Genomic DNA, 121,896 nt, shown 5'->3' with positions numbered 1-121,896 from the left:
AATTGCTTCATTTAAAATTCATTGTGGTAATGTACAGAACCAAAATTACGGTAGAAAAAAGATGCAGCCGCAGGGGGGCCCAGAAGCCACAGGGGGCCCCGTCCTGAGAGACTGACAACTAAGGGCAAGGAGAGAAAAAACTTTCTGCTCTCTGCACATCATTTGTTCTAATGACTGCATCTGCTCAGCCACTAATAACGAATCATACAAAGTTTTGTAGACAAAGATTTGTAGCCAGTCCCCATTCAGTGTGCAGTGGGTGGGGGCCCCATCTAAAGTTTTGCAGGGAGGCTCAGTGATTTCTAGTTACGCCCCTGGTAGCTGGGGTGGGGTTACGGCAGGAAGTGTTACTCTGTGACCATGTCCGAAGCAAGAGGAGCCACAAATCACCTCCTGGAGGGTGACATTGGGGAGAGAGGGGAGGACAAGTGGGCTCCCGCAGGAGGACAGGCCCAGTTGCAGCCGCAGTACCTACACTAGTGGTGTTAGACAACACTTTCTAAGGGACCTAAGCAGCCTATTTGAGAATATAACTTGTCAGCATTTTTAATGCCAGAAAATTCCAGCAATGAGGGGCATTATTCTCTGCAAGAATAACTTCACCTCCAATTTATGCAAATCTATGGGACCACATAGCAGCTTACAACTGATCCTCAGGGGGATGACTATAGTTCTGTCCTCTTCATGTAAACCTGGCCATTGCTTTCAAGGGGGATATTCTCCTGTAACTCTCACTGGTTTACAACATTGCACGTTACCAACTTACCATAGCAATTCATGCAGCACAGTGGCGTAGTAGTTAGCACTCTTACCTTACAGCACTGGATTCCCGATTCCAATCCCAGCCAGGGTAACATGCAAGGAGTTTGTATATTCTCCCCATGTATGTGTGGGTTTCCTCTGGGCACTCTGGTTTCCTCCCACATCCCCAAACCATACCGATAAGTTAATTGGCTTTCCCCAATATTGGTCCTAGAATATGATATAGGCAATACATGATACATACATAGATGTATGACTATGAGGGACAGTTAAGTGAAAAAAGGACTCTGTACATCGCTGTGGAAGATGTTGGTGCTATATTAATAATAATAATAATAATTATGCATTACCCTGGTAACGCATGTGGTGTTAATAAGCGATGCTCCCCAGGTGTTAGGACCTGTAAAATTACTGGCCTTTCCTGCATCGGGCCAATTTTTAAAAGTATGCATCCTAATGTGTGACACTGTGGCAAGCTTGCTTACAAGTAATGTATGGCTAAAAGAGTGTGGCACAGCAATACAATGCCTGCAGCATGAAATCTAGATTCACATACTGTCTATGTTATGTCTAGTATTTGGCCCTATCAGTATCATGTTGCTGGATGTATGTTTTTTGAGTGCAAATGGTTAATATTGGTTTGCATTCAGGGTTGGATTTATACTTTTTCCGCCCCTAGGCCAACTTTCTAGCACCTTCCCTACCATGTGCAGCACCCCCCTTCTATTGTGCAGCCCCCTCTTCCATGTCTAACATTCATATACAGCAGCCTTCTTCAGTTATATACAGGTCCCTTGGACAGTAGCTCCATATTTTCATGTGTTGCTCCTTATTTGCAACTTTTGTATTCCATTTGCAGACTTCTTACATATGCAGCAATCCCTCTTCCATGTCCAGCTGCCCCTTGGCCAGCTGCTTTCAGAAATCTGGCCCTGTTTGCATTGTGTTTAATTTGGCCACATCTCTTTGCTTGTGTTCTTCATCTGTTTGACCTGCCTGGCGTTCTATTAAGATCGCCAGGGAGGCTCCGGAAGGGTTTTTTTTTTATTAAAAAAAAACTATTTCATGCAGCCAACTAAAAGTTGGCTGCATGAAAGCGCACTAGAGGGCGCTCCGGAGGCGTTCTTCCGATCGCCTCCGGCGCCCAGAATAAACAAGGAAGGCCGCAACGAGCGGCCTTCCTTGTTTTGCTTCCCTCGTCGCCATAGCGACGAGCGGAGTGACGTCATGGACGTCAGCCGACGTCCTGACGTCAGCCGCCTCCGATAGAGCCCTTAGCGCTGGCCGGAACTTTTTGTTCCGGCTACGCTGGGCTCAGGCGGCTGGGGGGACCCTCTTTCGCCGCTGCTCGCGGCGGATCGCCGCAGAGCGGCGGCGATCAGGCAGCACACGCGGCTGGCAAAGTGCCGGCTGCGTGTGCTGCTTTTTACTTGAGCCAAATCGGCCCAGCAGGGCCTGAGCGGCAGGCTTCGGCGGTACTGGACGAGCTGAGCTCGTCCAGACCACCCAGCAGGTTAAAGGGAACCTAAACTGAGAGGGATATGGGCGTTTCCTCTTAATCAACACCAGTTGCTTGGCAGTCCTGCTGATTTCTTTGACTACAGTAGTGGCTGAATCACACACCTGAAACAAGCATGCAGCTAATCCAGTCTGACTTCAGTCAGAGCACCTGATCTGCCTACTTCTTGAGCGGCTGTGGCTAAAAGTATTACCAATACACAGGGATTAAACTGCGCTCCACAGAATAAGCAACTCCACAGGATATAGGGGATCGCAACTCCACACGAGTACCTCACTCAAGTACCATTTAAATCCAGAAAAATAAGTTGCGCATCAAATCTTTCTTATTGCATACAGCATGAAGATATCCCTATAAAAGATAATAAAATGCGCACATAGTGCCTAATACTGCTATATACAGCAAATTGCAACACCTCGTGCTGCACTCCTGGGGGATGTGCCACCACCTTAAATTCAATGGGTAAACCCCCCTCGTGAATCCACTCACCGACTCCAAACTTGTAACTTGCGCATCACTTATAAAACCAGCTGTCCAGGCAGTATATCCAATAAAATCCAGGCTTTAATAAAATCCACAATAAAATTGCAGTACGTGACAGACCTCTCCTTTCCCCGGCCACGGTACACGGGGTAGTGCGCCTCCACCATCCTGCCTGTTAGTTCCTGGTGACGTCAGCGCGCTCCTTAGCGGAGGCGGAGTTACCCATTGAATTTAAGGTGGTGGCATATCCCCCAGGAGTGCAGCACGAGGTGTCGCAATTTGCTGTATATAGCAGTATTAGGCACTATGTGCGCATTTTATTATCTTTTATAGGGATATCTTCATGCTGTATGCAATAAGAAAGATTTGATGCGCAACTTGCTTTTCAGGCTAAAAGTATTGGAGACACAGGATCAGCAGGAGGGTCAGGCAACTGGTATTATTTTAAAAGGAAAAATCCATATCCCTCTCAGTTTAGATTCCCTTTAAGTTCTTTGCAGGAGAAATATAGCAGACAGTGTGTGATCCTGCCCACAATCAAGTGACTACACTTACTGTCCACAGAGGAGCTTACAATCTAAGCCTAGCATAGCAATAGTCTAATGTCCTACCATATTATTATTATTATGTATTTATGTAGGCAATGACATCTTCTGCAGCACTTTACCGAGTACATAGTCATGTCACTGACTGTCCCCAAAGTAGCTCATAGTGTAATCCCTACCATAGTTTAATGCCCTACCATTATATTATTATGGAACCACTACAGCACTAGGGAAAACCTTAAGGGGTAAGGGGCTCAGCATATATATCATTATTAGGCTGGGCTGCAGTCCAAAGTGCATTATGTTTGGGGATTCATGGGGGAAGTCTGCCTATGGTTTGCACAATTAGAAATAAAGAGGCGCCCTGGTTGAAATAAAAGCATCTAAAAACAGCTTAAAATCGAGGAAATAATATGAGGTGGCTTACCTCAATAACGAAAACCTTGTATATGACAAAAGATTTTTATTTAGCACAGGCAACGCGTTTCGCTGGTCCAAGCCCGCTTCATCAGGCCAATAAAAGTGCCAAATGAACAAGTCGATATGGCAAAGGGAGCCTCTCAAATTATTTGTCTCCTATATTTTTTTTCTCTGCAAGGTGCTGAGACACCCACACTCCACTATATATGGTTTAGGGTCTACCTAATTATGTTTGGAGGAATCCCTACCTATTGATTTGAAATGCTACGTTTGAGGAACATGCTGAATAATTATGTTTGGGGAACATGCTGTTTAATTATATTTATTTTGTGGGGAATTACTGTCTTTCTTTTGTCATATGGCTTCTCCTTGAGCAAATTGGATTGGGATTTGTAGTGTGGAGGAAGCTAGGAGTTGAGGGGAAGGGGTGGAGTAGGTTTGCCCAGTATGGGGACAAGAATTTTCTGATGGTGGCCCCTTACAGGGATTGTCCCTCCAAAAGAGGAACATATGAGTGCTATGCCACACTTTCTTTTTTTTTTATTAATTCATTTATTTTACTTTACATCCTGAGTTGCCTAATGTATGCAGTGTATGTCTGCCATCTAGTGGTAAAGAGTGATATTTCAGTTATTTTCAAATATTGCAGTTCAGCGTCAGATGAATACTAGGGATGATCAATGGATGTTAATAATTTCTCCTTGCATTCTAATTTAATGTAAATGTTATGCAGCTTGAACTTGGACAAATAAAACCTAATGCTGCATACACACTTGAGATAAAAGTCTCTGGAAAAGGCAAGATCACAGACCAATTTTACCCCATTCCATGTAGTATGAGAGCCATACTCTACACAGTCTATTCTATGGAGCTGAACTCCCCATCAGATAAAATCTTTGCAAGATGCTGCACACAAAGATGCCCGTACACACTCAAAAGATCATTATCTGCAAAAGATCTCTTCCTGCAATAGATCCATTCCTTCAAAATGCATTCATAGTCTATGAGATCTGCAGATCCTCATACACACCTTGTTTAACAGACTTCATCTGCATATCTGGCAATTATCTGCAGATCTGAAAATCCATCCTGGTGGATCTGATCTGCAGATGATTGCCTGCTAAACAAGGTGTGTATGATGATCTGCAGATCTCAGACTATGAATGCATTTTGAAGGAATGGATCTATTGCAGGAAGAGATCTTTTGCAGAGAATGATCTTTTGAATGTGTACGGGCATCTTTGTGTGCAGCATCTTGCAAAGATTTTATTTGATGGGGAGTGCAGCTCCATAGAATAGACTGTGAAGGTATGGCTCTCATACTACATGGAATGGGGTATAATTGGTCTGTGATCTTGCCTTTTCCAGAGACTTTTATCTCAAGTGTGTATGCAGCATAACAGGAAGTTATTCTGATTGGTCCGATTTCAAGTTGCATATAATTTACATGAAATTTCAATGCAAGCAGAAACAATTTGCATCTCATTGATCATCCCTAAAAAATACTATTGGGGCTACAATAGTTGCAGCACATTAGAGACACTTTCAATATGTCAGTGTGACAAATCTCTAGTCTGCCAACACGTAACAACTCCAGGGCCTCTGCTATGGGTAACAGTGGCAAAAGCACATTTTAGGCCGAGTTTACACTATTGCGATTTCTATCCGTTTACACCTATTGAAATCAATAAGCTACATCCAAATTTGCATATGAGTAAAAAAATGGATGGCTGGCAGCAAATCACATCAGAGTGTGCCATAATTATTATTATACACTGTGTATATATATATATATATATATATATATATATATATATATATATATATTTTTTTTTTTTTTTTCTTTTTTTTTCTTTTTACTTTATTCCTGAAAGGGATCTGCCATTTCCTGCTGTCCCACGAGACCACCATTTTTTCACCTCAACTTCTGCAACATCCTCTTATATGGTTTTCCAGTAACTAGACTCTCGGTTCTTGAATGTTGCACTGCATTTGGTGAATTTTTCACCTAGGTCACCAAGTGACCAACTGTGCCAAGTTTGGGGACTCAAGTTTGGGGACGGCATTATTGCCATGAGAATTGCAGACTTTTATATTTTTTCCATCGCTGTGAATTGATGAAATCTGATTGGCTGTTGTGGTTCTACCCAGGTGTGAAGGGGGAGGAAGGGGGGAGGCCTGAGACCCCAGAACATAACTTCCCAGGTAGTAAGGGATCTGTATACCAAGTTTCATTAACATTTTTTGAGTGATCACGGCACACTCACGCGCAAACACACACACATTTTATATACATAGATAAGGTAAATGCTGAGACTGCCCCATAAGAAGATGGGCTAGTACAAATCCTGTCAGATTTTTGTTACCTACTAGAAGGGATAGCTCACACTGGGGGTGATTGTGCTGTGCTTGCCGACTGCCAGTGTTCGGCAAAATGCTAGTGCAGTGTCACCCTATGAGGATGTTCTCACAGCAGCGTTTTGATGTGTACAAAATTGAAATCTTGCTAAATGTTTTTCAGAGTGATTTAGCTTGAAGGAATGAGCAAAAACACACATAACTTTTAAAATCGTTCTGAAATTTGCATTGTAAAATTGCATTTTGCAATGTGAACTAAGCCTAAGTGACAGCAACGCATGTTATGGTGGCCACTAATGATCCAATCTTTTTCATCCAATCTTACTATTTCTATTTAATATAAGGGAACTGCCTCAATTATCCATTCATTATATTCACTCAATGTACCCTTAGGCCTGGAACCCACTGAAAACCGCAAACGCAAAACGCAACCGCTAGCGTTTTGTCTGAGCGGTTTGCAAGCGGATTCATGCGCGTTTTTGGTCGTGTTTTGCAACATTGTATTTTTTTCCCCAGCGGGTGCCTAGCGTTTTGCGTTTTGCGTTTTTATCCTGATTGGTCCTGTGAATTATTTTTCATTTTGTTACAGTGTGCTGAACCGCAAAACGCTAGCAAAACCGCTCAGTTTAGGTTTTGCTGAGCGTTTCCGCTAGCGGTTCAATACTTTACATTGAAGCGCTAACGCTCCCAAAATGCTGCATGTCCTGCGTTTGCGTTTCTGAGAAACGCAAACGCTCCTGTGGAAGTTGCCCCATCCATTAACATTAGCCCAGCGTTTTGGCAAACTGCTAGCGTATCGCAGTGCTGCCAAAACGCTGCCAAAAGCGCTCCTGTGGGTTCCAGCCCTTATGCTGGGAATACACGGGTCGATCCGGCGGCCGATTAGCCGCCGTATCGACCCCAGCCGCTTCCCCGCTCGTCCGCGCGGATCGGCTACCGATTGTCCCCGCCGGCGCTTCCTTATCAGCGCTCGATTCCCTGCCATTGTCCACCGGCAGGGATCGAGCAGGCGGGGGTCGAGCGGCTTGATCGGGCCAGCTGAATATTATCAGCTGGTCGGATCAGCTGGTCGATATACGGTACAGAAACGCACCGTGTATCCCCAGCATAATACTACATAGATTTGGTAAAATTGGATGAAAAAGATTGGATCATTAGTGGCCACCTTAACTCTGGTAGAAATGTACCTCTTATAAGTATGTGTACCAGTGGCGTAGCTAAGGAGCTGTGGGCCCCGATGCAAGTTTTACAATGGGGCCCCCCAGGCACTCTATACATAACAATTGATACGGCGCACCAAAACCTGCCAATGGCAACTACAGTGTCAGAGGTGCAAGAAGGGGATGGGGGACAGTTTGTTAATGATTACCACTATTCAAAGTATCTATAGAAGTGATTATTATGAGCACAGAACCAATAGAAAGCTAATACTGTAGTTGAGGGAGGGCCCTTCGGGGCCCCTCTGACCCAAGGGCCCTGATGCGGTCGCTACCGCTGCACCCCCTATTGCTACGCCCCTGATGTGTACATACTGTATGTATTTTAAATGTTATAATTTTTCATGACGTGTGCGGTGTGTCCCTGGTCAGTGACTGTGTATGATGTCAGAGATTCACACCAACCCACACTCGCCACACCTCTGTAAATGTGGCTCATTGCAATGCACCCAAACATGCTATCATCAAGATACAGTATTTGCCAACTATGCCAGAGTGTCCAGTGACAACATGCAATTTATTTATTTTTTTCCAAAAAGACCTAACGGTTTATGAGAAAATCGATTTTAAGATTTTGGTAAGTAAAAGTGTTTTTTTACAACCTTTGTTGAATCATTTTGTGTTAGTTTGGGGCTTATTACCTTCTCCATATAACCTATACGATTTTTCCTAAGTCTATTATTTAAACTGGTATGATTTCAACTGAAATTACACATTTTCTTTAAAGCGGTATTGTCACCATAAAAATCACATTTCAACAGCAACTGGTCTGAGTGTATTAAGTGATAAAGATGCTAATCCTGCATGTAAAACTTTCAAAACTTTTTCTGCTGTTATGGTGTTGGGTTATCACATACATTAGGAGCACTGGCCCTTTAATAGCAATTGCCATTCATTTGCATGCTGGGGGTTCTTTTTATCTATACTATATTCCTCCTCTTCCATTTATTTCCCTACCTAGCTGCTTATCTCAAACACCTTTGTTCACTTGTTGTGTTTACAAGCAAGGCTGAGGTGACTGTGCAGTTCCTAGTATACACCTCAGTGTGAATGTCTGAAGACTCTGGGAAGAGGGCAGCTAATGAATACACAATGAGCAAGAGAAGGGAGGGGGAAACTAGAGTCAGGGAGGATATGTTGTCAGCATTAGCTTGGCAAAATGGCCACTGCCTCGAATAGGATTTTCTACTTTTTCTTTATAAAATTCACAGGAATCATTACGTGGATCGCACAATACATCTGTTATGTAAGTAGAAGTAGTATTTATCTACTTTAAATATGTGCTTTTTATTTCTAGGTTAGCATGGGTGTCGCTTGTTCTTTAAAGTGGGCCTGAACTCTTGCACAGGACAGAAGGAAAAGCCCTTTATCACGCCTAAACTCAGATTAGGCGTGATAAAATGAAACTTGCGCGAAATCGCGCGGCGCACAGTGCAGTGCGCGCGATGCGCCCATTAAACCCTATGGGCGCTGCGCGCGGGACTTTGCGCGCGATAAAGAGCACAAAGCGGTGCTAACTCAGCAGTGCAAAGGTTATCACGCCTAAAGTTATCACCGCTTTGTGAATCAGGCCCTAAGTCTGCTCTCATGAAAGCAGGAAGTAGAAACAGTGCAGATTTATTGCAGGATTTGTATCAGCTGTAACAAAGAAATGTTTTCTTTAAAGGTTATTATAGTTAATAGTGTGTATGTGTTAGGGTCAGGCAGGTAGTTTGTGCGGGTTGTTAATGTCATAGCTGTATGTTAATCCAAGTTTCATAGATTTGCACCTAATAGATATAAGGTGATACTAGTATTTAATAAGGCCAATGTAACACAGTTGATACAGATGAACAGAGTTACCCTTTAACATTGGCCTCAGATTCTTCTATTGCTGAAAATGAGTAGTCAAGAGCGAGTACTGTGTGTGGCTTTATCTTTTCAGGAAATTCCACAGATGTGCGGTGCCTGGCACTGCGTAGGATGTCTCCATTCTCACGAGCTGAAATCTTAGAAGCATCCTTGAAGAACTTGGACTACGTGCACAAAACAACACCAGGTGCTAAGCCATGAGAAAACTCCACCCTGCTGTGCAATGAAGAAAAAACTCTTGGTGTCATGCATTCATTATTGGACTAGTAAAGCTCATCATGACTACGTAATTTGTAGTATAAGAATCAGTACACAGCGGAAGTGCCTTCAGAAACCTTAACTGCCAGAATCTTTTATTTTACTTGGCTTACCTGGTTTCTCCATGTATACATGTGAAGCTTTTGAATAAAGCCATATTGCTTTCCTTTTCATCTCCTGACATATTTTTGGAAATCTTGGTGTATTGATAAGTGAGTGACTTCCACAGGGTCAGGCAGGTAGTTTGTGCGGGGGGAGGGGGTGTTAGAATCAGGCAGGTAGTTTGTGCTGGCGGGGGGGGAGGGGTGTGTTAGAATCAGGTACGTAGTTTGTGCTGGGGGGGGGGGGGGGGAAGGAGTGTGTTAGAATCAGGTAGGTAGTTTGTGCAGGGGGGGGGGGGGATGGAGTTAGGGTTCAAGTAGGTAGTTTGATTAGGGTTAGGCGTTGGGGGGAGGGTTCTGTATGAGAGTAGGCTTAGGTTTAGTCATAGTAACGTATCGCTATTTAATACCGATATTTTACACTTTATTAGTAAAATATTGGTATTAAATACCGGTATTTTACTATCGACATTACTGGTGGCCCAAATTTTTGTGCTTCTTTTTTTCAATGGACGCCCTACAGAACCCATGCAACAATAATGAAACATTAAACAGGGATCTATTATCTATTCCGATACCTCTGAAAGTACTGTGCTCCAGCACTATAAAAATTATTAACTATATAACAAACTCTGAGGAAGGCTTATTAGCCCAAAGCTTACGCCTTTAAGTTAGCCAATTAAATGGTATCCTGATTTAAAACTTCTTGCAATATGACATGTTATATAGATGTTTGTACTAAAGTAGAGTAACCCTCTAAAGTAATGTTAAGTAATGGTTTTTTTTAAAGACTTCTGCTTGTTTTATAAAGTAGCAAAAGAGAGGAGAACAAGGCAGCCATGTGCATATGGATTTGCTTCAGATGATTCAATTCATCATATCAGGACGACTAAATTCCAATCTCACTCTTTTACCTCGTGCAATACAGTATACGTCTGTTCTCTGGTTATCTTAGCACGCCACCTAGTGGACAACAGTCTCCCTGCATTCGTAGTCTTTTCAATAAAGTTACATGTTGTTGAATGGAAGCGGAAGTGCTTGATGATGCCGGTTGTTGTTGAGATTTGGGAATTGGAAAATGAGTGAAATTGTGGAGAGGACTCTGAGTGCTCTGCCAGGCCTCCTTCTGCAGGAGCCTCCGCCGGGGACCAGCTCCAAACTGGGGAGCCTCATTCGGAACATCACGGCACTCAGCTCCAGACAGGTACTCATAGAGGGGGAGCTGGCAGTGTGGCCATACTGGGAGGGAGTTGTCAGTGTGTTTATACAGGGAGTGGGAGCTGTCAGTGTGGCAATGCTGGGAGTGGGAGCTGTCAGTGGTGCAGTGCTGGGAAGTAAAGCTGTCAGTATGGAGTCCTGGGAAAGGGAGAGGTCAGTGTGCTCATACTGGGAGTTGGAGTTGTCAGTGGGAGTCAGTGTGACAGTGCTGGGAGAGTGAGCTGTCAGTGTGACAGTGCTGGGAGAGTGTGCTGTCAGTGTGACAGTGCTGGGAGAGTGAGCTGTCAGTGTGACAGTGCTGGGAGAGTGAGCTGTCAGTGGGGCAGTGCTGGGAGAGTGAGCTGTCAGTGGGGCAGTGCTGGGAGAGTGAGCTGTCAGTGGGGCAGTGCTGGGAGAGTGAGCTGTCAGTGGGGCAGTGCTGGGAGAGTGAGCTGTCAGTGGGACAGTGCTGGGAGAGTGAGCTGTCAGTGGGGCAGTGCTGGGAGTGTGAGCTGTCTATGTGACAGTGCTGGGAAAGTAAGTTGTCAGTGTGACAGTGCTGGGAGAGTGAGCGGTCAGTGGGACAGTGCTGGGAGAGTGAGCTGTCAGTGGGACAGTGCTGGGAGAGTGAGCTGTCAGTGGGGCAGTGCTGGGAGAGTGAGCTGTCAGTGGGGCAGTGCTGGGAGAGTGAGCTGTCAGTGGGGCAGTGCTGGGAGAGTGAGCTGTCAGTGGGGCAGTGCTGGGAGAGTGAGCTGTCAGTGGGGCAGTGCTGGGAGAGTGAGCTGTCAGTGGGGCAGTGCTGGGAGTGTGAGCTGTCAGTGGGGCAGAGCTGGGAGAGTGAGCTGTCAGTGGGGCAGTGCTGGGAGAGTGAGCTGTCAGTGGGGCAGTGCTGGGAGAGTGAGCTGTCAGTGGGGCAGTGCTGGGAGAGTGAGCTGTCAGTGGGGCAGTGCTGGCAGAGTGAGCTGTCAGTGGGGCAGTGCTGGGAGAGTGAGCTGTCAGTGGGGCAGTGCTGGCAGAGTGAGCTGTCAGTGGGGCAGTGCTGGCAGAGTGAGCTGCCAGTGGGGCAGTGCTGGGAGAGTGAGCTGCCAGTGGGGCAGTGCTGGGAGAGTGAGCTGTCAGTGTGACAGTGCTGGGAGAGTGAGCTGTCAGTGTGACAGTGCTGGGAGAGTGAGCTGTCAGTGTGACAGTGCTGGGAGAGTGAGCTGTCAGTGTGACAGTGCTGGGAGAGTGAGCTGTCAGTGTGACAGTGCTGGGAGAGTGAGCTGTCAGTGTGACAGTGCTGGGAGAGTGAGCTGTCAGTGGGGCAGTGCTGGGAGAGTGAGCTGTCAGTGGGGCAGTGCTGGGAGAGTGAGCTGTCAGTGGGACAGTGCTGGGAGAGTGAGCTGTCAGTGGGACAGTGCTGGGAGAGTGAGCTGTCAGTGGGACAGTGCTGGGAGAGTGAGCTGTCAGTGGGACAGTGCTGGGAGAGTGAGCTGTCAGTGGGACAGTGCTGGGAGAGTGAGCTGTCAGTGGGACAGTGCTGGGAGAGTGAGCTGTCAGTGGGACAGTGCTGGGAGAGTGAGCTGTCAGTGGGACAGTGCTGGGAGAGTGACCTGTCATGGAAAATGGAGAGGTCAGTGTGGCAGTGCTGGGAGAGTAAGCTGTCAGTGTGGCAGTGCTGGGAGAGTGAACTGTCATGGAAAATGGAGAGGTCAGTGTGGCAGTGCTGGGAGAGTAAGCTGTCTGTGTGACAGTGCTGTCAGAGTGTTCTGTCCATGTGGCAGTGCTGGGAGAGTGTTCTGTCATGGAGTACTGGGAAAGGGAGAGGTGCGTGTGGCAGTGCTAGGAGAGTGAGCTGTCACTTTGGCAGTGCTGGGAGAGTGACCTGTCATGGAAAATGGAGAGGTCAGTGTGGCAGTGCTGGGAGAGTGAGCTGTCTATGTGACAGTGCTGGGAAAGTAAGCTGTCAGTGTGACAGTGCTGTCAGAGTGTTCTGTCCATGTGGCAGTGCTGGGAGAGTGCTCTGTCATGGAGTACTGGGAAAGGGAGAGGTGCGTGTGGCAGTGCTAGGAGAGTGAGCTGTCAGTTTGGCAGTGCTGGGAGAATGACCTGTCATGGAAAATGGAGAGGTCAGTGTGGCAGTGCTGGGAGTGTGAGCTGACAGTGTGGCAGTGCTGGGAGAGTGAACTGTCATGGAAAATGGAGAGGTCAGTGTGGCAGTGCTGGGAGTGTGAGCTGACAGTGTGGCAGTGTTGGGAGAGTGAACTGTCATGGAAAATGGAGAGGTCAGTGTGGCAGTGCTGGGAGAGTAAGCTGTCAGTGTGGCAGTGCTGGGAGAGTAAACTGTCAGTGTGGCAGTGCTGGGAGAGTGAGCTGTCAGTGGAACAGTGCTGGGAGAGTGATCTGTCAGTGGGGCAGTGCTGGGAGAGTAAGCTGTCAGTGTGACAGTGCTGTCAGAGTGTTCTGTCCATGTGGCAGTGCTGGGAGAGTGTTCTGTCATGGAGTACTGGGAAAGGGAGAGGTGCGTGTGGAAGTGCTAGGAGAGTGAGCTGTCACTTTGGCAGTGCTGGGAGAGTGACCTGTCATGGAAAATGGAGAGGTCAGTGTGGCAGTGCTGGGAGAGTGAGCTGGCAGTGCTGGGAGAGTGAGCTGGCAGTGCTGGGAGAGTGAGCTGTCTATGTGACAGTGCTGGGAGAGTGAGCTGTCTATGTGACAGTGCTGGGAAAGTAAGCTGTCAGTGTGACAGTGCTGTCAGAGTGTTCTGTCCATGTGGCAGTGCTGGGAGAGTGTTCTGTCATGGAGTACTGGGAAAGGGAGAGGTGCGTGTGGCAGTGCTAGGAGAGTGAGCTGTCAGTTTGGCAGTGCTGGGAGAATGACCTGTCATGGAAAATGGAGAGGTCAGTGTGGCAGTGCTGGGAGTGTGAGCTGACAGTGTGGCAGTGCTGGGAGAGTGAACTGTCATGGAAAATGGAGAGGTCAGTGTGGCAGTGCTGGGAGTGTGAGCTGACAGTGTGGCAGTGTTGGGAGAGTGAACTGTCATGGAAAATGGAGAGGTCAGTGTGGCAGTGCTGGGAGAGTAAGCTGTCAGTGTGGCAGTGCTGGGAGAGTAAGCTGTCAGTGTGGCAGTGCTGGGAGAGTAAGCTGTCAGTGTGACAGTGCTGGGAGAGTGCGCTGTCATTGTGGCAGTGCTGGGAGAGTGCGCTGTCATTGTGGCAGTGCTGGGAGAGTGAGCTGTCATTGTGGCAGTGCTGGGAGAGTGAGCTGTCAGCGTGACAGTGCTGGGAGAGTAAGCTGTCAGCGTGACCGTGCTGGGAGAGTGAGCTGTCAGCGTGACAGTGCTGGGAGAGTGAGCTGTCAGCGTGACAGTGCTGGGAGAGTGAGCTGTCAGCGGGGCAGTGCTGGGAGAGTGAGCTGTCAGCGGGGCAGGGCTGGGAGAGTGAGCTGTCAGCGGGGCAGTGCTGGGAGAGTGAGCTGTCAGCGGGGCAGTGCTGGGAGAGTGAGCTGTCAGCGGGGCAGTGCTGGGAGAGTGAGCTGTCAGCGGGGCAGTGCTGGGAGAGTGAGCTGTCAGCGGGGCAGTGCTGGGAGAGTGAGCTGTCAGCGGGGCAGTGCTGGGAGAGTGAGCTGTCAGCGGGGCAGTGCTGGGAGAGTGAGCTGTCAGCGGGGCAGTGCTGGGAGAGTGAGCTGTCAGCGGGGCAGTGCTGGGAGAGTGAGCTGTCAGCGGGGCAGTGCTGGGAGAGTGAGCTGTCATGGAAAAGGGTGAGATCAGTGTGGCAGTGCTGGGAGAGTAAGCTGTCAGTGTGGCAGTGCTGGGAGAGTAAACTGTCATGGAAAAGGGTGAGATCAGTGTGGCAGTGCTGGGAGAGTAAGCTGTCAGTGTGGCCGTGCTGGGAGAGTAAGCTGTCAGTGTGGCAGTGCTGGGAGAGTAAGCTGTCAGTGTGGCAGTGCTGGGAGAGTAAGCTGTCAGTGTGGCAGTGCTGGGAGTGTGAATTTGTCAATGTGGTAGTATTGGGAGAGTTAACTGTCATGGACTCATGGAAAAGGGAGAGGGTGATGTGGCAGTGCTGGGAGAGTGATCTGCCAGTGTGACAGTGCTGTGAGAGAGAGCTGTCAGTGTGACAGTGTTGGGAGAGTGAGCTGTCAGTGTGACAGTGTTGGGAGTGTGAGCTGTCAGTGTGACAGTGTTGGGAGAGTGAGCAGTCAGTGTGACAGTGTTGGGAGAGTGAGCTGTCAGTGTGTCAGTGCTGGGAGAGTGAGCTGTCAGTGCTAAGAGAGTGAGCTGTCAGTGGGGCAGTGCTGGGAGAGTGAGCTGTCAGTGGGGCAGTGCTGGGAGAGTGAGCTGTCAGTGGGGCAGTGCTGGGAGAGTGAGCTGTCAGTGGGGCAGTGCTGGGAGAGTGAGCTGTCAGTGGGGCAGTGCTGGGAGAGTGAGCTGTCAGTGGGGCAGTGCTGGGAGAGTGAGCTGTCAGTGGGGCAGTGCTGGGAGAGTGAGCTGTCAGTGGGGCTGTGCTGGGAGAGTGAACTGTCAGCGTGACAGTGTTGGAAGAGTGAGCTGTCAATGTGACAGTGCTGGGAGAGTGAATTTGTCAGTGTGACAGTGTTGGGAGTGTGAGCTGTCAGTGTGACAGTGTTGGGAGAGTGAGCTGTCAGTGTGTCAGTGCTGGGAGAGTGAGCTGTCAGTGTGTCAGTGCTGGGAGAGTGAGCTGTCAGTGGGTCAGTGCTGGGAGAGTGAGCTGTCAGTGGGGCAGTGCTGGGAGAGTGAGCTGTCAGTGGGGCTGTGCTGGGAGAGTGAGCTGTCAGTGGGGCTGTGCTGGGAGAGTGAGCTGTCAGTGGGGCAGTGTTGGGAGAGTGAGCTGTCAGTGTGACAGTGTTGGGAGAGTGAGCTGTCAGTGTGACAGTGTTGAGAGAGTGAGCTGTCAGTGTGACAGTGTTGGGAGAGTGAGCTGTCAGTGTGACAGTGTTGGGAGAGTGAGCTGTCAGTGTGACAGTGTTGGGAGAGTGAGCTGTCAGTGTGACAGTGTTGGGAGAGTGAGCTGTCAGTGTGACAGTGTTGGGAGAGTGAGCTGTCAGTGTGACAGTGTTGGGAGAGTGAGCTGTCAGTGTGACAGTGTTGGGAGAGTGAGCTGTCAGTGTGACAGTGTTGGGAGTGTGAGCTGTCAGTGTGGCAGTGCTGGGAGAGTAAGCTGTCAGTGTGGCAGTGCTGGGAGAGTAAGCTGTCAGTGTGGCAGTGCTGGGAGTGTGAATTTGTCAATGTGGTAGTGTTGGGAGAGTTAACTGTCATGGACTCATGGAAAAGGGAGAGGGTGATGTGGCAGTGCTGGGAGAGTGATCTGCCAGTGTGACAGTGCTGTGAGAGAGAGCTGTCAGTGTGACAGTGTTGGGAGAGTGAACTGTCAGTGTGACAGTGTTGGGAGAGTGAGCTGTCAGTGTGACAGTGTTGGGAGAGTGAGCAGTCAGTGTGACAGTGTTGGGAGAGTGAGCTGTCAGTGTGTCAGTGCTGGGAGAGTGAGCTGTCAGTGCTGGGAGAGTGAGCTGTCAGTGGGGCAGTGCTGGGAGAGTGAGCTGTCAGTGGGGCAGTGCTGGGAGAGTGAGCTGTCAGTGGGGCAGTGCTGGGAGAGTGAGCTGTCAGTGAGGCAGTGCTGGGAGAGTGAGCTGTCAGTGGGGCAGTGCTGGGAGAGTGAGCTGTCAGTGGGGCAGTGCTGGGAGAGTGAGCTGTCAGTGGGGCAGTGCTGGGAGAGTGAGCTGTCAGTGGGGCTGTGCTGTGAGAGTGAACTGTCAGCGTGACAGTGTTGGAAGAGTGAGCTGTCAATGTGACAGTGCTGGGAGAGTGAATTTGTCAGTGTGACAGTGTTGGGAGTGTGAGCTGTCAGTGTGACAGTGTTGGGAGAGTGAGCAGTCAGTGTGACAGTGTTGGGAGAGTGAGCTGTCAGTGGGTCAGTGCTGGGAGAGTGAGCTGTCAGTGGGTCAGTGCTGGGAGAGTGAGCTGTCAGTGGGGCAGTGCTGGGAGAGTGAGCTGTCAGTGGGGCTGTGCTGGGAGAGTGAGCTGTCAGTGGGGCTGTGCTGGGAGAGTGAGCTGTCAGTGGGGCAGTGTTGGGAGAGTGAGCTGTCAGTGTGACAGTGTTGGGAGAGTGAGCTGTCAGTGTGACAGTGTTGAGAGAGTGAGCTGTCAGTGTGACAGTGTTGGGAGAGTGAGCTGTCAGTGTGACAGTGTTGGGAGAGTGAGCTGTCAGTGTGACAGTGTTGGGAGAGTGAGCTGTCAGTGTGACAGTGTTGGGAGAGTGAGCTGTCAGTGTGACAGTGTTGGGAGAGTGAGCTGTCAGTGTGACAGTGTTGGGAGAGTGAGCTGTCAGTGTGACAGTGTTGGGAGAGTGAGCTGTCAGTGTGACAGTGTTGGGAGTGTGAGCTGTCAGTGTGACAGTGTTGGGAGAGTGAGCTGTCAGTGTGACAGTGTTAGGCGTCTGAACTTGAACTGTCATGGAAATGGGAGAGGTCAGTGTGGCAGTGCTGGTTGTGTGCACTGACAGTGTGGCAGTGCTGGGAGAGTGAGCTGCCATTGTTGGCACTGGGAGGAGGAGCTGTCAGTATGGAGCCACTGGAAGGAGGAGCTGTCAGTGTAGCGGCGCTGGAAGGAGGAGCTGTCAGTGTGGTGGGACTAGAAGGAGAAGGTGTCAGTGTAGTTGCAATGGAAGGAGAAGCTGTCAATGAAGTGGCTCTAAGAGGAGGAGCAACCAGTGTAGCAGCATTGGTAGGAGGAGCAGCCAGTGTGGTGGCACAAGGAGGAAGAGCAGCCAGTGTAGCAGTATTGGTAAGCAGGGCTGGGCCAAAACAGAGGCAGGAGAGGCTCCAGCCTCTGGGCACAGTGTAGGAGGGGGCGCATATCCCACTCAGCTATAATTCCCCTATTCTGTTTGAAGCAGAGAAATAAGAAAAGGGGATACATGGTGGTGACTGCAAGCCAGAAAACTAGAGATTAAGGTTTTGGGGGCCCTGGGGTGCCTCTTGGTCTAATAGCAATCAGTGTGATGGCTGGAGTGGGAGGGATGGAGGGGCGCACTTTGGTGTCTCAGCCTTGGGTGCTGGAGGACCGAGTCCCGGCTCTGTTGGTAAGTGGAGGAGCAGCCAGTGTGGTGGCACTGGGAGGACATGGCAAAGCTTAGAGGATAGCTGTAAGTGTGGCAGTTTAGGAAGTTAGGATTGTCAATTTTAAAGTGCTGGAAAAGGGGAACAATCCATGCTGCTTTGCTGGGAAGAGTAGTAGTCAGTTTGGCAGAGTTGGAAGAAGGAGCTGTCAGTATGGCAGTACTGTGACAGGGAGCAACCAGTGTGACAGCACAGGGAGGTAGAGGCATCAGTGTGGCGGTCCTGGGAAGTGGGTGGTGCTGGTAATCGCTAAGCTGTGTTGTGCTGCTGTGTAATGCACCATCACATTGTAGTATGCATTTGTGTACACTGGTTTGCATTTCCCAATTAAATGTAAATGTATGTCATCAGTGCTGTACTATGTAGTAGTAGTAGTAGTAGTAGTAGTAGTAGTACAGCTGGCTTTGCATTATGTTACAATGCACAGTTCTGCAAGCAAAAGGAAAAACAAATCTTTTATTTGGACAGAGACACTTGCAAATGATTGCCCAGCTAAAGGAAACCTGAAATTACTTTAAAAAAAAGTTTCACTTACCTGTGGCTTCTGCCAGCCCCCTGCAGCTGCCCTGCGCCTGCGCCATCACGGAACGATCCTCCTGTCCCTCGCCGTGGCTACGTTTTTTGTTAACGCAGACTTTCAAGTCGATGGCCACTGGGCTGCGCGCCTCCTCGTTTGCACTCCCGTCTCTGGGAGCGTCCTGCACAGACGTAGTATGAGAAAACCTTGTACTGCATAGGATGCTCCCAGCAATGGGAGCGTGAACGAAGACGCAGTGCCATCGAGATGCCAGGCAGCATTAATGAAACTTCTGGGGACCGGATTATCGTTCTGTGATGGTGTGGGCACAGGCCGACTGCAGAGGACTGGCAGATGCCCCAGGTAAGTGGGGCTTTTTTAACTTTTTTTTTTAAGTGTACCAGAGATGGTGTCTTACTAAGATTTTTTTTACTTACCCGGGGCTTCCACCAGTCCCATAAGTGTCTGAGACCCTTGCCATCCTCCCCCGGTCCTCTGTTTAGCGGCAATCATCCCTGGTAACTGACTTTGTCGCGTCAGTCGGGGTCTTTTGCACCCTCTCTGGTTTCCTTTAACCACTTCAGCCTTTAGTGTTTTTTCACCTTATGCATCCAAGCAATTTTCACCTCCCATTCATTCACCAATAACTTTATCACTAATTATCACAATGAAATAATCTATATCTTGTTTTTTCCGCCACCAATCAGGCTTTCTTTGGGAGGTACATTTTGCTAAGAAATATTTTATTCTAAATGCATTTTAACAGGAATATTAAGATAAAAAATAAAAAAATATATTTAAATAATACATGCTACCATAATTAAAACCCACGGATTTTATTTGCCCATTTGTCCCGGTTACTACACCATTTAAATTATGTCCTTATCACTTTGTCTGGCGCCAATATTTTATTTGGAAATAAAGGTGCATTTTTTTCAGTTTTGCGTCCATCACTATTTACAAGCTTATAATTTAAAAAATATTAGTATTATAACCTCTTGACATGCATATTCAAAAAGTTCAGACCCTTAGGTAACTATTTATGTGTTTTTGTTTATTTTTATTGTAATTTTCTTCTAATTAAACATTTTATTTGAGTATTTTTGGGTGTGTGGGAGGTAAACAGCTAATTTTAAATGTAAAAATATCTATTAATTTTAGAAAAAATGTATGTAGATGTACTTTTACTATTTGGCCACAAGATAACCAGTCAAATGTTGTTTTTTTTTTTTTTTTTTGCTTCCTGTAAGCATACTTACAGGAAATGGAGAAGGGATGTGTAACAGAACAATTGCGGCTTCTATGGACTTTTTTTTTTTTTTTTTTATGGACGTAGCTCCTACATCCAGCATGCATATTTAGGCGTAGGAGCTACGTCCTGTGGGCTAAAGTGGTTAAGTCTTTTCAGGTTTCCCTTGAAGAAAATTGGATCTATGTTGTTATCAGGAGTGTTTGTTCAACCAAATACAAGTGTTTTGGCTCTGACTGCACAGATAAAGCTTTGGTTTCTTAACTCTTGCAATAAAAGATAAGGGCACACAGACAAGTTCTAACTAGTATACGTTCTGTATGTACCCATGTTTATTTCATCATGTCACCTGCCACTTTAGGTGCATTTTAAGCCTAACCGTTGTGTCATGCTCATGCATGTCTTTAGAGGTTACATGTAGGGATCACGTGGAGAGAAAGCTTCAACTTCTAGCAGGCATTTCTAGTCTAGCCAGTTGATGAAATGATCAGCAGAGCTAATGTCCATACTTGTGCCTCGTACTATGTGGGATCAAATAATCTTTGTCCAGCTTTTTCATTAGAAATATCTGTTTTTTAGGAAGAAGAAAAACTAATCCAACAGGAGCTTGCCAATCTGAAGACAACAGTTTCTTCTCCAAATACTACACTGGTAGGTTATTCTTACTATGAGTTTTTTTTTCTTTGTGGCTGATAATATATTGAATAGTACTGTATTTGATATTTTTCCTTAGTTGTTCTTTTCTTTGTCAGGCAGTGTGCTAAATTACCCAGGTATGCTAGACTTAAAATATATAGGGCCTGATTCACAAAGCGGTGCAAACTTTTTCGCGGACTTTTGCGTGCACAATTTGCCGTGATTCGCGCGATCGCGGAGATTTGCCCACGCAATTTGCCGCGATTCGCGTGAATCGTGGCAAATTGCGCGCGCAAAACTCCGCGATCGCGCGAATCGTGGCAAATTGCGCGCGCAAAAGCCCGCAAAAAAGTTTGCACCGCTTTGTGAATCAGGCCCATAGTATCTTGTATTACACTACCTCAATAGGAAATTGTGCTTTTGATGGTTGTATAACATAACAGCATGAATATGAACATGTTTTATTTACCTGTTTTTCAGATACATCACCTGTTCATTAAACATAAAAACACATTGTCATTGACATACTGTATATAAAGGGAAATTACAGTCAAAATGTCCCCTCTACTCCAGTATATTTGCCACATAATTCCAAGCTCTAAGAACGTACTTTTATAATTGCCAGAAAGGGGTTAATAGGCTTACTTTCATTTTCTCCTGGGAACCTTATTAGTTCGTTGCACCATGCTGGGAGATTCTTCTTTCATCTCATACTGCAGGAGACAAGACTGGTTCATAGCAGAGAATTTCTGTGTGAAATTGTATTTTTCTGATGGCAAAGCTTCCTGATTGAACTGGATATTACATGAATACGTGTATGTCTTGTCTTTATTTAAAGATTCAGAACTCCTATTGCAACCAATTTGGAATTATTAGTATGGGTTACTGCAGGGTTGAGTTAAAAGCAAGAAACCTTGTTGCTGGCTAATTGGCGTAATGCAAAACCATGGTAATACCCCCCTTTTTTTTATCATCTTTAATGTTTTTTTATTACTACCTAGTGTCACCGGTAGCTGAATGCACCATTTTTAAGAACAAAGGGATTTACATCGGCAAATAATACATTTTGACAGAAGGTATTACTTCTCCCATACTAATAATCCCTCCAGCAGCTGAATAATGGGCAGTACTGGCTGGCAAAGCAGCCAGCAGAGTGGGGTAGAGCAGTATGAGAAAATGCTGAGTTTATGCATGCTGATCGTCTTTACTGCTAATGACAGTGAAGATGTTTAGCCACGCTCAGCAAGGACCCGTTCCCACTAGACAAAAAAAATTAACCAAAGAAACTGACATGTTCATGTATCCTATGTTATTTATGGGATATGTACATTCTTGGCAGTCTGCATAAGTGGATGCAGATAAAATGAATGCAGGCCTATGAGAACAGACAGTGTACATTCTCACTGGGCTTGCTGACTTGTACGTTCCTGCTCTGCTCACCTGTCTTCTGTGTCTGCGTCGGTCATCTCGGGTTCTCCACCGTGTTTCTGCCAGTATTGATCGGCTCCACTGCATGGGACAAGTGTCGGTATACAGAACAGAGTCCCAGCAGAAGTAGGCTCCCATTGGATTCAGAGCAGGATTATCCACAAGGGCACCTAGGCAGAAGCCTAGTGTTTGTCAGGGGACCCAACTGCTACTTTCTCTGACCCATCTCCCATCTCAGGTTAACACAAGAACCATAAAAGAGAGCCAAAGGTACTACCTTGCCTGGGGCCTCATTTCCTCTTAATCCATCTCAGATTTGGTTTGCAAAAAAACAATGAAAATCCTGCTTAGCAACAGGGTTGCTTTGGTTTTCTGAGTGGTGGACCAATGAGAATCCTCTGTGTTGTTCAGCAATGGGAGCCTGCTTCTGCCAGGACTTAGATCTGTACACCAACACTTGTCACATGCAATGGAGCTCAGCGACAACAGCAGGGACCCAAATGGTGGGAGCAACAGCAGAATGGATGCGCAGCAGTGAGTAGTGGGAACATGTCAATAGACACGCAAGGGGGCCCAATGTATCCACTCAGGATATGCTGTGAACTCACCATTGTGCATCCCATGTAGTGGGAACCTATGCTGAGAGCTCCCCCTCATCCTGTCAGTCAATTACATTCCCCAGTGCTGTGCATCTTAGCCTGACCTCCATAGGAATGTCTTCCTTTATAGCTTTGACACACAGAACATTAGAAAAGCAGCACTGTTTACCAAAATGCATGATTTTTCTTGAGAAATGACTGTTCCATAGAAAGGCTGGTCTCGCTTTTAGAGATGCATTCTAGGTTTGTATCAAGATCATTCTAAAGACAGCCACTCCCTCATCCCTTCTCATTCATTTTTAGAAGCAGTTATACATTCCACAATCCCTATGTCCCTGCATGTATTTTCACTCAGGAACACTTAATAAGCTGCCATTGAGCAGAGACAACAAAATATTCAATCTAATTTGTAAATGTTTAAATATAAAATAAAGCCATAGGATATCTAAAAAAAAGTCATTTCTAGGAGGAGGAGCATAAATACAATTGTTAATCCCATCAGATTATTTTCACCTTGGGTTCACTTAAGGCAGTCACCTGGAGTTTAACCCAGATACAGTGCCAGCCACTGCCCACAATGTTACATGAAACTTTACTGAAGAAAGAGTGGCTTGGCACTCTATGCAGGCTACAACCCACTTACAACTCCAATGGCAGGATTGGTGTCATATGGACGTGCTCATGGAGAGGTTCATGTAAAAAGTGTGTGCAGAGTCCAGGCACTGTCCAAGAAACAGCCCATACTGACACAAGGTAACAAACAATTTGTCACATGTTACATACAGAGGTGCTGGGTGATGCGCCAGGGGTGGGCGCCACCGGCGTACCTACCGGGGATGCGACCCCCTCAGCCGCAGGGGGGCCCGGGTCTGCTCTGGGGCCCGCTCACTGTGCGTGGGGGGAGCGCTGCTCTGGACCCCCCAGCAAGGTGCTCAACTGGCCGCAGCGTCTAATAGACGCTGCGCCAGTTCATTCCCCGCAGCCCCGCTCCAGCAGCCTGCATAGTCTCCGGCAGGCAGAGCAGGGCTACGGCAAGATGGCCGCTGAAGAAGCCCTACACTGGAGACTATTTGTGTCTCTAGTACAGGGCTTCGGCAGCCATCTTGCCGTAGCCCTGCACTCTGCCTGTCAGCGCGGGAGATGTGCTGCAGGAGGACTCGGGGAGCTACGAGCCAGATGCCGGGAGAGGAGAAGACTTCTGTCAGGTAAGTGAATATTGTTTTTTTTTCACAGGTGCATTTTTTTTTCTAGTGTCTGCTGCCTACATTATGATTTTCTGGTGTCTGCTGCCCACATTATGATTTTCTGGTGTCTGCTGCACACATTATGATTTTCTGGTGTCTGCTGCCCACATTACGATTTTCAGGTGTCTGCTGCCCACATTACGATTTTCTGGTCACTGCTGCCCTCATTGCGATTTTCTGATCACTGCTGCCCTCATTGCGATTTTCTGGTCACTGCTGCCCACATTGCGATTTTCTGGTGTCTGCTGCCCACATTACGATTTTCAGGTGTCTGCTGCCCATATTATGATTTTCTGGTGCCTGCTGCCCACATTACGATTTTCAGGTGTCTGCTGCCCACATTATGATTTTCTGGTGTCTGCTGCCCACATTGCGATTTTCTGGTGTCTGCTGCCCACATTGCGATTTTCTGGTGTCTGCTGCCCACATTACGATTTTCTGGTGTCTGCTGCCCACATTACGATTTTCTGGTGTCTGCTGCCCACATTACGATTTTCTGGTGTCTGCTGCCCACATTACGATTTTCTGGTGTCTGCTGCCCACATTACGATTTTCTGGTGTCTGCTGCCCACATTACGATTTTCTGGTGTCTGCTGCCCACATTGCGATTTTCAGGTGTCTGCTGCCCACATTATGATTTTCTGGTCACTGCTGCCCACATTGCGATTTTCTGGTCACTGCTGCCCACATTGCGATTTTCTGGTCACTGCTGCCCACATTGCGATTTTCAGGTGTCTGCTGCCCACATTACGATTTTCAGGTGTCTGCTGCCCACATTACGATTTTCAGGTGTCTGCTGCCCACATTACGATTTTCAGGTGTCCGCTGCCCACATTACGATTTTCAGGTGTCTGCTGCCCACATTGCGATTTTCAGGTGTCTGCTGCCCACATTACGATTTTCAGGTGTCTGCTGCCCACATTGCGATTTTCAGGTGTCTGCTGCCCACATTGCGATTTTCAGGTGTCTGCTGCCCACATTAGGATTTTCTGGTGTATGCTGCCCACATTAGGATTTTCTGGTCACTGCTGCCCACATTGCGATTTTCTGGTGACTGCTGCCCACATAAGGATTTTCTGGTGACTGCTGCCCACATAAGGATTTTCTGGTGACTGCTGCCCACATAAGGATTTTCTGGTGACTGCTGCCCACATTAGGATTTTCTGGTGTGTGCTGCCCACATTATAATATTCTGGTGACTGACTGCTGCCCACATTAGGATTTTCTGGTGACCGCTGCCCACATTACGATATTCTGGTGACTGCTGCCCACATTAGGATTTTCTGGTGACTGATGCCCACATTGCGATTTTCTGGTGACTGCTGCCAACATGGCGATTTTCTGGTGAACTCTGCCCACATTACGATTTTCTGGCCCACATTACGATTTTCTGGTGAACACTGCCCACGTTACGATTGTCTGGTGAATGCTGTCCATGTTACAGTTTTCTGGTGAACGCTGCCCACATTACGATTTTCTGGTGAACTCTGCCCACATTACGATTTTCTGTCCCACATTACGATATTCTGGTGAAAGCTGCCCACATTACGATTGTCTGGTGAATGCTGTCCACGTTACAATTTTCTGGTGACTGCTGCTCACGTTACGATTTTCTGGTGACTGGTGCCCACATTACGATTTTCTGGTGAACTCTGCCCACATTACGATTTTCTGGTGAACTCGGCCCACATTACGATTTTCTGGCCCACATTACGATTGTCTGGTAAAATGCTGGCCACTTTACAATTAATTTACAGTGAAACGCTGCCCCATTACGATTATTTGGCACCTATGGGGGGGGCCTCATCCAAATATTCGCAGGGGGGCCCAGTGATTTCTAGTTACGCCCCTGGTGGGCGCTTGGGCAATGTGCAGACCAACACTACAGCTGAAACATGCTTGCTCACATGCTTGCCTTACACCAGACAAGCATCATCTTAAATGAACATTTAGAGATGGGTAACTTTTGATGTTGGCTTACCGTTTAACAAAACAAACCAGAGTGCTGGATTGCTCTTGCTTATTGGCTGCTGTAGTTCTCTTGTAGTCCCCATAATGGGGGTGCTTCCAGTTTTCCACCCCCTTCTCTCCATGACGCAAGGTAAGCTGCCAGCCAGACAGACTAGCGGCATGTCTGTACAGGGAATATTTCTAACCTGCCATGATCTAAATAAGACTGCAGAAAGCTGAAATGAAGGCTTAAAGAGATCACAGGCCATTTTCTGCAGCCTTTTAATCAGTTTAATCCTTTGTGGTTGTGTTTAGTTTACATTGTGCCGCTAGTTCTTCTGTTTCTCATTTCCTTTTCATTGATCATTGCATGAGACTTCTAAAAGAAGGGCAGCAGAATGAAGACTGAATGAGAATAGGCTCTGTGTGTTTCCACAGCTTCCCACTGACTGCAGTACATCAGGGCAGAAATCTGCAAGCACAGAGCTGCCACAGGATGTTTTCAGCTTTATACAGGAAAGAACATATAATGGTAATTTCCAGTGGGGCATAATACTAAATAAAAAATGTGCCTTTGGCAACACTTTCCTCTCTGGTTTTGCAGGATGAGGATTAAACAGAGATAGGATTGACATTCTCCTTAAAGTAAACTTGAAGTGAAAATGAATTTATGAGATAATTCATTGTGTATGTAGCAGCAATAATCTGTTGAACCTCACAGCAGTCTCCTATTCCTATTTTCAATTAAGGGTCAGTTCACACTTGTTCTAAAAACGTATCCGTGGCTTCGGTTTTTAGCCCGGATCAAAACCAGAGCCACAGATACCAATGTTAAAAATAGCAGCCGCCTTCACTTAAAGGAATACTATCAATACCCAAGTGTTCTAAAATGACAGTCTGCAAATAATGTTTAAGTAGCTGTGTAAACATTTTCCTACATTTCATGTTAAATATTAGAGGCAAAAGCTTTAATTTATTGAGTGTAGGATTTAGCTATATTGAGACAAATCCATTGCAGAAGGGGTGTCTGCTTCAATGCATAGCCAGTGTTGCATATCAGACTACAGAGTATTTTTCTCAGAAAGCAAAAACCGTATGAAAAGCTGTGACAATTACAAATGTTCATAACAAGTTTCTTCTACTCTCTGCAGACACTTTAGTCAGAAACACAGAACACAGAAGCTGCAGCTGTTGGGAGCTTTCTCCCTCTCACACACAGTTACACACAGGGTTAACTGATCAAGTGTGAGCTCCCCTTATGGCGTCAGTAAAGTTTGAAAGTATTTTGATAACGGTAAACAAAGAGGTTGCCAGTGAAATGTATACACCAGTACTTAGCAACTCTTCCCAAACAATTCCTATCTCAATTGAAAAAAATATGTAAATCGATAGTGTTCCTTTAAAAAAAAACTAATCAGTCTGCATTCAGGGGGATCCGTTTTGAAAACCTGAACAGACAGTGCAGATTTGTAGGATTTTCATAGACCGCACATACAGGCGGATGCACGGAGGGGTAGTGAAAATGAATGCCAAAACAGATCCCCCTCTACATAGGCATCTTTTGACAGAAACTGATCAGTTTTCTGTGTCCCAGGGGAGGATGGCTGATGCTGGAGGAGGTAGCAGGCAGCAAGGGCTAGGTCAACACTTGTCCGTTGCAGATCGGATCCGTTTCAAATGGATCTGTTTTTGTAAACAACTTTTTTTTCTCTCTGCTTTTTGAGAGAAAATGGCCTTTTTGCAGCTACATTTACAATCTGTGGAAACTTCTCCCCAGCGTTTGCCACAGGGTGGGGATAGAGGTGTATAGTGGGCTCCATGCTGGAGGGGGTAGCAGGCAGGAAGGAGGGCAGCAGTGGGGAGGGGGGTTGGTCCCCCCCTTCCCCGCTCACCCTCCAGCTAGTTTCATTAATTAAAATCAATGTAGCAATGTATAAAAGGCAAGAGGCGAGCAAGGAACTTCCTTGCATTCCACCGCTCGCTGTCACTTTCTGCTCAATGAATTACAGGGGGTGGCATTGCAGGAAGTGAAGGCGAGCTGTGATGAAACTAGCTGGAGGGGGAGTGGGGAAGGGGGGACCCAGGTGAGGGAGGTGGGGCTGACCCTCAATCCCCCACTGTTGCCCCCCTTCCTGCCTGCTACCCCCTCCAACATGGCACGTACTGTAAACGTAGCTGCAAAAAGGCCATTTTCTCTTAAAACGGAGAGAAAAAAAGTTGTTTACAAAAACAGATCCATTTGAAACGGATCCGATCTACAGACAATTGTGGACCTAGCCTTAAAGTTAATCCGAGGTGATAAGTGTATACAGATTTACTTACCTGCCCCTACAAGTCTGTGTGTTGACCGCTGCACCTCCGAGTCCTGCTGTCAGTGCTGTAGCCTCTGCACATGTGTGGGTGCACACCTGCTGCTATCGTGCACGCTCCCCCTGCCTGAATCGTTCTGAGCATGTGCAGTAGCACTGCAGTGCGCAGAACACTTGTGGGAAAGTGATCATGAGAAGTGCATGCGCAGAACCCTCTGATCCACTAGGGCACTGATAGCAGGATACAGGAGAAGACTGGTCAGACTTCTAGGGGCTAGAAGAAGCCCTAGGTGAATAAAGCTGTATACACTGCTATCAACTCGGATATCCTTTAAGAGGTTAAATTCAAACTCCGAAGCCTTTTCAGTGCGGCATGCTTATAATAGCCTCTGTTGTTGTACTACTTGAAGAGCCTGGCGGATGGGCAGATTATAGGGCAAGATCTGACCAGGATGGGACACTGTTCAGGCTGAGCAGCAGAGGTTATTGCTGGCTAGAATGCATGCTTGAACGGAGGAAGATCAGCAGGGAAATTACCAGGATACATGTACCCTGAAAATGCTGATATAGATGTGGCTCGTTCAGGCTACAACAAGAAGAAATGTTCAGTAGAATCGCGCTGGAATGGAAACTCCCACCAGTAGCCAAACCAATGACTCTTCCCTCAACTTTGAGCTGTGCTTGCTCTGTCACGGAGCCGTGCATGAACAGCTTGAAAAGTAGCGGTCACTGGCTTTCCCCCTCATCCCCTTCCAGTGCTGTGGAAGAGGAGGAGTGTGGACCCCGCTGCAGCTAGGAGAGCTCCCTTGCACAACTCTGCATGCATAGGAACGGGATGAGGAGGAGACCCGGTGAGATTCGGGCTCTCACCAAAATTAGCCAGGCACAGTGCCCAGCTGAAAGGACCTGGGGAGAACATTGCTTTTATTTAGTGCATGATGGAGGAAAAATTGCTTTGTAGTTTATACCAGGACTTTCCAAACCTGTCCTCAAGTATCACTAACAGTGTATGTTTTGCAGAAAATCACAAATCTTCACAGGTGGGGTGTCTCAGCAGAGTTGATGGATTTCCACAAAACATGCACTGTTGGTGGTACTTGGGGGCAGGGTTGGGAAACCCTGGCTTATGCTACTTTTCTAGGATCATATCACTGCAAGAGCTTCCTAGAAGTGTTTGTATCCATTCCTGTTGATGAGAGCAAGTGATTGCTGTAGATGCGTATATTACTCCATAGATATCCATTAAACGCACTGTTAATGGATCTGATTATGGTATTATCAGCTGCATGCTGGAAGTCAAATTGTATTTAAGCTTATGCGGATCCACACACAATGAGCTATAAATTACTTTTCTCCTATGTTGCTGTCACTTACAGTAGTAAAAATCTGTCAGAACCGACAGCTTTTTCACTACTCCATCTCTTCATGTGGGTATTCTTAGTATTTTAATTATTCTTTGCAAAAGCACTCCCTGGAAAGGAACTATACAAAGTTGCTGCAATTCCCCCCCCCCCCCCCCCCCCCTTTTTTTTTTTTTTTTTTTTTTTTTTTTTTTTTTTTTTTTTTTTTTTGCACACGGTTCTGGCAGATGAACTGAGCAACTGACATTCACTAAGTGCTTTTGAAAATAAATAAAACCCCCAGAATCCCCCATGAGGAGATTGGCTATTCTGAAACCTGTCGGTTCTGTCAGCATTCTACTGCCTACTGGAAGTGACAGCAAAATAGGAGAAGCGTAAATTATAGCACATTTTACTTTGGGAGAAATGTACTTTTTATTTTTGTGTTTTTAATGTAATTCAAAGTCTACAAATGTTTGCGATAGTGGTCCTTCAAATTGTGTCAGAAATTGCTCACAATGGCATTGGAAATGTAGATTGTTGCTCTATTTTCATGCTTCTTTACAGGTACGTACATACCTTTTTAACTAATGGCTTTGAGACTAATTCCCCAAGTGAGCTGAAATGAAGATACTGGCCAATAGATTGTTGAATTAATGTGCCAAGGGGATTTTTTTTTATTGTTATTGCTGGACATCTAAAACCAAGTTTGTTTGAATGGAAAAACATCTGTGTTTAGCAAAGGTGCTTTGTTGAAATGAGTCATCCAGTCTTTCTATAATTCTCTGTATAGGTCATCTCTAATCATATTCCTCTGTTTCCACAATAGAGACAGATGAAAGAATGCATGGTGAGGCTAATTTACTGTGAAATGCTGGGATATGAAGCATCCTTTGGATACATACATGCCATCAAGCTTGCCCAGCAAGGAAATCTGCTTGAAAAACGAGTTGGTAGGTACCATTGTGAAGGTGATGTAAGGCCTAAAGTGCACTGACACTTTATTCTCATACTGCTGAGAGATGTAACCAGCTGCTGGCACACATCTCACTGACTATCCAGATACATCTGTGGCCCTGAATTAACAAAACAGAGCAGAAATGGAGCAGTTCCTTAGCAGAACCAATCGGATTCCTTGTGTCAGTCAGAGATGGCCGTTAATGGTCAAAGTTTAGTGAACGATTGGATAGTGTTGATCTACAACAAATTTTATCAACCAACCAACTAATCAATTGTGTCAAATCATTTCAATTTTCTCAACTTTTTACATCGATCCATTTTGCTGATTAACTTTATCTGAAATGATTGGATCGGTTATATATTCTATCCCATTTGTGGGCTTGATCAGAGATTTCCTATCGTTTTCTTTCGATTGCTTGGAAAGGTTGATTGTGCGTTGAAATTCCACTGTTAATGGGCACCTTAAAGGAGTCATTAGGTAATCTCTGCTACCCCCGATCTACTTACCTGGGGCTGCTTCCAGCCCCTTGCAGCTGATATGTCCCACACTGCAGCTCCGCTCTCAGCCGCTGGCCCGGGGTCCCCGACGGGGTCTCGCCAGGCTGTGCTCTACTGCGCCTGTCAGTCAAGTCCACGTTGTCTGGACTGTACTGGGCAGAAGTACTGCACCTGCACAGTACAGTCTGGACAATGTGGACTCAATTGGCAGCAGCGCTCGTGCAGGCACGGTAGAGGATGACCTGGCAAGACACCGTCGGGGACCCCGGGCCGGCAGCTGAGAGCGAGCTGTGGCGTGGGGCATGTCAGCTGCAAGGGGCTGGAAGAATCCCCAGGTAAGTAGATTGGGAGTAGCAGAAATTGCCTGATGACTCTTTTAACGCTTAAAACTTGCTTAGTACCCCTGGGCAACTGCACTGCGTTTGCTCCTGTTTTCTTTGTACCTGTCTTGACAAACTAACCCTAATGTATTGCAAATGTAGGAATTGCTAACCGAGAGTGAGACCATTCAATTAGAGCTCAGCCACACTGTAAGCACTTATCTGAGCGCTTTTGATTGATTAGCGCTTTCTGAGCACATTTTAAAAATCGCTCCCATTCACTTTCATTAAAATCACGGTAAAAATCGCCGCAATCGTGCAATTGCATTCGCGTAAAATCGCTGTGATTTTTTTTTTAACTTGATTTTTACCGAACTTTTAATGAAAGTGAATTGGAGTGATTTTTAAAAAGCGCTCAAAGCGCTAATCAATCACAAGCGCTCAGAAAAGCGCTAATAGTGTGAATGAGCCCTTAGAGGTGCTGCTGTAGACGAGTGCAAGCTATTGCAAACACAAATGTTTGCTGCAGTTCATTGGAAAAAAAAACTTTAAATTAGAATGGACATGCAAATGCTTTACGCTGTCTTAGGTATATTAATGCTGCTTATACCATATGTACTGAAATATAAAATGAGGCAATTAGTTTTTCCTTCAGACACCAGAAAAGTAGTTTGACTCAAGAATAAATCTAGGGCAGAAACGCAGCCCACTACTTTTAACAGCCCCATATACGGTAGCTTATCTGGTGGTCTAGTGCGAGGCAGGTAATTTTGGCGATCTGCAGCTCCTGATAGTTTGGGCGCCACCAAAGGGCTACAGCATTGCCCAATGTATAATATGCGCAGTGGACATAGCTGAAGCCCAAATTTATGTTAAAGAAGGGATGGGTAGTGTTTACAGTAGGGCACCAGGGAATCCACTATGGGAGAGCTGAGAGACCACTAGAGAGTTTCGTTTATTTTCTTCTTTGACCTGAGTGTAAACCAAGATTTTGGCCTTGGGGCATTATGGGAACAACATAAAAAGGAAATCTCACAGAGTAGGGACACTAAATACACACGGTTCGTTCCCGCATCGAATGCGCCGCTCGATTCCCGACGAATCAATTATTCCCGAACATTTCCGAGCGCATTTCGATGATTTTTAGGTCGATTGCCATGTAAAGTATGGCAAATCGACCTAACGATCCATCGAAACTCGAATCGGACATGTCGGAAATGAACGAATAGACGGGAATCGAGTGCGGGAACGAACCGTGTGTATCCATCATAAGAGCCGAATATAGTGTAGTATGTACTGGTAGTTGAAATGAAGTATGATAGAGTAATAAGCTAGACTCACAAAGCAGGGTTACCTCAAAGGCAACCACTGTATAGGCAGGTGGGGAGATTAGACCTGACCCCACTCAGGATTAAGAAGTCTCTCTCCGTAGATGAGGAAAAAAGGGGGTAACACTCCTCCACCAGGGGTGGACTCAATATAGTGTAATATGGATACAGAGGTGCCAACAGGATAAAATAATCTAAAAAGTTTAAAACATGAGGGGGCAGTGGTGGAATTACCTCCTCCAAGCAGACACAAAAATTGCCAATGTGTTTGTCAAATACAAGTTTATTTCCATACTCCTACTCCGAGGGACAATGCAACCTATTTTGCAGGTTTGATCCTGCTTCATCAGGCAATAACAATGGAGCAATAGCATATGTGGTCAGTAGAAGAGCCAGGCACCTCAGGTTATATTTGAGAATATTCAGTATTTTTTGGGGGTTTTTTTGTTACTAATTTGATGTATATCTTTCAGGATATCTTGCAGTGTCACTGTTCCTACATGAGAATCATGAGTTGCTGCTTTTGCTAGTGAACACAGTCCTGAAGGTAATGCGAACATATATTTTAGATGTCCATCCTTTTTAGAATGACATTGTTTGTATATTGCATGCAATTGCGATAAGTACCTTGACCTTGTTTCCTTCTTTAAAATCCTGAATGTAGCTCTCAAACTTGATGAGTAAGGAGAAGCATAATGCGTCTAGTCTTATGGTTCAAACACACCCACAATTAGACCAGAAACCCACTACGAGCGATTTCTAATTGCTAGTGATTTGAAAAAGCTCTTGCTAATGCAATGCTATGGGGGATTTTTATAAAATCACATCGCTCAAGTGGGATCACACCCATAGCATTACATTAGCAAGAGTTTTTAAATCACAAAGCGCTCAGAAAATCGCTCCTAGTGGGTTTCTGGCCTACTGTTGTCCACAGTGATCAGGACTCGATCCCTCAGGCGCCATTTCAGGGCCGAGTTCTGTACAGAAGTGTCGCTAGCGTACTGGCTACCAGCACATTCTGTTGCAGGAGGGAAGACACGTGGTGCACAACGGAGCAGAAGTACTAAAGAGGAGAGCAATGGCTGTGGAGAGGTGTGATCAGCACTGTGCTATCAGTCTGCTGAAGCATTTCTTCACTGTCCTGGGCTTGCTAAGGAGTCCAGAAGAGAGATCATGTCAGTATGACGGGCTGCTCAGAGCCCTCTGAAACACAGGAACAGCTAGACATATTTCAGATAATCAGGTAGGTTAGAAGACCTTTTTAATGGAGTGGATATTAGATTTGCGAAATCACTAACTAACAAAAATCTGTTGAAACCCACCCAATCTTAATGGTTTTCTAATCAATATACTGTATTGAACATTGGCCTGGAATGCCCGCTGTTTTCCCAATCAATCCTGGCAGGAACACCATGCTGACTTGGAGGGATGTAAGAATCTATACGTTGGTTGCTATTGGCAACAACTCTACACCTTCGTTCGGCACCATATCACAGGAAGTGATAGCTTGACTCTCATCACAGCATACAGCATAGGAGATAAGACTTCGTAGACGTCGTCAAAGTTCAAGAGTTTATTTGTAAAACAAATTTACAGATATGTTCAGTAACAATATCTCACCTCGGCAAAGCAAACCGTCTGTAGAATCTTATGCGTTCCTTGCATACTTGATCTATCTCTGATGGATCAGGCCCCTCTTAGTTACATCTATGCTAGGCATATATACAGCATACAGATCATGTAGAATGAAAGTAGGAAAAGGAGTGAATAAAGTCCTCAGTCAGAAGTACCCCCTCGGGAGCCCAGGTTGGCTCTTATACTGAGTTCTAAAGAGTTAAATGTGACATCATCTGAGCTGGGACGGATCAATAACTCATCGCCTGCTATTGGCTGATAAGAACCCGTGATATCATGACCAGCACACTCTTTACTGAGCAAAACTCCATGTTCCCAGTGACCTGCCTTCTTGTGAGAACAGTTGTTTAATGTACGTAGCTTTTGTTTACCTTTAGGAAATATGAAAACACTTGATGTTTACCGAAAAGACTGCCTCTCTGTCTGCACATCCGTGGACAGATAAACCCTCTGGCCTTGTATAGCAGAAGCACACTGTTCTGCAGTGATTCTAGAAATCCTCTTTAAAGAAAATCTGTAATGAAAAAACCTCCCCTGGGGGGATACTCACCTCGGGTGGGGGCAGCCTCCGGATCCTATCGAGGCTTCCCCCGTCCTCCTTGGTCCCGCGGCGGCGGAGAAAATCCTCCCGGAGTGGCGGCAATGTAAATATTTACCTTTTGGCTCCAGCGCAGGCACAGTATCTGCTCTTCCCACGGAGATAGGCGAAAATTGCTAATCTCCGTCGGGCCGCTCTACTGCGCAATAGAGCGGACCTGACGGAGATCGGCTATTTTCGCCTATCTCCGTCAGAAGAGCCACAACCCCCGCTGGCTGGCGGATTTGTCGCCTGTGCGTTCCCGGGGACTGCAGCGAGACCGCCGTGGGACACAGGAGGACGGGGAAAGCCTCGATAGGGTCCAGAGGCTTCCCCCTACTGAGGTGAGTACTCCCCAGGGGAACTTTTTTCAGTACAGGTTTTCTTTAAAGGTAGACTCTGCAAATCAAGTCTTTTAACTAAACTCAATTAAAATAACCGAGGCCTACGAATTCAAGCAAATAATACTTAAAGAGAACCAGAGATGAAGCACCCTCTTGTATTTTACCTTATACATCAGTGGGAACATGACAGTAAATACCTAATCTGCTCTTTGTTTCATTGTTCTTTGTTTAATCTGACTGTTATCACCTCTGATAAGAATCCCCGACTGAGCAATCAGTCTAGCTTTGCTACGGAAAGATTATAGCTGAGTCTGTCTTCTCTGGTGTCTTTTCAAGCCCAAGCCTGCCCCCTTGTGGCTCTGCTATAATGACTCAGCTATAATTATTCCCTGCAAAGCCAGACTGAATGTTCAGTCCCGGATTCTTATCACAGCTGATAACAGACACTTTTAGCAGTGAGGATGAAACAGAGAGCATGGTAAGTGTTTTCTCTAATGTCCCCACTGATATATATGGTAAAATACACAAGGGTGCTTCATCTCTGGTTCCCTTTAAATTCTAACAATATATTCAGATTTCACAAGATAAATTAGTAAGAGATGATACAATACTTATTTTAGGCTGAAAAGAAATGTGCCACTTAAATTCAGTCATTTTTGGACCAGAAATGACAGGACCTGGCTGTCTAAGTCCACAAGAAAGCTTTCCTGTAGTGACGGCGAGCAAAGTTCAGTGGCGAGCGGGTGCAGAGAATATGTTGTGGAGGGCCAGTGTTGGGACTCAAGATTCTCTGTCATTTCGCTACACCCTCTCTGTGTTTTCTCACCTCTTATCCATTCCGGTCTCCACTCTGCACCTCCTCTGCTTCATGTTTTCTGTTCTTCGTTGTTTGCGCACCTGTCCCCTCCTGCTCTTGATCTCCCTTCCAAATTTTATCTGTGAACTCTGTTCACTGCCGCTCCTTCAGGACTTCCAGTCTTTGCTCTTCACCTCTGCACTTCAGGGATCTCTTAGCTGGCTCTTGCTGCCTCAGCCACTCTGTAAAAGGCTTCAGGACTTGGCTGGCCAGGTTCTCTCATTTTGCATTCTGGCTGGCCAAAGTTCAAAAATGTAAGTTAAACAGAAGTTGTTCGTGTATTGTCCGCACAAGTCGGCCACTCCATGCATTTCTCCAAATTCAAACAAATAAAAAAAACAGGGTTTTCTATGAACCAATATTCTCTTATTTATTCTTCATTCGCAGTCTCTTCAAATTGCGGACAATACGTGTAGATACAACATCATACCTCCAATTCACATAAAAGAACTGCCTGACGCGTGTTTCACGGCCAAAAGCCGCTTCCGCAGAGGCACACTGTATACAAACATCCGTGGGCCTACGACAAACAACACCGCAATCTGAAGTCTAAAGAGAAGCTACAATCAGCGACGATCTTATGACTGTATGCAATCAGCGACGGTCCCATGACTGTATTGGCTGCAAGAGCATACAGTCATGGGATCGTCGCTGATTGTAGCTTCTCTTTAGACTTCAGATTGTGGTGTTGTTTGTCGTAGGCCCACGGATGTTTGTATACGGTGTGCCTCTGAAGAAGCGACTTTTGGCCGTGAAACACTTGTCAGGCAGTTCTTTTATGTGAATTGGAGGTATGAGGTCCATAGAGGATGCAATAAATGTCGGCCTGGCATACATCATGGAGCATCTCGACAAGCCTGACTCCTATATCAGAGTCCTGTTCCTGGACTTTAGCTCGGCCTTCAACACGATCTGCCCAGACACCCTGGTCGACAATCTGGCGCAATTCGGCGTTGATCCCATGCTTTGTGCATGGATCAAGAGTTTCCTCTCGGATAGGACACAACAGGTCAAGCTCGGCAACTGCTCCTCTAGCGTGAGAACCACCAACACGGGGGCACCTCAAGGGTGTGTACTGTCCCCGCTTCTGTTCTCCTTGTACACAAATAACTGCACCTCCTCCTCGGACTCTGTCAAGGTCATTAAATTTGCTGATGACACTACAATCATTGGCCTTATCGGCAGCAACGGAGAACAAGACTACCGCAGCGAGATAGAGAGAATCTGCAATTGGTGCAGGAACAACAACCTTGTCCTAAATGCCACAAAGACGGTCGAGCTGATCGCTAACTTCAGGAAAAACCCTCCCACTCGCCCACCAATCCACATAGGTGAGACCGAAGTCTCCAGAGTTTCATCGGTCCGGTTCCTTGGCACAACCTTGTCGTCTGACCTAAAATGGAAGCTAAACACCATCAAAATTCAGAAGAAGGCACAGCAGAGGCTATTTTTCCTGTGCCAACTCAAAAAATTTGGCATGCCTCGGGAGCTGCTCACCAGCTTCTACACCGCCACCACTGAATCCGTACTTTGCTCCTCAGTCATCGTCTGGTATGCTAGTGCATCAGCTAGTGACAGACATAAACTGCAAAGAGTCATTGGTGAGGCGGAAAGGACCATTGGTTCGCCCCTGCCACCGCTTGAACTCCTTCACAAGGCAAGGATGAAGAAGAATGCCACCTGGATCTCCCGTGACTCCTCCCACCCTGGCAGCCGCTTCTTTGAGCCCCTCCCATCTGGCCGGCGCTTCCGCACCATCCCATCCAAGACCACCAGGCGCTGGAACTCCTTCCCACAGGCTGTTCTGTTGCTGAACAACACAGACCCCTGACTTTCCATCTCCTAGTCTGCTACCAGCACGTCTGCCTCTGGTGCGGCTGTTTCGCTTCTCCTCTGCATCCCTACTCACACTGCCTTTCTTCAGCAGTACTCTCCGCCTTCTCTTCTGCACTTTCCGCCTATCTTTGCAACTCTGACACTAACATCACTCCGAATGTTATCGTACTGTTCATGCTGCTAGCCTGTTTAACCGTAGTTGTAAATGTACTGTATTGTTAAAGAGACTCTGTAACAACAAAAACCTCCCCTGGGGGGTACTCACCTCGGGTGGGGGAAGCCTCCGGATCCTAATGAGGCTTCCCACGCCGTCCTCTGTCCCACGGGGGTCTCGCTGCAGCCCTCCGAACAGCCGGCGACAGAGCCGACTAGCTTCAATATAAACCTTTGTTGGCTCCAGCGGGGGCGCTGTGGCGGCTTTCGGCACGGAAATAGACGGAAATACCCGATCTCCGTCGGGTCCGCTCTACTGCGCAGGCGCCGGAAACTTGCGCCTGCGCAGTAGAGCAGACCCGACGGAGATCGGGTATTTCCACCTACTTCGGAGCCGACAGCCGTCAGAGCGCCTGCGCAGGAGCCAGGAAGGTAAATATTATGTCACCGCTGCACGGAGGGCTGCAGCGAGACCCCTGACGGATGGAGGACGGCGTGGGAAGCCTCATTAGGATCCGGAGGCTTCCCCCACCCGAGGTGAGTACCCCCCAGGGGACGTTTTGTCGTTACAGTTCCTCTTTAAGTGCTGTCAGTATATGTAAATGTAGCCGTGTGTGTAACATGTACAACTGTTGCTGTTGTACTTTGCCTAAGCCATGTGTACCACAAGCAATTCCGAGTACGGCTCCACCGTACTTGGCGAATAAATCCTTCTTGTATCTTGTATCTTCCTCTACACGTATTGTCTGCAATTTGAAGAGACTATGAATGAAGAATAAATAAGAGAATATTGGTTCATAGAAAACACAGTTTTTTTTTTGTTTTTGTTTTTTTTAATTTGGAGTACTGTACATTGAGGGGTGGAACCTCACCACTTTTTATCTTGTCTATGCCACTCCATGCATTTGCCAGCCAGATCCTGACATGGTCAGACCTCAGGTTTTCTCTGTAACATATATTTATATCATTACCTGGTTGGTCTACTTTTGTTGCCTTACAAGCAGTAGGTGCTGGGCGTACAGAAACCCTTAGCATGGCTTACTCTCACTCCGCTCTGGCATCCTCCTTTGTAGTGAAGCATCACTGTGGAAACAGCGGATGCGTCACTGGTAAATGGACTGAACTGCACAGCTTTCCATTACCCCAAACAGTCTGTAGAGGGATGCCGGACAGTATGTAGTTTTGTGGTATATAGAGGTTTGCAGGTTATCTCCTCTGGTGTGTATATGATGGTATCCAGAAAGCTTAAAGGGAACCTAAACTGAGAAAAATATGGATTTTTCCTTTTAAAAGAATACCAGTTGCCTATCTCTCCTGCTGATCCTGTGTCTCCAATACTTTTAGCCACAGCCCCTCAACAAGCATGCAGATCAGGTGCTCTGACTGAAGTCAGACTGGATTAGCTGCATGCTTGTTTCAGGTGTGTGATTCAGCCACTACTGCAGCCAAAGAGATCAGCAGGACTGACAAGCAACAGGTATTGTTTAAAAGGAAACATCCATATCCCTCTCAGTTAAGGTTTCCGTTAATCTCAGTGTGAGAGTGGCTCAATTTAATTTTATGGTAATTGTGGAATGGTAGTTGTTGACATTTCTTAGGAATTGAAAAAGGTCCTCCTCAGTTGCTGACCAGATGGTCAAAATATCCATAAAGCCATGCAGGCAAAATATTGTATCTTTGAAATCTGAATATTCTCATTTAACAAATGTTTTAGTGTTCCGTCTGTCCCTAGTTCGCAGATCTTCCATTTTTTTATTTGTTTCCTTCTTTTACAGTGAACCTGAAGTGAGAGTGAGATGGAGGCTTCTATATTTATTTACTTTTAAACAATACCAGTTGCCTGGCAGCCCTGCTGATTTATTTGCCTGCAGTAGTGTCTTAATTACACCAGAAATAAGCATGCAACTAATCTTGTCAAATCTGACAATATTGTCAAACACCTGGTTTTCATATGCATGTTCAGGGTCTATGACTGTAAGTATTAGAGGCAGAGGAATAGCAGGACTGCCAGGCAAATATGGCAGCCTCCATATCACTGTCATATTGGGTTCATTTTAAATAATAGCATGTGATGGTGTGAGTAAGCCAAAAAGCACAGTGTTTTTCTCTAGGAGATAGTCAGTGTGCATTTTTGCCAGCAATATTGCTATACGTGTTTTTTTCTTTTTGTTGTTGTTTATCTTTTATTTTATTTTTTTGTAATACACTTTTCTTGGCCATCATTAGGATCTGCAGAGCACTAACCTGGTGGAAGTGTGTATGGCTCTGACTGTGGTAAGTCAGATATTTCCCCGTGAGATGATTCCAGCTGCTCTTCCACTCATAGAAGACAAGCTGCAACATTCAAAGTGAGCAAAACATTCATATATTTACTTGTTTTTAGAGTGAACGTAATAAATATAAAAAGATTTCTACTTCACAAAGACCTATAAACTCTGTATCCCTGTGGAAAAAAAATGTAAGCTCTTGAGGAAGTCTTCCAATGAAGGAAGCACAGAATATGGACATTGTTGGACTGGGCACCAGTAAAAACTACCAGACAATAACGTGGGCGTTTAATCCTGGAGCTTGGTGAAAATATAGTCGAGTTCTGTTATAGGACTTTAATTACACACCAGCTTTTGGAGTCTTGATATCCAGTGATTGGTGCCCCATTCATATCTTGTAGCTGTTATTTTTCAGTCTTGCAGTAACCAAGTGTCTGCATCCAGATGAATGGCCTGCAAATGCAGACATCAGAACAGTGAGTATAAGCTATGGCTAGGCAATAGGTGGAGATAGTAGTGTTGGGGATAGGGTAGGAAAGGTTAGATTGAACAATTAGGCTGGTTTCACACCAGGACGTTGCGTTTTAGGGGCACGTTATGGTCGCGCAACGTGCCCCTAACGCAACGCCTGGTGCTCCCTGCTTTGGACGTCAGAGTGAGCCGCGTTGTGCAGCTCACTCTGGCGTCCGTGATGCCGTGATGCATACTCTTGTGCGCATGCGGCATCACGTGGTCCCGCCGGCCAATCGCTGCACAGAGCGTCCGCTCCAGGAAGTAAACACTGCACGTCACTAAGTGCAGTGAATATTAATAAGCCATGTGCCTGGCCGCTCTCCGCTCCTCCCCAACGTTACTGAGCATGTGCAAGCAGTCTAACGCGGCTCTGCCGCTTAGAAAGTACTGCATGCAGTACGTTGTCTGGTGGCGCAGCGTTACAATGTAACGCAACGTGGGCACTGTGAACAGCCCATTGATTTTTCATTGCTGTGCGGTGGGGTGCGTTACAGGCTGCTCTAACGTGCACCTGTAACGTCTCACTGTGAAAGCAGCCTTAGGGTTTGATATCCAGGAGGACTGCACATAGAAGCTGTACAAGACGTAGACCTGTAAGATGCACACCCGACAACCCGCACCCCGTGCATCGACAACGTTGTCATGCTGCTGCCATTGGTCCGCTGTCGCTAACTATTGTGTTTATGTTTTCAAAAGCTTGTTTGCAATCTACAAGTAGACATTATAATACTAAGCTATATTATCCGTTTCTACCAGCACATCCATGTGTTCAGAGCTATAACACTTAGCTGTATACTCCCATTGATGATAGCCAGTCCTCTGTTCAGCATTCTCCACCATCTGGTGGTATATCAAAACTAAGAAAACTTTTATAAGTATATTTAGAAGAGTAATGCTGCCATGGTAGTTGCTACAAACTCTTCATCTCCTTTTTTTCTATAGGTATTGTTATTTTTTTCTATTCAACCAGCAAATATTTCTTATTTTGTATTCTAAAAATGATTGTATTTTGATATCTAAAAAGAATACCGTCTGCCATGTATTGGCATTCAACTGTAATATTCATACTATACGTGGCTTACTCTTCTACAATTTCATTATAGCTTCCCTAACTTTTTCTTCTCCTCTTTGTTCATCCTTGTCTTGGCTTCAATTTCTCCTTGGTTATCTTGATTATTAAACTATTGATGCTGCCTGTTAATTATTTCAACTCTTCCAGTATGTGGTTCTCCATCTTCATAGATATTATTTCTTGGCCAGGAGTTTTTTTTCCTCCTTCATGTTTTTTGCAGAACCTCTGACCATTCTTCTCCCTGTGATTCCTTTGCAGTTGTGCCGTCATGCTGTTAGCGGCCTCTATACGCTACATCTCTTTTCTTCGTATGCTCTTCATTATTGGTCTGATTTCTTTCAGTGCATAGTTCTTTCTTGCTTCCTTTATATTACATCTGCACCCTTTGTGCAGTCATCATCAAATTAGTGCTCATTTTATTTCACATTTCTTAATACCAACTAGTTGTACCTGTGATTGCTTTCTTCAATTGAGCACAGCTGGTTCCTGTGCTTTGCTTCCGCATGGAGTTTTTCTTTTGAAGTGAGCTAAAAATGTATTTGATTGTTTTAACATGCCTGCTGTAAGTAAAAAAGTAAGTAAAAGTAGTTCAAAATATTCATTATGTAGGAAATATTGCCACACCTTTTACTTAGCGTGTGAGGGGTCTCCTGGGAGTAACCTCCGTTTTTCCTAGGAGACCCTTTTGTCCTCTAGTTTCATCACCTCTTCTCATTCTCGCATCCAGGATTTCTCATGGGCAGCCCCTCTCCTTTAGAACTCTCTCCCACAGCCTGTCCACCATGCTCCGAGCCTGGAAACCTTCACACGTACTTGAAAAACACACCTGTTCAGACAAGCCTATAAGTTGCTATTGGTAGCATAGGAAGTTCCCTATTGTTTCCACCACACTACCCACTAGATTGTAAGCTCCAAAGGGCAGGGACCTCCTTCTATTTTTCTTATTTTGCTGTAGTTTAACTATATGAGCGTGTACCAACTTTAGTGATATCTCAATCCACACATTAACTATGTATGTATTTGTACTTGTATTACTGGATGTCATGACTGTACAGTGTCTTGAACTTCTCATGTATATGTTCCCCAATATTGGTACTATGTACAGCATTACGGAAGATGTTGCCGCTATATAAATAAAATAATAATAATGTGAGTCCTACCCTCTAGCTAAATTCCTATAACAGGGCTGTGGAGTCAGTCAGAGTCAAGGATTCGGAGCAATTTTTGAGTACCTGAACTTGACGTCTGTGGTTTCATAAACTGAGGAGTCAGATGATTTATGTAACAACTGCACAGCCCTGGTAAGTATTATACTGAGGAGTCAAAACTGTTTTGGGTACCTGAAGTCAGGCCTAGGACCTACTACAAACAGCTATCGCAATCGCTAGCAATTTGTGGTAGTGCTTTGTAAGTGATTTTGGGAGCGATTTGCCTGCTCCTATACAATACATTATAGTGGAAACGCTCCCAAAATGCTGTGTGTCTTGCGATTTGCCTAAACACAATTGCTCTAGTGGAATCTGTCCCATCCATTTACATTGGCAGAGCATTTAGGGACAACGCTAGTGATTGAAAGCGCTCCCTAAACACTAAGCCCTCCAATTTCCAGCCCTCAGAGTCTGTGGAGTCTGTGATTTCATACTCCGCAGCCCTGTTTTAGCCACCGCCACAGCAGCATTTTAAAATACCAATGGACTCTAGTAACCATGTGCATTCATTGCCGGCGCAGGGTGAAGCCAAAAAAGTCTCAACCTGCTTCTGCACAAACTCCAGGGCCCGTGCTGATTACTATTCCTTCTCTGAATTGTGTGTGTGTGTGTGTGTGGGGGGGGGTGTAATGTGGGTTCATGGTCAAGTAGATGGGTTGATGGTCAAGTAGATGCAAATAACTTCGAGTTGATGCACATTTTTATACAAATTTATGCAGCTTGAAAATGAACCAATCAAATGTTACCTCAGCAGGATTTGATTGGTTTATTCTTAAGCTGCATAAATCAACTCAGTCATTTGCATCTACTTGCCCATCATCACTAGGTAACTTTTATTTTTATTTATTTTGTTTTAAACTGTGTGCCGTGCCCAGCTGAAACTCCGGGCGCCCAAATCAGACATGCAGTACTGGCACCGAAAAGATGGGCGTGGTGGTATGCCAAAATCAGCTGGTTCAATGGCAAGTACATGGTTGTTGAACTTATTGTTATACTGTATATCACTCTAATGCAATACAGAAACTATTTCTTGTATCTATAGCTGAAAAGAAATCACTGATGTATCAGTCAGTCTGTGTGTAATTAATAAAATAAATTGTACAATGGTATATTACTCTGTTACTGTTTGCAAATAACATCCTTTTTCTGAAACCTGATTGTTTGTTTTCCAGGGAAATAGTGAGAAGGAAAGCCGTGCTGGCATTGTATAAGTTCTACCTGATCGCTCCCACTCAGGTGCAGCACATACAGGAGAAGTTTCGCAAGGCTCTATGTGACAGGGATGTGGGGGTCATGGCTGCGTCTTTACAGATTTATCTGCAGGCCATAAGGGTAAAGACCTATTCTCTGCTATGCATGCAACACTGTGACTTGTAGAAAGATTGCGGAAGCTCATCTCAATGGACTTTATGTGTTTTTATCTTTTACACAGGAAAACCCATCTGGGTACAAAGACCTGACAAGCTCCTTTGTCACGATTCTGAAACAGGTGGTTGGAGGGAAATTACCTGTAGATTTTAATTATCATAGTGTCCCTGCACCCTGGCTTCAAATCCAACTCTTGCGAATACTAAGACTACTAGGAAAGGATGATCCCAGGTAAAATAAATTGATTTGGGGATTTCTGGTAGTATTTAACGCTGGCTTCAGCTAGCATTATTTAACGTATAGACACATTCATTTATAGTTGTTTACATAAACATCACTTAAACAATTATTCTAGGTTGCAACAGTATTAAAATTCTGGTGTGAACGACTAGTTGCATAGAGTAATTTTTAAATACCGTAACATTTTTTTTTCCTTAGAATTGGGTTATTGTAATTTTGAAAAACTTACAGGACAGGATGTAAAGTGTACCTGAGATAAAAGAAAGCCAAGCATTCATTCCTCCAGTCCTCTGTAGGCCATGGGCTCCTTTGCCGTTTTCCCAGGCTGCTTTGTTGTCCTACAGTCAGCTCCAGTATATTACCAGTCGTGCTTTACTGCCTGTGTGTGGTCCTGGTAACATGCGTCCCTTGATCGCACTCCCGTGGCCGGGAGCATTCTGTACCTAGGCAGTAACAGTCAAAGAGAACTACTATGGGAGTGTGTAGAAAGACAAAAAGAGAGAACAACCGAGAGCCCCCAATAGTGTATTATTGTTGATATAAGGTAATCTTCAACTTGTACAGCAGATATGGATATACTCACAAGTCTGGGTTGCCGACCTCAGGCAACCAATCGCATATGGGTATATTAAGCCTGTCCCCACTCAGGCTAAGAAGTCGCTCTCCGTAGAAGAAAAATAAGGGTGTACACACCCATCCACCAGGTGGATAATGATATTTGTAGTAGTTACAGAGGCGCCAGCAGAATAAAAATTAGTAGTCTATTAAAACCAAATCAAAAATTGGGGGACTGGGGTGGATCCGTCTCCCCAATATATATGACACAACCACCATATATGGTATCCAGAAAAATATATATTTAATCAGTACTCCACATAAAATTATGCAACACATTTCGTGGATCCCAAGCCCACTTCCTCAGGCAAATACAAGAGCAGGAGTAACTCCGAGGTTGTGCTGCACCTATCTGCACAACCTCAGAGTTACTCCTGCTCTTGTATTTGCCTGAGGAAGCGGGCTTAGGACCCGTGAAACGCGTTGCATAATTTTATGTGGAGTACCAATTAAATATATATTTTTCTGGATACCATATATGGTGGGTGTGTCATATATATTTTTATTTGGTTTTAACCACTTAAGGACCGCCCCCAGCCGATGGGCGGCGGCAAAGTCCGGGCCCAAACGACCACAATACGCCCATCGGCGGGGGCGGCTGCGGCCGTTGCTATGCGGCGATCGCGTCATTCGTGACGCGATCAGCCGCCGGGGACTGGCTCCGCCCCCCGTTCGCTGTAACCCGCCGGCCGTTCGGAAGCGCCGGCGGGTTACTAGCACCCGGATCGCCGCATGTACTTTGTATAATAGGCTTTGTAATGTATACAAAGCCTATTATACTGGCTGCCTCCTGCCCTGGTGGTCCCAGTGTCCGAGGGACCACCAGGGCAGGCTGCAGCCACCCTAGTCTGCACCCAAGCACACTGATTTCCCCCCCCCCCCCGCCCCCTCATCGCCCACAGCACCCCTCAGACCCCCCCCTGCCCACCCCCCAGACCACTGTTTGCACCCAGTCACCCCCCTAATCACCCATCAATCACTCCCTGTCACTATCTGTCAACGCTATTTTTAGTCACTAATCTGCCCCCTACTCCCTCCTGATCACCCCCCCCCACCCCTCAGATTCTCCCCAGACCCCCCCCCCCCCCGTGTACTGTATGCATCTATCCCCCCTGATCACCTGTCAATCACCCGTCAATCACCCCCTGTCACTGCCACCCATCAATCAGCCCCTAACCTGCCCCTTGCGGGCAATCTGATCACCCACCCACACCAATAGATCGCCCGCAGATCCGACATCAGATCACCTCCCAAGTGCAGTGTTTACATCTCTTCTCTCCTCTAAACACCCACTAATTACCCATCAATCACCCCATATCACCACCTGTCACTGTTACCCATCAGATTAGACCCTAATCTGCCCCTTGCGGGCACCCAATCACCCGCCCACACGCTCAGATTGCCCTCAGACCCCCCCTTATCAATTCGCCAGTGCAATATTTACATCTGTTATTCCCTGTAATAACCCACTGATCACCTGTCACTGCCACCCATCAATCACCCCCTGTCACTGCCACCCATCAATCACCCCCTGTCACTGCCACCCATCAATCAGCCCCTAACCTGCCCCTTGCGGGCAATCTGATCACCCACCCACACCAATAGATCGCCCGCAGATCCGACATCAGATCACCTCCCAAGTGCAGGGTTTACATCTCTTCTCTCCTCTAAACACCCACTAATTACCCATCAATCACCCATCAATCGCCCCCTATCACCACCTGTCACTGTTACCCATCAGATTAGACCCTAATCTGCCCCTTGCGGGCACCCAATCACCCGCCCACACCTCAGAACGCCCTCAGACCCCAGCCCTGATCACCTCGCTAGTGCATTGCTTGCATCTATTTCCCCCCTCTAATCACACCTTGAGACACCCATCAATCACCTCCTGTCACCCCCTAGCACACCTACCCATCAGATCAGGCCCTAATTTGCCCCGTGTGGGCTCCTGATCACTCAGCCAAACCCTCAGATCCCCCTCAGACCCCCTTCCGATCACCTCCCCAGTGCATTGATTGCATCTATTTTCCCCTCTAACCGCCCCCTGAGACACCCATCAATCACTTCCTGTCACCCCCCTAGCACTCCTATCCATCAGATCAGGCCCAATACATCCTGTCGTCTAAGAGGCCACCCTGCTTATGACCGGTTCCACAAAATTTGCCCCCTGATAGACCACCTGTCATCAAAATTTGCAGATGCTTATACCCCTGAACAGTCATTTTGAGAAATTTGGTTTCCAGACTACTCACAGTTTTGGGCCCGTAAAATGCCAGGGCAGTATAGGAACCCCACAAGTGACCCCATTTTAGAAAGAAGACACCCCAAGGTATTCTGTTAGGTGTATGATGAGTTCATAGAAGATTTTATTTTTTGTCAAAAGTTAGCGGAAATTGGATTTTTATTGTTTTTTTCACAAAGTGTCATTTTTCACTAACTTGTGACAAAAAATAAAATCTTCTATGAACTCACCATACCCCTAACGGAATACCTTGGGGTGTCTTCTTTCTAAAATGGGGTCACTTGTGGGGTTCCTATTCTGCTCTGGCATTTTAGGGGCCCTAAACCGTGAGGAGTAGTCTAGAATCCAAATGCCTCAAAATGACCTGTGAATAGGACGTTAGGCCCCTTAGCGCACCGAGGTTGCAAAAAAGTGTCACACATGTGGTATCGCCGTACTCAGAAGAAGTAGTATAATGTGTTTTGGGGTGTATTTTTATACATACCCATGCTGGGTGGGAGAAATCTCTCTGTAAATGGACAATTGTGTGTAAAAAAAAAAAATCAAATAATTGTCATTTACAGAGATATTTCCCCCACCCAGCATCTGTATGTGTAAAAATACACCCCAAAACACATTATACTACTTCTCCTGAGTACGGCGGTACCACATGTGTGGCACTTTTTTTGCACCCTAAGTGCGCTAAGGGGCCCAAAGTCCAATGAGCACCTTTAGGATTTCACAGGTCATTTTGCGACATTTGGTTTCAAGACTACTCCTCACGGTTTAGGGCCCCTAAAATGCCAGGGCAGTATAGGAACCCCACAAATGACCCCATTTTAGAAAGAAGACACCCCAAGGTATTCCGTTAGGAGTATGGTGAGTTCATAGAAGATTTTATTTTTTTGTCACAAGTTAGAAGAAAATGACACTTTGTGAAAAAAAACTATCAAAATCAATTTCTGCTAACTTGTGACAAAAAAAAAAAAAATCTTCTATGAACTCACCTAACGGAATACTCCTAACGGAATACCTTGGGGTGTCTTCTTTCTAAAATGGGGTAATTTGTGGGGTTCCTATACTGTCCTGGCATTTTAGGGGCCCTAAACCGTGAGGAGTAGTCTTGAAACGAAATTTCTCAAAATGGCCTGTGAAATCCTAAAGGTACTCATTGGACTTTGGGCCCCTTAGCGCAGTTAGGGTGCAAAAAAGTGCCACACATGTGGTATCGCCGTACTCAGGAGAAGTAGTATAATGTGTTTTGGGGTGTATTTTTCCACATACCCATGCTGAGTGGGAGAAATATCTCTATAAATAGACAATTGTGTGTAAAAAAAATAAAAAATTTCTTTTACGGAGATATTTCTCCCACCCAGCATGGGTATGTGTAAAAATACACCCCAAAACACATTATACTACTTCTCCTGAGTACGGCAATACCACATGTGTGGCACTTTTTTGCAGCCTAACTGCGCTAAAGGGCCCAAAGTCCAATGAGCATCTTTAGGCTTTACAGGGGTGCTTACAATTAGGCACCCCCCAAAATGCCAAGACAGTGAACACACCCCACAAATGACCCCATTTTGGAAAGTAGACACTTCAAGGTATTCAGAGAGGAGCATAGTGAGTCCGTGGCAGATTTCATTTTTTTTTGTCGCACGTTAGAAGAAATGGAAACTTTTTTTTTTTTTGTGTCACAAAGTGTCATTTTCCGCTAACTTGTGACAAAAAATAAAATCTTCTATGAACTCACCATGCCTCTCACTGAATACTTTGGGATGTCTTCTTTCCAAAATGGGGGGTATTTGTACTATCCTGGAATTTTAGCCCCTCATGAAACCTGACAGGTGCGCAGAAAAGTCAGAGATGCTTGAAAATGGCAAAATTCACTTTTGGCACCATAGTTTGTAAACGCTATAACTTTTACCCAATCCAATAAATATACACTGAATGTTTTTTGTTTTTTTTTATCAAAGACATGTAGCAGAATAACTTTCGTGCTCAAATGTATAGGTAATTTTACTTTATTTGAAAAATGTCAGCACAGAAAGTTAAAAAAGTCATTTGTTTGACAAAATTCATGTCTTTTTTGATGAATATAATAAAAAGTAAAACTCGCAGCAGCAATCAAATAGCACTAAAAGAAAGCTGTATTAGTGACAAGAAAAGGAGGTAAAATTCCTTTAGGTGGTAGGTTGTATGACCGAGCAATAAACCGTGAAAGCTGCAGTGGTCTGAATGGAGAAAAAGGCTCTGGTCCTTAAGGGGCGAAAAGACTGTGGTCCTCAAGTGGTTAATAGACTACTAATTTTTTATTCTGCTGGCGCCTCTGTAACTACTACAAATACTATGGGAGTGTGATCGGGAGGCGTGTGGCTGGGCATGCGTTGTGGTGAATTTACCGGAGAAGACTGCAGGAGAAGAAAGTGGCCCAGGAGGACATTGAGAGAGCTTACAGCCTACAGGGGGCTGGAGAAAGCCCCAGGTAAGTATAAATGCGTGTCTTTCTTTTATCTAAGGTTTCCTTTAATATTTGTATATGCTCTGTATTGCTGTTTGTGTCCCCATATTTTCGACCACTCCCAGTCCCTGAGACCTGAATGGAGCTTGATATGAAAACAGGAAATAGACAGCAATAAAAATTCATCAGGGATTCTAACTCATCCCAAAAGGTTGATCTATCTCCAACCCATCATATACTGCCATATGGGAGCAAGCAGGCCTCCTAGGGACAGTAGAAAGAAATAAAAAGTCAGTGTATGAGATAATAAAAAAGTTAACTTGCTACACACACATATAACACCTTGTGGCACAGCAGTTATATGCACACAATTGTAACACAAAAGCATGTATGAAAATGCTATAACATTGCACAGTCTATGCCCGGCTGCACTTGCCAGACATGCAGTAACAATATTAACGGCAATATCATATTATAAAACTAAATTGAGGAAGTGATGAAGCTTTTCAAGCTATTTACACTTCTGCATATTTTCACGATTTCTGTTTTTTCAAAGATGCATTCAGGTTTAATTTTTGATTTGTTAATGACTCTTAAAAGACTGATCTTATTAGTGTAGTGGAAATTTTGAAAATGATCAATTTTTACAAGGACAAATTTCTTGTAAGTGCAAACTTACTTGGCAAAATAAATGGATTCTGATTTCAGTCCGACATATAAAACCCTCTTAAAGAGGAACTCCAGTGAAAATAATGTAATAAAAAAAGTGCTTCATTTTTACAATAATTATGTATACATGATTTAGTCAGTGTTTGCTCATTGTAAAATCTTTCCTCTCCCAGATTCACATTCTGACATGTATTACATGGTGACATTTTTACTGTGGGCAGGTTATGTAGCTGTTTCTAGCTGTTCTGGCTTTAACAGACAGCTGTAAACAGCCATTTCCTGTCTGTGAACATTGTTACATTGTGGCAGTTTGCCCAGAGTACCGCGGTACCAGAGCCTCTTGTGGGAGGGGTTTTAGCACAAAATCAGTCATACAGCGCCCCCTGATGGTCTGTTTGTGAAATGCAATAGATTTGTCATGTAAAAGGGGGTATCAGCTACTGATTGGGATAAAGTTAAATTCATAGTCGGAGTTTCTCTTTAAGGACGAGAGCAGTTTTGATGTTTTAGCTATGTCTCAGCAATAACTTCATCACTACTTAAAGAGACTCTGCAACAAAAAAAAAATCCCCTTGGGGGTACTCGCCTCGGGAGGGGAAAGCCTTAGGGTGCGTACAGACATGCGACTATAGTCGTTTGAAACGATCGTTACCGACGGCATTGCCCGACGATCGTTCGTAAAAAGTGCACAAACGATCATTAAAACGACCGACCAACGAGATATGTCGTTGGTAAAGAACGATCCATTCTGCCAGATCTTTTCCAACGACCATCGTTCAAAAAGTAATGTCTGTACAACGATCGGTCGTTGATCGTTCGTTCTCAAAGCTTTGCACATGCTCAAACAGTTCTTTTTGACACTTGTGTTTGAAATCAGTTTATACATCATGTTGCGCACGCAACGCTCGTTCCAAGATCGTTCGTACACGAACGATGTTCAAAGTAGCCTTTCTTCAAACGATCATCGGCCGATACCTCCTTTAACATCGTTCGTCGTTCAGAACGAACGATCGTTATCGTATGTCTGTACGTACCCTTAGGCTCCCAATGAGGCTTCCCCATCCCTGTAGCTGCAGGCAATCCAGCGCTGGCTCCCGCGAAGTGTCCGGCAATCCTCCCTTGACAAGCGCTGATTTATTTACCTTCCCTGGTTCCAGCGGGGGCACTGTTGCGGCTCTCAGCATGGAGATGGGTGGAAATAGCCGATCTCCGTCGGGTCTGCTCTACTACACAAGCGCAGGAGACTTGCGCCTGCGCAGTAGAGTGGGCCGACATCGATCGGCTATTTCCGCCTATCTCCAAGCGGAGAGCCGATGCTGCACCTGCGCTGAAGCCAGGGAGGTAAATATTTACATCCCCGCTATTCGGAGGTGCACAGGAGACTGCAGTGGGAAGTCTCGATAGGATGGGGGAAGCCTCCATAGGATGCGGAGGCTTCCCCCACCTGAGGTGAGTACCCCCAGGGGAACATTTTTTTAGTTACAGGTTTTCTTTAAGGCCCCATTCACACTGAAGCGCTCTTTGCTATGGGATAACTCTCTCTGTAGTGATTGCGGCCCATTTGCGATTCTCAACGGTGATCACTAGAATGAGAATCACACAATGCAATCTCTGAAAAATCACCGGAAGAAGTAAAGCAAAATTCCTCTTGCTAGATGATTACGATTTGCATTTACAAGTGTGAACGGAGCCTACGTCTACTAAGTGGGTCCCATCTTGATGACATCGTCAAGCCTGGTCCTGACACTAGAGGAAGTGTGATGCCAGAGGGCGGATGTGACCAGAGGGCTGTGCTGCACATCGAGGGAACCAGGAGAGTTGAGAGCCTCCTCTACTGCAGCTTCTGCCTTATTGTGATCAGTACAATCAGTGGCGATCATAGTGATCACATGATCAGGATCCAATCACCGTGGCTCCTGATCTGTGTGTCAGCTGTCAAATGACAGCTGAATCTCCCCTGTGTGCACAATCGCGTTTGGAATGGCGAAAGTGGGTGGCATAAATTCTACGCCATATCTAATTTGGGGAGCAACCACTGCGGTGTAGAACCTGCTCTGCACTGTTCCAAAGCAGTTAAGCTGTATTTAGATATAGTCCAATCGTTTAAAATGACTTTTATGGAAAATTTTGTTTTGCTAAGCATGGGCAAAAATAATTGGTAATAATATTTTATAAAAATGGAGGCTAGAGGATGTTTTTTAGTTGTTAGGTGGTTGATTCCCTAAGGACAGTGCACAATAGCTACTGTAACGCGCGTTAGTGAATCAATATGCCTTCATTCTGGCTCCCTGCACGCTAGTGGCAGCATAGCTTACATTATCAGGGGAGCGGGCGCTCAGCGCATGCTATGCTGCTGTATTGCAGCATGGCATATGCTAGTAACTTAACATCTGCTCCACTCCTCCCGCTCTGAGAACCTTTGGGGTCCAGTCTCATTGTGACCGGCAGCCTATTGGGCCAGTCAGAATGCGGGGATCATGCCCATTAATATGACTGGACCCTAAGGTGCTCAAGGCTGGAGGAGTGGAGTGGACGTTAAGTAATTTGCGTTCGGTATGCTGCAATACAGCAGCATAGCATGCGCCGAGTGCCCACTCCCCTGACTGAGCCTGATTATGCACATCAAGCTGCCGCTAGTGTACATGGCGTGCAGGGAGCTCTCATTAAGGCAAGTTGATTCACTAGCACGCGTAACAGTAGCTAACTCACGCTGTGCTGTCGTTAGTGAATGAAACCCTATGCATAGAGTATGCTGTGCTATTATCATTCAGATTTGACCACCAGGGAGCATTATATTTAAAGGGAACCTAAAATGAGAAGCATATGGATTTTTCATTTTAACCACTTCACCCCAAGGCGGTTTTTACCCTAACGGACAAGAGCGATTTTCACCTTTCCGTGCTCATCCCTTTAATTTGCCAATAGCTTAATCACTACTAATCACAATGAAATGATCTATATCTTGTTTTTTTTTCACCACCAATTGGGCTTTTTTGGGTTAATATTTGTTTTCAGTAATTACTTTTTCTATGCATTTTAAAGGGAAATACAAGGAAAAAAATGAAAAAATACACTATTTCTCCAATTTAATTCCCTATGGTTTTAATATAAACACTGCTACTGTGCATAAAAACCACACATTTTATCTGCCTATTTGTCTTGGTTATCACAAGATTGTAATTATGTCCCTAGTACAAGGTATGGTGACATTATTTGGAAATAGAGGTGTATTTTTTCTTTGGTGTTTTTTTTTTTTTCCACTATTTTCACGTGCACGGGAATGCACGTGCACTTGCGGGAGCACGCACATGCATGCGCACAGTGGCAGCAGCACTGTCTGACTTATAAACTCTTTTTTTCTTCAGAAGGGCCCTTATAGTATGTGAATGAAAGTGTGGTGGAAGATGAATGAGTGACTGTATAAGAAGTGCAATTTTTGATGATTTTATTGAGGAGTTTTATTCAATAAAAAGAAAACTATAGATTTGAACTTTAGCGCGTGGTAGACATTTCTTTATGTATTTTGACTTATAAAAATGTTCTGTAGCCGTTAAGAGGCTCTAGCAGGATGTTTTCATAAGTCAGCATGTCATTAAAGAGAAACTCCGACCAAGAATTGAACTTTATCCCAATCACTAGCTAATGCCCCCTTTTACATGAGAAATCTATTCCTTTTTACAAACAGACCATCAGGGGGAGCTGAATGACTGATATTGTGGTGAAACCCCTCCCACAAGAAACTCTGAGGACCGAGTTACTCCTGGCAGTTTCCTGTCTGGGAACCTTGTTGCATTGTGTGAAATTTTCCAACTGCCAAAAAAGCATGCAGCAGCTACATCACCTGCCAACAGTAAAAATGAAAAGCACTGTTTTATTACATTGTCTTCACTGGAGTTCCTCTTTAAGTGGTTAAAATAATACCACAACCAGAAGAGGAAAATAAAGGAACCAGGACAGCAAAAAAACAAATGTAAATGTAAATGTACTCTATCTAACCCCACAAACATCACATAATTAGTACCCCCTTTTGTGGACAAGGTTAATATGTCTAGAAATTGGGGACCTGAAGTTACACCCACCAATATCATCAATGTGTTCCTTTATGCGTTCTTTGAACGCACGGGTGATTCTTTGAACGCACGTGGTGGAATCATCACGCATTCAAATGAACTGTTGCCTTTGCTAGCTTACAGAACTGCGATTGAGTCCAATGTAATTTTCATTTGATCAGCCTATGGACTGTGTGATGCCTGTTCTGTGATTGAGTCCAGGATCAAGTCCTCTGGATTGCGTGAGATGATCAATACATATATTCTCATTAGCAGCTGCCGGATTAGCATACTGTCCTTCTGATGCAATACCTTCAATTAAAGTGAACCTCCGGACTAAAAATCGACTCAGCAGCACTGGAAAGGCTAGGTGTTTCTTTAACAGTTTCACAGCATCAGACCTTTGTTTCTCTTATCCAAGCCTCATTTTAAGCTGCACAGAAGAAAACTGCCCGGGCTTTTTTCCCCTGATGCTGTGCAAAGCATGATGGGATTTCTGATGTTTTTGTTCTCGTTCTGCTTTTTTGGTGCAAATTTTTTTTTGTTACATTTTGAATTTGACATTTGAAGCCTAGTGTGTGCAGCTGGGTGGGGTTTTCAGGACACAGGAGAGTTGGAACGGTGTCTCCTGCTACTTGTCACCTCCTTTCAACCAAAAAGATGGCTGCCCCCATGACAAAGATGGCAGCCCCCATGAATCACAAACATTTGCCTGTTCTTTTAAAACAGGGTGGGTAAAAAATTATATTACCTATCTATTCTAATTAACATAACTAATGTAACTTAATGACAGTATGTTTGTTTAGGCTGAAGTTCCCCTTTAAGGATTCAGTGACTATGGTATTCAATTACATTCCATTACATCAGCCTTGATTAAAATTTGGCACATTGAGCTATGTTTTTTTAATTAAGAGGACTGCAGCCTCTATGTAATGATGCTTGTTCTGGAGGGTCTTGTTGGTGGCTTTTTTTATAATACAGAGTGGTATTTATGTAGTCTTGTGCATATTGTGTATTTTACTAATATTTAATTACATTGTTTTTGCATGCACCCAAGAGTCAGATGACCTTTTGTATTTTTGCTTAAAATAATACCAGTTGCCTGACTCTCCTGCTGATCCTGTGTCTCTATTACTTTTAGCCACAGCCCCTCACCAAGCATGCAGATCAGGTGCTCTGACTGAAGTCAGACTGGATTAGCTGCATGCATGTTTCAGGTGTGTTATTCAGACACTACTGCAGCCAAAGAGATCAGCTGGACTGCCAGGCAACTGGTATTGTTTAAAGGGAAACATCCATATCCCTCTCAGTTAAGGTTCCCTTTATGCTAAACATTTTGAAGGATGAGTCCAATGATTGACTAACTCAATAGATTAATTGAGCAAGTATTGTACGTGTGTAGTGTAAGTACCAACACATTGATTTTTCCTGAGTAGGTTGTTTAGGTGAGCCCTTCTACTGCACAAATGTAGATTGCACAGGATTACCAGATGTATGACTAAAGCAGGCCATACACTTACCGATTTCTCCCATCAATATACGGCCGATTCGATCTCTCTGATCAAATCAGTGAGAAATCGATGTTGTATTTGGCCTGATCAATTGACTGATCAAGTGATCTCCAGATGAAATCGTTCCATTGGGTTGATCAGGCAGGATAGAAAATTTTAGGTCGATTGGCAGTGGATCAAGAGTGCATCGCTAGTGTTTAATTCACCAACCAAAGGAGGTACCGTTGCCTGTCGCATGGCCCGGTCACTGCTCTTTCCCCCAGTGGCTGCACTGTCTTCTTCTCTTCCGAGTCTCCAGGCGCCTGTGTGACGCAATGCAGGGGATAAACATTAGAGGTCTCTAGTGGTCACAGTGTTTGTCCCTTGATTACATCATACAGGCGCTCAGGATCACAGAAGTGAAGATGACAGAACAGCCAGCAGAAAGGAGCAGAGACCACGATGCAACACGTGGCAGACAGGTGAGAACTGCACAGCCCAGGGGGTGGGTGGACCCAGCAAGAACACAGATTTTCAACGTTTTAATGTTGAAATCAATTGAAAATCTGTGTATAGTGTGTGCAGGGAAATCGAGCAGATAGATCCCTCTCTGATCAGATAATGATCGGAGCGGGGTCTATCTGCTGGCCATATCGACCAGTGAATGGCCACCTTAACTTTAGCCTACTGGGGAAATTTCAAGTTCCAGTAGAAAATAAGGTTTATGAAAAAGTCTTTACTTGTCATTTTTTTTAAGCTAAGATGTCAGTAGTTTGTTTGTTTGTTGTTGAAATGATGTTTTGCGTGACTAATATTGTTTATACTGTTTGTGTATTTTTATTTAGTACCAGCATGTTAATTTATGATGTACTAGATGAATCTTTGCGACGAGCAGAAATAAATCATAATATCACATATGGTAAGTTACTGGACCTTAACAACAACTACAGCAAGAGGAAACGTGGCTGTTGTTATAAATAGTGCCAATTAAATAAAGCATTTCTTTTCTTTTCAGCGATTTTGTTTGAATGTGTTCAGACTATTTATACAATTCATCCAAAATCTGATTTATTTGAGAAAGCTGCAAAATGCATCGGAAAGTTTGTTCTGTCTCCAAAGATTAATCTAAAGTTTTTAGGTAAGTGGCACATGTATTTCTCTATAACGTCTTATGAATCTTTGCTCCCCAATAGTTTTTCCCCAATACAGTATTTGTCATCCCAACTCAAGAAGTGCAGTCATATTATTTTTTCAGCATCTTCTGCAGGAAAACAAGTTATAACAGTTGAGGAAAGATACAACAATGTCTTCATTTAAAGGACAACTGAAGCGAGAGGGATATGGAGGCTGCCATATTTATTTCCTTTTAAGCCTGGCTATCCTGCTGATCCTCTGCCTCTAATACTTTTTTGCCATAGCCCCTGAACAAGCATGCAGCAGATCAGGTGTTTCTGACATTATTTGCTTACCTTGAGAAAATGTATGCGTGCTCAAACACCAAGTTTTAACCCTAGCAAGTCTGGCTTTGCAAATCTGGCCTAATTGGCTATTCATGAGGCAATGCTCATGCAAATATGCAAATATGCATTTGCTTTCGCATGCCAAACTATGCAGGGTCAAAAAACCAATACCCTGCGGGAATTAGTTCATGCTACATTAGCACTATCCAGGAGCGTCACGGGGAGGCTTCCCAATGCCCCCATACAACCGTGGGGACGGCGGGGTCCCAGGCACTCTCACTGCCTGGGAACCACAGCGGCACCCTGGAGGGGGAGGCTGGGTGGCGCAGGCGACCCCCCCCCCCCCTTCCAAGTGTGGCCAGCGCCGGGGAGAGCCGTCCGCACCCACCTCCCAATATTAAAAACAGGCACTTACCTTAACGTCCATTGCGTTTTGCTACATGCGCATTAACTTGGGGGCACCACATTAGAAAGGAGTGAAGCATGGGTCCTGGACAAGCATGCAGCAGATCAGGTTTTTCTGACATTATTGTCAGATCTGACAAGATTAGTTGCACGCTTGTTTCTGGTGTGATTCAGATACTTCTGCAGCAAAATACATCAGCAGGGCTGCCAGGGAACTGGTACTGTTTAAAAGGAAATAAATATGGCAGCCTCCATATTCTTCTCACTACAGTTGCTCTTTACATTTACACATATGGATACAGGTCTGCCTTGTGAAAGATATGGCTGATTATCTTACTGATCATTAAACATGGTTGTTGCATTATGCTCATCATTTGTCTTTAATGCTTTCTGGTGTACTTATGTGGCAGTGTGTTGTTCAAGCATTCAGGCAGGGAACACACTTGACTGTTTTCGTACGCGTTTTCTGCACAGAAAAACTGAGAACTCATGTTAATCAATGTGCTAGTGCACACTTACTGTGTTGTTCGCGTGCAGAAAAAAACTGACATTCTGCATCCTGATTCTGCACATTGTGGCAGTTTTCTGTATCAGTTACATCAGCTGCTGTGAAAAAACGCACGCGTTTTCCTGCATGGAAACACACTTAGTGTGCAGAAAAAGTATGCAGAAAAACACGCGCGGAAAACTGAAAGACAAGTGTGTTCCCTGCCTCAGCCATACCTTCTCTGCATACTACATTCTGCATCCAGTTGAGTGACAGAAAGTGATAAAAAATGTCAAACCTCATCATGCATGGTTAACATTAATTCCATCACCTTTACCACATTCACGTGTGTAGATGTTTAAGCGGTTGTAGGATCTTTTTTCCGGTACTGCTATGAAGATGAAAGCACAATTTTTTTTTTTTTTTGTAGGACTAAAAGCTCTGACCTATGTTATACAGCAAGATCCTAACCTAGCACTTCAACATCAAATGACCATAATTGAGTGCTTAGACCATCCTGATCCCATCATTAAAAGAGAGGTAAGACAACTAAGTGTATATTTGTAGTTTTGCAAAGAATGAAACAAAAAATAGACTGTAATATAATTGACAAAAGTGCATTTACAAAACAAAAGGACCTTGTTGTAATGTTCATCATTCATTTCTGCTATTTTCGCTGGCCCTTGATTGGCTGAATCTGGGCATATAATTTTTAAAAGGTTCTTTTTTTAATTGTACCATAATGTTTGGGAATGGTGGTTGAAGATTTACTCAAGGCTGACCCCTAGAATGGGAGGAGTTTTCCCCTTTTGCAATCCATGCTGAATCTCTCCTGTGGCCTTATAGTCTGTGAAGAATGTGAGAATTGTGCCCAAGGTATAAATATTTTGTGTGCTCACCATTTATTTTTAGCACTGCCTTAACCCTGCAGTAAGTCCCAGTATACATTGACATTCATGGTTCCCTCAATGAACTGCAGCTCCCCAGTGCCAGCAGCACTCATGCAGTCCCAAAACATAACTCTTTCACCTCCATGCCTGGCAAGATACACTTGGTTTTGTACTCCTCACCTGGTTGCCAACAGACATGCTTGACATCATCTGAACCAAATGAGTTAATCTTGGTCTCGCCATACCACAGGACTTGGTATTTAAACTGCTTGTCTTCAGAAATGAAAAAAAGAAAACCAATCCCATCTGTTCAGTGTTCTACATCACAAGGGATTTTCATACATTAGTCTTTTTGATTAGCACAGGTGATACTCCTCTTGGCTTGCAATACTATATGCTCTGTGCAGCTACTTACACACGCAGAAAGAAGGATACTCTATGAACGGGCTAGTGTACATTTTGTAGAGTGCTAAAATGTTTTATGCTGGACGAAAAAAAACACAATATTTGAACATCCAGGCCCTTTACACATGCACAGCAGGCTGCAAGCTAAAATAGAAGGATCATTTATAGTAACATTAAATTATAACATTTCCAGAGTACCATTAATATGAGTTAGTTCCACTTATTGTCCAAACAGTATCAAAACTTAGTGTACCGAAGTGGATTTTACTTAATAAGTGAAACACAGAGGCATGTTCCCTTCACAGTCGCATACCTCTCTGTCCCCTCCTCCTCCCTGGAAATTACCAACAAGCAGCTTTTCTGTATCTTGAAACAGGAAGGGGCACCCTTTGCAGGAATGGCTTTCCTGCATTAAACGTTAGGAGTCTTCCCAGCCTATGTCTGCTTTCTCCTGAGCATATCCGCTCAGAAGCAGAGAGCTGAGAGACAATGCCACTGGACGTGCTGTGACTTGGAAGTATTTCTGGGGTTGCAGCCATTTTGGACAACCGGAGCAACGTAGAACAGTGAAAAGTGTATCATTCTTCTCGGGTAGAAAGCTGGTGTTGGTCGTATGTTACTATTTATCACAACAAAATTATCTTTATCTTCACCACCAATTAGGCTTTTTTTTAGGTTGTACAGTTTGCTAAGAATTATTTTATTCCAAATGCATTTTAACAGGAATAATAATAAAAAATGTGAAAAATGCATTATTTCTAAGCCATTATAATTTTAAAATAAAACCTGCTACTGTGGATAAAACCCACACATTTTATTTGCCCATTTATCTCGATTATTACAACGTTTAAAATTTGTCCCTAGTAGAACATATGGGGAAAATATTTTATTTGGAAATAAATGTGCATTTTTTCAGGTTTGCGTCCATCACTAATTACCATCCTTTATTTGCAAAAATAACAAGAATATACCCACACGACATACATATTAAAAAAGTGGAGTCCTTAAGGATTATGTATTTTTTTTTAAATATCACTTTTTTTATTTTTATTTTATTTATACAAGTGTTTTATTTTGGTAACTATGGGAGGGGAGGTATGGGGTTAATTAATGGGGTATTTTATGTATTTTTATTGAATGTAATGTATGTAGGTGTAATTTTTACTGTTTGTCCTCTGGATTTCCCCCACACCCCACCCCACCCCACCCCATTTTTTTCCTCCTGTGTACTGTGAACAGTAAACAGAAGGAAGTAATCTCATTGATGCTGGTGATCATTGATCACAGGAACTTAGATCGGTTAATGGGAACTGTGTTCCCATTCACTGATCTGTGTACTAATGGGCGGCGACAAGAGCATGCGTGGGAGCATGACGGTGATTGCTGCAAGGTACATATATCTACGCCTCTGGAGCTAAAATAAAGTCTTCGGGGGCATAGATATAGTGTAGCAAATACTGTACATTAAGGGGTTAAAAGCTTCAATGTTCATCTGCTGATAACTTTAAGGTACTCCTGAACTGAGAGGGATATGGAGGTGGACATATTTATTTTCTTTTAAATGATACCAAACAGTGGCCGTTCTGCTGATCATTCTGGCATCGGTAGTATCTGAATTACACACCTGAAACAAGCATGCAGCTAATCCAGTCAGACACACTTGATTCGCATGCTTGTTCAGGGTCTATGACTAAAAGTATTAGAGGAAGAGCATCAGCAGGACAACCAAGCAATGTGCATTGTTTAAAAGGAAACAAATATGTCAGCCTCCATATCCCACTCATGTCAGGTGTTCCTTGAGTGTCATATTTTAGCATTTAAAGTTCTAAAAAATAATTTCAAATAAGGGCCTCTTTTCACTACACGCAGATTGGATGTAGAATGGATGTAGGGAAAACTCCAATGAATGCCTATGGGAAAATCTGCATCAGAAAAATCGCGTTTAGTGGAAGCAGGCCCATAGGCATCCATTGGAGTCCGTTTTTCTGCATCCATTCTCCATCCAATCCGCGAGTAGTGGAAACAGGTCATAAGTTTTTATTGGCGTCTATAGGAGTTTAAAGTCTACGTAATAACAATAAAGTAACATTGCTTCACCATCCAGGGCTGCTTCATCCCAGCAGCAACAGTGATATCAATAGTGGAAGGAGCCATTAGTCCAATTGCATTTATGTACTTACGGTATTTCCTTTAGCAGTCAGGTGCATACAAGACAGCTAGCTGATGTATTTTGAGCTTCCATTAGCTGCTCATTCTAGTAATGGCTATGACTAAGAGCTTGTGCTAGCCTGAAATGCGTAAGCCTGCTGTCTTGTATGCGTTTGGTTTCTAAGAGCAGTGAATGAATTAATGAGTTTGCCCCTCCCTGGTTTCCGGCTGGCATTTACAGTATTAGTACTGAAGTTTACCTTTACCTCAGACTGACTCTTCCCATAGAGCCACATTGGAATTGCTAAACTAGTAGATAAAGGAATTGTGGCTGTATATGTTTTTCAGGCTCTTAAGAAGCGCTAAGGTTCAGGTTTTATGAGTCCATTCTAAAAGGAATATTTGCTCAAGCAGTTTCTATGATTCATCTTCCAGTGAACATTCAGAAATAAGAGGGTGAAAGGTGATGGGCCACTCTGGGCAGCGGTTTCATTTCTCCATTTCCTGATCAGTTTACCTCCTCTGCTGTCTCTGTTGTGATGTTAAATGGGGATGCATTGTGTACTGTTGACGTCAGTTTGTCTACAATTGCTTGAAACTGATTCTTTCATCCTTTTTTTTTTTTTTTTTTTTTCTTCAACACAGACGCTGGAGCTACTTTATCGGATCACCAATGAACAGAATGTTACTGTTATTGTACAGAAAATGCTAGAATACCTGAAAGAAACCAAGGATGAATACACAATAATTGCTTTGGTGGGGAAGATTGCAGATTTGGCTGAAAAATATCCTTTTTAAGCATTCCCTATGAATCGATTTACAGGAGATGGAGATGGCAAGATAATTTTGTTTTTGTTTTTTTAATTTAATGCAGAAATGTTTATTTGAAGGGCATATTCTATAAGGTAAAGGCTGTCCATTTCAATGTGTAATGGGGATCCCTGAGGCAAAGGTAACCTGGGATACGCGAGAGTTAGGGGGAGGTTGGGAGTTCAGCAGCACAGGGGGCCCAGCAGCGATCAAAGGCAATTGCCCCTCCCATGCCCTAATGGAAGCGCCGGCTCTGAGCCTGTCTTCTATAGTGTGTGTGTGTGTGTGTACACACTTCAAATTCTGTGCTGCCATTTTAGGTGTTATCCTATGTGTATTTCTGGCACTAAATATTGTAATGCTGAGTATCAACTAATTGAGGCAATCTTTGGCGGCAATTCTGTGCTTTCTCTATTTTTGTTCTGTTGGAAGAAACCATTGGCACAAATGAATAGCCCCTTTGAGATGCCTAGCCTTGACCACCCACCTGACTGTATTAATAGAGAATGACATCCGGCTATGTTCTGTCTAAACACGGTCTGCTTTTTTCACTGGCCTGCAACATTTTGGGCTGTTATGATCAGAAACCAGAGGAAATGGACAGCTATTAGAAATGTAAATAAAATGCACTATAAATGACCTTTTTCCTTTGTTTCGGTCACTTACGGCAATGATAATCTGTCAGGTTTTGGACTAGTCCATCTCCTCATGAGGAATTCTCAGTTATGTGTTTATTTACAAACGCACTTACTGAACTGCTGTTGCTCAATGTAACTGCCGGAATAGTGTGCAATATTAGGTAGGCTTTGCAGCATCTTTGTATTGGCCCTTTGCACTGAATACTTTTGTAAAGAATAAAGGTAATGCGAGAGTAGGGAGAGGGCAGGTCATATTACAGATATTGGTAGATATTACCAATATTTTACTATATAAATGAAGTAGTAGAATATCTTTAAATTTACCGATATTTTACTGATGCTATCCTGCACCATTTTAAACAGGCGGCTTTATCAAATGTGCGCCTTTACCTTGCTTTCTCTTTATGATCAGTAATGCTGATGACCACTAGAGGGAGACATTTTTTAATGGAATATTAGTAAAGAATAAAGGGTACAGCAGATATAATGTGTATGTGAATATGATATAATATAATATGTGAAATTAACATCAATATGAGGTTTTGTGTAAAAGCTACAGTTTTCCCTAAAAATGTTTAATTCTACTTCCTTTCCTTGCTAGTGAGCAGTGTTGCTTGCAAATTTTCGGCAAAGTCATTTTCGCATCAAAAATTCTATTTTCAGTTGCGAAAAATACATAGTATTGTCGCAGTATGGTCAAAAGGTAACACATTTTTCTTTCTGATGTTAAAATTCGCAAAAAAACCTCAAGAAAAATCACTCTTTGTAACGCGCAAAATCACAAACGTATTACAGAATGATTTTTGAAGGCTTTTTGCTTAAAATTCGAATTTTACATTATTTTCGCAAAAAAAATGAATGCGAAAAGAATATTAGCATTTATGCTCATCGCTGTTTGTAAGAGTCATGTGTTAATGAGGCTATATGTGCAGAGGTATGTCCTCTTGTACAGTCAGAAGCATAAAGCTGGCCATACACATCGAGTTTCACCAGCTGATTTGATCACTATGATCTAATTTGCCAGTTACTTGTGACTCAATGAGCCGCATCAATCGTTATTTCAATCAATTTGTGGCAAAAATCGATTGAAATTACAACCGAGCTGTAAATTTCTGTTGATAGTGTCTGATAGTGTTGCACTGTATTGAACAGTGCAATGCTGGAGTTGGGTCATATTCAGATCAGAGATTGGTTTGCTACACTGCAGAAATCTATGCGTGTATGGCCACCTTTACATTAAGCAAAGAGCTTCACTAAGTAGTGCCTGAGTTTGAACTGTCACCAGTATACAGGCCCCGATTTTCACAGGAGCCTATAGGCACAGATGTACTGGCACCCTAGACCTTGCCCTCCATGAACAACCCGCCTAACTGCACTGCAAGTGTGCTGGCTGAACCAGCTGTCACTTCTCCCTTACTTTCCCTGTCCTGCGTAGATAGCTACAGGTGCCCTTTAGTATTAGGTAGCCAGAGGTACCCCCAGTTGAAGGTAGATCTCATCAGTGGAATGCTGAGAGTTGGGTGAGTAACCTTTCATTTACACACACCCTGGGCTCTGTATATGGATGGAAAGAGGGAGGGATGCACTCAGAGAGGGGAGTGAACTGCCTTCCCATCATCAGGCGCTTGTATGCACATGCCTAAAGTGCCTTGTGGTAAATCCGGCCCTGCCAGTATATATCCATAGAAAACCTCATTCTTGGGCTTAACCTCCCTGGCTGTTCATTTCTTTCTGGATTTATGGGTCTAAAAGTGGTACATTTTTTTGAAGAATTTAAGGCCTCCAATTCTAAAGTCATAACTCACCAAAATATGTCAGAATAAAGGCTTAGTAGATATCCCGTGTATGATAAAAGACTAGAACACAAAATTGTTCAAATAAATAAATGTATAACTTAAACAGTGAAACTGTACAAATAAGGCACCAGAATATACAGTATCTACATATATACTGAATACACCTCCCACGTGTGGTATATTTTGTAACGGGGAATGGCACAGAGGGCGGCATCACAATTGGGGCAGTAGAAGCTTGATTCCTTACAGACTTTTTTCCCTTTGCTATCAGCCTTAGGCAACAGGTAGAGAATAGCCAAAATCCAGGCAGAGGTCAATGCAGGTGGCAGACAGAGAGTAGTCAAAATCCAGGCAAAAATCGGTAACAGTAAGGCAGATCAGCAGAAGCACTTACTGTAGCTCAGAAGCAGATGGGAACCAAATGGCTATACTGTTAAAGGGAACCAGAGAGGAACTCTCTTTAAAAACAGAAAAAGCTTTTATACATACCTGGGGCTTCTTCCAGCCCCATACGCACGGATCGCTCTCACGCCGCCGTCCACTTCCTGTATCGGCGGTACCGGGTCTCGTCACTTCCGGCGGACGCGGCCAATTGTCCGCATGAGCAGGGGCTCCCTCCATACCCATACGCGTGCGGCTGCTCAGTATGCAGCTGCACGCGTAAGTGTATGCTGGGAGCCCCTGTGATGCGGACAATTGGCCGCGTCCTGCCGCCGACTGGCCGAAACTTCGGGATACAGGAAGCGGAGGACGGCGGCGTGATAGCGATCCGTGCGTATGGGGCTGGAGGAAGCCCCAGGTAGTTATAAAATCTTTTTTCTGGGGCCTCTGGTTCCCTTTAACATCCTGTGCTTTTAAGTGAGCTTATCTGCCATGGTAGTCATGTGACATAGGAGAGATCAAATTACAAGAGACAAATGAGGAGGAATTAGACAGGCTAAACTCTTTACATACATACAGGCTGCATTTCTCTAGGTTTACTTTCTGTCCTGTGCAAGAGATCTGGTCCAGATGGGGATTAGACAGGCTAAACTTTCTACATACTGACAGGCTGCATTTCTCTGTATTCTTTCTGTCCTGTGCAAGAGTTCAGGTCCACTTTCATTTTTGCTCCGCTCCCGATGACTTCATGCTGCTCGCTGTTGGCCACTGATTGGCCAACGCGACCTAGGAAACGGGTTCCCGGCGGCTGGCAATGGAAGCCTGAAGTCCCGCTGGAAAGCGCTGATTGCGCAGCAGGAGCTGCCATTTTAGTTAACAGCATCTAATCCTTAGCCCGAGCTATGCTTGGGATTACCGCCAGGGAGGTTCATTTCAGGAAGCCTACATTTAACAGAGCAACTTACAAATTCCATACTACATTATCTTAGTCGCTGATGGATGCTGTAACATGATTAGGTTGCTGATGGAAGTTTTGGTGGAAGATCCTCTTGCTTGTTAGAAACTTTTTGTGTGATCTTAGTTGTCCTTAAAGGAAACCTTAACTGAGAGGAATATGGATGTTTCCTTTTAAACCATACCAGTTGCCTGGCAGCCCTGCTAATCTCTTTGGCTGCAGTAGTGGCTGAATCACACACCTGAAACATGCATGCAGCTAATACAATCTGATTTCAGTTAGTGCACCTGATCTGCATGCTTGTTGAGGGGCTGTGGCTAAAAGTATTAAAGACACAGGATCAGCAAGAGAGTCAGGCAACTGGTATTATTTTAAAAGGAAAAATCCATATCCTTCTCAGTTTAGGTTCCCTTTAAAATGTAGCGTTAATGGTGTCATCAGTCTCCTAACCTCTAGATGCACAGGCACAAATCTGAATTTAGGCAACCCTTCACAGTTATGTCGGAGTCCAGTAAGTCTTAATAGCAGTTGCTTGCCATGGTCACGTAGTGATGCTAGATTTTCACTTGAGGCGATCACGAATTAGTGTTTTGGGCAGAGAAAATATGTTGTCTGTACTTAGCTTAAAGGATACATCTGGCAATCTAAAAAATAAACGGTTTACTCACCTAGGCCTTCTTCCTGCCCCTAGAAGTCTGAGGTCCCATGGCACAGTTCTCCCTTTCGTAAGATCGCGACCCGCGGCTGGGTCAGTATCTTCTGCTCGCCTCTTGTGATTGTGCTTCCGTCGCTGGGAGAACTCTGCACTTGCACACTTCAATTCTAACTGAACATGCACAGAAGATCCTGACCCAGCTATGGGACACAATCTTACAGAGGGGAGAGTGGAGGCCTGGCTCAGAGCGGAGCTGCGCCATGGGACCTCAGACTTATAGGGGCTGGAAGAAGCCCCAGGTGAGTGAGACTTTTTTTAAAAATTATTTTTAAGAGTTGAAAATATGAACTTTTTCATTGCTACAACAAAAGTAGGAAGGGTTAACAATTCTGTTTAGAGTTCTGAGGGCTTTGCGTTTTCAAACAATATCGTGCTTTTATCATACAGGAATTCTGCTTATACTTGAGCACTAAATATATCTGTTAGATTGTGTTAGCTGACAGGTTTTTTTATCTGCTCTAAGCATGCTGCCGTGACTGCTTTTCATGAATCTTAGCAGCTGGGATGTAACAGAAAAGTGTACCATTCCAACTATTAATAGATGTTTCAGAAGACTGAACTGAAAATATTTGAAGGTAATATTTGCAGCCTTTTGTAAAAGGAATGCCAGTTGCCTGGCTGCTGCATTAATCTTTTAGCTTATATGCTTTTAAAGCGCACCTGACCTGAGGCAACGCTACCTCAGACAAGCACAGAGGTATGTTCATGATGGATCCACAAACCTATGTGTTCCTCTCCTTTTTTCCTCAGTAGCAGCTTGCTTATCTCTGGTCGTGAGCAAAGGCAAGAATCTCCCTGTGCCTGTGTGTACTCCCTCTCCCCCCCCCCCCCCCCCCCTCCTTTTCTGCTGAAGTGAATTAGCTGTTAAAGGGATCCTGCTGAAGTGAGAAAAATTATTTAAAATAAATACATGACGTAGCTGCAAATGAATATTGCATACTAACCTCACTGCCAGTTCCTCCCAGAAGCTCACCATTTTCTTCTTACAGTGATCCCTTCCAGTTCTGACAATATTTTGTCAGAACTGAAATATACCAGTTGCTCTCGGTTATATATCAGCAGCTGTCAGTTACAACTGAATGTACAAGGTAATGTCCATGGTTCCCTATGGCTCAAGTGGGTGATATTACAGTTAAACAGTGTGCTTACCAGGAAGCTGGGGTAATGGCCATTTTTAAAATGGAGGACGGAGAATTCCCTTGATTGCAGTGGACAAACAGGACACGGGACAAGAGAAAGACATTGAGGAGTAGACTACACAGGAGGTAAGTATGACCTGTGTGGTTATTTTGACTTTTTATTTTTAGTTCAGGTTCTCTTGTCTATTCAGCAGAGGGAGGAGCACAGAGTGAAAGCACTGAGTGAATGCCTCAGAGAGCATCAGCCAGCAAAGATTACTTTTGCCAATTTGCAAATATTAAAGGGAACCGAAACTGAGAGGGATATGGATGTTTCCTGTTAAACAATACCAGTTGCCTGGCATCCTGCTGATCTCTTTGGCTGCAGTAGCGGCCCAATCACACACATGAAACAAGCATGCAGCTAATCTAGTCTGACTTCAGTCAGAGCACATGATCTGCATGCTTGTTGAGGAGCTGTGGCTATAACTATTAGACACACAGGATCAGCAGAGGAGTCAGGCAACTGGTATTATTTTAAAAGGAAAAATCCATAACCTGCTCAGTTTAGATTCCATTTAAGCAAGCTTCTACTGTTCTCTGCCTCTGAAGTGAAAATAATTTAAACAAAGGGAATGCTTTCAAATGTTCTTTTATGTAGCTAAGAGTAGTTACTGTAATTTTACTGAAATTTTAGTTTTGGGAGTATAATCTGACTTTAACTACTTTAAGACCGCCTCACGCCAATGGGCGTGACCGCGGCGGCAGCCCCAGGAGCGCCTAACGCCAATTGGTGTCAAGTCCTGGGGCTGCACGCACATCTCCTGCTTGGGGGCGGAGCTGCGCCCCGTCTTCAGTCTCCGAGCGGCAGTCGCTACTCGGGAGACTGTTAGACAGCGAAACCGCCGTCTTTACATGTAGTACAGGGCTGCAATCAGCAGCAGCTCTGTGCTGGGGACAGCCATGTGACACTGCTATCCCCCTGGGGGACACAGGAGCGATCGGCTCTCATAGGCTGAAGCCTATGACAGCCGATCGCCTGATTGGCCGGCTGGGGGAGGGAGGGCTTTTCTAAAAAAATATAGAACAAAAAAAGCGAACATCAATATTGATTAAAAAACAACAAAAAAACCAACAACTGGGGTCGATCAGACTTCACCAACAAAGAGGTCTGTTGGTGGGGGAAAAGGGGGGGGGGGGAGAATCACTCGTGTGCTGTGTTGTGCGGCCTTGCAGCTTGGCCTTGAAGTGTAACTGTCGGGCATAAAATCAAAAATCAATTCTTTATTTTTATCTCGTAAACAAGTAATAAGGATGCTAATCAGACAATCCAAAAGTTAAAATCTCTATTACTGTTCTTATTTATAAATGATCATTCCCCAGTTTACCTGACTCTTATTTGGTACGTTGCCGCACAAAGGAAGTTGCAGGGCATGCTGGGTTGTCCTTTTTTGCTTCTGCACATTGGTTAAGTCTGAGGGGAAATAAAGAAGCAAAAAAAGACAACCCAGCATGCCCTGCAACTTCCTTTTTGCGGCAACGTACCAAATAAGAGTCAGGTAAACTGGGGAATGATCATTTATAAACAAGAAAAGTAATAGTGATTTTAACTTTTGGATTGCCTGGTTAGCATCCTTATTACTTGTTTACCAGATAAAAATAAAGAATTGATTTTTTATTTTATGCCCGACAGTTACACTTTAAAGCTGCAGTGGCCATTTTAGCAATAATTAGCCTGGTCTTTAGGGGGTTTACCACTGTGGTCATCAAGTGGTTAAGGCTACTTTAACATGATTTGAAAAACATGTTTTGAAGAAAGACATACAGAAATGAAAACCTGACTCATTTTAAGTCTTAAAAAAAGCAGAAGTTCTCCTTAAAATGTTACTGCTGTGCCGTCATTGCAATGACTTGTTTATCAGGTAGGTTCAGGATTGAGTGAAAAGGGTCTATTTGCTGGCATCTGGTCAATCTCTCTGACTTTCATATTCGTTTGCTTTTACTTGCAGAAGAACATTGCTTTCTCTGGCATTATCCATAGACAGTATTTCCACACATGCAGCCTGACTTCTGAGCTTGTTTTTTATCTGGCAATGTAACACATTGTTTGTGCTGGGTAGTGGTGATTTTGGAAAGTCTGTTGCATAAAGTATTTTCCCTTGACATTGCTCTCACATACTCTCCAAGCAACCAATGGTTTGTTGAGACCATGAATGTTGTATTTTCTATTGGGGGAGATGTGGTGCAGCCAGATATTCCCAACAACTTCCTGCGACTGCTGGCTGAAGGTAAGACGTGAATGCAAGAATTAGCTAGGACTTCAGTAGCCTATAATTTGACTCCTAAAGATATTGAAGAGGATCTCTATTTTAATGTATAAAGTGAAGAGTCTTTCTGCATGCACTATGGCTTCTAAGTTAAATGTTAGGATGTCAAAATGCCCATCAGTCAGCTGATTGAAAGTCCCAACTCCACCCAAAACCTATCTGTAAATGAAAATGGGGTGAGAAAGCACTTCAACCACCGCCAAGTTTATTTTATGCTATCTTTATTTTGCAGATCTTCTCTGACTAACTGGGTGACACTTGTTAGTGTGACCAGAAGTGCGTTTTAATTTATCCCGCAGAAACAATGACAGTAATACAAAACCTGGAAGACCTTCTAATCCTTCCCCACTCTGGAAAAATCAAGTCTCTACTGTGGTCTGTGTTTCCTTTGTAAAGATCAACAGGAATTGACTTGAATTCTTCTCATTGTGGGCCTAGACTGCAATAAAATCTGAGCTGGTTTTATTTAATATCTTGGCTGTAGCCAAACCTCAGAGAAACATTTTGGGTGGAGTTGGGCTTTAACTGTAGTACTGATCTTCTATTAGCTGCTCAGCCCAAAAGTTTCACTGGGCAGCCAGGAAGTTTACATTTAAAAAAATGTCTATGTACCATAGGTTGAAAGTGACCCACTCAGAATAACTTTCTGTAAAATGTTATTGGTCCAAGTTCAAGCTGCATATAATTTACATGAAATTAGAATGTTTGGAGAAATGATTTGTATCTCATTGATCATCACTATTTCCATCCAGCTTGGTCTTAAAAGGAACCCGAAGTGTGAAACATATGGAAGCTGCCATATTTATTTCCTTTTAAACAATACCAGTTGCCTGGCAGTCCTGTTGATCTTTCTGGTCAGTAGGGCCTAAATCGCACACCTGAAACAAGCATGCAGCTAATTTTTGCAAATTTGTCAGAAACATCTGATTTGCATGCTTGTTCAGGGTCAATGGCTAAAAGTAATAGAGGCAGAGGATCAGCAGGACAACCAGGCAATATGCATTATTTAAAACCTGTCAGCCTCCACCTCCCTCTTACCTCTGGTTTCCTTAAAAACTTGTTGTCTTCACCATGTTATTCCTTTCCTTCATGGATGTACGGCATCCATAGCATCTCTTACACTACCATCTGGGAGAGAGAGTCAGTTGATCTGCTGGGATGGGGAAATTGAACAAAGTGTGCTAGCTATTGAGACATATGTTGAAGTAATCCTTTGTTCCAAAAGGAACCCATTCCAAACTCTAAGCTTTCATGCTGCACAAAGGCAGTGGAAGAGAAATGAAGGAAAGGACTTTACACTGTGAGAATCACTGATCTCCCTATTCCTACTTCAGCACTACAGAGTAGATTCATCATGTTTCAGGTGACAGTTTACTGTGTGAAAGTTTCCCTCATAACATTGGTCTGTTCCTGCTCAGCAATCCACTGAGTTGGGAAATCCTCAACCAACTGTTATTGAAGTTCCCACAGACCCCTCCTACGGGATACCTTGTGCTTGTTCTTCCGTCATCATAGGTCGGCATAGGGACATGCTGCTTGTGTCACATTTACTGCTCCCGGGTTCCAGCACTGGCTTCTTATACATTGGTGGGTGTCCGGTGTGCTTGGGTGGCCCGGCACCGTCTTCCTAGGTGTCCGCGCTGCTAGCTCCTTTAGTGCACGTGGGGGGATTGGCCTCACCCCTGGCGTGAATGTCATGGTTTTTAAACCCTGACCAATGGCTGCCAGTGCTGTTACATCCTGGTTACAGCTCGTTTTCCATGCCGTTCCCCTCTGAGGCCTGTCAATTCAGTCTTGTCAGTCAAGTCCTGTCATCCAGTTCTGTCATGTCAGTCTTGTCATGCCAATCCTCCCAGTCATTCCTGTCACTCCAGCCCTGTCAGTCTTGTCACGTCAATTCTGTCTTGCAAGTCCTATCAGTCTTGTCACCTCAGTCCTGTCATGTCGGTCAAATCCTGCCAGACAGTCCTGTCACGCCAGTCTTGTCAGACAGTCCTGTCACGCCAGTCCTGACTTCCATCCTGCCACACTGGTCCTCTTACTCCTTTCCTCACAGCAAGGTTAATCCCTCCTTTTCTTCTTGTTTCTGGTGGGGTAGTCCTAGGGGTTGTGACCTTGTGGGGAACAGGCAGCAAAGTAGTCCACTGCCCATTAGGGGTGGCAGCCCATCATCACTTGCAGGCTGCTCTGGTGATGACCCATGCTCACTTAGACTCCACACCCTTGGAGTGCCTGCATCAGTCACCAGTGCCAAGATCAACAGGACCCTGATAGCTTGGTAATGAGATAATTAGTTAGTATCAGGTCTATCTGTATAGTGATCATTACCCATCACCCAAACTGATCATGGTAAATTTTTAGTGACAAAAGGCTACATATTTTGGTGGCTTAAGTCACTTTCCAGATTCCATCCATTCTGAATGTGAATATTATAGAGCATCAGTTAACTTTTCCTATTTCAAATGCTGGAAAATGAGTGCCACTGACTTCACTACAACCCCATCTTACTGCTCTTCTGGTAAACAGAACAAACTAGAATTACACAGGAGGATAAAATTGTTTTTGTTTATGCAGAATAGCCTCAGGAAAGCTGTATACCATCTGAACTCCTATTAGATACATTAGCTAATTCCATACTCATGAAATTTGTTCTGCCTTGTAAATTTTCATTATTAACTCTTTTAATGTGTATCATTAGCAAATGACTGCTTCTCTAGTTTTATTATAACAGCTCAATTTATCTAGCAGACAGAAAGTCTGTATAGTACTCTGCCTTAATACTTAAAGAGACACTGAAGCGAAAAAAAAATGATGATATTATGATTTGTATGTGTAGTACAGCTAAGAAATAAAACATTAAGATCAGATACATCAGTGTAGCTGTTTCCAGTACAGGAAGAGTTGAGAAACTCCAGTTGTTATCTCTATGCAAACAAGCCATTAAGCTCTCCGACTAAGTTAGTCGTGGAGAGGGCTGTTATCTGACTTTTATTATCTCAACTGTAAGTGAACTGTTTACTTTTCCTCTGCTAGAGGAGAGGTCATTACTTCACAGACTGCTCTGAAAGACTCATTTTGAATGCTGAGTGTTGTGAAATCTGCACATATTATAGAATGATGCAATGTTAGAAAAAACACTATATACCTGAAAATAAAAGTATGAGAATATTTTCTTTGCTACTAATCTTCTAGTAATTATTCATAGTACACAACCAATTCACTATATCATATTTTTTTTTTTTCGCTTCAGTGTCTCTTTAAGCAGCGTTGTCTAAACTACTGCTAAACTCTCTCCTCATGTTATCGCTGCCTGACCTCTATATTGGTGCAGAGATTCAGGTGATGATATTTCCAGGGTTAGAAGGGGAAGTGGCTGGTACAGGAGGGGCAAGGCAAGAGGTTGTGGGCGTGGCTTAGCTTACTAACTAGGAAGTCAAGAAAAACAACAGAACTCATAGAAGCACAGCAGATCCTTGTTGGTGGGAGCAGCCTGTGCTTCTGAGGTGGCAAGGCTGTCTTTGTTGTCAGGTTTGCCTTTCTGAGTAGTACATTGGAGAACGGTTTACTCGGCACTTAGTGGGTGGAGGTGGAGGGCTAAGTCCGCATATACCTAAGCAAACAGTAATGTATTTCTTCACAAAAAACTTGTAGTATGGTGGCAGCTCAGGACATCAAAGGGGTATACAGCCGGTCAAATGTAGAAAACATACATATACATCTTAGTACAAAGGAGATAATCCAGGCACTTTCCGTTTAAGTGCTTTATTCAAACATCAGCCAAGTCCATATTGCAAGACAGTTCCATACAAGACACTCTTACAAGGTATTTCTGACCTGTGTTGCTGAGGGGTGAAGGGGTGATAGGAAGAACGGTGACCAGGGGATGTTGGACGGCACTGTGCTGTCCTACATCTCCTGGTCATCGTTCTTCCTGTCATCCCTTCACCACTCAGCAACACAGGTCAGAAATACCTTGTAAGAGTGTCTTGTATGGAACTGTCTTGCAATATGGACTTGGATGATGTTTGAATAAAGCACTTAAAGGGAAAGTGCCTGGATTATCTCCTTTGTACTTTGCCTTTCTGAGTAATGGTAAAAGGAAAAACACCCCCACGCCAGAGACATTTAAAAGTGTTTCACATAAGTACTTCACAGAAATGCACACGTGAATGAGAGGGAATCAAGCTTTCAGACACTAAAACTTCACTGAATCAGCTGAAGCCGGTAACCATGGCATCCAAATATTGAAGGCACAGTTTTTTTAAATGTGTCTTTGGTGAATGAATGCATACAAAAAATGTAAGAAAATTGCATTTTTTTTGTAAAATAAAATCAGAAGATACCTGTTGAGCCAGTCTATAGCTTTTTGTTGGCTCCCCCTGCCAGTCTGAAGCCATGATAGGCTTTAAGTCAATAGGAGGTTATTGCTTCAGGAGATCATGCTCATGTGCCCAAATGGGGAGAGCTTCAAGCTGACTGGGTATGAGAAGATGGGGTCAGTTGCTTCTGATCTTAACATTAGTGAATTAATACAAAGTTCTTATTAATGCATTTGAAAATTATGCCTGAATTGTGACTTTAAACATCCTTTGTTATGGTACAGTGTTTGGATGAAGACAGATTCAAGGTGCCCATACAATTTTTGATGGTCACCAGATTGGATTGAAATCTAATCCGAGAGAGATCTGTTACTGCCACACACTGTACACAGATTTCCAATCTCTATTGGAAATCTGGGGGACACTTGTAGAGAGGTGCAGTGGAGGGCATGCTAACCTATCTGCAGGTGCACCTCCTCCATCTTCCCCAGTATGCCTGTACCCTAAAACGCGGTGGAACGTAGGTGGCCATGTACATGCCGTCAGCTCATGAAGTACAGGTGCCCCAGTGGCAATGGAGAGAGGAGACAAGAGGAGGTCCACCTGCAGATAGCCGAGTTTAATCTCTGCTGCAACACTCTGCACAGCCCGGGGGAGCACACTTTACTGGGGGGTGGGAGACCGGCTTGGGGTCTGTCAATCCCCTCCCGAAATTGAACGCTGTTACAGCCCCTGACCAACCCCTTTCACCCAAGGTTTTTCCATCTGAAATGAGAGCGATCAACCGTTTCAAAATTACAACTTTAAGATTGCTGTGATTTTAAAATTCATTACTACTTATATTTTGTTATGTATACATTTTTGCACAAGTTTTTTTAACACTTAGACTGCCGGTGTCCTGTGTTTTCGCATCCATATGCCAGGGACGTCTAAAAGCTTTTCATTGCAAAACTACTCCTGCCTGCAGCGGACGTCTTTAGGCAGCTTTGTGTCCCCATATTCCTTTGCCCCGGATGTCTGAGGTGTTTGGCTCAGTGCCATCTTTCTAGGTTACTGCAGAAATAGGCAAAAGTTAAAATGTGATTGCAAATCTATGCAGCTTGAAGAAGGACCAGTGAAATGCTTTTACTGCAAGATTTGATTAGTCTTTTTTACAATAGATTTTCATTATAATTAGTATAATTCTGTATCATAATTAGCATCATTCTCAATTATCTCAATTTGCACCTAAATAACAATCCTACCTTTTAATTTGGACTTTGGTACATGTAGATTAGGGCAAGACATTTAATAAACTCAATACAAACCCAGCTGGCACTGGTGTGAAACTTTTGTAATAAAAAAAAGTAGCTGGCAGTCTAAGGGTTAACTTTATTGTTATAAATTGTTTAATTCTTCATTTACCTCCTTGGCGTTATGATTCTGGTTTTTAGGGTCTGAAAGCCGTGCAAATTTTTCATGCTTTTAGATCCTAAATCCTGGAAAAAATCATGCTGCTAGGGAGTTCTGCAGCAGCCCAGCACCCACTCACCTCCCTGGGATCCAGCGCTGCAGTTTTCCCTCCGTCCTCCGGGTGGCACCTTAATCCTATAGTGAGATTGGCGGCTGTCGTCATGACGACAGACAGCGATCTCACCAGGGGGAAGCAGAGCCTCAGAGGAGAGGAAGAAGAATGGCAGCCGACATCGGGTTCCCCCGTGTGGCGCATTAGAACGCCCACTGGGCGCATTGCTCTGCATAGACCTCCCGGCAGTAACCACGAGTTCAGCTCGGGGTTACCGCTCCTGGCATGTTTTTTCCGCCCCGAGCTGAACACGTGATTACCGCTAAGGAGGTTAGAAAACAGGTGCTGACAGATGGTTAATGACATGTTCTAGTGACAGGTGTAGTAAAAGGTAGCAAGCTCAAATATAGTAGCTCACGTCTCACTCCCATCTACACTGGTCATCAAGCTGTGCTTCTTGGAGTTCTGTAAAGCTACCAATAGATGATGACAGTCACAGATGTCTGGTGAAATATCTATCTGGTTTGGAGGATAATTACCAGACTACTGCCTTTGCAAGGGGAGATTAATTGGGGCAGGTTTAATGCCTAGTACACACGATGAGATTTTCAGGCAGATTTCCTGCCAGATCGATTATTTTCAACAAATCTGATTTCATTGTTGAAAATAATCGATCTGGCTGGAAATCTGCCTGAAAATCTCATTGTGTGTACTAGGCATTAGGATCTTGCGCAATCAGCGTTATTGTCACTCAAGAAATCTGGCCAGCAGCCTATGCTGCAAACTCGCTACCTCACAAAGCTATTCAGATTTATGCACAAAGCTGCCAGCATTATGCCCTGAGGAGAGACCAATTTATTAAAAATGTTTAAAGAGTAACTGTTAGCCCCCAAAGTGAAATTTAAATCTGTACAGCAATGTTTTATTTAGTATTAAAGTGATCAAAAAAGCCAATGCGTTCTGCAAAAATCAATATAATTTTGCTACTATGTAGCCTTTTGCCCACGCTAACTACTCAAAGCCGCATATCAGATACTGATGACGAGCATGCAGAGCATGCCTATGTTTGCCCGACCCCCCTCTCCCCCCCAGGACCAGGTGCCGATCTATTTGCACCACAAACAGCTGACCGCTCTGACACGGAGAGAGAGCGGCAGCACTTCCAGCGGGAGCACCACAGAGCAGCCGCCGCCGAGTCACATGTGAGAGAATCACATGTGAGAGATGCACGGCGGCGGCTGCTCTGCGGTGCTCCCGCTGGAAGTGCTGCCGCTCTCTCTCCGTGTCAGAGCGGTCAGCTGTTTGTGGTGCAAATAGATCGGCACCTGGTCCTGGGGGGGAGAGGGGGGTCGGGCAAACATAGGCATGCTCTGCATGCTCGTCATCAGTATCTGATATGCGGCTTTGCGTCGTTAGCGTGGGCAAAAAGCTACATAGTAGCAAAATTATATTGATTTTTGCAGAACGCATTGGCTTTTTTGATCACTTTAATACTAAATAAAACATTGCTGTACAGATTTAAATTTCACTTTGGGGGCTAACAGTTACTCTTTAACAATGACACAAGGGAATTACAAATTCATGCAGAAAATCTACTATAGCTTCCATTTACCTCAGCATTCGATGACTTGGCTACACTAAGTGAAACAATAACCATGTTCTATATTATATGTACTGTATATATAAACCAAATACAAAAGAACAGAAATAATGAAGTGATACGACAAGAGAAGTTACAAAGGCTTTATTAGATGAGACCTAGCTCACCTTTTCTCTGCACTGTTCTATTTTACTCATTTTATTTGATGTTGGTTTTATTTCTCCCTTGTGCCTCTGCTGTTATCTATGTTATCTGGCCGTATTACCTGAGACAGCAGAATTATTCTAGGGGCAGCGTATATCATTTTGTCATAGATCATTGTGCCTGAAGGCACACGCCATGTTCTCTATAATATCCACAGCCTGAAATTTCTATATTTTAGAACAGCAAGGAAAGTTTATTTCAGTCCCTTTGTCCACTGGGTGCTCTCCATGTTTAAAATGTAATTTTTCATCTCTGCAGGATTTGCTGATGAAAAGGAAGATGGACAGCTGAGGCTGTATGCGGTGCAGTCTTATCTCGCCTTACTGGAAATGGAGAATGTGCATTATCCTCAGCGCTTCCTCCAGGTTATCAGCTGGGTGAGGAAGATATTAGGGAAAAGCCTGTCTTTGTACTTGGGAACTTGGAGCAGACATTAGCATTTTCTATTCATAGGCCGTGCTGCTGGCTTTGGAGCGGCCATGTAAATTGGCTGCTTCACACTGGCTAACTTCTAATTATGCACTCCTCACTCGCTGCTAGAGGATTTCATAAATAAGTCCAACGGTATTTTCCAATTTCACAAATGGCAAAACTTTAAATCTGCTTATATCAAAAGTGCTCGGGGAATGTTGCTTTAATTACTTTTGGATTTACTTAATTAGAAAAAAAATAGTTTGCTTTTTAGGTGGTGTTCTTGTTCTGTAATGCGCCTACCCTACTTACATTTTTTTTTTAATTATAATTTTTAAAGGTACATAATCTGAAACAGAGCAAAACGGCGCCGGGAAATTCGGGTGCACCATGCGCCATAGGCCCTAATGTGAATTACGGCTGTATTAGCCCTCAGACGGTAATTTGTGCACCATCAAAAGATGGAGGCCAAATTACTTTAAAAACAGCGTAATTCGGCCACCAGTAATGGCTGGCAGCCAAATTGTGCCTTCTCCCTGAGTCCATGGTGGCCTGGAGAGGGAATAGTAATTAACGCCGCTGGGACATTTGCAGGAGCAGGGGGGAGACAATTTCAAATACCATCCAGTAAAAACCAAAATCAAAATTACCGATTGGACCACACAGAATATCTCCCTCAATCAAGGGCAGATTGACCAGTAATAAAGGGCGCTGGAGATGTGGGCGCATCATGCGTCGCCATAGGTCGTAATGTCAATTACAGCAATAGTAGCGCTTTGTCAGTAGTTTGGGCGTTGCCAAAAGACTGAGCTTAAATTATGATAAAAACCCTGTAATTGGGCTGCCAGCAATAGCTGGGGGCTGAATTGTGTCTTACCCCCGACACAGTGATGGCCTGGAGGGAACGGTAATTCATGCCGTGGGACTTTTGCAGGAGCAGGTTGAGCCGTTTTTCTGCTTCACCCTGTGCTCAAATTTCCCAGCACCTTATTTACATGTATACAGATTGACAGCTCATAACATTGCATTGCATCCAGCAACAAAATGTTGTGGCTCGATAGATTTTCAAGCTGAAATATATTGAAAGTCTATGTACAGTGTGTGAAAGAAATAGATCTCTCTCTGGTCAGATTCAGATGAGAGAGGGATCTATCTTTTTGACACAGCGTGGGGCAATCTGTAAATGTATGGATACCTTTAATTGGATTTAAAATGAATTTGATGACCAATCAAAGGCCTGATGTTGTCTTAAAATAAACAAGGGTACTTTGCGATCTTCAATTCAAATCCACACCATTGCTTTTAGTTATGCTCCGATTTTCATTACTGAAAATGTTTCTTCTGTTCTTGCTAAGCTTGCATGCAGCTCTTTTATGGCTGGGTATATCAGGATAGACATATGTCAGCTGCTTTTGCTGACTTTTTTTTAAGTAGCAAGCGCTGTGCCACACGTCAGTGCAAAGCTAGCTGGTGCTTGCATCTTTAAAAAAACTGGTCAATAATGGCTGCTTTTTTATTTTTCTGGTTTATTTTACTTATGCAACTCATGGATCTAATTTTCAGTCATTCTGTTTTATTGAACACAGGTGTTGGGAGAATATACATACCTTGCTAAGCACATTGCTCCAGAATCGGTAATGAGAAAACTGTATGGCATTCTCTGTCAAGGCTCTACAACCTCTGAAACAAAAGCTTGTATTATGGGCGCAATAACGAAGCTGGCTGCAATCTCTCCACTTTCCTTATTAGTAGACCAACTAATCCAGGAATTCACTACCTGTCTGGATACAGTAATAAGGCAGCAAGCCTGTGAGTTAAAAGCCCTGTGGCAGGAGGCACAGCTATTGCAGAGGCTCTTACCACTCAACTCCAGCTGTGAAGATTTAGCGGTAAATAAGTGATTAAAAGATTTAGTTCCTAACTCTATGTAACCTTGTACAACTTGGACTGCAGTGAAAGGAAAAACCTTGTGTACCTGCACTGTGTCTCTATAAAACAGGGACAGATTTATAGCTGTAACATGCCATATCCAACATCTCTCCAACACTACTTCATAGGGATGTACAGAAGACTATGGCAGTGGGGTGCAGTTATTCTTTAATGAACACATATGCAGGTAGTCCTCGGTTAACGAACACGATAGGGACTGTAGGTTTGTTCTTAACCTGAATCTGTTCTTAAGTCGGAACATTGTGCCATCTCTGTCCCCTGTACCTTCTCTGTGCCTCCAGTGTCCCCCTTTGTGTCACCTCTGCCCCCTGTAACTGCTTATACAAGTTTGAAAGCCATTTTTTCTTTGAATTTTTTAAAATCGATTTTCTCAAAAACAAGTCCAATTTAAAAAAAAAATTTGACTTGTTCCCATGGAAACACAGAATCCATGCCATTCATAAGTCGGGTGTTCGTAAGTCGGGGGCTACCTGTATCTGAATTACCTAACACTAACATAATGGGCATGATTCTCAAAGCTTTCTCACCTGGTTTCCTCTGTTTTCACCTTTATCTATGTTACATCGTTAAGCTCCCAAAGAGCAAAAATATAATTTAATTATGGTATAATCAAGGTAAGAAAATGAGGTACTTATCCGTTAGCCGGGCGCATCCGGCAGGTGACGCTGTTGTTGCTAATTTCAATCACAAAACTGTGAATGTAAACGCCGGATGCGCCCGGCTAAACTGTATGTAATGCGCCCGGCTAACTGAATGTAAACGCCGTATGTGGTAACAATATGTATATTAAAGAAGAGAGTTAATTAAATGACAAATAAGCCGGCGGCAATGTGACAGATCAAGCCGCCGGCTTCGTGTCTCGCTTTCCTCCCCCCTTGCCCTCTCTCGTATAGAGCCCTGGGGAGGGGACTCGTGTCCCCCCAGAGTCGTTCGTCGCAATAAAACAAGCACAATTCCCTGCCGCGACGAACGACTCTGGGGGGACACACATGTACCCCCCCCCCCCAGGGCTCTATACGAGAGAGGGCAAAGGGGAGGAGAGCAAGACACAAAGCAAGCCGGCGGCTTGATCTGTCACATTGCCGCCGGCTTATTTGTCATTTAATTAACTCTCTTCTTTAATATACATATTGTTACCAACTACGGCGTTTACATTCAGTTAGCCGGGCGCATTACATACAGTTTAGCCGGGCGCATTCGGCGTTTACATTCACAGTTTTGTGATTGGAATTAGCAACAACAGCGCCACCTGCCGGATGCGCCCGGCTAACGGAGAAGTACCGAAAATTAATATGGAAATTGCTTTAATCAGGAACAACTTACTTTGAGTGATTATTTTGCTTGTAAATGTGTTGAAAGTTTATTTTTATCAATTAGGTGATAAAGAAGTAATTTATGAGAAGTTCTGTGAATAGTGCCCATTGCCTACAGTGTTGTTGAGCTAATACAGTAATGTCACCCTAATCTTGCCTTAACCACTTAAGGACCACAGGCTTTTGCTCCCCCCCCCCCCCCCCCCCTCTTGAGTGACCAGGCTATTTTTTACAAATTAGGGCTCTGCAGCTTTAATGGCTTGCTGCAGAGTCGCACAACCGAGAACACAAATGAATCCCCTACCCCTTTTCTGCCCACCACAGAGTTTTCTGTTGGTGGGCTCTGATCACTGCTGCAGGCAGTGTTATTTTTTGATTAATTTGTCTTTTTTTTTTTTGTTAAATAAAAATTACTATTTTTTTTTTCTATCCCCAATTCCCCCCCTGCCAGCCAATCACAGCAATCAGCTCTCATAGACATCAGCCTATGAGAGCCGATTGCTCACTGAGCCTTTCCAGGGGACAGCTGAGTGACACGGCTGTCCCCAGTACAGCAATGGCATAGATCTCAGCACTGTAAAATGTAAATAGATGGCGGTTTTGCCATCTAACAGTCTAGGCGGTCGGGAAGGAGTTGAAGCCTACCCACTGTCGATAAAAATCAGCCAAGGCAGCTGATAACGACCACATCTGCCGAAAATCTGGCGTAAGTGCCGCAGTCAGCCCGGTGGAACGTTTCACCCGCCACTGGCTGAGAGCATTGTTCTCCTCACTTACCCCGCCTGCTCTGTGACTCTCCTTGTGCCGCTTAGTCCGCCCTCCTTCCCCCCCCCCCCCCCCCCACATAGCAACAGAATGTGACGCTAGCCTGGAGGCAAATGATACATCGGAATAAATTCAGGCCTCACTGTTGCCCAAGCAATAGACTCCCCACTGTTGCCCAAGCAATCGACTCCCTGTCCCTAACTATCCCTATCCCAAACTTATGTTGGCTTTGTTAAACCCCAACACAATCGTTATCTATGTGCTTGTGAAAAGCTGATACTTTGCTTGTCTTGGCCACCAGATAGCTGACACCCAAAGTGACTGATCTACTCTGCACCCTATGGGCACCCAACTCCTCTCTAGAGAGAACTCGGGCTGCTTTTAATTCGGGTTATTAAAGGGTAGATGGTGGGAGAGGGACTTGGTACAGTACACTTTAACCCTTAATTTATTCTCAAAGATTACAATTTTCTAGGAAATGACTCACCACTTCTTCCCAGTTCATCATTATCTCCTATATCTTCAGTTCAGAAACCTTCAAGAAAATTTACATTTTAACTACAAATACTTTATGCAAATCCTCTTGTAATTTGGCTTCTGCTCCGTTTTAAAATCCAAAGATGTGTTATTTACATATACAGCCTCCTTACAGTCTTATTCTAGAGAATACATATTAGTATGAATCCTCATACTTGTCTTTTTAAAGTATCAATGTCAGCTGTATAAATAATGAACTATTTCTAGACCTGTTGTGCTCTGGTTCCAGCAGTCCTGGCAATAGCCCACTGTTTGCTGAATGTGACTGCTCATAATTTTCATTTTCCTATCCCCATTTCACTCTGATAGTGTTTCATTTATTCTCAACTAGAGGTACAGTATGTTGGTATGTTAGATGTCTGTTCACAGGCCAGCCCAACCTTAACACCAGCTTAGACACACAGCAAAGGAAGCAGTTGAGCTACTTATAAATTTGTTTGGAAAATCTTGATGCTTTCACAAATATACCACAAACGCACAACCAGAGGAAAAAGGACTCAGAAACTCTCTGTACACTTAAAGAGACACTGAAGCGAAAAAAAATATATGATATAGTGAATTGGTTGTGTACTATGAATAATTACTAGAAGATTAGCAGCAAAGAAAATATCCTCATATTTTTATTTTCAGGTATACAGTGTTTTTTCTAACATTGCATCATTCTCTAATATGTGCAGATTACACAACACTCAGCATTCAAAATGATTCTTTCAGAGCAGTCTGTGAACTAATGACCTCTCCTCTGACAGAGAAAAAGTAATTAGTTCACTTACAGTTGAGATAATAAAAGTCAGATAACAGCCTTCTCCATGACTTTGAAAGTCTTAGAGATAAATGGCTTTTTGCATAGAGATAACAACTAGAGTTCCTTAACTCTTCCTGTACTGGAAACAATTAGACTGATATATCTGATCTTAATGTTTTATTTCTTAGCTGTACTACACATACAAATCGTAATATCATCATTTTTTTTTCGCTTCAGTGTCTCTTTAACAATTTGTGTTGCCGTGACTGTAAGGAAGCACAGCTTGCATCATTCGACAAGTCTTTATATAGCTTGCTGCAGAATAAGGAAGGAGATTTTTAATAAAGGCCACAAGAGGGCTTGCAATCTGCAGCAGCCATATAATGCAACTGCATAAGCTGTGTGCAGGGGGAAAAAAGCTGCAGGATTTTTTTTTTTTTTGTGAATGGTGAAATGCAACAGATGTGGGTCAGTCCACCGTTTAATATAAACTGTCAGGTGTAATGCATTTCTGTGTGTAGACAAAAATAACACTAACCTTCTTTCAGTATTCCAATTGAACAAAATGTTTATCTTGGATTCTTTTATTGTTGTTTTTCCTGGAAAAAAAAATCAACCAGTTCCATAGCAAAATATTACATACAAATTAATTGACCAGAGCTCTGCAGCAACGTTAGGCCTTAGGCCTCTTGCACACTGCACGCGATTCCGATTCAGATTCCGCTTTTTAATCAGTTTTTACATCCGATTCAGATTCCGATTTAAGGAGCAAACTGCAAATCAGAATCTGAATCGGATGTAAAACTGATTAAAAAGCGGAATCTAAATCGGAATCGCGTGCAGTGTGCTAGAGGCCGTAAAATGAACCCGAGGTGAACATGATATGGAGGCTGACATATTTATTTCCTTTAAACAATACCAGTTGCCTGGGGCCCTGCTGGTCTATTTGGCTGCAGTAGTGTCTGAATTACACAAGAAATAAGCATGCAGCTAATCTTGTTAGTTCTGACAATATTGTCAAACACCTGATCTGCTGCATGCTTGTTCAGGGTCTATGGCTGGAAGTATTAGAGGCAGAGGCTCAACAGGATAGCCAGGCAACTGGTATTGCTTAAAAGGAAAAAAAAATTATGGCAGCCTCCATATCCCTCTCACCTCGGGTTTACTTTAAATTGCATGCTGTACAACACTAGATCCTGCTTCACCCACATTGCACATAAACATTTATCATTCCAGGTTGATGCCTCTCTCTCGTTTCTGGATGGATTTGTGGCAGAAGCTCTTAGTAAAGGTGCAGCTCCATATAAGCCTCATCATCAACGCCAAGAGGAGAAGCTGTCTCGGGAAAAAGGTACAAGCTGACATCACTTCCAGTGCTTTCATTGTTCTTCTGAACTCTGTCCACTGTAATCCTGCATAGGCACGTCATTAGCTAACTCCAACACCCTGATTTATTTATTCTTTTACACTGTTCTGTATAAAGTATTACTCTGTTCCCTTATTCAGCGATCTCACTGAGAACTAAGCACCTTGTAAACTACACTAATTATACATCTGCCTCAAGGCCAGCACAGTACTGGCCAATGGTTTTGTGAATGACACAAAAATGGCTTTCACAAAGTTAGCGGCTCCACTGTTGTTAGTTGTTTCTGTGGTAATTTGAAGTATAATTACAAGCTTTTCAGAAGTGTCAAAGGCTTTTATTGGCAATTACATCAAGTTTATGCAAAGAGTCTATATACGCAGTGTTGGCCCTTCTTTTTCAAGACCTCTGCAATTTGCCTTGGCATGCTGTCAATCAACTTCTAGGCCAATTCCTGACTGATGGCAACCCATTCTTTCGTAATCCTGTTTGGAGTTTGTCTGAATTTGTGGGTTTTTGTTTGTCCACCCACCTCTTGACAACTGATCACAAGTTCTCAGTTGGATTAAGGTCTGGGGCGTTTCCTGGCCATAGACCCAAAATTTCAATTTTTTGTTCCCCGAGCTTTTCAGTCATCATTTTGGCCTCATGGCACGGTGCTCCATCATGCTGGAAATGGCATTGTTCTTGAGTGGTTGGAAGAAGTGGCTGTCTGAGGATGTTTTAGTACCATTCTTTATTCATGGCAAAAATCCTCCAAAAGTCTTCGCCGCACTGTGCAAGCAGATGCACTGACACCTGCCTCCTGCTGTTCCTGAGCAAGCTCTGCACTGTTGGCACCTGATCCCACAGCTGAATACTCTTTATTAGATGGTCCTAGTGCTTGCTGGACCTTCTTGGCCCCCCTGAAGCCTTCTTTACAACAATTAAACCTCTGTCCCTGAAGTTCTTGATGATCCCATAAATGGTTGAATTAGTTGCAATCTTGGTAGCGGCAATATCCTTGCCTATGAAGACTTTTTATGTTACAAAATGATGACTGCACATGTATCCTTGCAGACAACCATGGTTAATAGACGAACCATGTTTTCAAACCTCATCATCCTTTTAGCATCCAGTCTGTTAGTTTAACTCAATCAGCATGACAGAATAATCTCCAGCCTTGTGCACGTTAACACTGTTACCTGTGTTAACGAGAAGATGGGAAAGAAGAACTATGCAATTCATCTGATCACTCTTCATAACATTTTGGAGTATATGCAAATTGCCATCATAAAAACTAAAGCGACAAACTTTGTGAAAACCAGCATTTGTGCCATTTTCTAAACATTTGGCTACGACTGTACTGCCACTTAACAGTGTGAGGATGGGAACTCTGCTATTGAAATTGGCGTACCTGGTGTGCTGGTGTCCTCCAAGTAACTTGTCTATATATCGTATCTAAAGTTTAGATAGTTTACACAGCAAATCTAGCTGCAAACAGCTTTAATAGAAAATGATTATTTCTTACTGTGATACAATGACAGCAGCCATGTTGTTTGTAAACATTACACAGAGGCAGGCTTATCTGCATCTTCTGTTAAAAAAACCTAATCCACCCCCCCACCTCCTCCCCTCTTCCTCTGAAATCTCTGGCTAGTAAAACCTCTCCCTTCTCCTGCCCAGACTGAGCTCCCATGAGCCCATGCTACTGCCAAGGCTCTCTGAAAAACTGTGGGCGAGGCTTGTTTAGTTTATAGGGAATTAGAGTATTAAAACAAAAACAAAAAACGTATTTGGCTTGAGAAATGCCCTATAAACAATAGGAAAGGAACACAATTATGCAATGTGTAAAAGTTCATCTCGGATCCACTTTAAAGTCCCAGCTTAAGGCAAACAACATATCCACATAGTAAAGCTCAAAATGTAATCCGCCCCATTAAGCTCCATTACCTGTGGGATAAATTGGTTGATTTTAGAGAAATCTGCTCCATCTTGATTAGTGATGTTTAGTCATAATTTGTTGAATGATCTTAGTGAAGGTTTTGTAGCGAGACTAAATACAGATATACACTTTTCTAAAGAATGATGATTGAGGTTGTCTCTTGTAGTGACCCTACCCTTACACTAACGTAAAGTAGGTCGTTTTTAACCTTTTAAAGTAACCATACTTTTTATTTTGTTTCCAGTACCGTAAATAACTGTTATGGCATAGGAAGCAGAAAAAAGATCTATTGATCCTTTTTTTGCACAGCTCAATAAGTAGTATTTTATAGCAAATTAAGTAGTGACAGTTACTCTGCCATGATGAACAGTAGATTGCAGCTGTGCTTCTGATAAACTGATCATGTGGTTTGGACATGTGTTGAAAATGCTTACAACTATGGCATGCGAATAGTGACTTTTCCAAGCAAAGTGTTTAAAGTCTAAGCAGAGCCAGCTCAGAGCTAATCCAGAGTTTACTTAAGGTCCAGTGCTGCTGTGTTTCTGTGGACCAGATGGGAAAACAGATATTTCATTAGACTTACCACTTTTGCTTAAGAGGATAGACTCTTAATAGCATGACTATAACATTGCAACGACCTGATGGAGAGCTGGGATCTCTCCGTGCTGACCTCTGTTTATTGCACGTGGCTATTGGCTGCTTTTGTGTTGAATTATTGTGTTTGCTGTCACAGACCAGGTTATTATATTGTCTAAAGATGATGATGTTCTCTTTATTAACATGTAATTTGCATTTGGATGGACTTTGCAACTGACATTGTGCTTTTTAATGTTTCTCTAAGCTCTGAACCTAGAGCCATATGGGCTATGCTTTTCTACAAGTTCGCCTTCTCTAGGCCTGACTGATGGGTATTCACCCTCTGGGATTTCTGTTGTGTCTGAGGCCTCTGGGAACAGTGCTGAGACTGGACAAAAGGAGTAAGTCTGCTATAGTGTAAAATGCTTCATAGCAAAATCCACGGTCTATTGTAATAACTCTATATTTCATAGATGGGGTTTTGAATTAGTATTTTGAAAAGTCCATACTGTATTACATTCTTAACGTGGGATAAAACTATGACATAACATTCAATAAAAATGTGTTTTCCTACATTTCCTACATATTACCCAAACAGTTACCATATTTCCTTTGTGCACAAGTTCCCAAAGTACAGTTTATCTGCTTTGAAAGCTGCCATTGCATTTTATTGCACAGCTGCTGTATTTATTTATTATAATCTCTCTAGTGATCACTTCTCAGCTCTCTGCTTCTACAGCAGAGAGAGCTTATTTTCAGCACAGCTAGGGATGTATACTAATGGTAGCAGACAAAGGAATGGGAATTGATATATAGAGATCACTGCAGCTGCTAGATTTGGTTGGGGAAAGGAAGCCCAGCAGAGTCCTGCTAATCCTTGGGTAAATTTCCACTTCACCTGAACTGCTAGTGTTTTCTAACAGGTAAAAATGCATTACAAATGTATTTATTCCGACATATTTGTATGCAAGAAAAAAATGACAAAGGTTGTTTTTTTTCCCGGACATGAACGTGTGTGTTTCTTGTAAGCTGTACATGAAAGGACTTGTTCTGAACCGCAGTAGGCAAGTGGAAATTCAGCCTTATACTGTGAGCTTCCTTTTTACCTGGAAAGCTGGCTAGTTTTATACTATATAGACATAATATGATTATATAGTGTATAGCCAGCTTAGTGATGAAGCCCCGTAAAATTTGTGTGTGGTGAAACTAAAGAAAAATTATATTAAAAGATACATATAAAATGCAGAAGAAAATGGGGTCATAAGACCACAGCCTCTGGTACATAGTTGTAGGAGCAAGCATAAAGTAACAACCTATGACTTGGCATTTTTATGGAAAAGTCTATCTGAATAATAAGAGTGGTAATCATTAAAACGTTTTGAAACGTGAAGGCCACAGAATAGCAATATTTGACTCGCGAAACAATATACACCAAATTGAAGGAAGGAAAAAATCATAAAGAGCACTGCGGACTCCCATCGAGGAGACCTTCTGAGTCCAAGGCAACCATACCTTGTCAAAATGGTGAGACCTATCCATGAAGTTCGCTTTAACTTTGTTTGTTGATCATAACCTCATGTATTCTGTCAAGTACAACCTTATAGAACAAGGGTTTGCAGAGCCATTGCGAGGCAATATATACGTTTTTGTAGCGTTGGCAATACATTGAATCAATTTTTGCTTAGCAAAAGGTAAGTTATCAGTTTGTAGACCTAATAGACAAATAGTAGGGTCAAGGCTGAGGTGGAGATCCAAAATTTTCGGAATCAATTTGATCATTTTATTCCATAATTTAGAGACTACCGGAAATGACCACCATATGGTACATGGTTCCAGTATTCCGGCAACCTTGAAAAACATAAAGATGAGGAAGGTCTGCACCTGTCTAGAGATCCAAACCTTTATCTCTGGACATAGCCATATATTAAAATAGGCACAGGCATCAAGTAGCGGACATGTTTCGGACTAGGTCAGCCCTTAATCATAGCTAATTAGAATATTAGCTATGATTAAGGACTGACCTAGTCCAAAACATGTCAGCTACTTGATGCTTGTGACTTTTAATGCATGGATATGCCCAGAAATAAAGGATTGGATCTCTAGACCAGTGCAGACCTTCCTCTTTGTGTATACCTGGACCTGCTGACCTGGTCTAGCACTCTTGTAGAGGTGAGAGAGGTGTAGCGGTGTTCACCTACTACCTGTAACCTTTAATCCTCCACGAGAGTGACCTGGAGGCTACCCTTTGACAAGGTATCAAAACACCTTTTGAATCTAGAGTAACATGACGATCTTTTTCCCATTCACTTTGAAAATAAAATTTAAAGTCTCTTGGACCCATGTTAAATATTGAGTATAGTAATGGCAAAAATCTGACTGTCGTCTATATTTGTAAATGTAATTTTTATATTAGCATAATGATGATATTGAAATATATACTGAAGACTGAAGTGTAGCAGTTTTGGTCATAAAAAAGTTGACAACTCCTACCCCCCACCCCATTATATCTTCTGTACACATAAAGAGGCCTCACATGTATTGATAGTTGCCCGATTACACAAACAATAGATTACTTCCTGATCTGACCGCTCCTTCCTCCCTACAGCTCCACACATCACAATCAAAATGAGATTTATTTGCCAAGTACAAAGGGGTTTGTACATGGCATTGTTTTTGGCACAGACTGGCTCAGTAATAATGCAATATAATAGACAGGAGCAGAATACACACCCATGGTCAGACATGTTTGGAATTTTAATAACTGGACAAAGATGCAGAGGTCATCTGAAAGATTTATGGTTATTGAAGAAGGCTGCCGGTTGTACCTTACTTTCAATGAAAGAATTTACTTTTACTTTTTTCCTTTGTGTTCAGAGAGAATCGCCTGAAGATGGATGGGGTAAAGAAGGTCTGGGGAAAAGAAGGTTATCTGTTAAAAAAGGAAAACCAAGTTAATAAGCCCGAGTCCATCACTCCCCCCTTGGAGAGCGGTATCTCACTGGGGGAGGATGACGAACATTCTGAAGCTGCTGGGGTGCAATCTGTGGAACTTGTCTCAGAGGAAGAACAAGAAAAGAAACAGCTGGCATCCACTCTGTTTATTGGCCTTGGAGCCAGTGCTGTTAGCTTGGTAAGTGTAGCTTTTAGAAAAAGCTGAAACTAAACATTTGATCACTGCTTTATTAAATATATATTGTTTTCAGAATTTATGGTTGGTTATCATCACCCTGTGCTTAGTAAAAATGTCTGACTTCATATGTTTACTATTTGACAGATGGGTAAATCGGACTCTACAGCGCACAAATTCAAGAGGAAATCAAAATCGGGCATTAAAGCAACAGATAAAGCCTTGCCCTCTCATCCCTTCGGGGAGCAGAATCACACAGCTCATGCTTTAGCAAATGATGTACAAGCTGTAGGCTCTAGATTACCATCTCTACAAAGACCTCCAACAGCTGAAGATCAGCCCGTACATGCCAAAGTTCCATCTTTATTTGCAAATGCTAATCTGGATATTATTCAGCCTAGGGAAATGTCCTTGCCCTCACCTGATGCTTCTACAGCTCAGAGTGTGCCATCCTTACTCCCTGAACTTGCCCAGTATAGGCACTCTAATATCACTGAGCTCACTCGGACTGATGCTCTCTGTTTATACTCAAGCAAAGTATGGAGAGACGATAGTGTACTTTTGGTACTGATGTTTTCAAGCAAGACTTCCTTAGCAATAAAAAGTATAAGTGTGAAGGTGGAAGACTCTGAAAATTGTATGGTAAGTCATTGGTATGAGATGCCTTTTGTTACAGCAGGGTACCTCATGTGTTTTATTGATTATTTAGAATTAAGATGTTATCACATCCAAAAATTGTGGTAATGTGAATTAAAGTTCTCAAATTCATATGAAGTAAAATAAAGTTTTGGGAGAAGACAATTACTGAACTGTGTAAATGAAAATTAAGTTGTGAAGTAATATTAAATGTTTGGTTACCTGGTTTGTGCTGGTATTGAAGCTTATAATATACAGCTTATACTGTATATACAGTAGTTATCCTCTTACCTTCATTTAGACCCAAGGTAATATTATTTACGGTATATGAAAATCTCAATGTTCCACCGGTCACAGCAGCTAGAGTGAAAGCAGCCATCTTGCATAATAATAGAACATCCAGTTCAAGTTGTAAGCATGATTATATTCTTAAATGTACAACTTTCTATGAGATTACCTTGCACAGAAAATTCCCTCACTAATATAGTTTGTAGAGTTTGGAGCAGAGGGGGAATTTGGCTGTAGTTCCACTTTTAAAGGGAATCTCTAAGAAAAAAAAAAGAGGCCCTGGGGTGTACTTACATCGGGATGGAGAAGAATGAGGATTCCCCCATCCTCTTCAGCCTCAGGGATCCAGTGCTGGCAACTCCCGAAAAATCCGCCAAATGCAAGTGTGGCAATATTTACCATCTGCGCTCTTGCGCAGGCCCAGTAGCAGCTTTCCGATGGGCTCCAGCAGAAATAGCTGAGCCTGATCATGTCCACTCTACTGCGCATGCGCAAGTGGAGAGCTGCTGCCCCTGCCCAGGAGTGAAGATGGTAAATATTGATGTGTGCTGTTTGGGGATTGCCAGTGCTGGATCCCCTTAGGAGGACCGAGGAAGCCTCATTAGGATCCAGAGACTTCCCCCTCCTGAGGTAAGTACCTCCGGGGAACTTTTCTTTATTACAGGTTACTTTAAAGGGGCCCATACACTCAGCCGATTTTCTGGCCGACCGATCGATCCCGATCGATCGATCGTTTGCAAATCGGTTGGCCAATCGACCGACCGATGGCCGATTTCGATGGATTTCCATCGAACTGGCTGGGTAGAAAATTTAGGTCGATCTGATGAGATTGCTTATCAGTTTGCATTGGCCTTAATGGAAATCTGATGGCAAAAAAATGCCATCAGATCGAATTTCAATAGCTTTCAAACTGAAATCTATTGGAATTCTATCCTGGTAAAAAATGTTCTAAAAACGCATCAGATAGATCATCAGATGCATTTCTTATCTATCTGCTGCCAATCTGACGAGTGTATTGGCACCTTAAGGCTTAGGCCCAGTGCACACCGTAACTGCTAGCAGATCTGCAAAACGCTAGCGGTTTTGGAAGCAGATTTCAGAGCGATTATAGGCATGTTTAGAGCGGATTTCTAAACATGCCTAGCGGTTTTGACTGCGTTTTTGTGTAGCAGATTACACAAATTGTTAAAGTAAAAGCTGTACTCAACAGCTTCTGTAACAAAAACGCCTGGCAAACCGCTCTGCAGTAGTGTTTTTCAGAGCGGTTTGCGTTTTTTTCCTATACTTTACATTGAGGCAGAAACGCTTCTGCAAGCCGCAAACGTGCAGCAGGAGGCACGTTTGCGGTTTGCTACAATCCTCAAACCGCCGGTGTGCACCATCTCATTGAGATACATTAACCGAGCGGTTTGACAGGTGGATGCGGCCGGCAGATCGCATCAAAAACCGCTCGGTGTGCACTGGGCCTGAGGTAGAGTTAACACTTATCAGCGCAGAAACCACACGCATTTGTACGCAAGAAAAAGTTCAAGACACAATGCGCCTTCATTTGCATTTTTGTGCTTTTAGAGTAGCTAATGAAAGTCAATGAGAATTTGCATGCGGTGTATGAATTTATGCTGCAAGATGGACATTTTTCCGAGCTGGCGAAAATGCGAATGCTATTTCATAAACTTCAAACAGAAGTGCGACTTTCCTTGCATGTGCAGCAAACACGTTTTCGCAATTCGCACATGATTTTTGATAAGTGTGAACCCTGCCTATACTAAAACATAGCGTTTTTATTTCTGCTGTATACATACTTCAAGGATTAGTGAAAAACATTATTTCTGCTTGCTAATTTATTTTTCTTCTGAGAGCACACTCTTTTCTCTGTTTTAGGTCTCTAGGAGTCTTTGCTGTGAGTTCCCTCACCTACAGGGGCATGGAGTGCAGCAATGCTGGGGCAGCATACAGATGGCCGTACCATGCAATAAAGCCACTGTCACAGGCCGGGTCACTTGCCAGTTACATTCAGAGGTGCCTTCTCAATTTGACTTTTCTGTCGAGTTTGTCCTGCTAGATTTTATCAGGTAATGTGGACCTGCCTCCAGTGCTGTGCTACCGTATGTCCTCTATGTTTTCATTTTTGGGGGGCTTCAGTGAGTTTTTGTTAAAGTTTATTGGAATTTTGAGTTTACCTATAGCAAAAGTACTCCATTATGACTTAATACATTTTAGAAGGCTGCATGCTCCTAGCTGGTGTAGAAATGTCCCCCAGTACTACTCCCCGCAGTCTGCTCGAGTATCACTATCATGCCACTTTATTTTCATGTTTAAGGGCTCAGGCACTGATGCCTCCAGTAATATCACTGCTACAGCCTGAGCTTGGTGCAGTACAGGAATTTATGACCACTCAGGAGTTTGTAAGAGCAGAAAGTTTACCAGTGCAGTCAGAAAAGTTTTGATGCAGTCACTGTCTCTATACACAAGTTGGACTCTGAAAAAGGAGCGGTATCTCACAACACCTTGCTGTTCAGGAGGCAGCATTGTGATTAGTAGTCTTTCAAATAAATGTGCAGAACATCATTTGCTGCTGGTTAGACTTTCCATTGCAGACACTTGAGTTTGGTTGGGACTTCCTGTTTTCTGTAAAAACTTGTAGATGGCCAATTAACTTTTAAAGGGAAAAAATCCTTCCAAACTCCAGATGGCAGTTAGATAAAATCCCTGGATCAACACCACTGGGAATTACCTACTGTAGTAATTATAGCCATGGACGTTCTTCAATGCAAAGAAAGCAACCAAACCTATAACATTTGTCATAACTACTTCCTGTGATAAGATATTACACATTTGAACAACTCTAAGGCCCCTTTTACACTTAATCAGTTGCTCTGTTATAACTAAAAGAAAACTGATTTTCAAAGTAAGTCCCATGTTTTCCTATGGCACCTTTCACACTTAAAGAGAATCTGTATTCACAAAAGGAAGTATAAACAAACATCTCTGCCTGTTTGGGGTCATCTCCTAACCCCCTCTGTAATATTTTTGCTGCTCTCCGCTGCAATAAAGAGGGTGAAAAAACTGTTTTATAATCTGTTTTGTAAACAGAAAAGATGGCCACCAAAACAGGAAGTACATCAGCAGAACAGTGAACTCAGTTAATACACAGTAAGTACACAGAGAATTCAGTGAGTTACACATTGAATTCAGTCTCCAGAGGTTATGTGCAAGTTTTGAAAGAGCTCTGTGTCAATGAAGCATGACAAGCTGTGTCTTGGCTCTGCACTGGTGTCAGCCTGACAGACAGCTTCCTTCTCAGCCAGCTATTCTTTGTTCAGTTTATCAGTCTGTGTTTATCAGCCTCACAGATAGCAGACAAGCTGACAGTGAGAGCAGGGACAATGTCTGTGAGGAATAATCCTCACAGGAGCACTGGAGGGGCTTGGAAGGAGTTAACTTGTTCACATTACTGAAGAGTTGGCAGCCTTCCAGACACAGCCGACAAATCCGACAGGGGAAAGATAAGTTGATTTATTACATAGACCATGCAAGTAGAAAGTGCTGCAGTAAGCCAGAGCACAATGGAACAGCCTTAGGAACTTGTAGGATAGGAGAAATACTGCTAACATTTTTGTTACAGAGTCTCTTTAACGAGTTATAACTGAAATCTTCCCAATGCACTGCTATGGAAAAAACGCGCACTAACGCATACTAATGCACACTAACGCATACCAACTGATTAAGTGTAAATGGGCCCTTAGTGTAAAGAACCCCTTCCTAAAAAGATGGCAAAAACCTTTTTTTCCTCCATACACAGATTATGTCGTCTTGTCTTTTGTACAAGCCTAGGGACAAAACCCGTTGATACGGTTCCATGAGATGCAGTATTAATGATCTTTCCGTCATATGTTCACACCAAATTACCCGGGTAATCCCTGCACATATATGTTATCTTATGTAGAGGAAGAACTTAAAGAGAATCTGTACTCTAATATTCTTACAATAAAAAGCATACCATTCTATTCATTATTTTCTCCTGTGCCCCTCTGTGCTGTTTCTGCCACTCTCTGCTGCAATCCTGGCTTGTAGTTAACAGTTTTAGGCAGTGTTTACAAACAAACTAACCAGCTTCTAATAGGCTCAGCTAAGCATAGTGTGTGAGTCATTCAGAGTATGCAGGGGGCCTGCAGAGGGTGTGTATCGCTTCTACCAATCACAAGCAGCCCTGCACATTCCACACAATCAAGCTTTAGCCCGACAAACAGGACAGAGGAAAGATACATTGATTTATTACAGAGACAGTGCAGTTAGGAAAGACTGCAGTAAGCCAGAGCAGATTAGAACAGGCATAGGAACTTATAGGATAGAAGAACTAAGGCTGAAAAATTTGTTACAGAGTCTCTTTAATTAATAATCTATTGTATTAGTTGGTGCTTCTGGTTGTATCCAATGAGAAAACACTAGTTTCTTAGCAGTGGTACAATATATAAAGCAGAATCTTTGATAAGATTATCAGTTTCTACATGGACTAGTACAGCATTTTTGGGGGTTGATTGCCCAATAGGCTGCCTGTCACTTGACAGGAAACTTGACAGGCAGCCTATTGGGCCAATCAAAGTGTGGGAATAATGTCCTTTAAAGTGATTAGACCTGCAGGAGCTCAAGGTAGGACGAGTGGAGCTCTCGTCATTGCCAATTAGCAGGCATAAGTTCGTATTACTCGCTATGCTACTCTGATAAGGTGTGTTAACTCCGATAAGGCATGTTAATTGTTAACTCTGATAAGTCACACTATTTGTTTTAGTGAATCAAACCCTTAGTACCTAATGTAAAGGTAAACCCCAACAGCCGAGAGATCTCATTGTGTGCAGTTTGAATTGTGTATAATAAACACTGTGAGGGAATTTGAATTGTACCCATGAATGTCTTACTGGGATAAGTGCGTCCACACTACACATCGCATCAGCATTGCATCTCTCTCCTTGTTAACTAGTCCTCCAACCTCACTAGTCCAAAGTGCTCATTGTTTTGATATCATGCACTGAAATGCTCTTGGTAAGATATATGTGTGGGGAAATGTATGATTTCTAGTCCTCGTGTAGGTGGGAAATTCGCAAATTTAGTGTTCACCAATTGTTTACATACATTTTTACATTATTATATCCATGCCTTTCTATTACAATTAAGGTACTAATAGAATAGCATTACTGTCTTCTTTCTTTGTCTCAGACCAGTGATGATTTCCACTGAAGAGTTTGGTAAATTGTGGCCAACCTTGTCTAATGATGTAAAGGAATATGTTCAGACATCGAGTCCTCAGGAGTCTCTATCTGAATTGTTGGGTGCCTTACAGGGAAAACTAAATGTTCATGTTGTAGAAGTTATAGGTAAGTATAGTTTGACCTGTGACAGTTCTACTTACAGCCAAACTGCAGGCACAGATGTTTTCCTTTTTCTATGTAGGTATACAGACAGTGCAGAACTTTTTGATTTGTAAATAAACTTTCTGATTCGCTAATGTCAAATTAGTCTCTTCAGTGTACTTGGTCAGAAGCCCATTCCCTGGCCAGTTACTGCATCACAGACCTCTGACTTAACTAAACCTTCTTAAAGTGTAAAGAGCATGGTGGTCCTATTGAGCCATGCAACAGTACACATGCCCACATAACCAGCTGGGCTGCTTCCAGTCACCTGATCAAAGTTTGAAAATGCGCTTTCTAGCTGCAGAAGCCTTGCTTGGTACAAAAGGGTAGCATGCATTCTGTTACAAACATATTTGGAGCTCTGCATGGAATTGGTTTTTAGCGCTGTCAACTTCTGAATAAGAAACAAGCCTTCATGCATAAAACTACATACATTGTTACACAATACTGGAATGATAGTGAACTTGTTATAGGGACAAATGTTTATACCAGTTTAATGATAAGTAGTTTGAAATATAAAGAATAGCGAAAGGTCATCTGTTTCTTGTCCTACGGTATATTGTATTGAACTAGAGCCATAGGAATTATGGTTCTTTTTTATGGTGTTAACTGTTTATATTGGCCCCTCTTTTTTAAATGTTGGGATTTTTTTGTATTTTTTTATTATGACGTAACCTTTTGTTATACTTGAAATTTCACTACAGCAAAAAAAGTAAGCAGTTAAAATCTTACAGAACTGACAGGGTTTTCTTTGTTGTCAAAAGCATTTGCTGAATGGCAGTAGCTGGGGGCCAGTCTCCACTCATCCGTTTTGCTGTGTGTTTTCTGCACAGGAAAACTGCAATCAGTGTTAATCTATGTGCTAGCTCACACTTGGATGAAGAGAAACAATTTACAGCAACGCAAAACTGTCAGACAACTCATGCAGAAAACTGACGAGTGGAGAGAGGCCCTAAGTCTATTTGCCAAAATAGTGTGCGAGTAAGTAGGGAGGCTGGATGGTTTCTTACTATTTTGGCAGTTAGTCTGCAGTTCAGGAAATGCTGTTGAAAACAAAGAAAACCCAGAAAATCCCCCATGAGGAGATGGACTAGTCAAAAACCTGTCTGTTCTGTCAGATTTTAACACCTTCTTTTTTTGCTGTAGTGGTCCTTTAATAATTACAGCTACATATTCCCATTAAACTCCCACAGACCTGGATAATTAATTTAAATATATAATTATAATTAAATGTCTAATTAATTGAGAGGAGGGAATCTATTTATATCTATTTGTTAAATGGCATTACCAATGTCAATTCTAATCGAAAATCACGTATTATTCTACCAGCCAGATTCTTCCACTGGGCATGTGTTAAAGTGCACCAGAGACCATTACCAATAAAAGGTTTATACATATCTGGGGCTTCCTCCGGCCCCATCCGCATGGATCGCTCCCATGCCGCCATCCTCAGCCCCGTAACTTCAGCCTGTCGCGGCCAGTCTGTGTAAGAGAAATGTGCTCTCTACGTATCTCTCTGGCAGTCGCTGGATGGATACGTAGAGGGTGCACTTCTCTTCCCCAGACTGGCTGCGACTGGCTGAAGGTAAGGGACCCGGTACATGAGCAGGAGAAGGCTGAGGATGGCGGCATGGGAGCAATCTGTGCGGATGGGGCTGGAGGAAGCCCCAGATATGTATAAACCTTTTATTGTTAATGGTCTCTGGTTTCCTTTAAGAGTCCACTGCAGTGACTGTGCTTTCACCTGGTTAGGAATGTGATTACAGTAAAAAAAAATAAAGTTCCTCTTGAATGCAAATGTATGTGAATTTACAAGTTTTGTTTTGTAAGATTTTATTTGCTTCACATTTGGTTTGTTTCTTTTTCATAGTTTGCACTGTGTTCCTGTTAAAATGCTATCCTTGTAATATTTCGGATCTGTCAGTTATGTGTTTTTGTTTATAAACTTGCACACTATGTGGGTGGATTGTTTTCACATATGGCTTACTTATATAAAATGTCAGCAAAAATTGCTTCTATACACTTAGCAAAAACAGTCTGGGATTTACTGTTACAAGGCATATATTCTTTACCGTAACTGAAAATTACAGCCACAAAGACTCCAGTGATCTGATTTCTGTTTCAGCATCTCAGTGTGAATGTCTGAAATGCAGTATTTTCCAGAAGATCTGCTTGTGTGACAGAAATAGTAAGCATGATGGGTTCTTGTGTCACCGTAGCCGTGGTTACCCTTCTGCACCCGATAGTGTCAGTCAAGATATTCAGGGCTTTATATACTGAGGTAGAACATGAGTACCCCCGCACACCTGCACTTATTGGCCACAATTCACTAAGATCATGCTGGTGATGAATGACAAGCGCAAATCGCACTGAATTGCGAGATTTTGATTTCAAATCGCGGAGCCGAACGTGATCGTGGCTAGCGGTGCTACAAGCGCCGAGTGTGAACTAGCCCTCAAAGTGTTGTCTTATCACTCCAGTCCTTAAGTTATCACCTCTGTATTTATTTTCACATGCAGTAGATAGGAAGGGGAGGAGCACACACAGGCAAAATACAGCTCCACCACTCCTGCTGCTAGGATGATTACAGTTAGCCTGTGCAGTATAGCCAGGGAACAGCCAGGGAAGAAGAGAGAGAAGGTGTGTGTGTGTGTGTGTGTGTGTGTGTGTGTGTGTGTGTGTGTGTGTGTGTGTGTGTGTGTGTGTGTGTGTGTGTGTGTGTGTGTGTGTGTGTGTGTGTGTGTGTGTGTGTGTGTGTGTGTGTGTGTGTGTGTGTGTTATCCTATACAATAAAATGCAAGTGTCCCTGCGTCATCAACTGAATGGTTGTGTGTCCCTGGCTTTTTTGTACTGAGCATGTGCGCAGCCAGGGCAGTTAGGACACAGGGCCGGATCTGACAGTTTGCTGTGTGTGGTTCACAGAGTTTCCCATTGCATTGTGGGAAATAACAGCTTTTTCCAACTGCCAAGCAAGCAGCTCCCTGTGTGCATATACTTCAGACAGTGGTGGGGAACGAGCAAGCGGGACGCATATGTGCGCGCATTGCAGGGGGTAGCGGCTGTGACCTAGCCCTGTTTTTTAACGGGCGGGCCTTTTTACGAATATACATATATTTTGTGTGTGTGTATATTATAATTTATTTTTTTTTTTGTATATATGTATAGATAGACTTGGGCCCATAATTCCACTTTTCTCCTGTGGTTTCTCCTAGGAGATAATTTTTCATCTTCTATTTAAAATAACTATCCAGCACTTTTCAACTGAAAAAGTACTGAGCAGCCAACGGACTATCTTGAAACATATATGGGAGGATATTTCTAACTAGAGATATGCTATTTTGCCCATATGATCTTGGCTGGGGGGCGCAGCGTGAGGGGTGTAACGGGTGCGAGAGAGGGGAAGAGGGTGGGGAAGGGGTAGGGGTGGGTCTAGGCGTAGAGAAAGTCGGGGTGGGTTATGGATGCTATAAGTCTATTTGAGTGTGTGTGTAGCATGGGTGAAAGTCCGTGTTTTTTTTCAAATAACCCTCCAGGACAGGTGCTACATATGAGATATGGGCCCGCCCCCAACAGGAAACACATCAAACTAGCCCTCTCTAACTTCCACCTCTAGCCTCTACCTTCCAGTTCTTTGTGTTTCCTGTTCCGGGGAACACCTAGCTCTCTAGCTAGTGGAGTGGTCAGCAGCCAGGCAGTGCTGAGGCCATGGAGAACTAGTTTGGGTAGCCTTATCCTGGTGGGGTTCTGGAGGTTACCTTTTATCCACAGGCTGGTGGATTCCTTTGGAGAAAACCGTCAGGTGCAGCGGTATCCAGAGGAGCGGCATTGGAGGCAGCTAAGGCGGAGGCCATACGCGCGACGGAGGGGACAGTACCAAGCGGAGGCGTAATGGTGGTCTCTTGGAGGAAGCGTAGTGCGGGGCAGCAGGTCCAAGCGGAGGCTAGGGCATTGGCGCTCTCCGTACAGTACTTCCGCCCTGAGTATGACGTCACGTCCGGTGACGTCATTTCCAGTTCCGGTTCGAGCGCCTGTTTAGATGCCGCGGCGTTCAATCCTTCACACGCGTTGGAGATGGTGAAGGAGATGGACGCAAAGCAGAAGACGGCAGATCAGGTAAGTGGGGCAGTGTCGGAGGACAGTCGCCCGTCTGATCTGCGAAGGTCTGAAATCTGTTTTGGCCGCATACTGATCCATGAGGTCTGCTGAATGGTGGAGATGTAGTAATTCACTAATGCCGCAGTCTGATCAGTGAGGTCTGAATACATAATAGTGGCTACAGTCTAATGTTTTATGATGATTATTGACTTAGGCCACATGGTATCAACGAGGTCTGCATATCATATAGCATGATTATCTCGTTGTCTTGCGCTATAATTTATTATATATGGCATTCTGAGCAAAGTGATTTTATGGTGGATATAAAAGTTTGTCACTATTATTAACAGCAATTTTATGGGCGCAATTTCTTTAAGTAACAATTTTGTTTTACACAGGGTCTATATATTTTTGCATTGATACCTGTGGGAAAAAAAAAAATGTGTATAGTTTAATAGTATTTCACTAATAGGTGGAATCATACTATACCTAGTTTTCTTAAGATTACCAATACCTGCTTGCATATTAATTGGTATGAAAAGAGTATCATTATGACATATTGATTATGTTATTTGTATGTTTCTAGGGAGCTATGGAGTCTGATAGCTCTGATAGGCCCAGGAGTTGCATTTTGTGTAATAAACCCTTACAACTGCACTGGCCAAAAGCTTCCTGTCAGAAGTGTATATCAAGCATTATCAATGAGGATAATACTGCTTCATGTAAAGACTTCATGTTCACTATGCGTCAAGAGATGGTGGAGACCTTTAAGGCCTTCAGAGAAAGCCTGCCGACTACCTCAGCACAAGGGCAACAGTCGGCTCAGTCAGTCAAACCTAGAAAGGCTTTAGGAAAGTCACCTAGAATAATTTATTCTTCTGAAGAGGAGCAGGATAGTCACCAGGAAACTGGTGACCTGGACTCCAGGTCCTCAGAAGAACTGTCAGAACAGGAGGAAGCGGAAGACGCTTTTAAATCATCCAAATTTAAGTTTGCTTCTGAGGAAACAGAAGAGTTACTTAAGGCAATTTATTCAACTCTTGACATTCCACAAAAGAAGACATCTGAAAAGTCTTTACATGATAAGTTATACACGGGTATGGAACCCTCAGAGCAACTCTGTTTTCCATTTCATAGTGCAATGAAGAATCTGATTATGTTACAATGGAAGGACCCGGATAAAAGATTATTTATCTCAAGAGGTTTTAAAAGGCGGTTTCCTTTCGCAGAGGAGGACGCTAAATTATTGGAGTCATGCCCCAAACTTGATGCAGCCTTTAGCCAAGTAGATAAAGATAACGAGTTGGCTTTTGAGGATTTAGGTCGGCTTAAGGATCCGGGGGATAAAAAGATTGAGTTTTCTCTCAAAAAAGCATGGTCAGCTACTGCGACCAACTTTAAACCAGCCGCTGCAACTACCTGTGTATCTCGCACAATGTCAGTATGGTTGGAAAGAATAAAAAAAAAAAAAAAATTGATTGAGGATGCCCCTAAAAAAGATATTTTAGAAGCTGTTGAGGTAGTAGAGGGAGGTAATGACTACGTCATTGATGCAGCCTCAGAATCTCTAAGGATTACAGCTAAATCTACCGCACTGATAAATAGTGCTCGCAGAAATTTATGGATAAAAACATGGGATGGCAGTCAAGCATCAAAATCTAGAGCTTGTGCTCTTCCCTTTTCAGGTGATTTACTGTTCGGCCCACAGCTCCAGGAAGTGTTAGAGCGTACAGCTAGTAAAAAAGCAACTTTTCCGAAAAAGAGGAAGTTTGAAACAAAAAAGAAACCTTTTTTTCGGAAGAGGCAGACGCAGGGGAGAGAACAGCAGAAACGTAAACCCTGGACAGGTAATAGGGGATTCACCAAAAGAAGTCCGTTGTTTACATCAACGGAAAGAAAGAGTAAACCATGACGCCAACAAGGTGGGGGGAAGGTTAAAGAAGTTCCTATTAGGTTGGAAAGAAATTACAAGAAACAAATTCATTTTAGACCTAATAGAGAATGGATACAAGATTCAATTTTCAAGAAATCCTCCCAAACAATTTATAGTGACTTCACCCCCAAAAGTTCCAGAGGAAAAGGAGGCCATGCAAGAAATAGTAAAGGACATGCTCTCACGAGATGTAGTATGCAGAGTTCCACCTGCTCAGGAGAAACAGGGGTTTTATTCAAGAATATTCCTAGTAAAGAAACCCACGGGGAAATATCGGCTGATATTGAACCTCAAACCCCTGAATCCTTATATAAGGTACGAGAGATTTCGAATGGAAACAGTATTTACAATGCGAAACCTTCTGTCCCCAGATTGTTTTATGATCAATATAGATCTAACAGATGCTTATTGGCATATCCCAATAAGGAAAGAGTCTCAAGCTTTCCTTCGTTTCAGTGTAATGACAGTTTCAGGTCCAGAACATTTTTAATTCTGCTGTCTTCCGTTCGGAATCTCTTCAGCTCCCAGAATTTTCACAAAGGTGATGGCAGAGATTGTGGGAGCTCTACATCTGAAGGGAATTCTTATAATCCCTTATCTAGACGATTTATTGGTAGTAGCCGACAGTATACAGGATCTAGAGCAGCACAAGAATATGGTGATACAACTTTTAGAACAGACAGGGTGGTTAGTAAATTTTCAAAAATCATTCCTGGTTCCAACTCAAGAAATTCAATTTCTGGGATTCACGGTAAACTCGGTGGCCCAGAGATTGTTCCTTCCTGGGGACAAGACATTAAAGCTCCAGACAACGGTGCGGCAGTGTCAGAAGGAAGCAACTACGACAACCAGACAAGTCATGAGACTGTTGGGGTTTTTAACCTCCACAGCCCCGGCAGTATATTGGGCACTAAGACATATAAGACCACTACAGCTATGGCTTCTGCAGAATTGGAAGGGAGATCAGTCAGCCCTAGATCAGACCATATGCATACCAGAAAATATAAAGCAATCCTTGAATTGGTGGATTCAAGAGCCCAATCTAATACAGGGTCGCTTGTGGAGGTGTCCAGTAACAAAGGTCCTGACAACAGATGCCAGCCTCACAGGAAGGGGGGCTCACATAGAAGGCATTTATTTACAGGGGACTTGGCCAAGGGATGTGATAGTTCAGTCTTCAAACTATCGAGAATTACTGGCGGTAAAGGTAGCGTTAACTAAGGGGCCACCATATCCAGTTGTCATGTATCTGAACAAGCAGGGTGGAACAAGGTCAGAACGGCTGTTGAGACTAGTGCTGGAGATATTAGATTGGGGAGAGCAAAATCTTCAGTCAATTTCAGCAGTGCACCTCAAGGGATCCCTAAATACCATGGCGGATCTGTTGAGCAGAGAAAAGTTGTCCAATTCAGAACTAAGTTTAAATCCAAATATATTCAAGGAATTGACACAAAGATGGGGCCATCTGCAGATAGATCTGTTCGCCAATTGGGAGAACACGCACTGCAACCAATTTTTCTCATTAGACCCAAGAGGAGCTTTAGGGGTAGATGCGTTGGCACAGACATGGGACTTTCAGATCGCCTATGCATTCCCTCCAATCCCTCTATTATCAATAGTAATGCAGAAGCTGAGATCAACTGCAATGTATCTGATACTGATTGCACCCAATTGGCCAAAACGACTATGGTTCCCAATGTTAAAATCGATGTTAGTGGACAAACCGATCCAGTTGAGAGACAGGCACAACCTTCTCAGAAAAGAAGGCGAATGGATTCAGATTCCCAATCTTCAGCTGACAGCGTGGTTTCTGAGGGGCAAATCCTGAAAAGAAGGGGGCTATCGGACAGAGTGACAAAGACGATATTAAACAGTAGGAAGAGTGTTACAAGAGCAATCTACCTAAAATATTAGAAGACCTTTTGTAAATGGAAAAAGGAATCAGGCCTGAAATCAAATAGACTGGCTACAGTACTAGAATTCTTGCAAGATGGAATTGACAAGAAAATGGCATTGAGTACATTGAAAGTGCAGGTTGCAGCCCTTTCAGTTTTTCTTAATAGGCGTTTAGCCTTGGAACCCTTAGTTATCAGATTTTTGAAATCGATAGAACGGTCCCGGCCGGTAATGAAACGTTCATATCCAAGTTGGGATTTGACTTTAGTTTTAAACAGTTTGATGAGTGATGATTTTGAACCATTGAACGAAATACCATTACGATTCTTAACAATGAAGACCATTTTTTTAGTAGCTATTACCTCAGCAAGGAGGATAAGTGAGCTGGAAGCCCTAAGTTCGGTTGAACCATTTTGCTCCATTTTTCATGATAGAGTAGTCCTGAAGACGGCAAGTGAGTTCTTGCCAAAGGTCGCTACCCTATCCAATAGGATACAGGAAATTGTTTTGCCATCCTTTTGTAAAAATGCCACTGATCCTAGAGAGATTAGATGGCATAAGTTAGATGTCAGAAGATGTTTATTATTTTATTTGGATAGAGTAAAGGAATTTAGAAAATCTACAACATTATTTGTTAATTTTTCGGGTGCAACAAAAGGAAAGAGCATGTCTAAAGCCTCTATAGCAAGATGGATTAAAGCCTGCATTAATGAAGCATATAGACTTAAAGGAGTTCCCTGTCCAAAAGAAATAACAGCACACTCAACTAGGTCAGTTGCAACTTCCTGGGCTTACAGAGCTGGAGCTACGACAACCGACATCTGCAAAGCGGCAACCTGGAAGACGGCGAACACCTTCATTAGACACTACAGGCTGGATCTACTATCAGCGGAAGAACAAACTTTTGGAAGGAAAGTTCTTCAAGCTGTGATCCCTCCCTAAGGTTAGTGCTGCTTATTGCATATCATCTCATATGTAGCACCTGTCCTGGAGGGTTATTCGAAAAAACCAAAATTAGCTTACCTGGTAATGCTGTTTTTAATAACCCTCCAGGACAGGTGACCCACCCTAAAACTTATGTGCATACGAAAAACTATATGTTGTAAACAGGTATGATATAAAGTTAAGTTGTAAGCATGTATTTATGTAATATGTGAGGCATTCTATCGGAACAGTTAATTGGAACATACTGGCAGGTAGAGGCTAGAGGTGGAAGTTATAGAGGGCTAGTTTGATGTGTTTCCTGTTGGGGGCGGGTCCATATCTCATATGTAGCACCTGTCCTGGAGGGTTATTAAAAACAGCATTACCAGGTAAGCTAATTTTGGTTTTCGCTTATTGGTTTCTGCTTATTTGTTTCGACTTGGTTTTTATAGAGATTTAAAATTAAAGTGGATCCAAGATGAATTTTTGCATAATTGTGTTCCTTTCCTATAGTTTATAGGGCATTCCTCAAGCCAAATACTTTTTTTTTTTTAATACTCGAATTCCCTATAAACTAAATAAACCCCACCCACAGTTTTCAGAGAGCCTTGGCAGTAGCAAGGGCTCATGGGAGCTCAGTCTGTGCAGGAGGGAGGGGGAGGTATTACTAGCCAGAGATTTCAGAGGTGGAGGGGGGGGGGTTAGGTTTTTTTCAGTCTGAGTGCTGATGGTGCAGATAAGCCTGCCTCTGTGTTTTGTTTACAAACAACATGGCTGCTGTCATTGTATCACAGGAAGAAATATTCATATTCTATTAAAGTTGTTTGCAAACAGATTTGCTGTTTAAACCATCTAAACTGTACATAAGATATATAGACAAGTTACTTGTTATAGTTAGTTTTTCATCTCGGATCCGCTTTAAAAGCAAAGCAAACTATGATGCATATTCCTTCCCAACATTAGGAGGTTTCTGATGAAGCTTGTTCTATGGTTGGGATAAAGCGCTTAGGTGCGTCTGATTGTTTGCAAAAAGAAATTTAAAAAAAAAGTACTGAGAACTAAGTACAAGTAAAAAATTATTTTGAGCATTTCCTTGCTTGCTGCTGGCTTAACATGCATTTTATTGTCAAATTTAGAAATATCACCTTGGAGAAAACTCAGGTGAAAAAGTGAATTGCATATGGCCCCTGGTGTCTTGGTGTCTCTCCCTCTCTGTGGGCCTGCTGTGTATATTTTTTCTATACAGAGTCCCCTTCTGTATAAACTAGTAAAAGATAAAGCAGACAGCTCAGAATGCTTCACTTTACATTGCAGTCTATAGTAACACTCCACTTAATGACAGCTCAGGCCAGGTGATAACTCCTCACACACTTTACAGTTATCATTTGCATTCCTCTCTGTGAATGAACATCCTGCCTTTAACTTTACAATTCTGTTGTTGTTTTACGCAGGGAATACACTTAACAGTTTTCGTACGTGCTTTCTGCACAGAAAAACTGAGAACTCGTGTTAATCAATGGGCTAGTTCACACTTAACATGTTTTTCGCACGCAGAAAAAACTGACATTCTGCATCAAGATTCTGCACATTTTGTCAGTTTTCTGTATCAACTACATTAGCTACTGTGAAAAAATGCACGTTTTTCTGCAGAGACACACTTGGCGTGCGAAAAACGTACGCAGAAAAACACGCGCAGAAAACTGAAAGACAAGTGTGGTCCCTACCTAAAAAAGGATTGAAACCTTAAAGAAATCACTCCTTAACTTAAAGAACAAGCGACACCCATACTAACCTAGAAATAAAAAACACATATATAAGTAGATAAATACTACTTCTACTTACATAACAGATGTATTGTGCTATCCACGTAATGATTCCTGTGAATTTTATAAAGGAAAAGCAGAAAATCCTACTCTAGGCAGTGGCCATCTTGCCAAGCTAATGCTGACATCATATCCTCCCTGACTCTTGTTTCACCCCCTCCTTTCTCTTGCTCATTGTGTATTCATTAGCTGCCCTCCTCCCAGAGTCTTTTTTTTTTATTATTATTATTATTTACACATCCAATCACTGAGTCACCTCAGCCTTGCTTGTAAATGCTTGTAAACACAAGTTATCAGCTAGGCAGGGAAATAAATGGAAGAGGAGGAATATATTATAGATAAAAAGAACTCCCTGTATTCAACTGTTTGGCACTAGGGCCAGTGCTCCTAAAGTATGTGATAACTCCAAACCATAACAGCAGAATAAGTTTTTTTCAAGTTTTGAATGCAGGATTAGCATCTTTATCACTTAATACACTCAGACCAGTTGCTGTTGAAATTTGATTTTTATGGTGACAATACCGCTTTAAAGAGGAACCCCAGTGTAAATAATGTAATAAAAAAGTGCTTCATTTTTACAATAATTATGTATAAATGATTTAGTCAGTGTTTGCCCGTTGAAAAATCTTTCCTCTCCCCGATTTACATTCTGACATTTATCACATGGTGACATTTTTACTGCTGGCAGGTGATGTAGCTGCTGCTTGCTGTTTTGGCAGTTGGAAACAGCTGTAAACATCTATTTCCCACAATGCAACAAGGTTCACAGACATGAAACTGTCAGGAGTACCATGGTACTCAGTTTCTTGTGGGAGGGGTTTCACCACAATATCAGCCATACAGTGCCCCCTGATGATTAGTTTGTGAAAAGAAATAGATTTCTCATGTAAAAGGGGGTATCAGCTACTGCTTGGGATGAAGTTCAATTCTTGGTCACGGTTTCTCTTTAAGGACAGAAACCTTATTTTATGGTTTGCTTGAGGTAAGTTGCTTAGTAAATACTAAATGCTTTATCACCATGGACAGGAGATGAGCTTAGTGAATTGTGGCCATTATTTTTCTAATTTATATAGTTTGGATCCACCTTAGATCCTATCAGAATATAGTTGAATTGCTGCATTGTTACAGTAGGAACATTGAATATTTGTAATACAATACATATTCTCTGTGTGTGAATATTCCAGCTCACATATCAGGATAGGAGAATTTTCCCTCACTAAACATTAGACAACAAAGTTGTGTTCTGACTTGGTGCTTGCTCACTTTAGAATTTGTATTTGGGGCGGAAGAAAACATACTGAATTTGTGTCTGCTTTGGTGTACATTAGTATGTTGTTCTTAGTATGCTTGCATCCTAATGCTGTACCATTTGCATTAAATATACACAGTGTGCAGTAAAGCATGCGGTGACGCCAGGGGCGTAGCAATAGGGGGTGCAGAGGTTGCGACCGCATCGGGGCCCTTGGGCCAGAGGGGCCCCATAGGGCCCTCCCTAAACTCCAGTATTAGCTCTCTATTGGTCCTGTGTTCATAATAATCATTTCTATAGATACTTTGAATAGTGGTAATCATTAACAAACTGCTCCCCATCCCCTTCTTGCACCTGGCAGTTTTTGGTGCACCGTATCAATTGTTATGTATAGAGTGCTTGGGGTGCCCCAATGTAAAACTCGCATCGGGGCCCACAGCTCCTTAGCTACGCCACTGGGTGACGCTGCTTATTAAATGTATTGCATTGCTATGTTTTCTCAGGGACACTGGTTTATCAATCCTATTATGGAGAATTGTCAGAGACACTGCTTTTCTGAGCTAGGTACTATTATGAATTGTCCCATTTGTAAGGACAATTGTTGGGTTGGGGATGGGATTAACTGTTAGGCTCAGAGAGAATACACGGCTTACTTGGAGATGTGAGATGCAAGCATCTTTAGGTATGGTTACTACTAAGGTAGTGATGGTAACAGTGATATTTCCAGACTCTGTGCTGTGGTTGGAGATGGGTAACGACATTTGTATGGAAGAATGGACTAGTTCTGGTAATATTTCCCTGAGCCACCATTTGGTAAGCAGTATGTTGCTGGGATACTGTGATCCAAAGACAGGCAAATAAGGGTTAGAGTGGTACTTATGGGACACTAGATGTGGCAGCAGAGGTGTCTCTAGATAAATTGGGGAAGATTTGATTGCAGCAAATTTGGTGCAACAGTGAAGCAGTTGCTCATAGTAACCAGTCAGAAAGCTTGGTCTGGTCATCTCTACGTTTTCCCCAATTTTACTCCAATTCTTCTTCAGCTGGCTTTGTTACATTTTCCCCTCTGTGCTGTGGAGCCAGGGCTGTGATGTGACAAAGCACTGCAGAGTACTGTAATATTTTTTACAAACAGCACTTTTTTCTCAAGAACTTTGGGCAACTTTTGTTAAATAAGATCTAAACCTGGCTGTAATATGCATTTGGTCAAGCAAAGCAAAGTTAAAATACATTTATGAGATAAATAATGCTATCTGTAGTACTAATGGTAAATATAATTTTCCTATTTTCAGTTTCAGGGATTACATTTTTAGCCAGGTCAGTGTGAGTTAAGTTCTGGTTCATTCAGCTCTAACACAAAGAAATGTTAACCTATTGAATTTTTCATCACCGTACCACTATCTAAAGTGTTTTCACAGCCACATACATACCTTTTATTAATGTTCAGGAGAGCTGCTGCATTGGACTGCTAGTTTGACTGCTTCAGCTTCACATATAGAGCAAGGCCTTATTAACTCTTTGCAATGAAAAATAAATAAACTAGTTCTAAGTAGGATTGATATTCTATGTACAGTACATGTTTATTTCAGCATGGCACTATGGGTATGCTTTAAGGTGTTCTGATTTTCTTTCTTTGTGAACGGTTAGGGAGCCCTTAGGCCTATTTTACACTATACAGGTGGTCCCCGACTTATGAACGCCCGACTTACAAACAACCTGCCGATATGAACGGCATGGATTCAGTGTTTCCATGGGAACAATCAAAAAAAATTTTTCAAATAGCATCCGAGCAATGTTCACCTCCCATTCATTAGCCTATAACTTTATCACTACTTATCACAATGAACTAGTCTATATCTTTTTTCCGCCACCAATTAGGCTTTCTTTGGGGGGTACATTTTGCTAAGAGCTACCTTACTGTAAATGCATTATAACAGTAAGAATAAGAAAAAAACTGAAAAAATGTATTATTTCTCAGTTTTCGGCCATTATAGTTTTAAAATAATACATGCCTCCATAATTAAAACCCACGTATTGTATTTGCCCATTTGTCCCGGTTATTTCACTGTTTAAATTATGTCCCTATCACAATGTATGGCGACAATATTTTATTTGAAATTAAAAGAGCATTTTTTCCGTTTTGCATCCATCACTATTTACAAGCTTATAAAAAAGATATTTAAAAAGTTTAGATCCTTAGGTAAATATTTATCTGTTTTTTTTTATTTTATTGTAATGTTTTTTTTTTTTATTATTAAACATTTTATGTGGGTATTTTTGGGAGGGTGGGATGTAAATAGTATGTTTTGGGTAAATATATGTGTATTTTTATTTTTTTTACATTTAGATGTAGTTTTACTTTTTGGCCACACGATGGCAACCTTAAATTTGTTTAGATGTCGTCACTCTAAGCGTACAGTGTACAGTGAGGCAGAAAAAGCGAAGCTTCCGAGAGAAGCTGTCGCTTTTTCTGCGGGGGAGAGGAATCGGTGATCGGGCACCATGGCCCGATTCATGGATTCCTGGGCTAACAATCCGCAGCCGGGAGCGCGTGTGCATGCGCGCAGTCGGCCGCGGGAGCGCACATGGCCTCCTTGACGTAGTTCTACGTCAAGGAGGACAAAGTAGTTAAGAAAAATGGCTTTTAAACTTGTATAAGCAGGCACAGAAGGCAGAGGTGACACAGAGGGGGACACTGGAGGCACAGAGTAGGTACAGGGGACAGAGATAGCACATTGTTCCGACTTAAGAACAGATTCAGGTTAAGGACGAACCTACAGTATTTAGTTCATTCGTTAACTGAGGACTACCTGTACACCTGAAAAAAAAGATGCATTTTAACTTTCCACAGCAGCACATAATGAAAAGCTTTTAGTTGAAATGCGTACAGTAGGAACTGAGCCATAGGAAAACATGGGCATTTATTTCAAAATCATTTGTCCTTTCAGTTAACTGAGAGCAGCTCATTAAGTGTAAAAGGACCCTTAAGCCTTGTGTCCATATAGCGTGCTTTTATGGAAACGCGATTGCAGGGACAGCAGACAGTGCATAGACTGCACTGTCTGCTGTTTCCATTGATAGGCTGTAATTTACTTTTGAATCACAGCGCATGGTTGCCTGCATTTCAGCGCATTTGCGTCTGTGATCCCATTCAGTATAATGAATGGGAAATTCAAGCTCCGCCCCCAGGAGTGACGTGCAACGCAGAGCAGCTCCACTCTGCATTGCAGTGGAAAGTGCCCTAAGTGTCCCACTTTCATAAGGGCCTGAGCCCACTGACACCAGTTGTGTCCGTTTTTCAGTTACACATAAATGTTACAGATGCTGAAAAGCGGACAGAAGCGGATACAACTGCGTTAGTGAACTCAGGGCCTAATGGGCGATCCCATGCTTTGTCATCATGTGATTTCCCTAATAATGTAATTTAATGGAAATAGCAGCCCAAAAGTCATACGGTGGGCCTACTCCTTCCTCCTTCAGGAAAGTTCTCCCATTGGTCCGCTGTTGGCATCTCTAGTCTAGTGTCTAGTGACAGTTAGCCAATGGGAACAGCCTAGTGAAGGAGGAAGAGGCATGCACAGTTTATGATTGGCCTGAGACTTATTCCATTAACCGTTGTAAGTTGTAAGAGTGATTTACTGTACATGTTAGATAGTCTTTATGTGGTGAATTGCAATAAGCCATAACACTAGGTGGTGCTTTAACCTTTTCCATTTCTGTTTATTCATTTGTTAAGGTAATGAAGGGATAGTTGCATGCCAGCTGCTGCCTGCTGTACAGTCTCTGATGCATTGTCAGCTCCAGGAAGGAAAGCTGCTTCTATGGATAAGATCTGCATCCTCTACACTGTCACACTGCCTGCTATATGAATGCCAAAAAGCACTTGGGGAACACTGAGACTTGCAGTGCCTCTTCTTCCGGCTCTTGTGGTTTACATGTTTTTTTTTGTTAATACGTTGTGTACCAAAGCAATGCTGCTGATGGACTGCTTATGTATGGAGTATCTTCATGCTAAGGACACTGGAGAAAATGGGATTTTAATTATATTCTTATGAATTTCTTGTAGCAACAAGTTTTTTTGTTGTTGATACCCGTTATCTGTTTTGCAGTATGATGAATGTAAAACATTTTTTATAATTTTTTTTTTTTTTTTACATTTTTGACGTGAAAAATATTACACTCAGATGTCAAAGGTAATGAATAGGGGTGTGAAGTCCTTACTTAGGATATGGGACATGTCAGCAATACGGGGTGTACTGCATATTGTCAGATATGTTCAGTTGGTATTCTTGTTTTAATTAAAAGCTGAAAGGCTCTTCCCCTACATCAGTCATAAGAACCATCATCGCCGCCATCTTGAAAATACTAGTCGCCTGTCTGTAATGTTGACACTCTGGCTTAATGCAGATAAGGACAGTCTGAACACCTGATCTATATTTCTTTTCCGAGTCTCAGGAAGTATTATAGCCAGCTGATAAGCATTATGGTCAAGTGACAGACGCATTAAGATTGTCCGTGATCAAGCTCTGTCTTGATGGGTGTCCTTTTATCGCACTACAGCAAAAAACTGTAAAAATTTAAAATATGTGCAAACATATATACAAATAAAAAGTACTTTTTTCCAGAGTAAAATGAGCCATAAATTACTTTTCTCCTGTGTTGCTGTCACTTACAGTAGGTAGTAGAAATCTGACAGAAGTGACAGGTTTTGGACTAGTCCATCTCTTCATAGGGGATTCTCAGCAAGGCTTTTATTCTTTATAAAGATATTCCCTAAAAAGGATTTAAACCATGATGTTGGCCAGCTTCTCTGCTCACTACACAGTTTTTTGGCAGTTGGACAGAGCAACTGCCATTCACTGGCAGTGCTTTTGAAAATAAATATATCCCTGAGAATCCCCTATAAAGCGATGGGCTAGTCCAAAACCTGTCACTTCTGTCAGATTTCTACTGCCTACTGTAAGTGACAGCAACATAGGATAAAAGTAATTTATGGCTCATTTTACTCTGGAAAAAATGTACTTCTTATTGGTATATGTTTGCACATATTTTAAATTTTACAGTTTTTCGCTGTAGTGCCCCTTTAATCATGTGACCATGTGTGCATTGGGAGGAGGGACTGCACCAGGCATAACTGCTTGTTTTTTGCTTTGAATGTATGCAATATTTCCTCTCACAGGCCCAGAACTTTGTAAAGCACTATTCATTTTCCTAATGCTGCATCCAGTGACTGAAAGAGACTGGTTAATCTCTGTTCATATTATATATTTATTTTCTACGTTTTGTTTGCCTCCTTCCTGTGTTCTGCACCGCTCATCGATCCTTCCATTTAATGGCTTATCCGTTCCTTCTGATTCTTCCTATGGCTTTAAAGGAAACCTAAAGACTAAAAAAAAAAAAAAAGTTGAACTCACCTGGGGCTTCTACTGCCCCCCTGCAGCTGCACCATCACCGAACAATCGTCTGCCGCGGCTCAGTTTCGATTTCAGCAACTGGGCCAGTCAATGGCCACTGCGAGTAAATCACGTACTGAGCAGGATGTGTGTGTCCAGGGTTCGCGCATGTGCAGTGGCCATCAACTGGCCCAGTTGCTGAAATCGAAACTGAGTCACTTGGACTACCAGAGGAACGTTCCATGACGTCATGGGCACACAGCGGCTGCAGGGGGGGGGAGCCCCAGGTGAGTTGAACTGTGTGTTTTGGGGTGGGGGCTGGGTTTGGGGGGGGGGGTTGACTTTAGGTTTCCTTTAAAGAGTACATAAAGTAAAAAAAGACATGCCAGGCTCTGTCTTAAAGCGGATCCGAGATGAAAAACTAACTATAACAAGTAACTTGTCTATATATATCTTATCTACAGTTTAGATAGTTTACACAGCATATCTAGCTGCAAACAGCTTCAAAAGTTTATGGTCATTTATTCCTGTGATATAATAAGGGTAGCCATGTTCTGTTTGTCACATTGTCACAGGCTGAGGGCTGGAGATGCTATCAGCTTGCCTGTGTGAAAATTCAGTCCCCTCTCCTCCTCCCCTCTGCCTCTGAAATCAGTTGCTAGTAACCTCCTCCTGCCCAGACTGAGCTCCCATAAGCCCTTGCTACAGTGCCAAGGCACAAAAGGAGCTGTGGACGAAGCTTGTATAGTTTATAGGGAATTAGAGTATTAAAACAAAAAAAGTATTTGGCTTGAGAAATGCCCTATAAACTATGAAAGGAACATACAGTGGGTTGCAAAAGTATTCGGCCCCCTTGAAGTTTTCCACATTTTGTTACATAGCTGCCACAAACATGAATCAATTTTATTGGAATTCCGCATGAAAGACCAACACAAAGTGGTGTACATGTGAGAAGTGGAACGAAAATCATACATGATTTCAAACATTTTTTTACAAATAAATAACTGCAAAGTGGGGTGTGTGTAATTATTCGGGCTCTTTTGGTCTGAGTGCAGTCAGTTGCCCATAGACATTGCCTGATGAGTGCTAATGACTAAATCGAGTGCACCTGTGTGTAATCTAATGTCAGTACAAATACAGCTGCTCTGTGACAGCCTCAGAGGTTGTTGATCATTCAGAAATTAAAGGAGTATGGCACAACTGTAAACCTACCAAGACAAGGCCGTCCACAGGCCAAACAAGGAGAGCGCTGATCAGAAATGCAGTCAAGAGGCCCATGGTGACTCAGGATGAGCTATAGAGATCTACAGCTCAGGTGGGGGAATCTGTCCATAGGACAACTATTAGTTGTGCACTGCACAAAGTTGGCCTTTATGGAAGAGTGGCAAGAAGAAAGCCATTGTTAACAATAGCAGAAGAAGTCCCGTTTGCAGTTTGCCACAAGCCTTGTGGAGGACACAGCAAACATGTTGAAGAAGGTGCTCTGGTCAGATGAGACCAAAATGGAATGTTTTGGCCAAAATTCAAAACGCTATGTGTGACAGAAAATGAACACTGCACATCTCTCTGAACACACCATCCCCACTGTCAAATATGGTGGTGGCAGCATCATGCTCTGGGGGTGATTCTCTTCAGCAGGGACAGGGAAGCTGGTCAGAGTTGATAGGAAGATGGATGGAGCCATATACAGGGCAATCTTGGAAGAAAACCTCTTGGAGTCTGCAAAAGACTTGAGACTGGGGTGGAGGTTCACCTTCCAGCAGGACAACAACCTTAAACATAAATCCAGAGCAACAATGGAATGGTTTAAAACAAAACATATTCATGTGTTAGAATGGCCTGGTCAAAGTCCAGATCTAAATCCAATTGAGAATCTGTAGCAAGATCTGAAAACTGCTGTTCACAAACGCTGTCTGACTGAGCTGGAGCTGTTTTGCAAAGAAGAATGGGCAAGGATTTCAGTCTCTAGATGTGCAAAGCTGGTAGAGACATACCCTAAAAGACTGGCAGCTGTAATTGCAGCAAAAGGTGGTTCTACAAAGTATTGACTCAGGGGGCTGAATAATTATGCACACCCCACTTTGCAGCTATTTGTAGAAAATGTTTGGAATCATGTATGATTTTCGTTCCACTTCTCACGTGTGCCCCACTTTGTATTGGTCTTTCACGTGGAATTCCAATAACATTGATTCATGTTTGTGGCAGTAATGTGACAACATGTGGAAAACTTCAAGGGGGCCGAATACTTTTGCAAGCCACTATAATTATGCAATGAGTAAACGTTTTATCTCAGATCCACTTTAATGATACAGAACTGGGAGGGGAGTGTCTCTGGGTTACAGATACATACCTGATCTGTTGTAAATCATTCAGGTAGGTGATATCTCTCTCCCCCCCCACCTCCCACACATTCACTCTTTTTTGGAATTGTGGTCATGGCGTTGTTTTTCCCACGTCTCCCGAGGTTCTCACCACCCCCGTCTGCTTTGCCGAGGTCTGCCCCATCTTGGCAGCCGTGGCCTAATTGTAGAGATGCGGCGAACTGTTCGCCCGGCGAACATCTCTGGAGCTCATACTACTTCCGGGTCGCACTGACCCGGAGTAGTACGCCTGCGCTGCCCGGCGGAGCGCGTCCTCGATCGCGTTCCTGTAGCCGAGCACTCTCTGCGCATGAGCGTGACGTCGTTCATGACGTCACGCACACGCGCAGAAAGTGCCCGGCAACAGGAGCGCGATCTAGGACGCGCTCCGCCGGGCAGCGCAGGCGTACTACTCCGGGTCAGTGCGACCCGGAAGTAGTAAGAGCCCCAGGGATTTGGAGATGTTCGCCGGCGAACGGTTCGGGAACCGTTCACCACATCTCAAAAAACTCCTGAGCTGGGTTCAGGTCGCAGCACCACAGGCAGAGGTTTCTGAACAGCTTTGGCACATTTCGGAAACATGGCTGCGTCTGCGTTCCCAAAGAAGGATCTTTGCAGATGGTCAGAGCTAATAAATTTTGACGGAATATAAATTTCATATGAATTTTTTGCAAAAGTAAGCAGCTTGGAATTCAACCAGTCAAAGGCAGCTGCCGATGATTGGCACAGAGACACACTGCTTGTCTCTGTGCCACACATGCTATTCAGTTCTGAGGGATGAGTAGATGGTGCCCCACTGTAGATGCTCCAACACAGCAGGTCGCTAACAGTATTGTTAGTGATGTCACGGGACTTTGTACTCCCACCAGATCATCTCAGGTGATGAAAATCTGGCATATGTCATGTTTTGTGATATGACAGGCTTACTTTATGCTACAAATAAGAGCAGACATGCAGGAGAGGATTTTCTCATGTAGATGACAGCAACGATACAGCAAATATACTCTTCCAGCGGCGATTAGCTCTCTTGCCATCTTCAGTTAACCTAAAGCTTCCCACGTCCTTGTGCCGCCTCTACGTTGATTTATGAAGGCTTAGCAGCCTTATTTATTTGCTAATTTGTGTTCCTTTGACAGGAGTGTGTGTGAATCCATTAATCTGTTTTGCCTTGTAATATAGTTTTTAGCGATGCCTTGTCAGTTCTTAATGACTGTATTATAGGAACACAGATTTCAATTACGGTCTGTGATTCTAAAGCTCTCACTATATACTTAAAGAGAAACTCCAACCTAGAATTGAACTTTATACCAATCAGTAGCTGATACCCCCTTTTACATGAGAAATATATTGCTTTTCACAAACAGACCATCAGGGGGCACTGTATGGCTGATATTGTGCTGAAACCCCTCCCACAAGAAGCTCTGAGTACCGCGGTACTTTTGGCAGTTTGTTACAATGTAACAAGGTTCACAGACAGGAAATAGCTGTTTAATACAGCCAAAACAGCTAGGAGCAGCTACATAACCTGCCCACAGTAAAAATGTCACCATGTAATAAATGTCAGAATGTAAATCGGACAGAGGAAAGATTTTACAATGAGCAAACACTGACTAAATCATTTATACATAATTATGGTAAAAATGAAGCACTTTTTTTTACTACATTTTCACTGGAGTTCCTCTTTAATGCAGACTGACATTGACCAGTATTCTATCTGCCTTGTCTGTTAATTTATACATTCTGTTTTTAAAAGAGCAATAGCATCTCAAATTGTAGGCTGGAACCACTGTGCCAGGTGCTACACTAAAACCTCATGACAAAACTTTATCGGGGCCAACGCTGCAGGTTTTTCTATTCTTCTCACAGCTGGTAATTCTCTCTTATCTACTCTCAAGGCTATTGACCAATTCCAACTTTAAGGCCCCGTTCACACCTAGAATCCCAAATGCGGGAGTGATTTTTCTTTGTTAAACGTGAAAAAAATCACTGGATGAATTAGCGTTTTGGGAGCGATTAGCGGTTCTATACATGCTAATTGCGATCGCTTCTGAATCACCGGCAAACTACTGCATGTAACACGTTTGCGGTTAACGCTAACTGCACAACACACTGCCATAGCGTTACATGGGCTAGCAGTTTTTAAAAACCGCTAGCAGTTTGCAGTGAGCGGGAATAGTGTGATTCCCGCTTAGGTGTGAACGAGCCCTAAAGAGAACCCGAGGCGGGTATTTGAAATCTTAAAGAGACCACAGAGGCATGTCCTGTGCATAATGACATGCTTCTGGGTCTCGATATTGCCGCCTCTAGTCCTCCCCGGGATTTCTTGTGTCCCCTTGTAAAAAGCACCCGGCTAGTGACTGTCTCCTTGCCGCTAGCCATCTATTTACCTTCTGTATGTCATCCAATGCGCGCTCCTCCGCCTCTGTCTCTGCCGCTGCCCGCCTCCTGTGAGCATCCTCCAATTGGAAGCTAAGCCACGACCCAGGAATTACCTCCCAGGTCGCGACTCCTTTTCCACGAGCAGTTGATTGGCAGTGAGATGCCTCTCAAACTCTCACTTACCAAACACACAAATGGAGAAACTCACTCCCAAACAGTTCTCTGCTGCTTTATAAAGCCTGCAGGCTGCTTATAAGCCAATGAGAAGTGCACACATATGTTACACCTAGCTTGCAGTGATTAATCAAACAGAAGCTGAGCAAGTCAGCTAGTCGTTGGAGAGGGCTTCAGTTGCATATAGACAATGGCTATATGACCAGCAGGGGGCACCAGCGTGCAGGATATTCCCTCTCATCTGCCCCCCTCCTAACTAAACTGCATGGGATACTACAATAAAATTAAAAACAATGGTGTATGAGCCAGCCTGGGGCCCCGGGAACTCTCACTGCCCGGGGCCCCAGAACCAGCATCTAACACCATATGTGAGCGCAGCCAAACCCTTGGAGCTGCCACCCCCAAGGCCTGTCTCCTACTGCTCTAAAACTTACCAAACACACAAATGGAGAAACTCACTCCCAAACAGTTCTCTGCTGCTTTATAAAGCCTGCAGGCTGCTTATAAGCCAATGAGAAGTGCACAGTTCTGGGGCCCCGGGCAGTGAGAGTTCCCGGGGCCCCAGGCTGGCTCATGCACCATTGTTTTTAATTTTATTGTAGTATCTCAAACTCTCACAACTGCCTGCCAACTATTTGCTGCTGGCTGGTAACTGATTGCTAAGCACACAGTTCAACTTCCCTTGGAAATGAGCCCTTACTTGGGCAAATTAGTGTGTGTTGATGAATGGTACCAGTGCTGCCATTTTAGTTCATGGCTGCTTGTTTGGTCCACAGTTAACCCTCATATCTGAAGGCTGTTCACTGCCCACCACCTGCAGCCTGCCAACATACCCTGCTGCAATAGATCAGGTGCCATAGAGCAGGGATTCCCAACCCTGTCCTCAAGGCCCACCAATGGTGCATGTTTTGTGGAAATCTACAGAGGTAGTTAATCAGCTCTGCTGAGACACTAATTACCTCATGTGTGCATGAGGCAGGGAACACACCTGACGTTGTGCAGAAAACCACAAACATTCACAGGTGAGGTAATTAGTGTCTTAGCAGAGCTGATTAACTACCTCTGTGGATTTCCACAAAACATGCAACATTGGTTGGTGGTACTTGAGGACAGGGTTGGGAAGCCCTGCCATAGAGGACCCTGTGGGATGTGCTATAGACGAGGGTTGAAAGGAAACCTGTTAAAGGACCTGAAAGTTTCTGATGATGCAGCCAAAATTACATTAGAACAGCCAGTTTGGTATTGCAACAATTTCATACAACAAGAGTATACCAGGGTGATTTGGTTTCATCATACTTGTTTGTACTTATAAGGCAGGGAACACACTTCTTCTATTTCAGTTTTCTGTGTACATTTTCTGCACACTAAGTGTGTTTCTAAGCAGGAAAACGTGTGTGCGTTTTTTCACAGCAGCTAATGTAATTTATACATAACACTGACAAAATGTGCAGAATCATCATGCAGAATGTCAGTTTTTTGTACTGCTCAAGAAAAACACGTTAAGTGTGAACTAGACCATTGATTAACATGAGTTCTCGGTTTTTCTGTGCAGAAAACGCGTATGAAAACTGTCAAGTGTGTTCCCTGCCTAATTGATATGTTAAAAAAAAGTAAAAAGTTTTTCAAGGAAGACTGTTATAGGAACTGGCTACTCAACTTGAACTGTATATCTGACCAGAGTTTTGCAGATTATGCAGCCATTGTAGTTGGATCCAGTGCTGAAATACAGTACAATGCAAGCATTTGACTTAAGTTAAGCCTCATACACCCGCTAGATGAAACTCTGCCAAAGCAGTCGATAATGACCACCTCTGCCAAGAATCCCATGTGTGTTCAGCAGCTCCGTCCTGTCTTGGTCAACGATTCACCTGGTGTGTGCTGTGTGATGTCACACCCCTGCAGCTCCACCCCCTCACATAAGAACAAAACCTGTTACTAGCCAGCAGGCTAACAACACATCTGTCAGCCCAACCAAGTTGCCTGAGAGATCAGGTATCGATTCCTGACAGGCGTCATGCCTCATACTTGTGTACAAGGCTTTATACAGGAAGAGTATGACTGACATCTGTGAGACATGGTTAGCAGGAGACAGAATACAATGCTGAATGGTAAAGACCAACGACAGGCTGGAAATTTAGATATCGTCTCCATCACCACAAAAACTGTAATAAGAGATTAGCATCTGCTGGAAGGATGTACCATGCCATTGACACAGGATTTATATATATATATATATATATATGTATATATATATATATATATATATATATATATATGTATGTATGTATATAATTACTGTAAAACAGAAATGTCCTTTCTTAAAACAGGTATTTGTGATTATTCAGGTTGGAGTGAGCATCTGAGGTAAGCCACAATCATCACTACTGAATATGCAAATTGACCATTTGTTATCCATGAAAGCTAAAAACACCTCCAGTACCACTGGAATGCAATGATGTGTCAGTTTGTTAATATTACAGAGTCAAACTAATTCAACATGCATACAGACTCTTTCGAATTGGCATGGATTCATGTGGCTCTATGGAGTAGGACTTGAAACACCCAAAGTTACAGACTACCCAGCAAGCTCATGGTGAACCAGAACTCTTAGGAGTGTGTAAGGGGCTACAAAGGACCAAAAAGCTCTCCTATTAAAAGTACTATGGAAAACAGAAGTTTGCCTTAT

The 121,896-nt window shown here is 43.4% G+C and overlaps 1 protein-coding gene across 4 annotated transcripts; it reads left to right on the top strand.

The window, feature by feature from the left end:
* The first annotated feature begins 829 nt into the window (after nt 1–829).
* AP4E1 (adaptor related protein complex 4 subunit epsilon 1) lies at nt 830–112,976 on the top strand. 4 transcript variants are annotated; one of them, XM_068275445.1, is made up of 21 exons: nt 830–850; nt 20,170–20,241; nt 29,926–30,049; nt 32,676–32,749; nt 39,830–39,951; nt 43,836–43,995; nt 44,096–44,262; nt 56,625–56,698; nt 56,795–56,917; nt 58,562–58,671; nt 62,220–62,362; nt 70,166–70,275; nt 78,200–78,318; nt 79,939–80,241; nt 84,899–85,013; nt 87,791–87,926; nt 90,400–90,655; nt 90,800–91,294; nt 93,458–93,648; nt 96,791–96,948; nt 112,641–112,976. In XM_068275445.1, exons 3-21 carry the CDS (start codon nt 29,932–29,934, stop codon nt 112,799–112,801), a joined length of 3,135 nt encoding a protein of 1,044 aa, XP_068131546.1. In that variant the 5' UTR covers nt 830–850; nt 20,170–20,241; nt 29,926–29,931; the 3' UTR covers nt 112,802–112,976. The 4 variants fall into 4 exon arrangements, with proteins under 4 accessions (XP_068131546.1, XP_068131544.1, XP_068131542.1 ...); XM_068275443.1 differs by lacking the exon at nt 830–850 and adding an exon at nt 1,189–1,206; XM_068275441.1 differs by lacking the exon at nt 830–850 and adding an exon at nt 10,557–10,718.
* Nucleotides 112,977–121,896: the final 8,920 nt, after the last annotated feature.

This window comes from Hyperolius riggenbachi, chromosome 3 (assembly GCF_040937935.1).
Source record: "Hyperolius riggenbachi isolate aHypRig1 chromosome 3, aHypRig1.pri, whole genome shotgun sequence".
Lineage (NCBI taxonomy): Eukaryota > Metazoa > Chordata > Amphibia > Anura > Hyperoliidae > Hyperolius > Hyperolius riggenbachi.
The sequence above is the reverse complement of the archived record's forward strand: the minus strand, read 5'-3'. Positions and strand labels throughout refer to the sequence as shown.

What these genes read in the sequence shown, in the direction of transcription:
- AP4E1 (XM_068275441.1), top strand. Translation starts at nt 10,593, where the DNA reads ATGAGTGAAATTGTGGAGAGGACTCTGAGTGCTCTGCCAGGCCTCCTT. An exon ending in AAGACTCTGAAAATTGTATG is followed by an intron (nt 91,295 to 93,457) that starts GTAAGTCATTGG and finishes TCTCTGTTTTAG; the next exon opens with GTCTCTAGGAGTCTTTGCTG. An exon ending in TCATGTTGTAGAAGTTATAG is followed by an intron (nt 96,949 to 112,640) that starts GTAAGTATAGTT and finishes TCATTTGTTAAG; the next exon opens with GTAATGAAGGGATAGTTGCA.